The 121,896-nt window shown below is 54.8% G+C and overlaps 1 protein-coding gene across 2 annotated transcripts; it reads right to left on the bottom strand.

The window, feature by feature from the left end:
• Nucleotides 1-56,532: 56,532 nt before the first annotated feature.
• On the bottom strand, nt 56,533-121,580 carry RGS3 (regulator of G protein signaling 3). 2 transcript variants are annotated; one of them, XM_059486519.1, is made up of 16 exons: nt 121,467-121,580; nt 117,985-118,066; nt 117,131-117,236; nt 116,155-116,488; nt 115,514-115,553; nt 111,306-111,493; nt 109,341-109,424; nt 102,424-102,535; nt 96,279-96,319; nt 83,775-83,897; nt 67,784-68,428; nt 63,216-63,289; nt 59,538-59,639; nt 58,635-58,696; nt 57,846-58,012; nt 56,533-57,756 (listed from the first exon to the last, which is right to left on the bottom strand). In XM_059486519.1, the coding sequence occupies exons 1-16, from the start codon at nt 121,539-121,541 to the stop codon at nt 57,571-57,573; spliced, it is 2,421 nt and encodes an 806-aa protein (XP_059342502.1). In that variant the 5' UTR covers nt 121,542-121,580; the 3' UTR covers nt 56,533-57,570. The 2 variants fall into 2 exon arrangements, with proteins under 2 accessions (XP_059342502.1, XP_059342503.1); XM_059486520.1 differs by lacking the exons at nt 63,216-63,289; nt 67,784-68,428; nt 83,775-83,897; ... (7 more) ...; nt 117,985-118,066; nt 121,467-121,580 and adding an exon at nt 59,719-60,086.
• Nucleotides 121,581-121,896: the final 316 nt, after the last annotated feature.

The following is a 121,896-nucleotide window of genomic DNA, read 5'->3' on the forward strand; positions in this document are numbered from 1 at the left end:
TAAGGCCAGGGTGGATGAAGCATCCTGATCCAGTTAAAGATGTCCCTGCTCACTGCAGGGGCGTTGGATTTGGTGGCCTTTAAATTCCAACCCAAACCTTTCTGTGATTCACTGAGATTTCAACATTTCCTTTCCACCCATGCAGGGGGAATGAATTTCTGTTTGTTCTCCCTTATAAGTTTATTTGCCAAGAAATTATCTCATGTATTGATCGAATTCCTGGCTCTGACACTGGAGATTACCAAATCCCAAGTTTCTGCACCTGTAATTCCCTCTGGGAAGAAATCTGTTTAAGGGATGGGTCAGCCCCTTGCTCAAGGCCTGAGCACCTTCTTTGGAAATGTCTGGGAATCAGGGAACAAACAGTTTGGACAATCCCTGGGCTGGATGGGGGCAGGCAGTGTCACAAATGGGAATTTGTGGGTCAGCACTTTGAATTTCACTTTCTGTAGACACATGGATTTAGGGAAACTCAGAGTAAATATTGGCTTTAACTTTCCACTGGTCAATATTTACTTTTTCTGTCAATAAAGCCTGATGTTCATTGAGCAGAAGCCTGCACTTGTTGGAACAGCAAGGATTCTCCTCCCAGACAGGTGTCCACAGGAGCAGGAGGCACAACAGCCCGTGCAGCAACATCTGGGCTGGCTGGAGAGGAGACTCTCCAAAAAACACACAGAGCTTCAAACACAGGTGAGCAAAACTCCAGCAGCTTTGTCAGTGCTGGAAGATGAGTTTTGAAATGGGGAATGTTCCTCTAGACCTTGCCAGGCTGAGCTGAGAAAGGTGAAAGTGTCCTTTGTCCCCTGTGAGGGCATCACCCTGCCCAGGACCACACTGTGGCTCAGGGCATGGTGTCTCCTGAGCCTTGTCCTGCCCATGCTGGGATCTGATGGTTTCATCTCCCTTTTTCATCCCTCTCTGAGTACCAGCAGCTGCCCCAGAGATGCTGTCCAGGAGCTCAGGGCTCCAGGAGAGCTCAGCCCACCCTGGGGAGCTGCTCCAGCTGTGCATGGTCCCTTTCCTGTCCCATGGCAGTGCCACCTGCTGCCACATCCCCCCAGGAGCCAATCCCACCCAGGAGCTGCTCCCACCCCTCCATTCCTCCATTCCTGACCACCTCACCCAGGCTTTGGGAGAGGCAAAGCAGCCCCTGTGCTCTGCAGGTTACACTTCTGCCATGGTGTGTCCTTAATTCTGGGTTCTAGCAACAGCTTACAGACATGAGGTGCCTAAAAAGACAACATCAAGGGGATGTCTGCAAAATGCTGCACCAATATCCAGATTTGTGCCAACACCTTCAGAGGAATTGGCCCAAACCCCAGGGGTCTGAGCTCCCAATCCCACACAGAAGGGATGCTGGGAGACAGTTCTGCAACCCAGAGCTGCTCCTGGAGAGGCGAGAATTTAATCCCTGTTCCCAGCAGGTGCAGCAGCCCTGGGCCCCTGCTGCAGTGTCCCAGGTGTCCCAGGTGTCCCAGAGCAGACCCAGTCACCCTCTGAGAGCTGTCCCAGCCCAGCACTGCCTCCCTGATTGCTGCTGCAAAACCCCAAATTCAGCATCAGCTCTGTCTCCAGGACACCTCCACAGGCCAGAGGATTCCTTACATAAACAAAGGGCAGCTGCTTTTCCAATGGATCCTTCGGGACCCAGCAGGAATTTGATTTCAAACCTCATTTATAAACCCTGTGCTGAAGCCTTGTAAACCAAACCAGCCCTGGCTGTGTCAAATAATTATTTTAAGGAGGTTTGTGAGAGGGTGAAGCAGAGGCTGCAGCCTCCAACTGCATTATTGGGATGTTTAATCCATTCTTGTGAGGAGCAGAGCACAGAGAGCAGCACACAGAGACAGGAGCTGGACTGGTGCCAGTACCAGAGGACTGGAGAGCTTCACTAATGACTTTATTTGCTCCCCTGGGAGCAGGGATGGCTCTTGGGAAAGCATCCAGGGCTGTTCAGCTCACAAGGAGAGGAGCTCTGAGCACTCTTGAGAAGCAACAACCTGAGGTGCAGTCAAATTTGGGGAATTACAGCTTCAACTGCACAAAAACCTGGGAAAATGGAATATCCTGCTGCTTTGCTCCTTCGGGAAGGGACAAAGGCAGTGGGATGAATTCTTCCCTCTCAGTGTGAAGCTGAAGCTGTTTCCTGTCCAAGCCTGTGGTTTTGGCTGGACTGCACTTTGCTCTGGGTCCAGGGACCTGCTTGGCCCAAGGCCTTGTGCCTGGGTCACCACTGAACCCACCACACCACACCTGCTCCCAATTTCTTTCCTTTTTTGTGATTATTTTCTCTCCTCCTCTCCCCTCCCAGTGCTCTGGGAGAACTGTCTCCCAGCATCCCTTCTGTGTGGGATTGGGAGCTCAGACCCCCGGGGTTTGGGCCAATTCCTCTGAAGGTGTTGGCACAAATCTGGATATTGGTGCAGCATTTTGCAGACATCCCCTTGATGTTGTCTTTTTAGGCACTTTATTTCAAACTGGCATTTGGGATTTGGGCCAGACCTTCATCCCCCCCTCCACAGGACCCTAAGGTTGGGGGGTTGCTGCCCTCCTGCTCTTTGGGGTCTCCAGCTTGGCTGCAGCCAGGGCAGGAACAACCCAGGAGAAATCCCCATCAGGACATTTCAGCTCTGCCCTGCTGCTGTCCTGTGGGGTGCTGATGGATGGAGGGCTGGGATTCCTGTCCTGCAGCCACACAAGAGCCATGGAGGAGACAGAAAGGGTTCCTGCTGTTCCCTGGGTGTCATTCCCAGCCCCAGCTCCCCACCTGCTGGGGCAAGGATGGGCACAAACATCCCCATTGTGCTCCCAGTTCAGAACATGGCTCTGGGCTCCTGCTCTGAGCTGTGATGAGCATAGGGGCTCTGGGACCCTCCTGGGCTCCATCCATCCATCCATCCATCCATCCATCCATCCATCCATCCATCCATCCATCCATCCATCCTCCATCCATCCAGGGCTGCACACGAGGTTTCTGGGTGTGCAGTGACTGAAACCTTACAAAATCCACAGGGAGCAGAGCCCTGGCTCTGCCTGGCAGGGCAGGTTTGCTCTGACACTCCAGGACCACTGCCAGGACTTGTTGCTCGTTCCTGTAGCATCTCCAGGAGCTGCTTCCCTGCCACCAGCACCACAGCACGTCCCAGATCGCCCTGGAGGCAAGAGCCAGGCCTGTGCTGTGTGAAAACAAAGGACAAAATCAGTGCCACGAGAGATAAACGCAGCTGGGAGCGGGAAAAGTCCTCACCCAGTGAGACAGGGGGAAAGTGAGAGGGGAAAAGTCACAAAGATTCCCAGCCGGAGAGCACATGGAGAACATGGGCAGCTGGGAGAGCTGAGGCACACAGAGATCAAAGCAAGGCCCTGGGGGTGGCAGAAATGCAGGTGCTGAAAATCAGGGAGCCACATCCCAGCCCATCCGGCGGGGTGGCTGCAGGGAGGGGAGCCCTGCCTGCCTCCAGAGGAGCCCCTGCAGTCACTGAGCAGCCCAGAACTGCGGCATTCACATTCTCTGGAAAAATCCCTTCACCCAGGGTTTTTCTCCTGGGGAGCTGAGAAGCCTCAGAGAAAAGGGAAACAATTCTTATCTCATTTGCTTCTCCTGTGTTGTGCTCATGTGGAATGTGTTTGGAGATTGTTTACCCACAGGTGATTGTTCCATTGCATTCTGCTGGGAGTTGTTTTCACTCTTTGGCCAATCAAGGCCAAGCTGTGTCGAGACTCTTTCCAGAGTCACAAGTTTTCATTATTATCTTTTTAGCATTCAGTAAGTATCCTTTCTCTATTCTTTAGTTAGTATAGTTTTCTTTAATATAATATAATATTATAAAGTAATAAATTAGCCTTCTGAGAACATGGAGTGAGATTTATCATTCCTCCCTGCTACGGGGTCGCTGCAAATCCAGAACTGCAGAGCTGCTGTCTCTCATTGACTTGGCACCTGTGTCAGGTTGGTTGCTCGTGTGCAGGAGGTGGTGGCTTCACTGCTGGGGTGACACCCAGGTACCACAGCAGAATCTGGACTCTGGAACCTGAAGTTGCCTCTATTGGGAATTGAAATCCTAGCTGAGGCAACATCAGTGAAAATCCTTCTTCTGCTCTGAAGCATGTGGGCAGCAAAAGTTGGAGAGGGAGGTACAGAAACGTTGGTGGGGCTGTTATTTATTTAATTTGGGAAGTGAATTCCTTTGATGTCCAGTTGAGCATGCCAAACTCATGGATCAGGGTAACCCCCTGAGACCAGCAGCAAAGAGCCCAGGTGTCCTGCTGTGTTCCTGCTGTGTTCAGCACCCAGTGGGCAGGACAGGAGCCCAGCAGCCCCAGCCCTGGCAGCTCCCCCTTCCTCACCTCCCTGCCCCGAGGGAAAATGCTGATCCCGATATCCCCTGCTCTGTTTGCAGCCTGCTCTATTCAGCCAACACAATGAGAGCCGACAGCAAATGTGGCTGATGAAAAGCACCATCAGCTGCCAGGGACAGCCCGAAAGCCCCAGAACACTGTCCCGTGCTGAGGCTGGTCCCAGTGCCAGCAGCTGCATCCTCCATCCTCCATCCTCCAGCCTTCAGCCTCCATTCATCATCCATCTTCCATTCTCCGTCCTCCATCAATCCATCCTCCATCATCCTCCATCCCCCATCATCCATCCTCCATCAATCCATCCACCACCATCCATCCATCCATCCATCCATCCATCCATCCATCCATCCATCATCCATCCATCCATCCATCCATCCTCCATCCATCCATCCATCCATCCATCCATCCATCATCCATCCATCCATCCATCCATCCATCCTCCATCCATCCATCCATCCATCATCCATCATCCATCCATCCATCCATCCATCCATCCATCCATCCATCCATCATCCATCATCCATCCATCCATCCATCCATCCATCCATCCATCATCCATCCATCATCCATCCATCCATCCATCCATCCATCATCCATCCATCATCCATCCATCCATCCATCCATCCATCATCCATCCATCCATCCATCCATCATCCATCCATCATCCATCCATCCATCCATCATCCATCCATCCATCCATCCATCCATCCATCCATCCATCCATCATCCATCCATCATCCATCCATCCATCCATCCATCCATCATCCATCCATCCATCCATCCGTCCATCATCCATCCATCCATCCATCCATCCATCCATCCATCTTCCACCCATCCATCCATCCATCCATCCATCCATCCATCCATCCATCCATCATCCATCATCCATCCATCATCCATCCATCCATCCATCCATCCATCCATCCATCCATCATCCATCCATCCATCCATCCGTCCATCATCCATCCATCCATCCATCCATCCATCCATCCATCCATCCATCTTCCACCCATCCATCCATCCATCCATCCATCCATCCATCCATCATCCATCATCCATCCATCATCCATCCATCCATCCATCCATCCATCTTCCATCCATCCATCCATCCATCCATCCATCCATCCGTCCGTCCGTCCATCCATCCATCATCCATCCATCCATCCATCCATCATCCATCCATCCATCCATCCATCCTCCATCCATCCTCCATCCATCCATCATCCATCCATCCATCCATCCATCCATCCGTCCATCATCCATCCATCCATCCATCCATCCGTCCGTCCATCCATCCATCCATCTTCCATCCATCCATCCATCCATCCATCCGTCCGTCCGTCCATCCATCCATCATCCATCATCCATCCATCATCCATCCATCCATCCATCCATCCATCCATCCATCCATCCATCCTCCATCCATCCTCCATCCATCCATCCATCCATCCATCCATCCATCCATCCATGGGCAGGGCAGGGAGGGTGCTCAGGGGATGTTCCTCTGTCTGCAGGCAGAGCACGGAGCCAATCCCTGCTGGAACCCAGTGGGTTTAATGAGTGCTGCCATTAATTGTGCTGCCCTGCCCGCTGTCCCCTGCTCAGCCCCTGTCCCCACGGGCCACACCACGGGAGATGGCTGGGCACGCTCCCAAGGGCCGAGCCGCTAATTGCTCCCGGTGCTAATTGCTCCCAGTCCTAATTGCTCCCGGGTTTTATGGAGCTCGGGGCTTTTCCTGCCATTCTGGACATCTGTGTGGCTGTGATGGCTCTGAACGGTTCCCACTGCAGGCACAGCTTTGAAGCTGTGGGATCGCAGGAAGCTTCAGGAAGCAGATGGATTTAACTGACAAATTGAAGCTCACTGAGTTTTCATTTAATTAACTTTTAATTGGCGAATTTTGAGCTCACGCATTTTTAGTATAATTAGCTGCTTAAATTAGCTGTTAACGGAGGTTTAAATTTAGAAGCAGGCTTTTTATATCCCGTGTCTGGGTTTTTACTGTAGCCATGCTGTGATTCCTTTTCAGCCAAATGCTTTAACTCCAGCACACCAAAGGATGAGGAGGTTTGGAAGCCGCTACAGGAACTCAGAGCAGGAAAAATGAGATGCACAATTCCACAAGGATTATCCCTTGTGTTCCTTTCTGTGTGGGGTTTCTGGTCACTGCACCCTCAGATGGGGAGAATCTGAAAATGAAGGAGAGGAGAGGAATCAGTCCTACAAACCCCATTGTCTCCCTCAGCCCTAAGAAGCTCCATAAAGTCCTTGAAGTGGGTCCCTCACACCCTGTTTGGTGGCTGGAAGGAGAGGGACATGGAGAGAACTTCAGACCACCTGGAAATGTTGATCTTGGATATGTTCTTCAAGGCTTCTGAGCTGCTATGAAAAAACACCTCCATAAATTGGGGTGGGTTGGGTGAAAGGATGCGCTGCACTGAAGGAAGAGTTCCCAGCAGTGGGGTGTATAAAAAGGATTTAAGCAAGTCCCCCAAAAAAGAGAATCTTTTGATTTTTGTAGTTGCAAACAGGAGAAAAGAAAACTCAGCAAAGATATCAATGAGGTGAGGATACAGCTGTGATTTGTTCCTTTTTTCAAGGCTGTTTACTATTTTAGGAATAAATTCACAGGCAGGGTGGGCAGATCTGTATTGCTCCTAATCCCCCAGATTAAGGGCAGCAGAGAGGGCAGAGCAGCCCAGCCAACAGTGAGGGCTAAAAGCTGCTCAAGCCAGGGCTGGAAAGTGCAAATCTGCTCCTTCCCCAGCAGAAATAAACTCCACATTTTTCTCCTCTTTGCTAAGTTCTGTATAAACGGAACAAAAATATGTTGTGGACAAATGACATTTCCCCAAAGTGAACAAGAAAGGCATGGTCAGGTCTCTGCTCTTTCCTGGTAAAAAAGGTCAAAAAATATTTTAAGAACTGCAGAAAGAATGGAAATGTGGCTAAGTGGAAATTCAAGTGGATTAGGAAACAATAGCATGGATTAGGTCATTCCCTGCAAGAACAGGGAGAAAATGTTAGGGATTTGGGTGCTCTGGCCCTTGGTTTCCTCTCTTGTTGTGAGCAAATGAGGACCAAGCTCTCAGGAAATGAACTGGGGGGAAATGAGAGCCCCAACACCATCCCTGGGTCACAGAGGGGCTTTGGGGCTGGATGGCTCCTCCAGGAGGAGACACATCCATGGGAAGGGGCACAAAGATTGTCTGGGAGGTGCAGCTCTGCCTGTCCCTGCTGGGAGGGAACTTCTGGGGGCCCTTGGGAGCCTTCGTCCCTCCATGAATGATCCCACATTTAATTGCTGCACATTAAGTGGCTGCACACTTCCAGTAGCCCCTGGTTGTCATCTGCCCCCAGCACTCCCTCCAGGATTTAGGCTCTTGGGCTGACAGACAGACACCAACTGTCTAGAAGCCTCCCACACGAAGCCTTTGCCAAGGATTTCCACAACATTTTAAAAACCCAGTTCCAGGAAGAGCTTTGATTTCTGCAGAAATGTTGAAAAATGGGGAGGGGAAGTTATTTTTCTACTGAGCAAAGAGAAAAAAATGTAGGTAATTTCCTTTAGAAATTTCTGCAGCTATTGCTGGAATTGTTAAAAAAATCTTTTCTGGGCCCTGTGGGTTACGGGGTCACAGTTTCTCCAGCTCCAGTGGCCTTGAAGAGCAAAAATTGGCTCTGGCACAGGTGGCACAGAGCAGCTGTGGCTGCCTCTGCATCCCTGGCAGTGCCCAAGGCCAGGCTGGACATTGGGGCTGGGAGCACCTGGGACACTGGGAGGTGTCCCTGCCATGGCAGGGGTGGCACTGGATGATATTTAAGGTCCATCCCAGCCCAAACCATTAATGGATTGTTTGAAAAATCCAAGATCAGCCTGGCTGGAGGAGCCACCTCACAGTGCTGGTGGTCCTTTCCAACCTACAGCAATCTATGGAAGAGAGGAAATTTAGGTGGGATATTGGGAAGGAATTGTTCCCTGTGAGGCTGCAGGGTGCCCAGAGCAGCTGTGGCTGCCCCTGGATCCCTGGCAGTGCCCAAGGCCAGGCTGGGCAGAGCCGAGAGCAGCCTGGGACAGTGGGAGGTGTCCCTGCCATGGCAGGGGTGGATGAATTGATCATTGAGAGCCTTTCCAACCCAAACCAGACAGAGAGAGGAGTTAGAGAGAGGAGTTCCATCTCCATCAAGACAGGTGATCCCTGCATGCCAGACCTTTCCCCAGGCATTGGCATTGTTCCCTCACTGCCTCATTCCCACACGGATTTGGGCCTAAACTGAAGAGCCCAAAGTGTCTCCATGAGCTCCAGTGCAGCCCAAGCTCTCCTGCTCTTGTTTCACCCTCATTTTCCCTGCTGGGAGCTTTGCTGTCTCTTTCTGTCAGCTGCCTGCTTATTCCCAGCCCAATATCCTGAGTTCAGCTGTCCTTTCAAGCTGCAAGAAGGAGAATTACTTGCTCAGGAGCCAGAGAACAGATGGGCAGATTGGAGCATGAATGGAAACCTTTGCCATTGAGGAGCTGCAATCCCAGCCCAGAGCCCTCAGGGCAGCAGGGGCTGGAGCAAGGCTGGCATATGGGAAATCCTCCTTGTCGGGGGCAGGAGTTGAGCTCCAGCTGTTTGCAGGGAGCCCCTGCACCTGGCCAGCCCCACAAATCTGTCCCAGGCTCACAGGCACCGGCTGCCAGCACAGCAGGGCAGCTCCTGCCGGGCTGTTTGCACATCCTGCCCACAGGAAATGTGCCCAGAAAGGATTAAAGCAAGGCCACGCTTCACAAATTGATCCCATCCTGAGCCTTTCAGCCCCGCCGTGAGTCAGCATCCATCCCCCAAAGGGAGATTTCCTGGGAAGTCTGAAAGGGAATGAAGTGCCAGGTTAAAATGCCGTGTTTATCAAACTGAGCGAGAGACTCCCCTGCTTCCAGCGTGATTTCCAATAAATTAGAAGCCCATCTGCTGTGCTTGGTTCCAAGGAATTAATTACTTCCAAGGGTGACGAGTTTTTACAACAGAGTAATTATCAAGCTAATAATAAAGGCAGAGGTTGGGCCTTCAACAAGAGCAAATTGCTGCCACTCTGTGCCTGCAGCTGGGGGTTCCTGAGAGCCCCTTGGGGCTCCAGGGGGCTCCACGAGAGGGATGCTGATAAATAACTGATAAATAATTGATAAATAACTTATAAATGACTGTGAGCTCACTCTGGGCCGGGTTCTGGGCTCCCGGGGATGGGCTCTCAGAGTGAGCTGGGATCCCAAACCCCCTGCCCTGGGCTGAGCCCCAGCCCCATGCTTCTTACTATGGCATTTTCTCACAGAATCACAGAATGGCTCTGCCTCCAGCTCTGGGGTCCTCAGCACAAGACCTGGAGCTGCTGGTGAGATCCAGGGGAGGTCAAAGAGCTGCTCCAGGGCTGGAGCCAGGCTGGCAGAGCTGGGGGTGCTCACCTGGAGAGGAGAAGCTCCAGGGAGAGCTCAGAGCCCCTGCCAGGGCCTGAAGGGGCTCCAGGAGAGCTGGAGAGGGACTGGGGACAAGGGATGGAGGGACAGGACACAGGGAATGGCTCCCACTGCCAGAGGGCAGGGCTGGATGGGATATTGGGAATTGGGAATTGTTCCCTGTGAGGGTGGGCAGGCCCTGGCACAGGGTGCCCAGAGCAGCTGTGGCTGCCCCTGGATCCCTGGCAGTGCCCAAGGCCAGGCTGGACAGGGCTGGGAGCAGCCTGGGACAGTGGGAGGTGTCCCTGCCATGGCAGGGGTGGAATAAATTGGTCCTTAAGTTCCTTTCCAACCCAATCCAGTCTCTGATTCCATGATTCTCTGTAAAATTGCTGCTCTATAACCAATAAAGATTGGACTGATCTAATGATAAAAGAAAAGGAAACCAAACTGGCTTCAAGGGAGGGAAGGAGAGGCTAAAACTCTCCTGAAGCACCAATCATCAGCAATACAGGAACTGCAGGGACAGGGAAAGGACTTTCCATGCTGCTTTCTAGGAGAGCATACTGGAAACTCTGATTTTCCTTATTGGGAACCTGCTCCATTGGGAAGCTTCCTGGATGTTATGCAAGCAAACCCTCATCACAAAACTTTCCTTTTCCCACTGAGGTATCCGTGAGGCTTCTCCAAGTGCTGCTGCAGCTACACCAGGCAGGGCAAGCACCAGGAGAGGTTTCTGAAGTGGCCAGATAATATTCCTGCCATTTCTAAAGGTCCCCAGTGCTGTGGAGGCAGCTCCAGGCTGGCCCGGGCTGTGTTCCTGTGCTGCTGGAGCCTTTCCCCTCAGCTGCACCACTGCCAGTGACACTGGGCTGCTCATGTGCAGCCAAAGGGCTTTTTTCCCACATAGCTCATGGCTAAAAATGTGATGAATCAGGGTTTGGGGTGATTTATCTCTATTTCAGTCTCTCCTAACTGTGTTTTCTATTTCTAGCACCCAGTGTCATTCAGGAAAATCTTGTAGGTGCCCAAAGACACCATGACTCACAGCCTGGCTCTCCCAGCCCTCATGAGCAGCTTTCACTCCGATTTTGGGATCCTGGCTTGCAGCAAGTGGCTCTCCAGGACCAGGCCCATGACTGGGGAGAGGGAAAATGCTCAGTTTCCTATGAGTCAGCCCAAGCACTGTGGTTTGTGTTGTCATCATTAACACATCTCTGCAGCTGGAGTTATTTTAATAAACTTGGTGATGATAAAGCTTTTAATAATGGGTTTAGGTGTTAATTCCCATCCTCCAGGGAGTCTCTTCCTTTGATTTGTCAAGGCTGAGTGAAACCCAGACCCTTGGAGGCCAATGATCTCCTTTGAGGAGCACCCAGTTTTCACCTCACTTGTTTCATCTCACACTCGTTCTTCCCTTCCTCCTCCTGCTGCTGCTGGAGCTGTGCTAAGCTCTCAGTTTCCTGCCCTGCAGAGGTCTGGCAGCACAGAGCACCCAGCAGGGACAGGGAGAGGAGGATTGGGAGTGCAGGCAGGGCCACCCCAGCCTGCAGCACCTGGAAATGAAACAGGGATCTGACCCCAAAAACAACCCCAGGGCTGCAGGTGACCTTCAGTGGCAGCTCCTGGTGCTTTCCTTCACTGGAGCTGCACCAGAGGTGTAAGAGCATGAATGAGGGATGCAGGACTCCAGGGGCTCTCCAAAATGCAGTTTATTGTATACAAAATGCAGTTTATTGTATACAAAATGCAGTTTGTTCCATCCAAGAGGTTACAGCAGCCCAGGGTGGTGGGTGACAGAGCTGTGCCCACAGCTGTCAGCTCCAGCTGCAGGCAGGCCTGGAGACCCTTTGGCTTTGGTTACAATGCATTATAGACTTTTCTTTGCTGAACATCTGAATACAGTAGAACCAATCTATACCTTAACTATTACCTATAGCCTATCATAACTACTGTAATTACCATATTCATGTTACTGTTCTCCAATCACTAAAACTCTGTACATTACAGTTTAAGCTAGAAGTTGTTTTTCAGTTTTCTTGCACTGGAAAATTCTGAGACCTTTTTTCTACTTGCCACATTGGCAGGCTTGTTTGCCTGTGCTATCTTTCTGCTTGGTAAAAACATCTTCTTGTTTGGGGTGGGTTTATCCTTTGCTCTGAGCCATAAAACCCCTTCTAACTAACCCTAACCCTTTGCCTCCTTGGTTATCCAGTGAGACTGGCTCAGCAATTCTTCTATATCAAAACTTGTTTCCATCTCTATTCCTTCTTCAGACTCTACATTTAAAAATCTTTCTGCCAAGCACACATATCTGTGAGAGTTCCTTGTCAAACTTTCACCCTTCCCAACACAGAGGTGTCATCCTGAGTGTGGAAGCAGAGCCAGAGGGGTGACTTTGGAGTGCCAGCTCCACTCTCCCAAGGGCTTTGCCCTCTTGGAGGCTCAGGAGGATGAAATTGCTCAGCAGGATCCAGCAACACCTGCACAGCACAGCAGAGCTCAGGGCAAGGCTGTTCAGCCAGAGGGGAGTTTTATTTGAGATCCTGCTGATCTCAATCTCAAACACCCCAAAGTGAGCAGCAGGACACAGCTCTGCCAGGGTCACTCAGAGTGACACGGGGGACAAGGGACACCAGCAAGGCCTTGGCACATCCACACGCTGATTTTGGGTGACCATCACAGCACCCCCTGCTCACCACACAGTGACCATGGGGTCCCCTGGTGGCACTGGGAGGGGTGGAGAAGGTCCCCACGGGGATGGGGACACTGCTGTGGTACCATGGTGCTGCTGAGGAGGGATGGCTGCAGGAGGATGCTGAGGGGGGAATGTTCTGGTTCAAGGGCTTGTGAGAAAGTAGGACACTTTAATAGACTTCTCAAGGAGTTTTGGGGAGGATTTGACTTTGAACTTCCTTTTTAAAAATAAGAAGTGCCCTACATAGGACTGAGTTTAAAATTATGCAAGTATCCCCCGGTAATGTATAGAGCAGCAGGAAACCCCAGAATAGCATCAGAGAGGGATTTGTGCCCTCAGCTGAGACCATCTGCAGAGGAGAAACTGAGCTCCTTTGGAAAATCCATGTTGGATCACTGGGCAAGGAGAGATTTGCTGTCCTGTCAAGGACTCTGGGCTGACTTTACTGAGAAAGTCATGGGTGTGCTTGAGTTGAATCTCCTGCAGAGCAGGTCCTTGGCCACCCTGAGGCACAGCTGAGGTCCAGAAGGAGAGTGGAGGAATTGGCCAGAGCAGGAGAGTGGAGAGAGCACACCCAGAGCCTCTGGAGGTGCAGCGCCAGGAGCTGCCCCCAGGCAAAGTGTCCTGGAGGAACATCCCTGCCCTGGGGGATCATGCCTGTCTTGGGGATCATCCCTACCCTGTGTCACAGACACATTTTATGAAAAATCCTTTCTTTAGGATTTTTTCCTCTTGAGAAGCTGAGAGACCTCAGGAACAAAATGTAAACAATGATTATCTGCTGCTGTGGAATGCAACAGGTGCATCTGTGATTGGTCTCGTGTGGTTGTTTCTAATTAATGGCCAATCACAGTCAGCTGGCTTAGACAGAGAGCCGAGCCACAAACCTTTGTTATCATTCTTTCCTATTCTATTCTTAGCTAGCCTTCTGATTAAATCCTTTCTTCTATTCTTTTAGTATCATTTTAATGTAATATATATCATAAAATAATAAATCAGCCTTCTGAAACATGGAGTCAGATCCTCATCTCTTCCCTCATCCAAGACCCCTGTGAACACTGTCCCACCCTGGAGGAACATCCCTGCCCTGGACATCATCCCTGCTATGGGGAACATCCCTGCTATGGGGAGGATCCCTGCTCTGAGGGAACATCTCTGCCCTGTCCAAGCTCCATCCCTGAGCCGTGATTATGTCCCATGCCCAGCATGGAGGCAGTGGGGCAGCAATGGCTGTGGGCTGGGTTCTCTGGCCTCCTCTCCCTTCTCCTGCCCTGGGAGGGAACAGTCCCACCCTGGCCAGCCCAGGCACTGCCTGCAAGCTCCTCCCTGCCCTGTGAACACCTGGTCCAGGCAGGAGCTGCTCCTGGGGCTGTTCCCACCTGGCCCAGAGCTGTGTGGGAGACACCAAAGCACGCAGGTGACACAGGGGCTGTGAGATTAAGGACATCCCTCATTTGGGAGGTTTAGGAAAGAAATAAAGCAGCTCTCAGGGCCACTTCAGAACAAATCTGTGTTCATTTACCTGGTGGAACTTGGGGACAGAGCTTGGCTCTCCTTGGGCTGGTGCCTTTTAGGAGGGTCAGTCTTGCAGAGCCCACCCAGAGCTGTGGTTGCTGAACATTCACCAGGACTTTGGGGCTGTCCAAGCCACTGGGCAGCCAAAGGATGCTAAAAAAATTCCAGTGCCCAGTGCTTCACCAGAAGTCAAAATGTTCTACCCACTGTGTTTGTTATTCCCATTATTTTTGTCCCTGTGTATAAGAAGTGGTTTGTGCTTGTCTGGTAGGAATTATCAGTGCTGGATTTGGCTCAAGGACTCCTCAGCCTTGCCGTGCCTCCCTCCCTCTCATGTTTAAAATCATGAACCCCAGCACAGTGCCCTGCTTTGGGTGAGGTCCTGGAGCCTGGTGACAAGGACAGGACTGGGCACCATCCTTGTGGATCCATGGATTTTGGCAATGTTCCATTCAGGCTGGCACAACTCCACCTTGGTCAGCCCCTCTGCCTGTCCCCCAGCTGGACAGGCCCCAGGTGCCTTCCAGGGGGCTGAACATGAGGCTGAATAAAGACAAACAGGCTTGAAAAGTGAAGGGAGGATTTTTGACTCCCTGCTTCTTCCCAGAGGAGGGAAAGGAAGGAAAGGATGATGGGAAAGCCAAAGAGGAGCATGAGCATCTCCGCACCCATGGAATTTCAGCCTCTGCTTTGGGCTGGCCTAAGCCCAGTTCTGGGTGATGCTGGGGGGGTTCAGGGCAGAGCTGGGGGTCTGTGCTGGGCACCGGGCAATGTCCCCAGGGTGGGGGCAAAGCTTTGCCAGGGACACCCAGGAAGGGACAGCTGCCCCACAAGCCTGGTTTGGTGTTTGGGGTATCCTAAAGCAGATCCTGGGGTCTGTGCTGGACCCTCCAGCCCTGCAGATGCTGCAGGTTCCCTGGAGCACCATCACCTGCAGGTGAGTGCCCCAGTTCAGTGCCCTGTACCACCAGTTCAGAACCAGCAGCCACCAGATGGGCTCTGCAGAGACCCTTGGATGGCTGCTGTCAGAGCCTGCTCAGGCCACCCTCAGGGAGAGGCTGAAACCCTGAAATCCTGAACTGCTGAACTCCTGAAATCCTGAACTCCTCAAACCCTGAAATCCCGAACTCCTGAAATCTTGAAACCCTAAAACCCTGAACTCCTGAAACCCTGAAATCCTGAAACCCTGAAATCCTGAAACCTTGAACTGCTGAAATCCTGAAATCCTGAATTGCTGAAACCTTGAAATCCTGAATTCCTGAAATCTTGAAACCCTGAAACCCTGAAATCTTGAAACCCTAAAACCCTGAACTCCTGAACTCCTGAAACCCTGAAACCCTGAAATCCTGAACTCCTGAACTCCTGAACTCCTGAAACACTGAAATCCTGAAACGCTGAAATCTTGAAACCTTGAACTGCTGAAATCCTGAACTCCTGAAACCCTGAAACCCTGAACTGCTGAAACACTGAAACCCTGAAACCCTGAAATCCTGAAACCCTGAAACCCTGAAATCCTGAAACCCTGAACTCCTGAACTCCTGAAACCCTGAACCTCCCTCCCATGCAGGGAACAAAGCAGAGGTGCATTTTCCACCTGGCTGCTGCATTTGTGCTGCTCTCAGGTTAGAGAAGATCCCCCTCAGGGATGGGCCAAGACTGACTTGGTTGCATAAAATCCTCTCCTGCCTTGTGCCTCTTACAGAATCCACCTGGAAAAATAATCTTGGAGGCTGTGCTGACAAAGGGGCAACTCTGCTCCTTCCCTTTCCAGGGGTGTGCTTTGGAAACCAAACACTGAGAGAGCCCCTCAGGGTGGCCAAAGCAAACAGCTCCACTCAGAATACAGAAATAAATATATAAACCAGGCTATGGACAAATCAGCAAGGAGCATCTCTGAACACAGACCCTGCCATGGGGCCAGACCTTTCCAGTGTGCAGAGCCAACCAGGGGCTCTCTTGGTGCTGTCAGACTTTGTTGCTGCTGCCAGGCTGATTTACAGCAGCTCTTTGTGCAGAGTGGCCCCTGCTCAGGGCTTGTGTGGGGTTGAATCCAGTGGGAAGCATGGCATGGTCAGGATCCTTCTAACACTGGATGCAAACCCAGCAGAGGAAATCACAATCCTCCTCTTAGGGGAGCAAAAATAATAATGTTAATACAAGAAATATTTAAATCAACTCAGCAGAGGAAATCTCAACACTCCTCTTAGGGAAAAGAAAAAAAAATTAATTATAATATAAGAAATGTGTAAAATCTTCATCCTGGTATGATTTCTTTGATTTGAACAGCTGCTGATAGAGACTTTTTGAGGCCATGGGGAGGAGCAGCCACTGTCTGCAAAACAGATCAGGAGCAAGGCTACCTTGTGTCTCTCTGATTAGGAACAGGGGATATTTTGGGAACACTCAGCCAGGAAAGGCAGGAAGGGAGGAGCCAGGATGGAAACACGGGGCTGACACGGCGCAGTGGAGCCCCTGTGCCCCAAAACCTCAGCAGGAGCCACCCCAGGAGCCCAGCTGTGGCCAGGGCTGGGGAGTGTGGGTCAGGATGGGCCATGGGGTGGGCACGGAGCCCCAAACCCTGGGAACAGCCTGGGGTCACCTTCCCGAGGAGAACAGGGGGATTTATGGGGCAAACAGGCCTGGAACCCCCAGAGCAGCTTCTCCACATTTCTGGAAGCATCTCCCAGGTGCTCCCAGCCCTGCCCAGCCTGGCCTTGGGCACTGCCAGGGATCCAGGGGCAGCCACAGCTGCTCTGGGCACCCTGTGCCAGGGCCTGCCCACCCTGCCAGGGAAGATTTTCTTCCTCACAGCCAAACCAAGCCTGCTGTCTGTCAGTGTGAGGCCATTCCCCTTGTGTTGAGAAGAATGAAAGTTTGACAAGAAAGTCTCACAGGTGTGTGTGCTTGGCAGAAAGATTTTTGAATGTAGAGTCTGAAGAAGGAATAGAAATGGAAGCAAGTTTTGATATAAAAGAAAAGAATTGCTGAGCCAGTCTGACTGGATAACCAAGGAGGCAAAGGGTGTGTGAGTTAGAAGGGGTTTTTATGGCTTAGAGCAAAGGATAAACCCACCCCAAACAAGAAGATGTTTTTACCAAGCAGAAAGAGAGCACAGGCAAACAAGTCAGCAAAGCTGCAAGTAGAAAAAAGCTCTCAGAATTTTCCAGTGCAAGAAAACTGAAAAACAACTTCTAGCTTAAACTGTAATGTGCAGACTTTTAGTGATTGGAGAACAGTAACATGAATATGGTAATTACAGTAGTTATGATGGGCTATAGATAATAGTTAAGGTATAGATTGGTTCTACTGTATTAAGATGCTGAGCAAAGAAAAGTCTATAATGCATTGTAACCAAACCCAAAGGGTCTCCAGGCCTGCCTGCAGCTGGAGCTGACAGCTGTGGGCACAGCTCTGTCACCCACCACCCTGGACTGCTGTAACCTCCTGGATGGAATACACTGCATTTTGTATACAATAAACTGCATTTTGTATACAATAAACTGCATTTTGGAGAGCTCCTTGGAGTCCCACATCCCTCATTTAGGCTCTTACACCCTTGTCCTCTCATTCCAGGCCCTTGTCAATAATTTCTCTCCATCTTTGTACCAGGTTCCCTTCAGGTACTAGAGGTCACTCTGCAGTTTCTCTTCTCCAGGCTGACAAAGCCAAATTCTCTCAGCCTTCCCTCCCAGCAGAGCTGCTCCATCCCCCTGCCCTTCTTGGTGCCTCCTCTGGCCTTGCTCCCACAGCTCCCTGTCCTTGCTGGGCCCCAGGGCTGGGGCAGCGCTGCAGGTGGGGTCTCAGCTGAGCCTCACCAGCTGCCCCTGAGGAACAAAACCCTCTCAGGACATGGCAGAGATTGTGCTCAGCCTGCCAGCAGGAGCTGCCATATTTCACTGACAGTTATCTCTCAGAAGAGCTGCTTTTATCACACCTGCTCAAAGCAACAGGCACGTGCTGAGAGGGTCCCTGCAGACAGGGGCATAGAAACTCTCAGAATGGCTTTTTTACACAGAATTTTTTTTTTCCATTCTGACATTACCTTGAAAAGGGCCTGGTTTAAAAACCAACCATCCCCAAACTGAAAATGTTTTTATTTGAAAAGAGGATCATGTCAAGAACAAAGGCCATCAGAGCCCAGGGAGGAGATGGATGGTGTCCCTCATCTCACTGTCTGAGCCAGGGGACAGCCCAAGGACAGCAAATCAAAATTCAGTTTCTGAATCAAAATTTAGGGAGTTTGCCATAAAAAAAAAAAATCTAAATATTTCTTATACTGAGTCAAACCTCAGGGAAGTGGAAACACCCAGCAGATGCACTTGGGCTACTCAGGGCCCCAACAGAGATTAATGAATCACAGAATTATAGAAAGGTTTGCTTGGAAAGGATCTTAATTATCCAGTGCCACCCCTGCCATGGCAGGGACACCTCCCACTGTCCCAGGTGCTCCCAGCCCTGCCCAGCCTGGCCTTGGGCACTGCCAGGGATCCAGGGGCAGCCACAGCTGCTCTGGGCACCCTGTGCCAGGGCCTGCCCACCCTCACAGGGAACAATTCCCAATTCCCAATATCCCATCCAGCCCTGCACTCTGGCAGTGGGAGCCATTCCCTGTGTCCTGTCCCTCCATCCCTTGTCCCCAGTCCCTCCCCAGCTCTCCTGGAGCCCCTTCAGGCCCTGGCAGGGGCTCTGAGCTCTCCTTGGAGCTTCTCCTCTCCAGGTGAGCACCCCCAGCTCTCCCAGCCTGGCTCCAGAGCACAGGAATTTCTCTGGGCTCCAGGACACCCCAAATCTGAGCAGAACCTGAAGCTGTCCCAGCCCTGCCCCAGACCCTGCCCCAGCAGAGCAGGGGGAGAGCAGCCCCTGGGGCAGGGCAGGACCAGAGCTGCACTGAGCACTCGCCGTGGCCAATGAGAATTTTGTTTTTATGTCACCATTTGGCCTGTGACTGGCTCCAGGAGCAGTTTTCAGTTCACAAATGAGGGTGTTGGAAGTGCAGCTGCCTTTTCCATGGCTGTGGGTACAGCACTGAGCACAGACAGTGGTAACACTCCAATGGCTGAGCAGGATGAGCAAAGGAAATGCCTCAAATGCTCAGGGTGCGCTGTCAAGTGTAAAAGTGGAACATAAAGACACTTCTAGTGCAATTTTTAGGGGGGTAAAAAAGCTCTCCAAACTTCCTTTTGTTGCTAAGAAATAGCAAAACATAAGGATAAGCAAAGGAGAGCTGCAGAAGGCACAGATGTGCAGCACAGTTCATCATCCATGGACACACTCCTGACAGCCAGCTAAATACAGTTGTTTTCCATGTCTAAAATGACCCTTTTGTGGGACAAAAGCTCCATGTATCACCAATAATGTATTAACTACTCTTTGAAGAGAATAATGGAAGATTTGGCTAAAATATTCATACTTATATTTGTGGTTTCTGAAGTCTGAAACCATGAGGATTTCAAAGCTTTTCATGTGGCTCATTACAGCTGAGCTAAGAGGGAAATAATCTATTGTCGAGTTATTTTCAAGGAAGAAGCAGCAGTGAGAAGAGTTGAAAATGTGAGAAGTGCTTCCACCATATGGTTTGAATTCTGATGATGATTCATCACTTGCCACTAAAATTTTAATTTTCAAAGTCAGACTTTAAAGGGAGGGAAAGGCTGAATATTTACTCCCAAGTTCTCAGCCCACATGTGTTAAACAGCAGAGTATGGTGTAAATGCATTATGTTGAGGACAGAAGTTTATTAATTCCTTCCCCTAGCAAAGAGCTGAAGAATTGTAGAGGGTTTGGGATCTTTTCTCTATTAAATACAAAGAAATGTTGAAGCAGTCCATCATAAAATGGCCCTCTCTTCCTGAGAGTTATCCCAGGGAATTCAGCAGGAATAGCCCAGCTGAAGTTTTTATGTTCTTTAATCCAATACAGATGGCAAGAGGGATGGAAAGTGCTTGGTATGCAAGTGCTGAAGGCCTTCAGTGTTCATTTTAAAACACATAAGAATACTTTAAAAATGAGCCTGCATTAATCTTTGTATGCCAAAATGTATAACATGCATCCAGTCAAGTGTAAATTACAGCCAAGGACTGACAACAAATTCCTTGGCCCTAAACACCAAAATTCTCTGAAAGAAAAACCCCAACAGTGCAGAGCAGAATCAGCAGGAAAGGGTTTTGTTTGCTGGGTTTGTTGTCTTGCAGACACCTGACTTCACAGGGATCTCAGCACATGACACTCACTTGACCTGAATCAATCATTTTCTCTGAAATCTGTGCTGACTTCTCATCACAAACATCAGAGAAGTGGGGAGTTTCTAGAGCAGGCTGGTTGTGTATCAGACTGAGCATGCACAGGTTTTAGGGGGGTGAGTTATGGAAGGCTCTGATTCTGATTCCCAGGATCCCCCTGGATCTCCTGCAGCTGTCAGGGATGTGTCCATGTGTGCCAGGTGGAAGGAGATCTGGACAGGCTGCAAGCTCCTGATAAACACTGATTCTGTCTAAGGACAAGTCTCAAATTGACACCATTTATCCACAGAAAGTGTTTTATGGCTTGATAAAAATATAAAAAATACAAGAGGAATGGAAGCCTCATTGTCATCCTGCCATGAACTTTTTAAGTGAGGCATCAGAGATTCCTCCCCCAGAAGGTGCTGGCACTGCCCAGGCTCCCCAGGGAATGGGCACAGCCCCAGAGCTCCAGGAGCTGCCAGGGATGCCCAGGGTGGGATTATCTGGGGGTCTGGGCAGGGACAGGGCTTAAACTGAATGATCTTGGTGGTCCCTCCAGCTCGGGATATCCATGATTCCATTATGGGACAAGGGCTCTCAAGATTCCCAGAGAAAGAACCCTGGATGATTGTGGCAGTGGCCATAATGCCAAAACCAACACAAGCTCTCCATGCTGGTGCTGGATATAGAACACACACTTTGACTTTATGACAGCTTGGAATGATGTCATGTCCCAAATAGAAACTGGTTCCAGTGAAGGAGTTTGGCTGCTCCCCAAATTCTGGAGCAAGAGAGCCCAGCAGCAAGCCCAGTGGGGTGAGGGGACCTCAGAGCCCTTGGAGCAGCTGTCACCAACACAGACAAGGGGACATTGGCTGCCCTGCAGAGAATTAACCTGGATTCAAGAAACTGCAGCACCCTGCTCGCACTGGCACCAAATGATCCCCTCTGTGCTCCTGGGCTCACAGCTCTGGCAGTGCCAGTGGCACCTGGGACACTGAGCCAGGCTGGGCTGCCACCTGGGCTGGGTGGGGCCCGTGACATCCCCACATGGGACATCACAGGGGTGCCCCCATTTCCTGCCCCTGGTGTCCCCCATTGCATAGCTCTGGTGTTCCCCATTTCCTGGCTCTAGTGTCCCCATTTCCTGGCTCTAGTGTCCCCATTTCCTGCCCCTGGTATCCCCCATTTCCTGCCCCTGGTATCCCCCATTTCCTGCCCCTGGTGTCCCCCATTTCCTGGCTCTGATGTCCGCATTGCCTGGCGTTGGTGTCCCCCATTTCCTGGCCCTGGTGTCCCCCATTGCCTGGCCCTGGTGTCCCCCATTTCCTGGCCCTGGTGTCCCCCATTGCCTGGCCCTGGTGTCCCCCATTTCCTGCCCCTGGTGTCCCCCATTTCCTGGTCCTGGTGTCCCCCATTTCCTGGCTCTGGTGTCCCCCATTTCCTGGCCCTGGTGTCCCCATTTCCTGCCCCTGGTGTCCCCCATTGCCTGGCCCTTGCTGCAGGGCTGACTGGCACAAAGCAGCCCCAAACCCTGCTGGAGAGCACCGTGAGGGGCTCTTTCCTCCTCTTCCCTCCTCTCTCCTCCTCTCTCCTCGGTAATTCAATCCCAGCCCGGGCTGGCAGCCAGGCGGCTCCAGGAGCGAGACAGGCTCCTCTCGGTTATTAACGAGTTTCTTGATCCCAAAGAGCCCTTCCCAAGGAAAAACCCTTCCCTCCATGGGCCAGCATGGGGCAAACAGATTGGGGCTGCATTTCTGCTTTGGCTTTGATGCCTGGTCTGCTTGGCCTTGTGCCAGTGGGCAGCAGCTGGCCCCAAGCTCACCCTCAGGATGTGCAGCTCCAGCCCCTCTCCCGCCTGCCTTTGTGGAGGGGGGATCAAGGGCCACCTAAATAAAGCAAATGTTAGTGGGTAAAAAGAGCTTAAATTGGTTATTTTTTGTTATTTTGCTCTCCTTTCTATTGTGGTGGCATTTTCTTTCAGTGGACAAAGCAAGGCTGCAGCAGATGCTGTGTGCTCAGACCTCACCTTGACAGAGCTGGGGGACAGAAATAACTTCAGTGGCTTAGAGGAAGGGTGTGTGGAATCAGTAAAAACCACAGGGAAATAATCTTTGTTTTAATCATTTGCCCAAATTCTTGTAAGTTAAGGAGATCCCAGGTACCCTGCTCTCAGAGAAATGTTCCTGCTGCTGTCCATGACATCAATCCCTGGGCTTTGGCTGTCTGGGATCTGTGCTGTGCCTCCAGCAGATGTAACCTTTGTACAAGGCTGATGTTTGGTGGTTGTATTCTCCAGCTATTTCTGGAAGTGAATGCAATAATCTTCCACGGATATGACTGTCTCCAGCATAAACAAATCCAGGCCAGCTTTGCACCATAGTTCTACTGTCTGGAAATATCATCATGGAGGATGTTTACTTGATTCTTTCCAATTTTTTTTTTTCATTCTTTGCTTTGTTTGCAGTCAAACTCAATTTTTTTAGATATATACACTTTTCCCAACCCAAATGACTTCCCCCTTTCAATTCAGCAGCTCTTGCTCCAGAATTTGGGGAACAGCCAAACTCCTTCACTGGAACCAGTTTCCATTTGGGACGTGACATCGTTCCAAGCTGTTATGAAGTCAAAGTGTGTGTTCCATACACAGGACCAGCATGGAGAGCTTGTGTTGTTTTTGGCATTATGGCCACTGCCACAATCATCCATGCCCTGGAAACACTGGACATCAGACTCGGGAGTCTGAGTCACCTCTCACTGCTTAGGTGACATTTGTCCTCCAGATGGGACAGTTGGACTCAATGGGCTGAATTTTATTGTCTTGGCAGCCTCCCAGTGCTGACGTGGGAGTGACAAGGAACTGTCTTTGGACAGCTTTGATGTCCTTGAGGACATGGGACAGACCCATGGGGACATCCCCATCTGACCATCAGCCTCCTTGGAAAGCAGTGGGCAGCAAACCAGCACTGTGCTGTGAACCCAAGGTCTGAGAGGAACTAGAAGTGATTGCAGGAGAAATCTGCCCTCAGCCAGAGGCACTGGGTGGGAGAATCCCCTCTGTGATGATGAATGTGATGCTCCTGAAACCCCCAAGTGCTCACAGCTCCAGGGAGCTCCTGCTCCACGACTGGATGTTGCTGGATCTGCTGGAGTCCAGGCTGGGGAAGAGCATTTATTATCACAGGAAAAGAAGAGTGTATTTTTGAGATGGACTGATTTATTCCTGCCTGGATGGGACCTGTGGAAGTGTGTGAGACACTGAACTCCCATCCCAGCCACACTGCCTGGGGCAGCCTGGGGAATGAGCACATCTGCTGCTCTGTGCTGAACCATCTCAGGGAGCAGCTCCTTGCAGGGCCCATGGGCAGCTGGGCACCACATCCAGGCTGTGTCCCACCCTTGTATCCCTCTGCTACCTGTAGCTTCCCACTGAGAAGCTGTTGGGATGAAATCTTCCTGGCAAGATTGGTTCAGATAAACACACAGACACAGCTGGAAGCAGCTCCAGGGGAGGTGAATCACACCCAGCCCTGGACTCCATCAGGACAAGATGAAACAGCCTCAAGTTGCTCCAGGGTAGGTTTAGTTTGGATATTAGGGAAAAATTCCTAATGGAAAGGGTGGTAAGGAATTGGAACTGCTCAGGGCAGCAATGGGGCCACCATCCTTGAGGGATGTAAAAGAAAGATGTGTAAATGTGGCACTTGGGGACATGGTTAGTGATGGCCTTGGCAGTGCACTCCAGGGGGAATGGTTGGACTCCTGATCTTAGAGGCCTTTTCCAAGCTTAATTCCATGATTCTAAGAGTGCCATCAGCCCCCTTGCTTAGCACTCCTGGCTCAGGAACAGCCCCCTGCACTTCAGAACCCCCTGGAAATCAGAGCTGAGGGCCACCTTTAAGCCACACAAATGTTTTTTCCACCACCCCTCTCCCCCTAAAGAGCAACCAAGTGTCCTACAAACTTCTGTGTTTGCTGGGATCTGCTCCCACTGAGGAACAGCCCTGCAGGGCAGGAGGAGCAGAAACGGCACCAGGTTAATTTGGAATGCCCTCCCAGCCCGGCATCAGCGGATATGGGTATTTCTGTGCTGCTTCCTCAGAGATATTTTTAGCCACTCAAGTGACTTGTGGCAATTCCCCGAGGCCAGAGTGATTCACAGGGTTTGGAGCCTGCACTGGATCGCTCCTTGGGAAGGGAGCGTCATCCACTGAAATCCGGAGCTTCAAAGGCACAGAGACTTTGAAAAATGGAGCAGGATCTCCAGAATGAGGTTTTTGGCTCTGGCTAAACTGGAGCTGTGGAATTTTCAGATTATTATATCATGGTGAGGGGGGAGGGATCTTTTCGTTCTGGTGCTGGTGAAAGGCAGTGATTAATCTCACAGGCTGGGGGCAGACAATGTGCAGAGCAAGACTGAGCCATGGAAATTCCCTCTTCCCTCAGTCCTCAGCAGCTTTTAACCCTGCCCTGGGCACCATCTCACATTTTCATCCTGCCTTCCTCCCCTGCAGCCTCTTCTCCATCAGTGCACATCAGTCCTCCTCCTCCAGACCCCCAGCCCATTATCTCTGATGTGTTGGACTTCCAGAGACTTTTTTAAGGTCCAGAACTTTTTTAAGTTCTTCTAGTAGTCAAGTTGACTTTGGTGCGATTTGTGAAGTTTAGCAGCCCAAGGGCAGAGGAGAACAGGACATTTTTCCTGTTCCTCCTCATCTGGCTGCCCCTTCCTACAGGCACTCCTTAGATCATGTCCAAGAATTGCTTCTCTCTCTAGACTGACAAAAGCAGAGGAAGGATCCTCCCATCAATCCATTAAGAGATTGAGATGAGATATAAGGCAAGGTTAATTCAGGACAAAGGTTCTTTCTCTACTTTTTGTCCCCCCCTTTACTTAGGAATGGGGCACACCTTTCCTAAAGTGAGTTTAATGTGGGTTCAGAAGAATGTTTTGATGTATTTCTGCTACAAGGAAGAAAGGAGAGGAGGTTTCCTGCCCAGCTTGGTGGCTTGGCAGTGGCTGTCCAGCCTGTCCAGCAGCTCCTTTCCAGAGAGCATCCTCTGGACAGCAGAGAATGGGGATGATCAGGGAGGGGAAGAGCAGCATAAGCAGTGACCAGAGAACCTCCCTCCATCCCCACTCCCACAGAGCAGAGTCAGGAGTGCTGCTGCCAACAGCTGTGAGAGCCCCATGGGGAGAGGCAGGAATCAGGGTCCTCTTGGCAGGAAGGACCAAAAAAGATGGAAAAGATCTGGAGGCAGAGAGGGCAGGGCTAGGCAGGCCTTGGTCAGAGCTGTCTGGAAGGCATGAGGCTCTGAAAGCTGTGTACTTGGGCTGCTCCTCAGGGCTGAGGCAGCAGCCAGACTTCCAGGCTCAGCCCTCAATTTCCCCGGTCATGTGGGATCTGCTGGGCTCAGACATCCCTCAGAAGCAGTGTTTTGTGGGCAGATAATGCCTGGCTGTTCTTGTAAGAGATGGTAGCTGTCCTGACTGCAGGGCAGTTCTTGATCCCTCCTGAGGTATTTTTGCCATGGCCAGGAGCCAGTGGGATCATGTGCTGGGGATTCAGCTCCAGCTCCTGCCGTCACAGGCCCGGACACAGCTCACAGGCTCCAGGAGTTATTTACAGCAAGCCAGCCAAGCCCTCTGGCACAGCAGCTGCTGGGTGCCAATGCCAAAGGCCAGTGCTGAGGTCAGGATCTTCCTCCCCATGGCCAGCACTTCTACAAAAGCATTTTCTTCAAGCCCTGTCTTGCCTGGGACTCGGCCTTCACCCAGCCTTGCAGAGCAGAGAAGAGGCAGTGGCCACACTTGCTTGGTGGTGAACTCAGAATCACAGAATATCCCGAGCTGGAGGGACCCCCCAGGATCCCCCAGCCCAGCCCCTGTCCCTGCCCAGCCCCCCCAGCAGCCCCACCCTGGGCACCCCTGGCAGCGCTGCCCAAAGGCTCCTGGAGCTCTGGCAGCCTCGGGGCCGTGCCCATTCCCTGGGCAGCCTGGGCAGTGCCAGCACCCTCTGGGGGCAGAGCCTTGCCCTGAGCTCAGCCTGAGCTGCCCTGGCCCAGCCCCAGCCGTGCCCTGGCTCCTGTCCCTGGCCCAGAGCAGAGATGGGAGCTGCCCCTCGGGAGGAGCTGCAGCCCTGGGGAGCTCTGCCCTCACTCTGCTCCAGCTGAACAACCCCAGAGCCCTCAGCTGCTCCTCACAGCCCCTTCAGGCCCTTCCCCATCCCTGTGTCCCTCCTTTGGACGCTCTCTCATGCCTTAATATCTTTCTTTTATCATGGTGCCCAAACTGCCCCCATGGCTCAAGGTGAGGCTGCCCCAGCCCAGAGCAGAGCTGGACAATCCCTCCCTGGCCTGGCCAGCAATGCTGGGCCTGATGCCCCCAGGACAGGGATGTCCCTCCTGGTCCCAGGGCACTGCTGGCTCATGTCCTACCGCCCATCAACCAGGACCTCCAGGACCCTTCCCACAGCTCTTCCCTCTCCTGTGCCCGCCCCATGTCCTGGAGCAATGCTCCTGCTCCAGGCCACGCTTCTCAGCTGCCACATCCTGGCCCCAAAGTGGTGGGATGGTGCTGAAAGCGTGGGGAGGTGCTCCTGGGCTGCCAGAAGAACTGGCTGTTTCCTACATAGGAATAAAAACCAACCCCTCCTGCAATGATGGTACCTGACAGGCCTGGCAACAGCTTCACAGCAAAGGTTGTTCCTCCACAGGCCACAGACTCATAGAAAAACTTCATTTCTCAGTTGTACCCTGGCAAAGCAAGGGCAGTGACAGGTGAGACTGCCTTGGTGACACCTTGGGGCCATCTCAGCCCTGCAGAGGGGGTTTCGGGCGTGCAGCCAAGTGCTGGAGATGCACAAAGTGCTTCAAGGGCAGTGAAACCAGCCCTGGCCTGCCCACGTGCTTTGCAGGACCAGAGATGAACCAACCCCTCCTGAGATCTCCCAAGGCTCAGGTGGAGCCACAGAGTGAGAGAGGGAGGGTGTGGGAAAGTGGATTTCAGGATCAAACCTCACCACGGGGCAGCCAAGTTGTTCTGGTAGAAAGTTTCCTGTCAGAGAGTGTGGTCATACTGGAACCAAAACTTTTCTCAAGAGCTGGCCAAAACTGAAGGAGTGATTGCTAATTTCTCCTTTGTGGCAGAGCAGCTTCATTTTGAGCTTATGGGATGTGCATTTCAGTGTTTTAAATGAATGGTTGGATAATGATAATCATGTCCTAACTCCACAGCAGTACAGCAAATTAAATGTGATGGTCTGGGTGGAGGTTAAATAGACTTAGGATTGCATTAATGTTTATGTTTGGATGTTAACAGAACGAAATAACCTGGTGTTACTGAGTGCAAATCTGTTATCATCTGTCCTGGGGTAAATACCAGCATTTGGGGTTTTCCTTCAGAGTTAGGATTTCAGTCAGAGAAAGATGAATATAATAGAGTGGAATGGAATGGAATGGAATGGAATGGAATAGAATAGAATAGAATAGAATAGAATAGAATAGAATAGAATAGAATAGAATAGAATAGAATAGAATAGAATAGAATAGAATAGAATAGGACCTGCAGGGACCATCTGCCTGAGCAGGACTGACCCAGATTAAAAGGCTGTTGTTAAGGGCATTGTCCAGATGTTTCTTGAGCACTGTCAGACCTGAGGCATCAAGCACCTCTCTGGGGACACTGTTCCAGTGTTTTATCACCTTCTCACCAAAGAAATGTTCCCTCATATCAAGTGTGAAGCTCCTTGGTGCAGCTTATCTCCACTCTAGACAAAACCAGTTCTGGGCCAGTCACCAGGAAGGAATCAGCCAGAGGTGCCCATGTCTGTGTAAAATCACAGTCAGGGGCTCTGTGTGAGGCAAATCATAGAATCACAGAACAGTGGAATGGTTTGGGCTGGAAGAGACCTTAAAGCCCCTCCAGTTCTACCCCTGCCATCGGCAGGGACACCTCCCACAGTCCCAAGCCCTGTCCAACCTGGCCTTGTTCATATTGGCAATGATTTAAAGTTGAGGAAACACAGAGTGCTGTTGCTGAAATACATAAACATTTAGAATCTGTGCATCAACCCAACCATGGAATTACATTTACTCATTTTCAAAAGAGAGAGAGAAGATTCCCACTTCAAAAGCAGTAACAAGGCAGGGCCCTGGTAGGATATTGACTGTGGATCACTCGTTAGCACCATAAAAAGCTGTGTAATTAGACAAAAATTACAAGTAGTTTCACTGAGAGGGATGGAATACTTACTTACATCAAGAGGAAATTATTTCATGATTCCTCTTCTAGATGTTTCCCATATTTTATGGCATTATGTCTTTTATGTTGGTTTAATTGGAAGAGCAGCAGGAAATGAAAGGAGATGTACAAAACATGGTTTTGCTGCATGTTAAAAGTTGCATTCCTGGAAACTCAGCTCAGAACATTGTCCAGAGACAACTGGCACTGAGAAAGCCTGGATCCAAAGTACCCTAGCAGGGAAGGAGGGTTTCTGTCCTATGGAGCCAGGCTGGCAGAGCTGGGGGTGCTCACCTGGAGAGGAGAAGCTCCAGGGAGAGCTCAGAGCCCCTGCCAGGGCCTGAAGGGGCTCCAGGAGAGCTGGGGAGGGACTGGGGACAAGGGATGGAGGGACAGGACACAGGGAATGGCTCCCACTGCCAGAGTGCAGGGCTGGATGGGATATTGGGAATTGGGAATTGTTCCCTGTGAGGGTGGGCAGGCCCTGGAATGGATTTCCAAGAGCAGCTGTGGCTGCCTGAGCCCTGGCAGTGCCCAAGGCCAGGCTGGACAGGGCTGGGAGCAGCCTGGGACAGTGGGAGGTGTCCCTGCCGTGGCAGGGGTGGCACTGGATGGGATTTAAGGTCCCTTCCAACACAAGTCTGTGATTCTGTTCTGTGATTCCATTCTGTGGCAGCCCAAAATCCCATGACTGCAGCACAAGCTGACAAAGCAGCTGACAAAAGGAAGGGACATCCCTGAGCTCTGCCAGGTGCTCTGTGGGAAGAGGCACAGGGGTTTCATCTACAGAACCTTTCCCAAAGCTCTGGCCCAGCACAGGGACCCAGTGAAGCCCCTTCCTCTGAGCTCAGCCCTGGCTCTGCTCCCCTGCTGCAGCACAGCTGGGGTGCTTTTATCTTTATGCTTTTCTAATTTTGGCTTATAAACTCCAGAAACTCCAGAAAAAAAGGGCTGTTTGTCATCACAACACCCACAATTGGTGCCTTGTGATACCCAACATTCACACCCTTTCCTGGGGATTACAGTGCTGATGTTTTATGGGGGAATCCTTGGCATTCATGGATTTACTGCAGCAGAGTGAGGACAGGCCAGTGCATGGCACTCACAGCTGGACCTCTCAGCACAGTGGGGTTATTTGGCTTGTGATAGCACAGAAAAACCTGTCCTCACACCTCTGGATCCATAGAGAAAACATCAGTGGACAGAAGTGTATCACTGCTGGAATTGTCTCCCTGCTCCCAAAATAGAAATGAAAATTACCAAAAGCATTGGATAGTTTGCATTTTCTCTTTCCCTGTGTGTTGGATTCTATTTCTCTAAAATATCTAATCTTTTTTTACAAAACCATCCTTTAAAACTTACTTCTAGTTCAATTTCTCTCTCAACAATATTCTATAATAGATCTAAGTCCTATTCTATAATATTTCTAAGTCAACATTTCTTATCTTAAAATTTATATACAAATACACACTATATAAACCTTCCACACTATATAAACCTTCTATCAAGTTTTTAAAATTTTCCACAAATTCATTTCCCACACCTGTGCTCACGCTGCAGTGACACCAAATGTTTATAGCCAGGGTCCCAGCCAGGTCCTGGTGGCCTTGCAGGGCTCTGGCCCGTGTTGGGAAGCAGGGCTGTGGGGACCTGCCTGGGGCTTTGTCACACCCTCTGGCTGCTGCTGGGACATCCCCAGGCTCCCAGGGCTGGAAAGGTCCCTGCTCATCCCCATCCCTGCATTGCCTCAGCTGGATGTGGTGACAGGGGTGACACTCCTGGGTGTGACAAACCAGGGGCACTGCCCCTCCTCACCCACCCCTCCTGTGCCCCCAGCCCCAGAGCCACCCCTGGCTCAGCTCTGCCTCAGTTTCCCCACAGCTGCCAGAGCTCCAGCTCCTCTAGAGAGTGCTGGGCTTTGCTCCTGCTCATTCCTGCAGCCCTGGGCAGCCCCTGGAGCTGCTCCTGGTGCCAGGCAGGGTCAGCAAAGCAACAATTCTGTGTGCTGCAGGGATGCACCCACGGGCTCACACCTGAGCTAAAATTCTTCCAGAAGGCTTCCACACAGGAATCCAAGCTCCTGAGAGAGAGCAGAGCTCCCTGGGCCTGGCTGCTCCTCCAGGTCCTGTCCCAGCCCAGCTCTGGGCTCCCAGCTGGGCACAGCTCTGTCTCCCTGTCCACAGCCAGGCCTGCCAGGGCTGCAGGAGAGCCCAGTCCCTGATTTTGGGGATGGCTGTGCCCAGAGGGATGCAGTGACTCACAGTCTGGCAGCCAGCTGGGAAGTTCCCATGAACATAAGCCAGGCTGATGGTGCAAGCAAATATCTATTCCCGAGAGTCAAACAGGAGCAACACATTCACAAGTGCTATAAGGAGACAGAAACAAAAGCAAACCAGACCTGGGCCTGCCAAGATGAGCCAAAAGCTTCTCTCATTCCCCTCTATCCCCTGGCCAAGGGTCCTGGGCAGGCTCTCTGCTCTGAAACTCACAGCCACAGGGTAGAGATCACCTTGGATATCTCCCCTTCTTGGAGATGGGTCTGAAGGAACACCCAGGAACATTTACCCCCTTCTCCAAGGGGTACCACACTTCTGGATTAATTAACAGATGTTCCCAGCATTGTTCTCTATCCCCACACACCTGGCTGGGTACTCCATCACTGCACAGACACACTGGAGATGTCCCCTCCTCCTGAGCCACCACATTCCTGCTGCTCCACCACAGACACTTCCCCACCTTCTGGAAACCCCCTTACCTTGGCAGCCACGCTCAGTGAGCTCTGCAAGACTGACCCAGCTGGCTCCTAGAGTGCTGTGACAGCCATCACCCTCCCTGGGGACGCTGTGGGCAGAGCCTCTGGCCCTGGGAGAGCTGCAGTGGCACGGCTGGTGTGCCCCAGCACTGCCCACCCATCACTGGGGGCTGTGCAGCTGCCAGGGACAGCCTTGTCCCCAGCCTTGGCCAGGGGACACTTTACCCCTCTGGGAGCCTGTGGGGCCAGAAGTGCAGTGTGAGAGGCTCCAAGCTCCTTCCTAGCCCAGAGGAGCACCTGTGACCGTGTTCACAGGGGTCTTATGTTGAGGGAAGAGACGAGGATCTGACTCCATTTTTCAGAAGGCTTGATTTATTATTTTATGATATATATTACATTAAAACTGTATTAAAAGAATAGAAGAAAAGGTTTCATCTCAGAAGGCTGGTTAAGAATAGAATAGGAAGGAACAAATAACAAAGGCTTGTGGCTCGGGCCCTGTGTCTGAGCCAGCTGACTGTGATTGGCCATTAATTACAAACAACCACATGAGACCAATTCCCAGATGCACCTGTTGCATTCCACAGCAGCAGATAATCATTGTTTACATTTTGTTCCTGAGGCCTTGCAGCTTCTCAGGAGGAAAACTCCTAAGGAAAGGATTTTTCATAAAAGATGTCTGAGGCATGCAGCCAACACCATCCCCCTCTGTGTGAACTCCTCAGGCTGTGCCTGTGCTCAGTGAAAAATTTCCCCTCCTTTGTTGTTAAGTTTTTTTCCCAATTATTCCCTTGCTCTCCTGTGTGAACCAGAGAGACCAGGCAATGTTGCTGTACTGACCCACCTGGATTAGAACCTCTCCAGCTTTCCCTGTGTCAAACCACAGCCTCTTTACCTGGAGAACACCTGGAGCAGCAGCCTGGGGTGGAAGCTAGGTGCTTGGCCATGGCTCCATTGCTGTTCCAGGCTCATCAGGGCAGCTGAAGCAGCCAGGACCCATCTTAGAGCTCCTGCAGACCTGGCCAGAAGGTTAAAGTTGGGTAGGACCATGCAGGGGGTGTTTGTTCCAAATTGCAATGCAAGATGTTTTCCATTACCATCTGTATGGCAGATTATCTTTTGTCAAGTGGGCAGTTTGTTTTATCTCTCTCTTTGAGTGACCACAATCACACTTCCCTCAGGAGGGGACATCTGCTGATAACAGCTATTGACTGTCACTGCATGGCTGATAAGAACTATAACATCCCATTGTGAGATGCTCTGCCCAGAGGGAGGAGCCAAGCATTGCTACCCAGATATAATCCAGAGGTTCTGAGACACCAGCACGGCTTCTCCACTGGATTCCCAGAGGAACAGCAGCTGCCTCTCCTTCCACTGGATCTTCAGAGGAAGAATACATCCTTCTCTACAGGATCCCCTTGCTCCAGCAGAACCACCCCTGACACTGCAGGAGGGCTGCAGCCACATTTCCAATGGGACTGCCACCAACACCCTGACCCACAGGGTGTCAGGTTGGGTTCTGACTCTGTCAGTGTTGTTCTAGTGTACTGCACTGTTTATTTTATCTGGTTTTTTTCCTTCCCTGTTAAGGAACTGTTATTTCCTGCTCCCATATTTTTTGCCTGAGAGCCCCTTAATTTAAAATTTATAGCGATTCAGAGGGGTGGGGAGGGTTTACATTCTCCCTGAAAAGGGGAGGCTCCTGCCTTACTTAGCAGACTCCTGGCTTTCCAAACCAAGATAGGGTCCAATGTTTCTGTGCCTTAGCCCTGTGCTAAGGCCCAGCACTGGGGCCACCAGCCCAGGCCACTGGACTGCTCAAGCCTGGAAGCTGCAGGAGGGGCAGCTGGTGGGTCCTTTGGATCCCAGGCAAGATCCTGTCAGGTCTGGGTGTTCCCTGCACATGGGGAGTGATGCCCAAGCTGTCAGCCCTCCCTGCAGATGTTTGGTGTCCATGTCATACCCCAGCCCTCTCCCTGGCCATGGAAGTGCAGAGCATTTTCCTGTCTGCAGAGGTGGCCTTGTGCCAGGCTCTCCCTGGAAGGATTTGTTACTCTGCTCCCCCAAGGACTCAGCAGTGGTAATTTTCCTATCCTGCTGCTATTTCCCACCTGGTATTTGGCATTTCTCTGCACTGCTTCCTCCTCAGCTGGGGATGAAGGTCAGCCAAGACAGCAGGAGCTGAGAGAGACGGAACAGAAACATCTCAGGGTGAGACAGACTGGCACAAAGGCACCTCCAGCACCCACATCCCCACTGAAGGCAGCACAGGAAATGCACTGTGTCCTTGTCCTCAGGGCTGTGGGTCACCCTGCAGCAGCCAGGAGGGGGCTCTGGGCAGGATGACACCAGGGCTGACACAGGAACCTCCAGGCAAGGGCTCAGAGAGCCAAAATCTGAGCGGCAGAGAGAGGGACAGATCAGGCTCTCCCCACTGCCACACAGCCCCCTGAGATGCTCCGGACAGGGGACCCTGGAGCCAGGACTGGGGAAAAAAGGGTCCTGGAATAGCATTGAAGCACCTGAGTCCCCACCCCAGCTCTCTGATGGGAACCAGCTCCTCTCCCAGGGCTGGGTGGCCACAGGGGCTGAGGTCTCATCCCTCGGGCTCAGCCCTCCCACTCCTCCAGCCATTTTCCTGACAGTCATGGTCCCTTTGGGAGGAAAACAAGAACTTCACCTCCCTCTGGAGCCAGCCTGGCAGCTCTGGCCCAGCAGGGTCATTCCTGTGGTTGCACTGGAGGGTGGGTTTGGGTTGGGTTGGGCTGGAGGCAGAGTGTGGTGCTGCAGAGCCCAGGGACAGCAGCTCTTTGTCTGCCCCATCAAAGGATGATCCCCATCTGAGGATGCTTGTGGGGCATCACTTGATTGGGAATCACATCCCCAGAGCCCCAGCCGTGCTCGTCTGCCTGCCAGCTCTCCCCACCTCCTCAGAGCCCTGACCACATCTGAGGCTCCCAGAGGAGCTCAGCGCTGAGCAGATGCCAGCAGATAACAAGTCAGGCCCTGCCTGAATCCCTGGTGCTCTGTCCTGTTCCTCCAGCCCAGCTTTCCCTGGAGTTTCCACACAGACATTGTGTAGAAGAACAGTCACAGACCCAAACAGCTCCTGGCAGGGGCAGCTCCACCAGAACATGGGAAAAGCCTGGAGAAGTTGGATGCACCAATGGGGAATGCCCCGAGAGCTGGCCTTGAGTCTCACCAGTGAGTCTGGGGTCTGCCTGTTCCTCCAGGTGGATGCCAAGCCCATGATAAATCAGACAACTTGACCATGATCCTCTGCAGCCCAAAAAACCACATTTCTGGCATGTAAATAAATGAAAAACCTGATTTTATCATCCTGTCTGGCTGCCTTGCTTGTTCCAAGGTGCATTCTTTCCCAGGAAACACCCAGGAACAGAGCTGAGGAGGAGGCTGGGTGCTGCAGAAAGTGCTCAGTGCTGCAGACATTTCAGCATCGCTCCAACTGCAGCAATCAGCTGTCAGAGCAATCAAAAGGAGCTGGGAAGCTCCTGTAGAGGGTAAATTGAGCTGTTATCACACAGTTAAGGATTGATGAGAAGACTTTGGTTTGCACTTTACCAGCCCCTTTCATCTGCCCAGCTCAAAACACTTAAAATGTTTATAAATAAGCCCATGTCTCTCCAGAGGAGACTTTATTCCCCTTTTAACGTTGGCCAAGTGCACGGGGAAGAGCTGAGCAACTCAGCAGAGATCTGAGCTTGATGCTGGGAGCAGAGACCCCTCTCCTAGGGCAAAGAGCCAAATCCTCACATCTTGATGGCAGACCCAGGGCTGACAAAAAGGACATCTCCAGAGGACTCTAACAAGCCCCCAGAACTGATGTTCCTCACCACTAAGCCCTTTTATCAGATGTCTTCATCTTGTGTTGCTGCCTGAGCCGTTCCCAGTGAGCAAACCTGCCTTGGGAGGCCCAGGGAAGGAACCCACAGCTCTCCCAAAATCTCCAGATAACCCAGGCAAGCCAGCACAGACACTGAGATGTTACCTGCCCTGAGCACAGCTGCTCTCTCATTCCCAAAGCCCATTCTGCTTCAACAGAAGTGTCCCAAAATCCTCTTCAGTGCTCAGGACACTGCTGATGGCACCAAGCTGGGGCTTTGATCCCTCAAGAGTTGGACCCGATGATCGCTGGGGATCCCTCCCAGCTCAGGGTAAGGAAATGTGGGAGCAGAGCAGGCACAGTGGGAGCAGTGGGGCTGGAGAGACAGTGGGGCAGATGGGCAGTGGGACAGGAGGGCAGTGGGACAGATGGACAGTGGGGCAGGAGGGACAGTGGGACAGGAGGACGGTGAGGTAGGAGGTCCTGGCCTCCATCAGCCCTTTCCTGGCCATTGTCCCTGTGCCACCCACAGCAGCCACCCAGCCTCCTCTGGCTCCTCTTCCTGCAGAGCCCAAACTTCCCCAGATCCCATCTGGGCCCAAACCTCTCCAAATCCATCTCAGCCCAAACCTCCCCAGATCCCATTTGGGCCCAAATTCCTCCAGATCTCATCTGGGCCCAAACCTCCCCAGATCCATCTGGGCCTGAACCTCTCCAAGTCCCATCTGGGCCCAAACCTCCCCAGATCCCATCTGGGCCCAACCCCCCCCCAGATCTCATCTGGTCCCAAACCTCCTCAGATCCATCTGGGCCCAAACCTCCCCAAATCCATCTGGGCCCAAACCCCCCCCAGATGCCATCTGGGCCCAAAACTCCCCAAATCTCATCTGGGTCCAAACCTCCCCAGATCCCATCTGGGCACGTCTCCCAACCCTCCGAGCCAAATCCCTTGGGCTGGGTGGGCTCTGTCCTCTCCCAGCTGCCAGGGAGGCTGCAGCAGTGGAAGGAGCAGACCCAGGGACACAGAGGAAGCTCAGCCTCCTGTCCCTGGAGCCTTTCCTGCCCTTCCCAGAACAGCCCCGTTGTTGTGCAGCCCCTTGGCCGCCCCAGCCCGGCCCTCAGTGACTCCTCTGCTGCAGCCTCGGCAGTGCGGGGGATCAATGGGGCCATTGTTCCTCCGAGCCCTCCATGAAGGGGATTTTGTTTATTAAAAAGTCATGCTGCTGGTGAGGAGCTCCTCAGAGCCAAAAATAACTGAGGCTGCCATTGTTTGCTTGCTGCTGCCTTATCGGCTCCGGAGGAGCGTCGGGCACAGCCACAGCCCGAGCAGATGCAGCTCCTGCTAAAAATACCCTGGAGAGAGGAGCAGGAGACTCCAGCCAGGGCAGGAGCAGAGCCCTCAGACACCGAGACGGCTCCAGATGTTTGCAGAGGGTGCCAGGATGGCACAGCCATCTATATATATCATATATATACATCTATCTATAACAGCCAGGTATGCTGTTATAGATACATAATATTGGCTTTTGGCAAATATTTAAATAGGTTTTATATGTGTGATGTTAAAGTAACTAAAACTCACTTCCTTGTCAACCCAGGACACTATGTTATAAAGATACAGCTTTTATTTCTGTTGTTAATTAAGCTTAGACATAGTAGTGAAATAGCTATACTTGTATTAAAATGCCTACTTAGATGAGATAACATCCAATGAAGACACCTACTATAGATATGCCAACTATCAGCACTCACTGTCTGAAGACAATTTAAACCAAAGCCAAACTAGAAGTATTAAAAAAAAAAAAAAGAACCAAAACCATAGCCAGGAAACACACGTAGTCTAAAAAAGCAGATCCAAAGAAGAACCATGTAAAATAGTTCCTGGAATATGTAAATAGTTTATAGATACATATAAAAGTCTAAAAATACGCAAATGGCTGATGTAATTAAAATAATATTTCAAGAGAATCCCCAAAAATGCCAGTGTAGTCTTAGCTGAATGCCAAGATGCACCCAGCCATAATAACCTTTGCTCTATGCTCCTTGTCTCCTATTGTCCTTTATTATCTTTTTACATTTCCACAAGTGTTTTTCCCAATGGGCTGGCCATCCCTTGGCTCTGGGGGATGCACAGCCCAGCTCAGCCCCCCTGAGGTGCTCCCTGGAGATTTCCTTTGGGAGAACTGCTGAGGGAAGGGAGCAGAGGGCAGAAATCCATGGGCAGGGAGCCTCCAGAGGGGCTGGGATCAGCACAGGGTGTGCCCTGAGCCCAGCATTTCCTGCTCTCTGCTCTTGGGGATGCTCAGGGCTCCCTGCAGATGGGCAGCACAGCCCAAGGGGTCTGAGCCCCACAGCTGGGACACCCAGCCAAGCAGGCTGCACCCACCATGGCTCTGCTTGGCTGTCCCAGAGCCCTCAGCAGAAATGTTTGTGTCTTCCAGCCAGCCCAGAGGCTCTTCCTGCTGCTGGGATGGAGGGTGGGCACTGGAGGATGCACACACAGAGCCTTCCTTGTGCCACCTCTTCCACCCACCCAGCCCAGGGAATCTTTTTGCTTCCCAGAGAGTCTCTTGGCACGAGGTCCAGCATTTCCTGAGCAGCAGCCCAACCCCACCCCCAGCCCTCACCCTGCTGGCACCAGTGGTGGGGAGGAGCTGTGTTCCAGCCCTGCTCCATCCTGGCAGCAGGGACAGCAGGAGCCAGGTGAGCAGCAGATCCAAGCAGGTCCAGAGGTGCCCTTCACCCCCTGTCCAAGCCCAGGGAGATCCTACAAATGCTGCACACAGCAGTGGCCTCCCATCAGCTCCCTGTGAACCCCCTCCCCATTTTCCCAGCTGTTCCCTGACATTATTTAACTGATTTAATGTAAGGCCAAAAGCCTTTGGGCTGCTCTGAGCCCTGGAGGGCAGAGCTTGCCCAGGACACGGTGCTGGTGATGCTCTGCCCAGGTGCACTCCCCAGAAGGGCAAGACATGAACTCTTCAGAGCAATCTGGGCCAAAAAGAGTGATCCCCCCCCATCTTCCCAGGCTTCTGTGTCCTTTCCTCATGGGAGCAGCACATCAGAGCCCCTGTGGCCATCCCTGACTCCAGACACAGCTCCATGCTCCTGCTCCCTCCCAGCTGGGCTTTTACTGCAGGAGCACCTCAAGGCTTGGGGTGGGGGAACCTTCCCTGAAACATCCAGCAGCTTTGGAAACTGGAAACTCTCCCTGCTGCTTTTCCAAGAGCCTGATTTTGCCTTTCTGGCTCAAACACACCACTCATTTTTCTGCAGCAATGAAGATAAACGTCAGTAAATCTTCTGCAGTCGTTCCACGGGGCCAAGAGTGATCTCAGCCCTGAAGCATTTCAGTGTCCTGCAGTTCCACCCCAGCCCATCCAGCAAACTCACCCTGCTCCAGAGCCTCAAGCACACAAGTGCCTCCTTCAAGGAGGTGCCCAGGCCCTGTGAAGTCAATGACACCTCTGTGCTCCAGGGTTTGCTCCACACAAGCAGCCTGTGTGTGTGCAGCAGAGAGCCCTGGCAGTGCCAAAGCCCCTTGCAGTGCTGCTCCTGGGCTCCCAGGTGTTCTGCTGCCTCTTCTCCTCACAGCAGCCCCAGCCAGCCCCAGCAGGGTGACCCCAGGCTGGGCAGCCTCTGGGGGCTGTTTGTCCACAGGCCAAGGCACATCTGTTCTCCTCTGTGCCCCTTGAACAAGGCCTTGGGAAGTGGGGTGACCCCCTGTCCTCGTCTGCATGAATTCCAGCAAATGGCCACTCCTCTGGAAATGGAAAGTCCTTTTCCAGCTGGATGGGAGCTGGGACTGGGGGGATCCTGCACTGGGCCCAGCTGGTGGGCACTTCTCAGCCAGTGGTGAGAGACAACTGCTCACTTTGAAAATTTAAAGAGGTTTATTAAACCTTAACAAAAACATAACAAAGGACTACACAAGGAAAAAGCTGCAGCACTGGGAGCTGCCCCTTGTGCACACCATGAGGCCAGTTCATCTTCAAGATGGATGCTCAGGCTTTTATACCCCTAGGGTTGCATCAGCCAGCCCTGGTCCTCCCCAAAGTCTGTCAGTCAGCTCTTCTTTGCCATTTATCAGTGGAAACTGCTTTGTAACTGGATTGGAGGTCAGGTGTTGCCATGCCTCACCCCCTGAGCACCCCAAGCTTTTCCATTCCCACCTGCCCCAGGTAAGGGACACCTGTGCAGCTTCTTTGTACCTGTCCTGGACAGCCCAGGCTGTCTGATGGCAACAATACAGGGGGAAAGGGAACTGTGAGGAGAACAGAGCACACCTGAACTACAATAACATAACTGTACATCACTAAAGCTTCTCTTAATATTCACACAAGAGTTATCTTTTAATTGTGAGAGCAAATCTGGTAGGAGCGTCAGGGGGTAGGACGGTCGGGACAGACAGAGACCAGAGATCTCTGCAGCCAGGTCTGGAACTTGGGGTTTATTGCAAAGGGCCTGGGTGCAGGGCCCTGCTGGGAGCTGCCAAACACAGCTCAGAGCAGGACTGAGAGAAGAGAGGGGGAGAGAGGATGAGAGGGTGAGAGAGTAAAAGCGTAAGAGAGTAAAGGGGTAAGAGGGTGAAGTTCCTGTTACAATACCATAAACCTTCTTCTGTGTTGAATATTCTGATTCTCACTAACCAATCTAGTACAAGATACAAATCCTACAGCATTTCCATACAGCCTATAAGAATCATTACATCACCATACTCTGTTACATTTTAAACCCTAAAACCTCCTCTTTGGGCCCCTTCTGCCAAGCTGTAGGGTCTGCTCTGAGCCTTGGGCCTGTCTGCAAGCAGAGGGTGTTGTTCCATCAAAAGGAGATCACCTTCAGCTGGCCACACCATTGTTTTCCAGTTGTTCAGTAACTGAGGGATCTCAAAGCTTGCTTTCATTTCAATCTCACTTATAGTTTTCATATTCTCAAAATCTTTTGCCAGGCAATCATATTTATAAGGCTTTCCTGTTTCATCTTCCAGTGGTGTTTTTCCAGCCCCTTTCAGTGGTACCACAGCCCCGTGGGTGATGCAGGGCCCTGGTGCACCCTGCTGCCTTCTGGCTTCTCCCTTCTGCTCCTCACAGACTCCCAGCCCTGGCACGAGTGCCCAGCCATGGGGTCAGTGCCCTGCCCAGCAGGAGCTGTCAGCTCCATGGGATGAGCTGGGAGGGCAGGGAGGGCTCAGCTGGGGCAGGCAGGGCACCCTGAGGGTGCTGCTGTGGGGGACAAGGGACTGAGTCCTGGACTGAGCCAGCGCCCGTGGGGCTGGAGCTGGGAATGGAGTTATGGACCTGCAGCACCTGGTGGGGAACCAGCAGCTCCCCATTCCTCCCCTGCTCAGGGAAGCAGGATTGTTCCCCTCCTGGACATGCAAAGATTGGATTTGGCCACAAAACGCAGTGGGGAGAAGGTGTTAGGGTGCAGTTTCCAGGCTCTCATCCAGCCCAAAGGCAGCAAATGTTGCTCTAATTCAGACACAGCCAGGCAGCCTTTGCTGGGCAGAGTGGGTGACCCCAACCCCTGGAGCAGAAACCCCTTCCCCTTGCAGAAGGACAGTGTAAATGTTTCATTCTGCAGTTTTACACTTTGAATTCCCTTCCTTCCCTCTGCTTTTCCTGGACCTGCCTTGTGCCTGAACTGTCATGAGCTGCAGGGTCTGCAGTGCCACAGTTTCCCTAATTTCCCACCCTAATTTCAGTCTGCTCTGCATTACTGGGGGGTGGCCCTGCTGAACAACTTGACCTTTCACAGTACCCATGAAAACAAACTGTTTCCAACCACCCTGGGAAGGCTCTTATCAGAAAATGAGCTTAGAAATTCCTCAGCACCCAGAGTTGGTGCCAGGTCATGGCTCTTATCTTCTGCAGTTGCTGCAGTAAAGGGAACATCCAGTGTGTTCGAGGGACACACAGAATTAATTGTCCTGGAGCTGGGATGGAGCCCAAAGAAATTGAGGGTAATTTTTTTTTCCATCCTCTGAGTTTGTGATGTTCCAAATGTCTCATTGTTCCTTTGCAGTTGTTCTGCTCTGGTTCAAATGCAGGTTCACAACAAACACAAGCAGCTCTTTGAAATACAATTATTAAAAATTTGCACCTTGGGAAGGAAGGTGAAAGAAATCTGAGGGATCCTCCTCTGAAAGTGACTGTGAACAACGCTCCTGAATGTGTCCATTCCTCCCCAGGACCCCCAGAAAATCCATTTGATAGAATCCCAGATCCCAGAGTGGTTTGGGTTGGAAGGGATCTTAAATCCCATCCCATCCCACCCTGGGACACCTCCCACTGTCCCAGGTGCTCCCAGCCCTGTCCAGCCTGGCCTTGGGCACTGCCAGGGATCCAGGGGCAGCCACAGCTGCTCTGGGCACCCTGTGCCAGGGCCTGCCCACCCTCACAGGGAACAATTCCCAATATCCCATCCATCCCTGCCCTCTGGCAGTGGGAGCCATTCCCTGTGTCCTGTCCCTCCATCCCTTGTCCCCAGTCCCTCCCCAGCTCTCCTGGAGCCCCTTCAGGCCCTGGCAGGGGCTCTGAGGTCTCTGTGGAGCTTCTCCTCTCCAGGTGAGCACCCCCAGCTCTCCCAGCCTGGCTCCAGCCCTTGGAGCATCTCAGGTGTCTCCTCTGGCCTGGCTCCAGCAGCTCCAGGTCCTGCTGCTCTTTGGGTCCCCCAAACTGGAGGCAGCTCTGCAGGTGGGGTCTCACCTGAGGGGAGCAAGGGACACCCTCCCCCCTCACAATCCCATTTCCAGTCCAGGGCACGCTGACATGGCCAAAGACCAGTTTGCCACCAAAATGTTGCATTTCCAATAGGTCACCTTATCCCAGGGAACCAACCTGGCCAAGCTCCATTTCCCTGGAGCAATCCCAGCGAGGTGGGGCAGGGCAGGCAGGATGGATCCCTCCTGCTCCTGCCCTCAGGCAGAGCCAGCCCAGGGCAGTGCCATGGGGGCACAGGGGTCCCTGTCCCTGCCAGAGCAATGCCATGGGGCACAGGGGTCCCTGTCCCTGCCAGGGCAATGCCATGGGGCACAGGGGGCTCTGTCCCTCTTTGGGCAATGCCATGGGGCACAGGGGTCTCTGTCCCTGCCAGGGCAATGCCATGGGGTACAGGGGGCACCATGGGGGCACAGGGGTCTCTGTCCCTGCCAGGGCAATGACATGGGGCACAGGGGGCACCATGGGGGCACAGGGGTCTCTGTCCCTGCCAGGGCAATGCCATGGGGCACAGGGGTCCCTGTCCCTGCCAGGGCAATGCCATGGGGCACAGCAGTCCCTGTCCCTCTTTGGGCAATGCCATGGGGCACAGGGGGCACCATGGGGGCACAGGGGTCTCTGTCCCTCCCAGGGCAATGCCATGGGGCACAGGGGTCCCTGTCCTTCCCAGGGGCACCATGGGGGCACAGGGGTCCCTGTCCCTGCCAGGCCAATGCCATGGGGTACAGGGGTACCTGTACCTCCCAGGGGCACCCTAGGGGCACAGCCAGCCCTGCCTGGTGCAGGAGCAGGGCCAGCCCCATCCCACAGCCCCAGCAGCTGGGGACAAGTGCTCTCCATCCCTCCTGTGCTGCTGGGGGCTGCTCCTGCCCTGCAGACACAGGCCAGCCTGCATTTGCTCCCTGCATTTCACAGAGGCATTTGCTGCTTGCAAACAGCCTTGGGACACTGCTGGCAGTCAGGCAACTACAGGGAATTTTCCCACAAGGTCCCAGCCACAAAGACACCCAAACTCCAGGGCTATTTCCAGCCCTCTCTCCTGCCTGAGCTGGGTGAGCATCACAGGATGCTGGGGAGCTTTGTCCTGGCCTCTGGCTCAAGCCTGACTGAGCCTGCCTGCAGAGCTGGAAGTTATTCCTTTTGGAAAGTGCTGCAGAGGGAGCTTCAAGACCCCAAAAGATTGCAAAGGAAACCCAAGAGCCTGGTGAGGGGCACTGAGTGGACAGCAGGTCCTTTATGTTCTGGCAGAGTCTGAACTGGGGCACACAGAACCCCAGAATCGTTTGGGTTGGAAAATCCTTCCTAGCCACGGAGCCCCAGCTGTGCCCAACCCTCACATTGTCCCCAGCACGGGCACTGAGTGCCAAGTGAACCCCCCTGGGCAGTTCCAAGGCCTGAGCCTCTTTCCATGGGGAAATTCCTGCTGTGCCCACCCTGAGCCTGCCCTGGCCCACCCTGAGCCTTTCTCTCTCCTCCTGTCCCTGTTCCCTGACCCCCCGGCTGTCCTCTCCTGTCAGGAGCTGTGCAGAGCCACAAGGGCCCCCCTGAGCCTCCTTTGCTCCAGGCTGAGCCCCTTTCCCCTGGGATTTACCCCCTACACCCTTCAGACATCCAACCCTGTCCCACTCCCCCTCCTGTACCTGGGTGATTACTCTGAGTTCAGCCTTTACTGTAAATTCACTTTCCAGAGCCTGCTGCAATCCTTGGGGCACACAGGGATCACATCCAAGGGCCAATTGTTGGCTCCCCAACAGGTTCCATCCCCTGAAGGGTCCCAGCAGAGCAGAGCCCCCCTGGCAGGCCCCAAGCCCACAGGTACAGCCTGGAAACAGCTGCTGGACAGATGTGCTGCAGGCAGGCAAAGGCTCTCAGCCTGCCAGGGTTGCTCTGGTAACACCCAAACACAAACTCACCTCCAAAGGCCTCCAGCCTTGCCAGCAGCACAACAGGAGACAACAAAGTGATGAAATCTCCACCCTGCAGAAACCCCCTGGAAGCACCAGCCTGGCTGAGATTTACAGGGAAAAAATGCCAAGAAACTGAGCAGGGACCAGGCAGTGGGAACAGACCTGGGACAAATCCATGGAGGGCAGCAGGGACAGGAGAGAGGACAGAGGCAGAAGCATCCCAGCAGCAAGAGGAAGGTGGAGGAGAGAGCAGAGGGGTGGCAGGAGCAGGGGGTGACCAGAGGTGGGCTCTGCTCCCACTGGGGGTACTGGGCTCATTGGGAATTGCTCTGGAGCTGCAGACCCAGCTCTGCCATGTCCTGCTGCAGTCCCAGGGAATGTGTCTGGAGGGACCTCTGGGATCCCCCAGAGCAGCTGATTCCCAGACCCATCAGATCAGTGCAGTCCCACACGAGGGGTCTCCTGCAGCCCCAGTGTTGCCCCCAGCCCCACCAGGGCTCCAGGGCTGTCACCCCTGTTTGGGACTCGCTCCTGTTTGGGACTCAGCCCTGTGTGGAGTGGCCCCTTCCAGCAGCTCCTCCCAGAGCACAGGGGCATGGAGGGGACACAGGGGACATCCCCTGCCATCAGCTGGGCCAGCACACTACACAGCCCTTCCCATGGAGCTGCCCACGAGGAGCTGGAAGTCCTTGGAGCAGGGACCAGGATTCTCCCACCCCTGCTGCACCCACAGGGCTGCCTCGGTGGTTTCAGCTGACCAAGCCCCAGCCCCGTTTCTCCACCTCCTCCATCAGCCCAGGGCCTGCTCTGCCAAACCCCACCCTGTGCTCTGGCACCAGAACCCCTCAGGTTCAGGCTGGGCCCACCAGGACCCTCTGTCCTGTGTCCTTCCCTGCAGGTCCAGGAGCTGGAATCACACACAACACTGGCCTTGGCCTCAGCCCCTGCACTCCTCCTCTGCCAGGCTCCTCCCCAGTTTACAGCCCATTGTTTTAAGGAGAATCAGCCCCCAATCCAAGAGTGGTCAGGAGCTGGCCTTGGGCTCACTGGGAGCTGCCAGTGCCCACCATGCTGCTCTGGCCATGGTTTGCTGAGCACCTGCAGGACAAGGGACACTCGTGTGCCCTGTGCCAGCCCTGCCCATGTGGCACAGGCTGGGCACTGAATCACCCCGTGACCCTTGTGTGAGAAATGACTGCTCACTTCTAAAGTGTCAAAGGTTTATTAAACCTTAAAAAAAAAAAAAAATACAACAAAAGGACTGAATAAGGAAAAATTGCAGTGCTGGTAGCCCCCATGACTACCAGGCACGTGCTCCTCTACAAGATGGATGCTCTGCCTTTTATACCCTCAGCCCCTCCCAAGGTTTTGTCAGTCAACTCTGTTGGATTAAGCCCTTTTCTGACCCAGAGATGGGGCAACTGAGAGGCCTTTTAAAAACTTTTATTCCTTTTTCAGTCTCATGTGAAGGGTGAGACAATACAGATGTTATAATTCACACCATCACAATCAGAAGTTAACTATTTCCTAATTACAATACTCTATAAGTGTTTCTTGGTCTATCAGCTTTACCACACCATGCTGTAAATGCCTTAAAGTCAATTATCTAAAATTACCCCTCCTGGGTCCCACTACAATGCATCTTTCACAGTTCTATTTCTCCAAAGTATCCAGTATTTTTTTCAAGGCCATCCTGTGAAACTTGTTTCTAGTTCCATTGCTCTCTCAACAATGTCTGTCCTATTCCATGGCATTTTGTACAAATCCATTTCCCACAAACTCCTTCTCTGCCATCCTTTGGTGGAGATTCCCTTCCCACATATTGGTTGGAGGTCAGGTGTTGTTGTGCCAGCTCTCCTGGTAACAAACCAGCCTCCCTGAGGCTGTTATAAGGGAAAAGAAAAAGGACTTTGGGGGACATATCACTGTACATCCACATCACATCTGTCTCCTCATGGTGAGAGGCAGCCATTTTATTACTCACCTGTGACCCTTGTGACTCATGCCACGGTGGCCCAGCAGGGCCTGGCCAGGCTGGCACTCCCAGCCCTGGCTGATAACAGCTCCAGCTCCTTCTGACCTGGCTGTTCCAGCTTTGGAGGAGCCCTCTGCAGGGCTGGCTATCAGGGACAGGAGGGGTTGTGACAAGGCCAGGGGACAGGAAGGACTGTGAGGAGGTCAGGGCACAGGAAGGGCTGTGATGTTCAGGGTGGAGTCACCTCCATGGTATCCAGAGGAGCCTCATCATCACCTGGGTCAGAGTGGAGGCACTCCCCAGTCCAGCCCTTCACCCTCCACCCGCTGCCCCATCCCTGCTCTTCCCACAGCCCCTGGTGCTGCCCCATGGAGCAGGAGAGATCCTGGGCTGCAGAAATGGGGTGTGCCCAGCAGAGGATGGGGAAAGCAGGGAGGGCAGGAGGGAACAATGGGGTGAAACCACAGCACCATCACCCTTGGATGATGCCAGCCTGAGCTCCAGCTCCCAGCCCTGCTCACAGAGCCAGCTCTGGTTCCAAAAGCCCCAGCAGAGCTCAGTCCTTCCACAGGAAACCAGCACTGAAGCCCTGAGGCTCCAGTTCAGGTCATCCTGGCCAGAGGCTGGGCCTGACCCTCCTTTTCCAGGGCATTTCTGTAGTTTATGGGAAAAGGAGCCTCAGTGGGCCCTGTGAACACACCTGTGCCCGTGGGAGAGCAGCCACCCCTGAGGAGAACTCCCCAGGCTTCCAGGCCCCTCTGAGGGGAGCAGCAGGAGGTCAGGAAAACATTTGTGTACAGGAATTTTTAAAAACACCAAACAATTTGAGGGATTTCTTCCAGAGGAACGAGCGCTGTGCCTGTTCCTTTTCCTGACCTGGAACATGCAGATCTTCAGCACTCCCAAGTCCAAAACAATTCATGTGGGAATCACTGGCTGGACCGAGGGTGGATGTGCTGGGATGGAGCCCAGAACACCCCAAACCCTGCTCTGGCCACGAGTGGGGCACTGCCAACCCCAGAGACAAAGGGTTAAACCTGCAGGGATCCACCAACAACCCAGAGCTGCCAACCTCGTGCTGCCCTTGATTTGTGCCACCTCTGGGGGCTGCTCACACAGCCCTGGGACTGGGACACCCAGGAGCTGCCACAGCAGAGATTTGTCACCAGCAGAGTGTGGGGCACGCCAGGAGCTCAGGAGGGTGAGACAGCCACGGGAGATTCTCCCAGAGCTTTATTTCCATTGACAGCTGCAGTTATTTTGGGAGCTTGGCACAATGGAGAGTGCAGGGGCCAATTGGATCCAGGAAAAAAAGGAGATGTGTTTTTCTTTAAGAAAAATATAACAACGTTGCAGCCTGATTGGAAAAAGACCAGGTTTTGTTTTTCTGGTTGTTATTTTTTCCCTTAGTTGGCGTTCCTCTGACTCTCTGCAGCATTTTAAGGTTTTTCCAGAGAATGAGGAGCAGCCCCAGCCCTGCCAGGAGCAGTTTCTGAGCCACCAGGGCTAAAAGAGGCAAAAGCACTGAAGGTTTCCAGAAGCCACAGCTGGAAATAACCGAGCACAGCACCACAGGAGAGCCCAGGGCAGCCAGTGGGGCTCCACACAGCCCTGCTCCAGCCCAGGGGCTTTCCATCCCTGGCTCCTTATCTTGGATGAGTTTGGCATTTCCTGGTGACTGTGCAGCCATGGAAAAGTGAGGAACAGGAGCAGGATGGGCTCAGAGCAGAGCAAACAGGGGGGGCTCAGCAGCAGAGACTTTGAGTTTGTGGTGCCTGGGGGTGGAATCATGGAATCCAGAGTGGTTTGGGTTGGAAGGGTCCTTTCCATGGGCAGGGACACCTCCCACTGTCCCAGGCTGCTCCCAGCCCTGTCCAGCCTGGCCTTGGGCACTGCCAGGGATCCAGGGGCAGCCACAGCTGCTCTGGGCACCTGTGCCAGGGCCTGCCCACCCTGCCAGGGAACAATTCCTTCCTAAACAACATCATAAACCTGCTCCTTCAATCGGGAGCCATTCCCCTTGTCCTGTCACTCTGTGGGGAGCAGACCCAGGTGTTTGTTGTTCCTCCTGAGTCCCACCTGAGCCTGGCTGTGATGCTCTGAGGACAGAGCCTGTGGCAGTGGCCCAGCAGTGTCCCCAGCCAGCCCAGCTGTGTCCCCCAGATGCAAAGCCCCACTGGGAGGGCTCTGTAGCACTGCCAGGGTGAGAATTCCCCCATCTCTCACAGGAAGTCCTGGATTCACCAGCTCTTCTATAGCAGGTGCAGGAGCAGAGCTCAGGAGGGGTGGGCAGGGCCAGCAGAATGTGCTGGGCAGGGTGGGGAGGTCCAGGGGGAGGAAGAGGAGCAGAAAAGCCATGGGACCCCCCTGCTGGGTCTCACTGCTGCTGCAGCATCACTGCACAGAGGGTTGGGTGGTGCCTCTGCCCACTGCCCAGGCTGAGCCCAGTTCCAGCTGAGCCCAGCTTCAGCTGAGCCCCATTTAAGCTGAGCCCAACTTCAGCTGAGCCCTCATGTGAGGATGCCCATCCAAACCCCCTCAGCCAGAGAAACACAACAGAGAACAGAGAGGATGGAAGGCCAAGGAGTAAATCACACATTTAATGGGTTTCAAAATCCCACCCAAGAATGGAGCACTGGGGAGACAGGACCCCAGGGTTAAAAAAACAGCAGGATTCCCCAAGCCTGTCTTTATCCAGCAAGCAGGAGCTCTAGCCACCCCCAGAAACAGGAGAGATGAGCAGGACAAGAGGGTGGAACCAGAAAACCCAAGCACGAGTGTTCTTTAACACCACAGCCTGGAAAACACCTCCAGTGTCTGACCCACCCCACAGGGCTCAGGCTGGCTGGGGGTGCCACCCCTGACGCCACAAACCTGTGCAGCCACAAACACAAGCAGGAACTCATCTTCCCACCCTCCTCAGGAGGCTTTGCCTCTCCAGAACCAGGAGAAATCAAGTTTTGTACAGGTCTGTGGGGACAAAGTGGCACATCAGGGGTCTCCTCTTCCTCCACGGGGGCAAGTCAGTAACCCTGGTGGGGTCTTGTGTCACAGAGGTGTCCCTGCAGCTCCCAGAGGGCTCTGCTGACAGCTCAGCTGGAGCCCAGCATGCTCTGGGTGATGGAAGGTGCCTGGATGTCAGAGCTCAGTGCATCCCTCTGGCTGTCCAGAGTTGCCAAGGACCCCGTCAGGGGGCTCAGAGACCCTGGCACACAGCCCAGAGCACCTGGGGATTTGATTTTGACCCTTGGAGCAAGTTACCAGCTTTGTATGAGGACATGAAAGTCACACAGGTTTGAATGGTGTAATAACAAAATTATCACAGGGTGAAAATGTAGATTTTAGGATTTTTGGTATGGGGGTTATGGGGACAAGATGGAGAAACTTAAGCATGTCTGGCCTTCCTTCTTCTACTTCTTCTTGTTCTCCATTTTCTGCAGTGCTGTTGGCACTTTGGGATGGGTTTAGAGTAGAAATGCACTGTCTAACACAGGTGATGGGTATTGGGAGTTAAGTGTAAATATGTTATAGGTAGTTTGTAGTATAAAAGGACAGCACAGAGTGCCTGTGGCTGCCCTGCTGAGCAGATCTCAGCTGGGCAGAAAGAAAATTTTATAGATAAGAATTAATAAACAACCTCAAGACCGAAAAGTGAAGAGTCCAGACTCGTTCCTCAGCTGCATGGGCTGAAGCAGAGACACCCTGCACATCTGGGGGCAGAGAATATCAACAGCAACCCGAGACATGGATGAGGAGCCAGCAAGGGCAGACCCATTTCCCAGCAAACTTCCATCCCTCTAAAACATCCCTGTGGGAGGGGGCAGTGCCCCTGCAGCCTTTTCAGACACCAGGATGGACCAGGAGGACCAAGCTGAGCCCCCTCTGGCTCTGAAGCTGCTCCCGAGGCTCCTCCCTGTGCAGGAGAGCAGGGACAGGGGGGGAATGTCCCTTGGGAGGTCACTCTGCCACCTGTCACTCTGTTTTTGTAAGATTTTCTAAGCCTTTTGATGATGACATTCTTGTAGTGAGCTTTCTCACACACTTTCCGTAAATAACTCATTGTTTTGCATTCCATTATGGAAGATGAGAAAGTTGACAGACTGTTGGTTTGTCCAGTGTCATTGGAGAGGTGGCACTGTCACCCTCCAATCCACTGCCACTCTTAGAAACCTATAAATGTTGGAGTCAGAAATAAACTTCCCTTTTTCTTCACCTTAAAAACAGCGGTGTGAGCTTGTGTTCTTTCATGTCCTATAACAACAGCCACCAGGCTGGGACTCCAGCAAATTCCCCACAGGGTTTGGGGACTCCAAGGTCCCCAAGGTGCCCTGAGGGAGGCAGAGCCTTGCCCTGGGTGCTGAGAGCAGCCAGGCTGTGGCAGAGCAGTGGGAGCTCCCCTGATCCCTTCCCTGGCCCCTGGGCACAGCAGAGCCCACAGCCATTCCTGGGCTGTGATGGAGCTGCAGTAACGAGTGTGGCCATAATTATCATCTCATTAATGCCGTGCCAGGGCTTCAGGAACTGGGGGTTTATGGCTCAGCCATAAAAGCTGACACTATTTAAAATGTGATTTTCAGGGGCTCCCATCCTACTTCCTTCCTCATTGTTTATTTTAGGAAGGGAAAGATTGGCTGGATCAACTTATCAGACTTCCTACCTCTGGCAACACTTGTGCTCCCTGAAAGATCATCCCGTTAATTAACTGGATTGTTTGCATACAAACGACAAATTAAATAAAATACGTGGGGCAATAGCTGCAGGAGGCATCCAGGATCCCCATCCACAGCCCAGCCTGCACAGCTCTCACTGCTGCCCAGGCCTGGGGAGGCCAAAAAAAGAGATTTTGGGAATGATCTGTAAAAAGCACAGCAATGTGGAGATCAGAATGACCAGTCAGGGAGATGAGCAGAGCAGAGATGTCACCCTGAGCTCCACAGGGACATCCCACAGCCCAACCCAGCCCAAAATCTGACTCTCAGCTCCCATCTTCTACCTACAACCAAACAGATTGTGAGTGCTCAGAGGGCAAAGGGAAGGACTCTCCCCTCAGCTCAGCATTAACTCAGTGCACCCATCCTCAAGCTAAGGAATTTAATTTTTGCCTTGTAGAAAAACACAGGATTTGTGTTCACACGAGACCTTTGGCCTCCAGCAGCTCTGCCCTGCATCTCCTGTGTGCTGGGGGACATTGCCCATGGCCGTGCCGAGCTCTGGGCTGCATCCCTGGGCTCTGTCCCCACCCTGCCACAAGCCAGGAATGTCCCCAGCACAGCTGGGACTGGGGTCAGGTCTGGTCCCCTTCCAGCAATGAGACCCCTCCTTCTCTGGGGCTGTTTCCTGCTGTGCCATGAGAGCACCTGTCCTGCTGTCCTGCTGTCCCTTGTGATGGTGTTCTAAGGGGTTCTGGGATGAGGGAAGAGACGAGGATCTGATTCTATGTTTCAGAAGGCTGATTTATTATTTTATGGTATATATTATATTAAAATGATACTAAAAGAATAGAAGAAAGGATTTCATCAGAAGGCTAGCTAAACTAAGAATAGAAAGGAATGAATAACAAAGACTCTGTCTCAGACTCTCTGTCCAAGCCAGCTGGGCTGTGATTGGCCATTAATTAGAAACAACCACATGAGACCAATCCCAGATGCACCTGTTGCATTCCACAGCAGCAGATAATCATTGTTTACATTTTGTTCCTGAGGCCTCCCAGCTTCTCAGGAGAAAAAATCGTAAGGAAAGGATTTTCATAAAAGATGTCTGTGACAGTCCCCAGCTCTGTGAGCTGTCACACGCTGTGCTGCTGCCCCTTATTGTGTCACCTGGTGCTACCCTGACAACTTTGGCCCTGCTCTGAACCTTTCCTGCTGTCCTTCCCAAAGCTGTGATGCTGCTACATCCCACCCCTCTCCTCCCTGCACCTCAGCAGCCTCTCCAGGATTCCCCCTGGTTTCTCCCCCACCTCCTGAGCTGGCTGGAGGGTACAGAACCCACAGTGAGAGGGACACATCCAAAAGCTCCATGCCAAGCCCAGCAGCTCCATCCCAGAGCTTGTTTGGCCCTGGGATCAGCTTTCAGCCCCTTCTGCCCTGGGAGCTTTGTTTGGTGCTCTGTGACCCATCCCAGCTGTCCCCAGGCCCAGGAGCAGCAGTTTCACCTGCTTGTCTTTGTCTAGAAAATCACGTCAGGGCCAGCAGGGCTGCTCCCCCGAGGAGATGACGCAGGGCCCGTGTGGAACTTTCCATGAGAAACACGTGTGGCCCCAAGTAATTGTCCTATTAGTTCAGGAAGGGACAAGAAATTACTTGCAAATGGCTCCTGTGCAAACACTGCATCCACAGCCCCCTCCTGCTCCTGCTTGGCTCTTCTTCCCCCCTGCCAAGGGAAGGGGGCAGGGAAATGGGGAATCCCAGATTTCCCCAAGGTGGGAATGCCAAAATCAGCTTTATCCTTGCCTGTGGGAGATGGAGATTTTGGTATTTTCACCTTGCTGATTTTGGGATTCTCACCACACAAAGAGGATGCAGGTGCTGGCAGGGGTCACCCTGAGGAGCAGGTGCCCCTTGTCCCCTCCCTGTGTGCCACCCCTGCTCAGCCACAAATAAAAGCATTTTCCACCATCCTTTGCTCCATCCTCCCCAGGCTCAGGGCTGGCTGCACTCAGCATTCTCTGCTTTCCTCCCCAGCTCCAGGACATGTGTGAGCTGCATGGGCTGAGCAAAAATGACCTCATGCAGGGAAGAATCAGAAAATGAGCCATGAGAGGGCCACAACAATGCTTCCCCACTGAGCTGGAGGCACCCAGGGGACTCCAGCACCGCTGCATTTCCTGCCCTGGCCCCGGCCCAGCCAAGCTGGGTTTGTATCCTGGACAGAAACCTCTGAGTCTGGTTTTATTTTTACCTCAGAATCCTTTTACTTTCTCTGTATTTGCTCCCTTGCATTGTTTGGGGGTGACATCGTTGATGCCACTTGCATTGGTGGGGTTGGTGGCACTGGTTCTGCCAGCCCCAGTGCAGGGATGCTCTGGGAGGGCACCTGTGGCACCCTGGGCAGGACAATGAGCTGAGCACCCCCTCCCCAGCCCAGCCCAGCCCCAGCAGGAAGGACAAACAGACTCTGCACCCTTATCACACCCAGGGCATGCCAAAGGCCCCAGACAAAGCCAGAGCAGGGCTGACCTCCATCCCCACCCTGCAGACAGCTGGGGGCTCCTGTGGTGGGGCTCCAGACAGATCCTGGGCACCTCAGCACCCAAATTAGAGCTCAGGCTGCTCCTGATAAGCCTGAAGGGACTGTCACAGCAGCTCAGCTGTTTACTCCAGGCAGGGAATTCTTGTGTCAGTGGTTTCAGTATCAAACTGCTGAGCTGTGTTTAGTCTGTGGCTGGAAAGCAGCCTTGCTTCTATTCTGAGAACATTTGTCTAATCAGGGGTCCAAGGAATGATTTTGCTCAGTAGAAAGTTCTGTTTATTTGGGTGGGTTTGTCCTCCAGGATGGTGCCCTGGAAAAGTAAAGGCTGGGCAGTGCTGGAGTGTCTTGGGGCACAGGACATGCCTGCAAAAAAAGGCGAAGTTCTGTTTCTGTAGAAATAAGAGAAAAGCTTTGTGCTCCTGGCTCAGCCAGCTCTGGAATGAGGATCCTTGCAGCCCAGGTGCTCACCTGCATGGCTACATTCCCTTCTCTCCCTCCTCATTCCCTTCTCCCAATAAATCTTCATGCCAGAGGTGCTCAGCAGCTTGAGCTGCATTTGCAGCTGCCACATTCAGAGCTTCCTTTGCTTTTGTGACTCACAGGTGACCCCAGCACCCATCCCTGGCTGCCAGCCACGTCAGACAGCTGATGCAACACTGACCTGAGGGGCACCTGCAGGGTCAAGGCCATCACCTGGGACAGGTGACACATTTTCCCACCTCTCCAAGTGCTTTTTGTTCATCCCAACCTCCTCATCCCTGAGGATGTGAGGGAACCATCACATTAAATCCAGGATCTTAGGACATTTTACCTTCTTCAAAAACATCAGATTTTGAAGCTTTCAGCTCTGTCTGGTGATAATTGCCATTTTCCCACATAAATCCCTTCCCTGGGAGCTTTGCCTTCAGCTGGGTGAGCTGTGTGCCATGGATGAACAAGGAGCACCTGGCTGGACTTTGCCCTGTTTGCACACAACAAACACGGCTGAGCTGCTGCTATTTGCAACTCAGCAACCACTAATTTTTAGCCCAGAGATAAATCCTCGTTATCTGCTGAGATAAGCTGCTCCCTGTTTTGGAAGGCACCAGTTTCCACACAAAGGAAATTCCCTTTGGCTGCAGCACCAGTGATGTCCACAGGCAGCTCTTCCCCACATCCCTGATCCTCAGGATGAGCCCAGGACAGGCAGCAGCTCCTGTGTCACCATTCTTGGGTGGCTTCAGTGCAGGAAATGTCCCCTCTCGTCCCCCAGGGCCACCCCCAGCCAGGTGACCCCCTGATCCCAGCATTGCTGCCTTGGGAATGTCCCTGCAGCAGTGGCACTTGGGTTGTGGCTCAAATTAGGAATTAGGGATATATCTAATTCCCATTCCCTTCACACAGGCTTGTGGCATTGGCATCCATGAGTCAGGAATTTCTTCTATTGGCATGACTGGATTTTGTCCTGGATGTTTGATTTTGTGCTACAGAAGGACATTTCTCTTCCCCTTCTGTGCTGTAGGCTCAGTGTCCCTGAAAGAGCTCCTGTGTCCCCTCAGGGCAGTGGGGCTGGATCTCCATCCCAGACAATGTCCCCAGAACAAACCTGGGCTGGATCTCCTTCCCAACCAATGTCCCAAGCACAAACCTGGGCTGGATCTCCATCCTAACAAACCTGGGCTGGATCTCCACCCCAACCAACATCCCCCAACAAACTGGGCTGGATCTCCATCCCAACAAACTGGGCTGGATCTCCTTCCCAAACAACATCCCCAGAACAAACCTGGGCTGGATCTCCTTCCCCCGGCAAACGTGGGCTGGATCTCCACCCCAACCAATATCCCAGAACAAACCTGGGCTGGATCTCCACCCCAACCAATGTCCCCAGCACAAACCCCCTCCCTGGGCTCACTTCCCTCAGCAGTTCCCATGCAGATGCTCCAAGCTGCTCACACTTTCTGCTCTGCAGCACAAAATCTTGGAGAAGCTGTCACAGCCTCTCTCCCTCAGCACAGAGAGGACAAAGCTGTGGCTTCAGTGTCACCACAGAGTCCAAGAGGAGACCTGGGTTCATGTTGAGACCTGTCCTGTGCAGGGGCACTGGCCATCCCAGGAAAACAAGGGAAAAGCACGTGGCCCTTCCAGCTTTGCCCCAACCTGTCCTTCCAGGGAATTGTGTCCCCAGACACGTGGGGATGGCGTGTGCCAAGTGACTCAGGCCAGCCTGGAACCAGCAATAAATTCTCTTACAGCAATAACCCAGCTCCTGCCACTCACCCAGGGCTATTTCATCTTCCCAGGGAGTCAGCTCAGGTCCTCATTCCCCCACCTTTGTACCCTGCAGGGATCAAAGCCAAACACCAGATTCCCACCCCACACACCCCATGGCAGCCCCAGCCCTCCCTGCCTCTCTGGGCTGGGATAATTCCTGGAGGGAAGGAGGTTTTAGGCTCAAAATCCAGCATTGTTATGGGGTTGGGATGCTCCTGGGCATCAGCACCGCCACGGGATGCACCAGGGCTGCTGGGGCTGTGCTCAGGGCAGGGAGAAGGGGACAGCAGGGACTGAGCTGCCCAGTGCCCACAGAGCCCCCGAGCCCAGAGCCTCTGGGGGTGCCCCAGTGAGCCTGGGGACATGGGAAAATGGGACAGTGAAGGGACCCTGCTGTGAGTTTCCACCACTGACAGTTCGGGATGGAGAGAGGAGCTCAGGAGGGTGCAGATGGAGAGAGGAGGAGGTGCAAGAAAATCTCTGTTGAGTCCAGACACACAGGGAAACCCTCCCAGCTGGGAAGGAGAGGAGATGAAAGCTCTGGGCAATGCCAGGAGAAAGAGGAGGGGCTGGCCTGGAGGAGCAGCTGGGAGGGTGCCCCCACCCACCGGGTGCCAGCAGCTCCTGGGGCACCACTGGGACCCCATCCATGGACCCTGGGCTGCCAACAGCATCTCCAGGAGAGGCACCAGGAGAGGCACCAGGAGAGCCACATCACCAACCCTGCTGGCCCAGCCAAGCCCTGAGCAGAGCCCTCAGCTCTGCCTCACCTGGCAGCACCTGCTGGTGGTTTGGAGAGGGAAAACAGGCAGCTCCCCAGAGATGGTACCTGCTCGGGACAGCTGTGCTCAGGTGGGGCAGCCACACAGCCCTGGACATCACCAGCAGCTCTGGGCAGCCACACCACAGCCCAGCACAGCCCTGGGACACCACAGTCACACCCCTGAGCCATCCAAGGCCCACCACAACCAGCTGGCACTTCAGGTACCAAACACACCCTGAACAGCCTTTACAAAGTATTTGCATCCCACACCATCCTGCCCTTGCTGGGGAGGAGCAGCCCTGCCAAGCTGTGCACAGACCTGGGACAGCCTTTTCTTGCTGCTTTTGGTGTGTCCCAGAGGGAGCTGGAGCTGCAGGAGATCACTGGTGTGTTTGGGCATTTCCCTGCTCAGAGCTTTGTGCCCTGCTGTGTTTAACAGTGACCGCTGGCCTTGGGAACGGTCTCACTTTGGGCAAAACTCTGCTCCTACACCCAGACCTGGCCTCTGGCAGCTGCTCCATCATAAAAAAAAGCTCAGAAATTCATGGAATCAGATTTTCCCTTCTTTAGGCACACAGTAACAGGATTTTACACTCCTCAGCAAGGCGAGGGCTGCACGGTTCCACCAGTGCTGACAAACACGGCACGAACAAAAGCCAGCTACAAGAAATTATATTCTCCTTTTATTTACCTATGACCATGACAATGTAGGTTTGTTTCTAGCTGCAGAGATGCTTTGCACTGTAAACTGGGAGGCAGGCAGTGCACCCTGCCCTGCCAGGGCCAGCAGGAACCCCTGCTTCCCAACACAGCATTGTTATCCAGTCAGGAGAGCGGCTGCTGCTCAGAGTTGCTTTTCTGCTTTTCTCCACCACCAAACCCTCCGTCGTCAGGGCATCAGTAATTGATATTTACACCAGGCTCCCCCAGCGGCCCGCTGCCAGGGAATGGGTCTGGCACACAAAACCTGCTACCTTACAAAATCTACACACCTGCAAAAAGAAAAAGGCATCCACTCCACCGGAGACTCGGCCGCGACACAAACAAATATTGCACTTGTAACGTGGGGACGGGGAGGACACGGGGCTTTCCTAGCACACAGCAACGTGTCCAGCTACAGGAGGGCAATAAATAAACCAGGGGTGAGGGCAGGAGGGGGTGCTTGGCACCCTCCAGCACAGGGCAAGGGCCCGGCTCTCGCTGCTCCAGGGGGACCCACCACGAGCCAAGGAAGCGCCGGGCTCCTGCCAGAGGCCCCAGGAGGGAAGGAGGAGGCCCACAGGGAAGCACAGCAGCATCCTGGGGCTGCTCCAGTTCACAAGGCTTTAATCCAGGACCACATCTGTGTCGGTGCTGCTGTCCCCTTGCCAGAGCCCTGCACGAGATCCCCTCCTTGCCGAGCTGGGCTCACTCTCCACCTTCCAGCAACGCTCCTGGCTGGGGCAGGTGCTTCGCAGTATCTTGTGGGAGCTTCCCTCCAGGCTAAATCCACGCCGGGGCCACCCCGAAGGCGTCGTACCAGCGATGGTGGGGCTGGAGCAGAGCCAGCCTGCCCGGCTCAGTTCCTTCAGCTGCCCCCTGTCCGTACGGCCTGGGGCACGAGCAGCACAGCAAGCTCCCACCAGCTCCTGGGAAGGCCTCCACTGCCCAATTCCATGTAAACGCACAGCTCCCAGCTTGCCCCAGACAGTCCTTGGGCCTACAGCGGGGAGCTGCCCTTCTTCTGGTTGATTATGTCCAAGTAGAGGTCGGAGCGGAGGAAGCGGGGGTACGAGTCCTTCTCCATGAGCCCGTAAATCCTCTTCTGTGCCAGGTCGAAGCAGCTGCGGGTGATGTTCTGCAGGTTCTCCTTGGTGTGCTCCCGTGTGTAGGAGTCCAGGTTGACCTGTGGGCAGAGGAACCAGGGTTGGTGAGCAGCTCCCCAGGCAGGCACTGTGCCAGGAGCCGCACGCCAGCGTGGGAGCCGGCCCTCACCTCCTTGCAGGACTGGATGGCAATGTACTCAGCAAAGATCTTCTTGGCCTTGGACACCATCTTGGACTGGGATTTGATCTTCTTGAACTCCTCACAGGCCAGCCAGAACTCCAGGTTCTCCTCGCTGAACTCGGTGCGCAGGAAGGCCCTGAAGGCAGCGAGCCCGTCTGTGGGAGAAGGGACACGGTTCTACCCCTGCTCACAGACAGGGAGCTGCCCCACAGGAGCCTCAGCTCTGGCACGGCACAGCTGCAGCCCAAACCCCCTCCCTGCACTGCCCAAAAAAGCCCCTTGTGCAAACAGGCAGCGATGGCACTGCCAGGGCAGCACAGCCCATCCAGGAGCTGAATCCACATCCCAAGCCTGGCTGCAGCACCCAGAGCCAGAAGGGAGGCTGGGCTGGAGTGGGGACAGGGCCCCCATGCCACCCCCTGGGCTGGGTGTAGGATAGGGTGCCTGAGAAGGGCTGTCCTCCCATGCTCAGGATGTTCTAAAGCAGCTCCATGGTCCCTCTGCACAGCCCCAAACTGGGCACAGCCATGGATCCCTGCCCCCTCCTCCCCAAGCTGGGCCTGCAGCCCTGACCTGGAGCTCTCCCTGCCCCTGTCCCCGAGATCCCCCCTGGGCCTGGCAGGAGCAGGAGGGGGGCACACGAGGGAGAGGCTAATTTGGCTTTGTGCATCCCCAAACTCCGGAAGGGATTAAAGAGGAAATCCCAGCTTTATCCAGGCACATGTCTGGATATTCCCCTGGCAGCAAGCACAAGGGAAGGGATGGACACACACTCACATTTGTGCAGCAGCAGCTTCTCCAGGGAATCCCCCCATTTGAGTGCTTCCTCGGGAGTGGGCCTGGGGAGAAAGGACGGACGTTGGCAAAGCTCAGCAGCAAAAGCTGCTTGTGCTGCCTGCTAAACATTTCCAGTGGATTAAAAGCCAGGCTGTGAGCCCAGCACAGCTGCTCCCAGCTCCCAAATCAGCCCCTGCTAAATGTTTCCAGAGGATAAAGCCACGCTGTGTGCCCGAGGGGCTGGCCCTGGCTCCCACCTTGGTAGTGGACTGGCAGAGCAGCTGAAGGCAGAGCCAGGCTCTGCACAGGCAGCAACACCGAAAGGAAACCCCTGCCTTTAGGCTGGCAGGAAGAAACTACAACCCCGGGGGTCTGTGCCACCAGCTGTGGCACTTGGAGTGTCTGAGGAAGAATAGAAGAAGCCCTGGGTGATGTAGTGCTGTGGAAAAGTGGGATTTCAGCTGCCCCATTCAAGCAGCCAGAGAAGCTGCCAGGAGCCAGAGCAGGGAGGGCTTGTCTCCAGCTGCTGGAGCATCTCCAGAGCAAAGTGGTTTTTCAAACCATCCTCTGGCCAGTTAAAGTTCCATAGGCAGGCGCTGGGAGAACGCTGCCGTCAGGTAAATTTCCAGCCCGAGCTGCTGCGGTGCCACTGTGCAGGCAGCACCTCTCACCCTCCAGCAGGAGACTTTCATCCAAAAAACATTTTTAAAATGCTCCTCTAGACACAAACACTTTGTCCACAGCTTCCCTAAACGGGGTGAGCACAGCTTCCCTGGAGGTGAGGACTCCAGAGCACAGCTTGTCCGCAAGTCCGCAAGGTCCCCAAACCCCGATGGTCCCCATCCCCACGGTCCCCAAACCCCCGCGGTCGCCGAGCCCGCACCGCCCGCTCGCAGCACCTACTTGAGCGATTTGAGCACTTTGTCCAGCTTGCCGGAGGGGTTGGCTCCGGGGGACTCGTTCCGCCGCCGAAAAATCCCCAGGCGGTTCTTCATGTCCTTGGCTCTAGGGACAAGAGCGAGTGTGAGCGGGGCGGGCGAGGGGACCCGCGGCTCCCTGCGGCCCCTCGCCCACCAGCACCTACTCCTTCATGGTGTGCCGGCGCTGCAGGCTGCCCGTGTGCGGCCGCTGCACCGCCAGCAGCATCTCGGCGTGGAACTCCAGCGGCTGCGGCTTGGACAGGTCGCGGAAGAAGGGCATGGCAGCGGGGACGGCAGCGGGGACGGCAGCGGGGACGGCAGCGGGGACGCTGTGCCGGCCCGAGCCGCGCTCCTGCCGCGCTCCAGCGCGAACGGGAAGTGGGAGGGCGCAGCACGGGGAGCTTTAAATGCGCCGTGGGGCGGCCCGGGAGTGTGAGAGTGAGAGAGTGAGTGAGTAAAGGCTGTGTCAGCCCCGCCGCTGGCTCGGACGGCTCTGCCGTTGCTGGGGAAACTTGAGGAAAGGTGGAAAAATCAGCGCCGAGGCGGATAGTGGGGCCTTTCAAGAGACGGCGGGGAAAAATAATCACGGCGAGGATTTACGAGGGTTATTTATAGAGCGTGGGGAAGGCAGCGGGGCCGGCGGCGGGGCGGAGCGGGCTGAGAGCACTGGGGACCTCGCTGCCCCGTGTCCCCCCTGCGTGGGCACCCACACACGCACACCCCACGGTGTTCACACGGTGCGGTGCCAGCCCGGGCGGGACACGGCCTGGGGACATTTCCCTAAGGGGTGGCCGGGATTGGCAGCGCAGGGCATTGGGCAAACACGCCCCACTTTGTCACCCGCGCAGCTCCGGCATCCCTGGACAGACAGACTGAGGGACACACGGCCGTGGGGGTCGCGGTTACCCCCGGGAGCTGCAGGCACACAAATCTGTGCGGATTTCGGATTTTTGGGAAGCGCCGTGGGAAAAGGAGCCCCCCCCCATTCAGGAGCAGGGATGGGACGGGCGGTGCTGCCCCCGCGTGGCATCGCGCGGTCACTGCACCCGGACACGGCGGGGACGGCGAACAAACACCCCCAAAAACCCCCCAAACCCCCAAACCCCCAAAAATGCAGCAAGAACAATTCTAGCGCTTGGGCCTTGCTTCTCACTCCCTTTTCTGGCAGTCTTCTCCCAATGGCACTGATCTGTCACTCATTAAAAAGTATATTGCTATCTTAATTACATGTGGCTGGAACGCTTATAACTGGAAAGAATTACAGCTTCCATCTGTGTTTTTAATTTCTTCCATTTAAAATACCTCTCCTCGATCTCATCATAAAGTGCAGATAGACAGTGTTTCACTGCTTGTGGGTGTAATTTATTTATCAAAACTTAAGAGCATCACTCTTTTCTCAACACAGGTGGACTCTGCCCCCTAAATCTGAAGCTCCTTATCTGACATCTCATTAGACAAGCGGCTTCAGTTTCCACTTCCTGCTCTTTCTGATTCTGCAAATTTAACGTTACAGGATCTGCCGCAGGTCGCACAGCAAGGATGCTCAGAGAAGCCACCTCTACCTGGCCAAGCCATGCCCAGGGACACGAGGGGGACAGGAGGGGTTCAGGGCACGGATGCACCACCCCACCCCAGGTGATGTTCTCCAGACCCACAGCTCTCTCCAGTCCCAGGAGGGTAAAATAAAAGGTGCAACAACCCCAGGGCTCAGTCCAATGACCCACAGAATGATTGTAGAGGGCAATCACTCCCCCTGTCCCCGGTGCCATCCATACCCTCAAGAACAGTTTCACTGCCTGCACACCCCCTGGGCTGTGATCCCAGCAGGACGCACGTCAGGCACCGGCTAATGTGGGAAAAGCAGATCCAAACACGGAGCCTCACGCTCCAAACCCCATCTGCCTCCCATCGCTGCGCCGCCAGCGCCGCCGGCAGCCGGGAACCCGCCAGCACACGGGACCAGCCATCCACAGCCCCGAGCAGCGATCCCAGCAGTGCTCCCAGTTCAGCAGGGCAGCAGCTCCCAGCTGTTCTCAGCAGTGCTCCCAGTTTAACAGGACAGCAGCTCCCAGTTGTTCCCAGCAGTGCCAGTTTAGCAGGGCAGCATTCGGGCTGGCAGAGCTCTGAACACCCCTTGTGTGACACAGGAGGGTCACCCTCACAGCACAGCCCTCGGCACTGGGCCAGCTGGAACACACCAGGCAGGTGATCCTGGCTCCTGGGTGGATTTCCCAGCTGGAACACACCAAGCAAACACCTCCTAAGGAAGCTCCCCAACTTCCACATGCTGCTCCTCTTGCACACCCTTGCACAGAAGGAGTGGCACCGACCCAGGCTGTGACAGCCATGGGCAGCACAGCCTCCAGCTGCGGCCACACTGCACAATAAATGCCCCAGCAAAAGTAATTCCACAAAACAATTGCTGATTTCACTGCGGAGTTGCCTCTATAAATCGATCTGCCCCAGCACCCCAGCATGACCACGAGGCCCAGCACATCACCCTGCGCTGTTTCCAAACCATCCCCGGGGCAGCACATCCCCGTTCCTCACAGGACCCTGGCTGTCCTACCTTTCCAGGTATTTTTCGGAAAAGTCCACCATGGCGTGGCACATGGAGGCCGGGAGAGGAGCAGCGCGGACCGCGGCCCCCGCCCCATAAATAGTCCCGGGGCCGGCGGGGACGGGCGGCGCAGCCAATGGCGCTGCCAGCGCTCCCCGGAGCATCCCCCGAGCATCCCCCGCCGCTCAAGGTGAGCGGAGCCCTCTCCTGACCGGGGGGGGCCCAGCCTCCCCCCGCGGCCGCGGGGACGTCCCTGCTCCAAGGGCTTTGCTTTCATTTCCACTGTTGGGGGGTGAAATAATAAAAGAGCCAAAAATAGGCGGCAGCGCTGCGGCAGCGCGGGCCCACAGTGCCGCTCGCTGGCACAGCGGCGTGCGCAGCCCCCTCGCAGCCCGGGCCGCTCCGAGCACGTGTGGCTGCTCCGTTTGCCCGCACAGGGCTCAGGGTGGTTGAGCAGGGAGCAGGGCAGCGGGCACACGTGGCACACGGCCCGGGCACCCCCGGCCGGATCCTCGCTCTGCAGAGTTCGCTCCCGCACATCCTCACCCGTGCCTCTGCCTCCCTCAGCTGCAGCTGTGTTTGAGGGCAGCAAAGGCCACGGCTGCCTTGTCCTTGCTCGCACCCACTTTTTGGCACCCCGAAGCCTTACCGGGGGCAGCAGAGAGCTGCCGGTGTCCCCGGGGGTCCCCGCGGTCCCCGCTCCCACCGCTCTGCCGCGGATGAGTGGCGAGGGCTGAGCCTGACCCTCCCCATCCCACCTCCCCATTCCCCTCCCGGCATGGGGCCAGCGGGAAGGAGGCCCCAGCTCAGATTTCAGCGCTTCCATGTCCTCTCCCTGAACCCGGGCACGCTGTTTCTCCCCAGAGCCCGTGTCCTCGCCCTGCCCGGGCTCCCAGCTGGGCTGGGCAGTGCCCCCAGCACACCCCGCACCCTCCCTGGAAACAATTCCCTCTGAACTGAGACCCCAGTGCGTGGCTTTGCTGCTGGAAAAAGTCACGGGGAAGACAGGGATCCTGAGGGCTCCAGCAGGGATAAGCCGAGGTGTCTGACCCCACAGACAGCCCTGGCACCCCCTGGTGCCACCCCCAGTGTGACACTTACAGGCTCTTGCTGCGCTTCTTGCGGGAGGTCTCGTCCCCTTCGTCACAGCTGCACTCGGGGTCTGCTCCACTCAGCTGGGGGAACAGAAGAACAGTGTCTGTTATCACACCAGGACGCGCCCACGGTGTCACTCTGTGTCACCAGCCAGCAGGGCCAGCATCCCCACAGCACCCAGCCCAGACCCACAGCACCCACAGCACCCACAGCACCCACAGCACCCACAGCACCCACAGCACCCACAGCACCCAGCCCAGACCCACAGCACCCACAGGGCCCCTTCCCCAGGATGGCAGTGACACAGGACAAGCTCCTGACACAGGAACCTCCCTGCCCTCCTCATCCTCTGCCAATTCAGCCCGTGGTGCTCCTGGAGCATCCAAGGAGACCCCAGGGCCACAGCCCAGGTACCCTCCAGGCTCAAGGTGCTGACAGTGGAACCTCCTACAGGGAGAGCATTCAATCCCCATTCCTGGTGCTCCTGCTCCTGAGGGGGCACAGGGATCCTGCCTCTGCCCACAGAGCCCCCCAGAACCAGGCTGGGCACCCAAAATCAATCAGGAGTCCCCAGCAGTCCCCAGGCAGGAGAAATCAGAGCAGGACAACTATAATTGAATCATATCATTGCAGTTTACAATTGTCCTCTCTGACCACTGCTCCAGGGCAGCCTGGACAAACCAAGGGGATCTGGGATGTGCCAAGAGCTCAGGGCAGCACCAGCACAGCCACAAAGGCTGGCACCAGGCAGGGAGATCCACAGGATCACCATGGCCCAGGGGATTTAGCATTCCATCCATCCCTGCACGCTGCAGATGCTCATGGCCAGCATCCTGATCCCTGGGAGGAACCATGCTGGGGCAACTGGGGTGACTGGGAATGAGTGAGGTCTTCCTGGGGGCAACTGCAACCATACTGGGGAAACTGGGGTGACTGGGAATGAGCATGCTGGGGGCAGCTGGGATGTACTGGGAGTGTCTGTAACCATACTGGAGGGGACAACACTGGGAACAGCTGGGACCATATTGGGGGCAACCTGGAGCAACTGGGAGTGACTGTGTCTATACTGGGGGCCACTGAGATCATACTGGCACTGAGAGGGACTGTACTAGGGGTGACTGGGTGCAACTGGGATCATACTGAGTGGAACTGGGATGACACTAGGGGGACTGGGATCATACAGGGAGTGACCAGGAGCATGCTGAGGGCAGTTTGGACCATGCTGGGGAAAACTGGGATATACTGGGAGCAACTGGAACTGCACTGATGGTGACTCTGAGTAGCTGTGGGCAACTGGAATCATGCTGGAAGCAACTGGGAGGAAGTGGGAGTGACTGGGAGCATGCTGGGGGCAACTGGGATATACTGAGTGAGACTGGGGGTCACTGGGGTCATACTGGGAGTGACTGGAACCAGGGCAATGGCCTGGGCTGGGTGGTGTGGGGCCTCAGGGAGCGCAGGGAGCACTGTGACACTGCGGGGCCTGATGGAACCAAGGGGACATGGTGACACTCGGGGCCCGCCCTGGCCGTGGGGTGTTTCAGGAGCCCCGGGGGCTGTGTGTCCCTGCCGGGCGCTTTCCAGGCTCATCCCCCGCGGCCGGGCCGTGGGAACCCAGCGCTCAGCCCCGCAGCCCCGGGCCCGGGGTTCCGGACATTTCCTTCCATTCTGGCCCCGCTTTCCGGAGTTTATCGGCCCGAACAATGCGGCCCCGGCCGCTGCAGCCCCGGCAGACGGGCTGGCCGCGCCTTCCTGCCATTGTCCGCACAGGCTCCGGCCTCGGGGACAAAAGGCAGCGGCAGAGCTCTCCCGAGGAGCCCCAGGCTCCCCACCGTGCCCATAGAACATCCAGCTCCAAACCCCACCGCGGGAAGGAGGATGGGGAGGGACACCGGGCACGATGGGGTTAAAGGAGGCTGTAGGATGAGCCCCTCTGGAACACTCCCAGATGGGAAAATAACCAAGGCTGATGGATGTGATGGCTCTGCAGCAAGGCCCTGCAGCTGGGTGCAGGTGTTGCCAGTGCTTGATCCTTGGTGGGGAATTCCCTGTGGGAATTGTGCATCAGTGGCCTGCTCCAAAAAGCTGGGAGGTTTTCATTGAACTATTCAAGGGCACAGAGCAATGAAAGTGTTCCCGAAGTGTAGGCAGGGGCTACAATCCCACAGCGGCTCAGCCCCGTGTCTGCCTTCCCTGACTGCTGCACTCCCTCCACAGGCAGCTGGAGAGGCAGGGCAAGGGGAACGGGACAGTGGGAGCACGGTGGGAATGGGGCAGTGGGAATGGGGAATGGGGCAGTGGGAATAGGGCAGTGGGAATGGGGAATGGGGCAGTGGGAATAGGGCAGTGGGAATGGGGAATGGGGCAGTGGGAATAGGGCAAGGGGAATAGGGCAGTGGGAATGGGGAATGGGAATGGGGCAGTGGGAATAGGGCAAGGGGAATGGGACAGTGGGAGCATGGCGGGAATGGGGCAGTGTGGACAGGGCAATGGGTATGGAGCAGTGGGAATGGGGCAGTGGGAATAGGGCAATGGGTATGGAGCAGTGGGAATGGGGCAGTGGGAATAGGGCAATGGGTATGGAGCAGTGGGAATGGGGCAGTGGGAATGGGGCAGTGGGGACAGGGCAATGGGAACAGGGCAGTGGGGATGGGGAATAGGAACAGAGGAATGGGAACAGGGCAGTGGGGATGGGGCAGTGGGGATGGGGCAGTGGGGACGGGGCAGTGGGAATGGGGTGGTGGGAACAGGGGAATAGGAACAGGGCAATGGGAGTGGGGCAGTGGGAACAGGGGAATGGGAATGGGATGACGGGAGCAGGGTAATGGGAGCAGAGCAGTGGGAATGGGGCAGTGGGAATAGGGCAATGGGAATGGGGTGGTGGGAGCAGAGCAATGGGAGCAGAGCAGAGGAAATGGGGCAGTGGGAGCAGGGTGATGTGAGCAGGGAGCAGGGCAGCAGGAACAGGCAGGGGTGCCCAGCAGAACACATGGGCGGGGATTTAGGCTCCAGGCAGCCAGAGCTCCTGCAGGCTTGGAACTGGGAGCTGCAGGAGGTGCAGCCACCACACTGCCCTCTCCACCGGCACAGGCTGCCAGTCCCTGCCCCAAAAATCCCAGTCTAACGTGCACCTTCAGAACAGTTTAACGCAGGAGGAGCTGCGTTCACCTCTCGGGAAAATGTCTCCCCAAGTGAGAGCAGGAAGAGCAGAGGGCGCTCCCCGGGGCAGGGGGAACACAGCCGGGGTGCCCGGCAGGGACACAGAGCCCACCCGGCCCGGGCAGCGCTGCAGGGATGCAGGGATGCAGGATTGCAGGCTCAGGGCTGCAGGGTTGCAGGATTGCAGGGTTGCACGGATGCACGGATGCAGGGTTTCAGGGCTGCAGGCTCGGGGCTGCACACACAGCGGCACTGTGAGCTCTCCTTCAGGGCACCGCTCACGGGACGCTCCCAGCCGACGCTGGCGCTGTCGCTGTCACCGCCTCCCCCGCAAGTGTGACAGGCAGCGACCGCGTCCCTGACACAAGGGTGGCTTTTCTTTATCGGGGATAGGGCGGGTCTGAACCCTCCATCTCCTCCCGCACACAATTAATTGTTGGCCTCAGTCTCCAGGAGAGTTTGGGCTCCCCTGCAGACAGCAGCCCCATCCCAGCAGTCTGTAACCCTGGGAAGGGCTCTTACCAACTGAGCCCAAAAATTCCTCCAGGAAACAGCATCAGGGTGGCTTTTCAAGCAGCGTGGCAGGAAAAGGGTTAACCCAGGCTGGGTTTAACCCCAGGGTCTGCAGCAGCCTCTCCTGCCAAGGAGCCATGGCTCTGGAGCAGAATGTGCCTCTGCAAGGAGCTCCCAAGTAGCAGGGATGGTCCTGGTCTGGGAGCACACCCTGAGCACTGAACTGCAGCCCTGTGCTGAGCACCAGAGCCCCGAGCAGCACCCAGAGCTGGGGATGGGGCAGAGCAGGGTTTGGGGCCATTCTCAGCACCCTGCCAGTGCCACCTGGGGAGGATGGGGACAGCAGCACTCCCATGAATGATCTCTGCACTGGCAGCTCACTCCTGCACCATGCAGCCAGGGCCAGCTCTGCTCTGGGGGCTCAGGAGCACCCCAGACCCTGGGACTGCACTGGCCAGTCCTGGGCAGAGCTGCCTCAGCACAGCCTCTGCTGCTCCTCCTGCAGCACAGGGGGTCACACATCCCTGCTGAGCACAGCTTCTGCATGAGATGGACCCACAGTGGCCAAAGCCCTGCAGAAGCTGCTGGGGCAGAGGGTCCCACTGCTCCTGCACGCTGGGGACTGTCACCAGGGACTCTCCCCTGTGCATTCCCAGATCCCCAGGGACACTCAGCCACCAGCATCCCAGCAGACAGCGCTGCCCAGGCCATGGGTGCAGCAGTGGCAGTGCCACCCACGGCCCCAGCACGCTGCTGTGTGTGCCATGCCTGGGTGCTGGCACCTCCAGAGCTGCTGCCAGGGGCAGGGACCCTCAGAAGGGAGCTTTGCCATGGCAATGGAGACAGGGCCCACATGGCAGGACTTCTCCAGCCCAGGAGCTGTCCCTGCACCACGTCCGTACCTTCCTGTGGCCCGAGAAGAGCATGGTCAGCTGGTGGATGGAGCCGCCGTTCTTGACCAGCTCCTTCTTGAGGGTCCTGGGGGAGGGCAGGGCCCAGCGTGCGGCGGTGCCCTGGCCGTCGGGGCAGTGCAGGGTGGTGTCGGAGGTGAAGCAGTGGCCCTTGCTCTCCTGCAGGAGGCTGCCCTCGCTGTGCGTGCGGCGCCGCAGCGAGCCCTGCACGCTCAGGGTGTAGCCGGGCTGCCCGCCCGTCTCGATCATGCTGCTGCGCTTCAGCTCGTTCCTCTCCAGGTACTGCTCGTCGCTGTCCTCCTCCTCCTCCTCGTCCTCCTCGTCCTCATCTTCCTCCTCATCCTCCTCCTCGTCCTCGCCGTCCGTGGCGCCGCCCGTGCCCGCGGCGCTCTGGCTGAAGGTGCTGTCCAGCCGCAGCTCGGGGATCACAAAGGCGGGCAGGGGGCCGGGCTGCTCCTCTCCCTTTGCCGTGGCCACCGGCTGCTTCTCCGCCGGGAGAGGAGCCTGGGTGGCCCCCAGAGCGTCCCAGGGCTCGGCCAGAGCCGCTGCCTTGGCAGCCAGAGGGGCATCACCCACTGCTGCCTTCCCGTCCTCCGAGGGCATCTGCCCCGGCTTCTCGGCGTCCGTCTCCAGCATCTGCCACAGGAGAAGATAGAGAAGGATGAAACCAGAAGCACCCCAAATCCCCAGATCTCTCTGGCACCTTCCTGGGGAGCCTTTCACCTCCTCACACCCCACCTTCAAGGCTGGCACCGATTTGTACAACGCTAGCAGTGCTCTGTGGGGTGGGATGGCATTGTCCCCACGTCCCCAGGTGGTGCCAAGTCACCCATTGCTGTCAGCAGTCAGCGCTGCTCCCGAGCCCTGGAACACCAGGTGCCCCGGCTGGCAGGAGCGGGATGGTGGCACTCAGCTCCCACTGAGGGGGATTCTGAGGAATCCCAGGGCACCAGCTGGGCTCCAGCCACAGAGGCAGAGCCATGGCAGCATCCTCACCCCGATGTCTGCTGGAGCTGCTGCCCTGCCGGGATCCCCCAGGGCTGCAGAGAAACCCAGCAGCTCCTCGGCAGCTCTGGCCCCTCCTGCACCGCGTTATCATCAAAGGCCGAGGGGAAGCGCCGGGCTCTGCCCATCCCTGCGTTGCCCCAGCTCAGCCCGAGCTCTGGGCAAGCCCCACAAAACCACAGCCGCTCCTGCCAGCCCCTGCCGGGGTTTGTGCCTTTGGGGATGGGTTTTCCAGGTCTCTTTGCCTTTTGGGGAAGGCCTGGGCAAGCTCTGTCCTTTCAAAGGGAAAAATCCAAGGGAAAGAACCTCCAAGGTTGTTTTTGTGAGCAGGGGGAGCCTCTGATGAGCCCTCTCTTGCCAGAGCAGGGTCCTGTGTGATTTTTGTGTCTAAGCCAAATGGGCAAAACCAGCCCAGCAGGGGAAAAAAGACCAAAGGAGAGAAAATCCTCTCTTTAAGAAGCAATTCCCTCCTCCACAGGTCCTGGGGCAGGGACTATTCCACAGGACCACCCTCAGCTAACAAACCACCCAGAAAAGAAGTCACTGTATCCCCAGCTGAGATCCAAGCATTTTCACAAACCCAGTGATACCAGAAAGCTGGAGTTAACAAAAACACCCCTGACTTCAGCTTCAAAAGGGACAGCAGCCCCAGGAGTCAGCCCATCCAGCCACACATCCCATTGGGAAGAGTCACACACAGAGTGGACAGAGGTTCCATCCCTGTGGAAGTCCCAGCCTGTGACAGTACCCCAGGGAGAGCCACCCTGCAGGGGACACCCCTCATTCCCCCAAGCACAAAAAGGAGGGATAACCACCCAGGACATCCCCAGCAGCTGTGTGCAGATGTTGGGCTGCAGAACTGCTGTCACCTCCAGGAAACACCAGGGGTGGGGGGTGTGAGCCCCCTGTGCCCAGAGGGGACAGCACAGACACCCCCCAGCCTGGGCTCAGGGGCAAAGAGCTGGGTGGGTTTCCAGGAAGATGCTGGAGCTCAGTGCCACAGCCCACACGTGTCCAGCTGTGCCCTGTCCTGGTTTATCACACCCAAAGGGTCCCTGCGTCACCTGTAGCACAGAGAGCAGCAGCTCTGTCCCACCCAGCCTGGCTCACCCAGCAGAGATTCAGCATCACCTGAACTCCCCCAGAGAGTCAGAACACAAATTCAGAGACCACGTTGTGCTTGGTGCATCCATGGCATCGCTGGATGAAACAGTTGGATTTGGTGTCAGGCACAAAGCAAATGCTCCCTCACCCACCCTTGGGGTGACATTGCACATTAATTCCCTGTAAGAAGGGAATGTTCCAGCCCTGCCCTGCCAGGCTGCCCATTTGCACCAGAGCTGCCTCAATGATGCTGCTGATGTTTTATTTGTCTTGCAATCACTGTCATCATTATCTCATGAAATAATTAGAGGAAAAACCCACACAGCCCTGGAGTCAGTGCCCACAAAGCCCTCCCCCAACACTGCCTCTCTGCCCAGTCCTGCTCACAGTGCTGGGTGCCTGCATCTGATAAGGTCCTAGAAGGAAATGAACAGGCTCCTTTAAAATGAGAGACATTTGGGGATTAAATTAAATCCTTGCACTAATTCAATCAGAGCCTCTGCTGCTCTTCTCTGGCATGGAGGGGATGAGCAGCAGCCTCACCATGAGCCAGGGTCGGTTCCATGTTGGGCTGAGAGCATCACCAGGGCTGTGAAATGCTGTCTGCACAGGGCTGAGCTCTGCTCAGCATCACCTGGGCTGGGCAGAGGCAGCAATGCCATCACTGCCAGCCCACGGAGCTGCTCCTGGCTGGGACTGCATCAGCACCAGGGATTTCATCAGCTCTTCATCAGCCAAGGCCACCTTGCTGCCCAAAGCTGATTGGGACCTCAAGGATGGGGATGTGACCAGGTTTCACAGGCTCACAGGATGGTTTGGGTTGGAAGGGACCTAAAGCCCATCTTATCCCACCTCCTTCCATGGGGTTCACTGCCCCAGGCTGCTCCAAGCCACAGCCAACCTGGCCTTGGGCACTGCCAGGGATCCAGGGGCAGCCACAGCTGCTCTGGGCACCCTGTGCCAGGGCCTGCCCACCCTGCCAGGGAACAATTCCCAATTCCCAATATCCCATCCAGCCCTGCCCTCTGGCTGTGGGAGCCATTCCCTGTGTCCTGGCACTCCAGGCCCTTGCCCAAATTCCCTCCCCAGCTCTCCTGGAGCCCTTTAGGCCCTGGAGCCACTGAGCAGCTTCTCCAGTACCTGAGGGGGGCTGACACCTTCTCACCCCTTCATGTGGCCAAGGGGCTGCTGGAGGAGCAGCAGTGGAGGCAGAGCTGGTGCTGTCTGAGGGAGCTGCTGTCCTTCCCCCTCACAGACTCACCCAAACATCCCCTGCTCTCCCTGCAGCAGCTCAGGAGCCAGCAGCCAACATCTGGACTTCTCCATTCCCAATGCCTTGGTCTCACTGCTCTCAGCATCTGGCTGTCCCTGACCTCCACATGTAGATTTTCCTTTTTTCACCACCTGCATCCTCCCCTGCACCCAACAAAGTGGTTTTGCCATTCCCAGCCTCTGGGTTTCCCTGTCTGCATCGGGGCAGGGCTGAGGGGATTTACTCCATCCTCCCTGTAGGGTCTCACACTTCACTCCTCCAGTTTCTGTCTCAGACTCAGAGGCCAAGGCAGCATTTCCTGAGAAGGGGAAGAGAAAGCAGAAGGAAGAGCTGCCTCCAAAGCCCAGGATGGCTCTCTGGGGTCATTTTAGGGAAGGAGGATGATAGGTCTGAGAGCAGAGCAACAGCAATAGAGTTCCTGAGAATTATCTCCCCATTGAGCAAATATCAACACACTCCAAAAAAAGCCAACACTGCCCTGCCTGCTTCAACATCCTCAAACCTTGCACCTGTTACCCACTCTCTGGGTTCTCTTTGCCATCAAGGATCACTCACTATCTCAAAAATTAGGTTTTTTTTCAAGTTTTTAAAGTTTTATTGAAACCAAGGCAGGGCAGAAGAACTGCAAACCCTCTGCTCCTTGGTCTGTACTTCAAACTCAGGTTTTTCTGAGCTGCTGCTCACATCCAGGACAGTTCCAGCTCACCAGCAGAGAAAATTTCAGTAAGTGCCATCACAACCTTGACTTCTCCAGCATTTCTTTTAATAATGTGGCCTTGCTGGTGGCCCACAGCTGGGGCTTCCAGCTGGGAAAACCCCAACCATAGAGACAGCACACTGAGAGCTGGAGCCTGCCCTGCCCTTGCCCTGGTGCTGCTGCCAGCTCTCCCACTGCCAGGAATGCTGGCACAGGTGGCATTCCCTGGAATCCCCAGCAAGGAGAGGTCAGGGATTTTTGGGGTTTGAGGCTTTCAGCTTCTCATTTCAAAGCCTCTGCTCCTCTCAGAGCACTGTGGAGCCACTGTGGCTCAAGGAATGTCTGGCCACGGGGATATTTAATTGAGTTTAATTGAGCCTTTCCTGGCTCCTGATGGGGATGCTCAGGTTTTCTCTTTCTTTTATGGAGGCAAAACTCAGCTCAGAGAGCTGCCCTGCACCCAGGTACCTCCTCAGCCAAAAGCAGGGATTGGGAAAAGCAGGAAAGTCCCTGCAGCTGTTGGACATGGATGTAGCAGGAGAGCAAGGGATGTGCTCTCACCCAGGAGGGTGGATGGACCTCCAGGGACTCTGCAGGAGGAGCCAATCTTGTGGCTGTCCCCAACCATGGCAGCTCCATCCTCCCTGTGTCCCTCTCTGGCTCCTGCTGCCCCTCAAAGACCTTTGCTCTGAGAGGCCTCACCTGTCCCCAAAAGCATTTAACTCCATGGGAATGAGACCAAGGTTATCTAGGGAGAGCTGCAGACAGCAGTGGGTTCCCTGTGCTGGAGGCAACATCCCACCCCACCCCAGCTGGATTGCAGCTGATGCAAAAAAGAGTACCCACATCATCAAGGAAAACCAATCTTTCCAAAGTAGATCTCTCCTAAAGCAAAAGGAAAATATTTTTCAATTTGGGTTCTTAGCATGGGACAAACTGTGCCCAGATCCACCAGATTGGAAACTTCTGTGAAAGGCTGTTGAGCACCTCAGGATTTCAAAGTGACTTCTAAGAACCCAGGAAGCTCCCAGCTACAGGGAACAGCATCTAAAGCACAGCACGGGGCTGAGGGGAAGAAAGCAGAGCCAGAAATGCAAAGCAGAACTACCAAAACTTGAGAAAATCTTGGTGGGAGTCATTGTGAAAGTGCTCACAAGAAACATTCCCCGAGCTCTGCTCCTCACCCAGCGAGGCCGGCCGGAGCCCAGGGCTCGCTGCTCAGCCGGGTTCTCTACCCTCGCCCTGCTTCATTACTGCACAATGAATAATTGATCCCGGGCAATTAGCGGAACAGCAAAAGGGCGCGGGTGTCTGAGCCGAGCAGCAGAGCTGGCAGTGCCCGGGGCAGGGCAGGGCAGGGCAGGGAGGGTGGAGGTGCAGATGGGAGATGGGGGGGGTGTTTGTACTGCGAAGCCTGGCAGGAGAAGCCCTCGGGGGGGAAGCACGGGGGGATCCCTGCCTGTAGGAGCATCGGGACAGACAGAGACCAGAGATCTCTGGAGCCAGGTCTGGAACTTGGGGTTTATTGCAAAGGGCCTGGGTGCAGGCCCTGCTGAGAGCTGCCAAACACAGCTCAGAGCAGGAATGAGAGAAGAGAGGGGGAGAGAGGATGAGAGAGTGAGAGGGCAAGAGAGCAAAAGTGTAATAGAGCAAGTTTCCTGTTACAATACAATAAATTTTCTTCTGTGTTGAATATTCTAATTCTCACTAACCAATCTAGTACAAGATACAAATCCTATAGCAGTTCCATACAGCTTGTCATAATCATTACATTACCATACTGTGTTACATTTTAAACCCTAAAAACTCCTCTTTGGGCCCCTCCTGCCAAGCTGTAGGGTCTGCTCTGACCCTTGGGCCTGTCTGCAAGCAGAGGGTGTTGTTCCATCAAAAGGGGATCACCTTCAGCCAGCCACACCATTGTTTTCCAGTTGTTCAGTATTGAGGTATCTCAAAGCTTGCTGTCACTTCATAGTTTCGCTTATAATTTCCATATTCTCAAAATCTTTTGCTAGGCAATCATATTTATAAGGCTTTCCTGTTTCATCTTCCCCAACACCTGCCCAAATCCCGATCCCCATCCCTGCATTCCCGGGGGTCGCTGCTCACAGGGCTCTGCCCAGCCTGGAGCCCACCCGACGGCAGCAGCCCCGTGCCCGGGGAGAGGAGCTCGGCTGCAGGCTCGGCTCCCACCCCGCATCCCGGTGTCAGCTCACGGTGCCAGCCCCAAATGGGGACCGACCCTCCCCACGCCGCCACCAGGGGCTCGACACCGCCCCGGGCTGCCAGCCCCGACCCGCAGCTGCCCCGCAGCCCCAGCTCCGCATCGCAGCCCATCCATCCCCAGCGAGACTCCGAGCATGCCACGGCTGCAATTCCAGCCTGAACCTGCTGGTTGGTCCCTAGTGCCAGTCCAGAGACGGTATCTAAAGGCTGCAAAAGTCCCGGAGCAGAAAATCCACATTGTGGGCACATTGCAATGCTGATCCCACAGTAAGAGCCAGCTGGGGCCGACGCACAGCCGAGCACAGCCTGGATTTGAGGGGGAACCTCAAAACATCCCCGCAGTAGAAATGCCCGTTTGCTCTCCCTCAAGCCCAGCCTGGTGGCAGATGAGCCGTGCAGGAGCCACAGTTTCCCAGGAGAGAGCAGGGCAGGGAGCGGAGCTTGGATCCCCAAGGACACCAGCGCTCCTGGCACCCCGTGCGGCTCCCTCAGCCTGAGCCGGATCCTGCCCAGCCCCGGCTCCGGCCCTCAGCTGCCTCCTGGGCTTGTAGCACCTACCAACCGCGGCCCCTGAGCTGCCTCCTGGGCTTGTAGCACCTACCAACCGCGGCCCCCGAGCTGCATCCCCCGGGCCGGGCGAGCGGCTCCTCCGCCGGCTGCAGCCCCCATGTGCCCGCGGCGGCGCTCGGCTGCTGCTGCTGCTGCTGGCTCCGGCTCTGCCCCGCTGTTATTAATGGCCGTGTCAAGCGGCGGCTGAAACCGCCCCAGCCTCCCCCAGACGCGGCTCACTCGTGCCCCCCGTGCTATTTCTGGCTCTGGCGGCTGTCCCCGGAGGTGCTGGTACCTGCTGACAGCAGCGCACGGCCGCTGTGCCCTGAGGAAGGGCCATGCATCACCCTCTGCTCCTCCTGCCCTGTCCTGCCCCCGGCGACACCGAGCAGATATCCCGGTGCTTCCTGCTTAAGGAAATTCTGCTGCAAGTTCGCTGATCGTGGGGTTTTTTTCCCAGACTGTTTTCTGTGGCAAAGTGACGGCTCTGGAGTGGGGGATGCCCTGCAATGGGGAGCTCTGCCCTTGGCATCTCAACCTCTGTGAGCAGCTCGACCCCAACGGGCAGGGACAGGGAGAATAAACAGGCAGGATGGTGGATGGTGGATGGTGGATGGTGGATGGTAGATGGTGGATGGTGGATGGTGGATGGTGGATGGTGGATGGTGGATGGAGTCCATCCAGGGGACAGCCCACGGTGACCATCTGCCCCCTCCCTCTGCTCCTGCAAGGCCAGGGCCTCTCGTGGCACCCCCATGCACACCGGGCTGGGGACCCGGCCCCAGTCTGGGCATTTCTCCTGCTGGGATTCCACTTCACTGACAGAGATAGTCAAGTGTTCTAATGGTTCCAGAGAGACAGCAGATTGAGGGCTGTGTGCACAGCCACTCCCAGACACATGCTGGTTTTATCTGCCCCACAGCCACCCCTTACTGAGGGGTCCTCACCGCTTCCTGCTTAAGGAAATTCTGCTGCAAGTTCACTGTTCACGGGGTTTTTTCCCAGACTATTTTCTGTGGCGAAGTGACAGCTCTGGAGTGGGGGATGCTCTGCAATGGGGAGCTCTGCCCTTGGCATCCCAACCTCTGTGAGCAGCTCGACCCCAATGGGCAGGGACAGGGAGAATAAACAGGCAGGATGGTGGATGGAGTCCATCCAGGGGACAGCCCATGTGTGACCATCTGCCCCCCCTCTGCTCCTACAAGGCCAGGGCCTCTCGTGGCACCCCCATGCACACCGGGCTGGGGACCTGACCCCAGGCTGGGCATTCCACCTCACTGACAGAGACAGGAAAGTGTCCTGATGGTTCCAGAGAGAGCACAGTGAGGTGTGTGTGCACAGCCACTCCCAGACACGTGCTGGTTTTATCTGCCCCACAGCCACCCCTCACTGCTCCAGTGACAGCCTGAGCTCAGCTCTGCCCCAGCACAGACTTTGGGCACACACACACGTCCCCTGCTCAGCCAGCTGCAGCCACCTGAATGCTCCTGGGATGAGCAGGACTGTGCTGCCTGTTCTGCCTCACAGGCAGCCACAGCTTTGCAGTGGCACAGGCAATGTGGAAGCTCCCTGGTGTCACTGGACACAGAGCCGAGCTCAGCTACACGTGGTCACCATGGACAGCAGTGACTTGGCACAGCCACCCCAAAGCTGTGCCCAGCTCCCATCCTGCCTGCACTGCTGAAGGGAGATGGGCCTGGGGGTTTGTGCCTGTTCCCCCTCTGAGGCCACCTGGCTGGCTGCAGGAGTGTGGGACACAGGATGTCACCACACCACCCGCTGCTGTGGGCAGGATACAGCATTGTGGGGGGATACAGCTCCTGAGCAGGCTCCAGCTGCTGCCTGCAGCCTCATCACTGCAGGGCAGGTGCCGGGGGACCCAGAGCTGTGAGATGATGTCTGGGTCATAAATATCCCTGGCAGTAAAAATCCAGAGTGGTGGGAAAGGGGGAGGAAGGAGCAGATCCTCTCACTGCCATCAGCCCACAGAACCCTTTCCCTTCCGTGCTGCTCAGCAGGAGAATCTGCAGCTCTGTGGGCAGGGCAGAGCTCTGTCCCCTGGGCAGGGTGAGGGGGGTGATAACCACAGCCTGATGCATTCAGTCACTGCAGATCCACTGGGAAGGACTCATCCCAACACCACTTACACAGGACCAGAGGCTTGTGCTGGAAGCTGTTCCTGTGCTAGCAGAGACCACTGGAAGGAAACATCCACCGGGAGGAGAGGACCTGGCAGAGCAGCTCTGCTGTGACTGCCTCCAACAGGACCATGGCCAGAGCCACACACAGGAGGGAGGAATCCCAAATGGTCCCAAACCCAACTCTGGTGGCTCCAAAGGCACACACAACCCTCATGCAGTGCTGCTGGCAGGCCTTGCCCTGCTGCTGCATAGGAAGGTGCTCGTTCAGGGCAGGACACCAAGCCTGGTGGAGGGCCAGGGTGCCACAGGGACAGCATGAAGCTGTGCCTACCAGTCCCACACCACTCTGGGCATCACCACCCAAAGCCCCCTGGAATTTTGAATAAATCCTTTAACTCTGCAGAGATATCAGGGTTTGGATAACTTTTGCATGAAGTTATTTCAACTTGGCTTCAGAGTCTGCCCAGTCACACGCTCACAGTACTCTGCCATGCCCGGGGGGAAGAGAAGGAGCAGCCACCCGAGGCAGGAGGGGTTTGGGCACAGGCAGGAGGGGTTTGGGCACAGAAGAACAGGGCTCCAGGCTGGCAGGCTGCAAGAAGCACTTGCAGCACCTCCATTAAATCACAGCAGCTCTGGCTCAGAGCACTCAGCTCTGCCCACCCTTGCAGATGATCTCACCCTGCTCAGGCGCCGCTGCTGCCAGCACTTTCCCCTTCCCAGCCCTTCTGGGGATGGCCAGGAGCAGCCCTTCAGGGTTTGACACTGCCTCTGGCCATGATGGAAGCGCTGGCAGCTGCTCCTGCCCGGCTGCCCTGAGCCTTGTGCTGCTGCTGGGGGTGAGGGGTGTGGGCTGGCCAGGAGACATCTGCCCCAGGAACCTCTGGGAGAGGGGACAGCCCTGCTCTGCTCATGGCTCAGGAGCACAGCCAAGCAAAGGAACAATCCCAGGGGAGCTGTGGCTCTGGGCCCCTCTGATCCCTTCCTCCTGCCCCTGCCTCGGGCACTGGGGCCACTCAGTGCCACCAGGAACGGCACCAGGGCTGGCAGCGAGGCCAAGGGGGCCAGGGTTCAGTGACCCAGGGCTCAGGGAGGTGATAAACAGATCAGCACCCAGCCCAGCATCCCATCCAGCCCACAGGCACAGCCCAGCTCCCGGGGCCTTGGGACGTGTCCTTGCTATGGAGGCTAGAAGCCAACGGATGTGCAGCTGCTCAGCCTGGAGTAGAGAAGGTTCTGGGGAGAACTTAGAACCCCTTCCTGTGTTTAAAGGGGTTCCAGGAGAGCTGGAGAGGGACTTTGGACAAGGGCCTGAAGTGACAGGACAAAGGGAATGGCCTTAAGATGAAGGATGGCAGGGTTAGGTCAGATATTAGGAAAAAATTCTTTACTATAGAGGTGGGCAGGCCCTGGCACACGGTGCCCAGAACAGCTGTGGCTGCCCCTGGATCCCTGGAAGTGTCCCAGGCCAGGCTGTATGGGGCTGGAGTAACTTGGGATAGTGGAAGGTGTCTCTGTCCATGGCAGACGATTTTAAAGATTCCTTCCAACCCAAACCAGTCTGTAGCTCCATGACTGTTTAAGGAGGGACAGCTTCCTCCAGATTTTAAGTGGACAGAGCTGCACTGGAGCCTGACTCAGAGAGGAAGAGCATCTCTGGTCCCACATCCTCACAGATCCATGGAGCCTTTGGCCGTCCTTAGCAATGAGTTTCCCCAGTCCAGGATGAGAGCTGCTGGTGGAACAGTGGAACAAGACTTTGTTTTGTTTTTGTGACCTGGCTGCACGTGCTGCCAGCTGATCCTTTGTCCCTCACTGGGGCAGAATCAGCCTCAAGGTTTCTCCCCTCTTTGATCCCCCTGACAGCACAGTTAGGTGCTCAGAGGGTATGGCCAGGTTCAGGTTGGCCCTCCAGGTGCTGCTGTGCTCAGCCTTGGCCAGCCTCTCGCGTTGGTGTGTGGCAGGAAAGGCTCTGGTGAAGCTCCAGTTTTCCTGCACCCTTGGCCATGTCCTGCCCCACAGCAGCAGATGAGCAGAACCCCCTGGAGCAGATGGCACCCATGGGGCAGCAGGTTCCCAGCCCAAAATGAGAAGACTTTGGCCAGAAACAAAATCAGAAGGTACAAAATCCTCCCCTCCTTCCCCATCAAAGAGCTGATCACACTCTAGCTAAACTGCTCAGAGACACAGGGAGGAACGGGGCTGTCCACACTTGTCCCCAAGTGTTTGTCACACCCCAGGGCCTGGTGCTGGACTGTGCACTGAGGGCCAGGAGATGCCCCAGTGCAAGGAGAAGGGATTTACTGGGACAGGGGGTGCCCAGGAGCAGGGATTGTGGGGGGACAGCAGGGTGGGGTGCTCGGGATGAGGAAGAGGAGGCAGGGGGTGGCACAGGAGAGGCGTGACCCCTACTGAAGCAGCCGCAGGTGCCCTCCCAGCCCTGGTTTCAATCAGCCCTCCATCACACACTGTTTGCTTTTGCCGACAGCTCATTTACTCGCACTTGTCAAGCACGTTGTAAATAAGTGAGAGAAACAGCCCTGCCCTTCCTGAGCAAGGCACGGCCAGGAAGGGGCCGGTCCCCCCGCCGCTCATTCCCAGCACCGGAGCCAGCGCTGCCAGGAGGGGCCGGGTCATCCACGCTGCTCCCAGCAGGGCTGGGAAAGCGCTGAGCATCCACCACCGCCCTCGGGAAACAAGGGGAGCACCCGTCCTGGACTCCCAAAGTCCACGCCACCGAGTGTCCGTAATTATTTAGCTTAAGGATAATCTGCATCTCTCAGATACAGCCAGCCATCATCTCCGAGGTAATCTCAGGTCACGGAGCCAGAAGGGAAGAGTAATCAGCCGTTCTGAGTGTGGAAGACACAAAGAAACAAGCAGTGAGAATCAGACGGTGGCAGCAGGTCCGTCACACACAGGGGGGGTTGTGCTGTGTGTGGAGCTTTACTATCACACACAAGGGAGGTTTGCTGTGTGTGGAGCTTTTCCATCACACATAGGGGGGGTTTGCTGTCTGTGGAGCTTTTCCCTGGCAGCCACAGCAGCTGGAGCAGCCCCAGCCCAGTGCCTGCCCTGCCCCTGCTCTCTGCATTTGCCCTCTCTCCCTTCAGCCAGGCTGAATCTCCCCAGCTGGTGCAGCAATGTGAGGGGAGCCCAGCGCTGATGGTCAGCACCCGAGCCAGGGTTAACGCAGTTAAAGCACAAAGCTGCTCCTCTGTAATCACATTGCCGAGGCTGTGGTTCCTGGCAGCCCCAGACAGCCTCCAGGCTCCTCACAGCCCCAGAGGGGAAGGTTTGCTCCAAGATGGGGATGTGTTTTAGAGGGACTCGCTCAGCACAGTCACAGGGCAGGGGCAGCATCCAGAGCAGACCTGGGCACAAGGATGAGAGGGGGAAGGCTCTGCAGGTGCAGAAAATCCCCACAGGGCAATTCCTGAGCTGCTGCAGCCACCTGGGTGGGTTTGCAGCTCAGGGGAGTTCAGCCAAGTCTTACAGTGGAAAGCAGAGCCCCATTTGCAGCACATCCCTGACACTGACATCTGACACCAGGGACAGACAGCTGGACCACAACAGCCACGCTGTCCCCAGAGCTCCTCCCGCCCTGACTCTGGCAGGAAAAGCCCACTGGGAGCAGGGCTGGACTATCACAACTGCATCCCTCATGGATGTCTCTTCCTCCATCTCCAGAAGCAGATGCTGCATTTGCTCAAGTCCCCCAGAAACCAACAGCTTTGCTCCAAACCCAGCTCTGACAGCAGCACTGCCAACACAGCCCCTGCAGGGCTCATCCTCCTGGCCTGACACCATCCTCCCTGGGGACACTGCCAGGGGCACTGCCAGAGGCACTGACAGCTCTGCAGAGCCTGGCCCTGAGCCACCTTCCTGCCCTTAGTGCTGCCCTGCCCAGGAGAGCTCAGGGGGGCCTTGAAAAACAGGAGGCACCACCCCAAAGCCCCAAATCTGTCTGATATCTGCACAGCTTGAAGGTTGCAGGCATGGAGGCTCCTGAGGAGCTGCTCTGTGCTCGGACAGTGTCCCTTTTCCTGGCTCCAGCGCACAGCTGGCACATGGCACATGGGCTGTGCTGGCCCTTCATCCCCACCCCACAGCAAGGCCCACATCCCCTTGGCCAGACTGTGGCCACAGCAAAATGAGCTGCCTCTTGCTGAGCTGCAGCAGTTTTGAAGGCTTTGCAAATCAGATTCCTGGCCAGGCTGATATTTCCAGCTTAATTTGTCTGTTCACAGAGCACAGACACTGGGCTTTTTCCCTGAATAGCCCTAGTATCAAATGACCGGTAAGCCAAGCTAATGGATCAGTTCTCCCTTGCAAGAAGCAGCTGATTTTCCCAGCTCCTGTCTCCCACTGCTCTGGCATCCCCAGAGAGGTCTATCCTGAGAAACCAGCCTGGACACAGCCCCAGCTGCAGCTCTCCCAGCTCAGGCTCCTGCCCAGCCCTGTGTACCCACACTGCCCCAAGCACCCTCCCTGTCCCCTCAGGATCTCCTTCCTGCATTTCACTGCTCCTTCTTGCAATTTACACCAGGTTTGCTTTAAAATTGCATCCTGGGCTCTTTACACCTTGCTGGGACGGAAATGATGCTTTAAACTCAATTTACAGTGCCTGGTAGTTGCTGTCACACTCCTTTTCTCCCTCCTGGCCCCACACCCCAGCAGTGGGATTTCCATCAGCTTTGGCAAGCCAAGACAAACCCCCTTTGTCACGACTTTGGAGGGCCCATGATGGCTCTCCACAGCACCCAAAGAACACCCTCTTGGCTATTGAGGCACAGAAAAGCTTCTGAAAGAGATGTGATGTCCTCTGGAGCACTTTTTCACCTGTCCAGTGGCCAGGTTCCTTCCAGAGCTCAGGGAGCGGAGGCTCCAGGGCTTTGCTGTGAGCACAGCCCCACACCCTGCCATGGGCTGGGCAGGGCAAACAGCCCCATGCCCTGAAAGCCTCAGAGCCCAGAGCTCCTGCCAGGATGGAGCCCCAAGCTGCCCCTTTGAGATGCTCAGATTGGAAATGTCCCTCCACAGCTCCACCCTGGCTGGTCCCCAGCCCGAGGCAGGATCACAGCCAGCCCAGCACAGAGCTGGAATCAGTGGGTTCCAGCAGGGCCCAGTGCCAGCCGGGTGCCCCAGGGCCAGCAGAGGTGGCCGCGCTGTCACCTGTGTGCATCAGCGGTCCGGGGCACCCGCAGAGCGGGAGCTTGGGCTGGTAACCAGGTTCTCAGGCTTTGTGCGCTGCTGTTGCTATTTTAGTCTGCCTGAAACGTGCAGGAAAAGGAATCCGGAGGCTGTGTCTCCCGCGGAGCTGTTTGTGCTGACCCACTTTGGGAGCTGCGGAGCCGCAGCCACAGCGCCGGGAGCGGGGCCGGGCAGCGCCGGCCGGGCCGGGCCGCGGCTGCGGGAGGAGCCACCGGCCTGGGCCGGCAGGGGACAGCGACCCACACGGGGAGGGGACAGCCACCCACACAGGGACAGCAGGGGACAGCCACCAACATGGGGACAGGGACCCGCACGGGGACGGCCACCCGGCCTGGGCCAGCAGGGGACAGGGACTCACACGGGGACAGAGACCTGCCCTGGGCCGGCAGGGGACAGACACCAACACGGGGAGAGGAGGACAGGCACCCACCCACACGGGGACAGCCACCCGGCCTGGGCCGGCAGGGGACAGGAACCCCCACGGGGACAGCACCAACACGGGGACAGGGACCCACAGGGGGACAGCCACCGGCCTGGGCCGGCAGGGGACAGCCACCAACACAGGGACCCACACAGGGACAGAGAACCACACAGGGACAGCCACCAACACGGGGACAGAGACCCACACGGGGACAGCCACCCGCCCTGGGCCAGCAGGGGACAGGCACCACACGGGGACAGGGACTTACACAGGGACAGGCACTCACATGGGGACAGGCACCCACACAGGGACAGGCACCCACCCAGATGGGGACAGGCACCCACACGGGGCAGGAACATGGGCCAGAAGCTGCTCCACCACCCTACACCAGCCAAGGGAGGGATCCAGGCATTTTACCCCCAAAATCTTCATCTGCAGCACTTAAAGCTCCTCAAACACCCCACACAGGGGTTTCTCCTTTCCCAGAGCAGTGCCACTCTCCAGGGGTTTCTCCTCTCCCAGAGCAGTTCCACTCTCCAGGGGTTTCTCCTCTCCCAGAGCAGTGTCACCCTCCAGGGGTTTCTCCTCTCCCAGAGCAGTGTCGCTCTCCAGCAATCCAAACCCAGCCCCCAGGACACAACAGGACCCAGCAGAGAGTGCCACACAGCTCCGTGGGGCAGCCCTGGCTCCAGAGGAAGTGGTTTAGGGTGTTCACTGCACCCACAGAGGGCAGGCAGAGCCTCAGAGCCCTGCTCACACACATTTCTGTGCCAGAGCTGCTGAGACAGCGCTCCTGGGCCAGGCTGGAGCTCCTCAGCGTGGGAAAAGTGCTGGGGCTGCCTTGCTGGGCATGAAAAACAGCACTGCCCAAACAAGCCCTCTGTGCATGGAGCACATCTGTGGGGTCAGAATCAAACACCTGAGCCCACCCAAGGGCACAGAAGGGGCAAATCTCTGCCCCAGTGCCCCCATCACCTCAGCCTTTACATCAGCACCCAGAGATCCCAGCTTGAACCTCTCCCTCTGTTCTCCATCCTGCCCCAGAGGCGAGCTCTCAGAGCAGGCTGGCCGCGGGGTTGTGGAGCCTCAGCTGTCCAAATATCCAAATGCAGATGCTGGGAGGTGTCAGCCCAGCCTGCCTCAGCTCCCAGCAGATGCAATTGCAGCCACTGCTCCCCAGGCAGGGCAGGAAGCTGCAGACACAGCAGTGCCTGAACACAAACTCCCTGCTCACCTGGCAAACAAAGAGCCTCCTGCACACCCTCCTGGCAGGAGCATCCCTGACAAAGCCCCCCAGAGGCAGAGCCTGCCGTGCTCCAGGCAGGAATCCCCAGCTCCCGTGGCTCTCTTACCTTGCTCTCCGTAGGAGCCGCTGCCGGATGTTGCTGCTTGGTGATGTTCTCAGCCAGACACCAGCAGATCCTCTTCTTCTGCTCCTGGGAGTAAGCCTCCAAACTTAATAAGCACTCCGACTTCTGACGTAAAGGAAACACAGGCAGGGAGAAGGTCATTAGCTGTGTGTCACAGGCCCTGCAAACTCCTCTGTCCCCACACAGCACAGCAGAGCAGGGGACAGCTCTGAGCCCTGTCCTGCGCCCTGGGCACAGGAGAGGCAAAGGCACTGGAGATCAGCTCCCTCCAGGGACAGGGAGAGTGCTGCAGGGGAGCTTCCATGGGCAGAGCACAGGCAGTCCTGCACCCTGTGCCACTGCAGGGGAAACCGAGGGTGGAAATTGCTCTTTGCCATATGCAAACATTAATGAGGCACCAGAGCATGAACTGGTGAGAACGAGAGCCTTTGGGCTGGGTGGGGCTGGGAGGAAGAGCTCAGGGAAGCTCCAGAGCAGCCTCACTGTCCTGCTGCTCACTGAACACCAGGATGAATCTGGGGATAAACTTCAGAGCAGCCCCCATCCTATTCCTCGTTTAACATCAGGATGAATTTGGGGATAAACTCCAGAGCAGCCTCCCCATCCTGCTCCTCACTGAACAGGATGAATTTGGGAATAAACTTCACAGCATCTTCCCCATCCTGCTCCTCACTGAACACCAGGACCAGAATTTAGGGATAAACTTCACAGCAGCCTCCCCATCCTGCTCCTAACTGAACACCAGGATGAACCTGGGGATAAACTCCAGCCTCCCTGTCCTGTTCCTCACCAGGATGAATGTGGGGATGAAGCTCCAGCTCTGGTCACACACTGTCTGTTAGCAACATGCAACAAGGAAGGAATTAAGAGAAATGATGAGAAGTCATCCCAGCTGAGCCCACCTCCTCTTGTGCCCTTCCCTGCACACACTTCTGTTCCTCTTGGACAGGTTTTCTTTGGGCCAAATCTCACTCACTTAAGGAACTTTTTGACCAAGTCCCCTCAGCAGCTGTCTCCCAGCCCTTCAACTGCTTATCTCTCATGCTAAAAATTAAGCATTATAACATCTGCTGCCTGCTGGGATTTTGCACGTTTCACTTTATCAAGGGTCCAGAAATGCCCAAGGTTGGATCATCTCCTTAAGTGGCCAGAGGGGAAAAGAAAAAAAAAATTAAAGCACAACTTTAGGACAGACTGCAAAGAAAGGAAAAAGAATCGTTCACTAAGGGCCATAAAAAAGACCTTTTCTTTCCCCCCAGAATTTCCTTCGAGAAGGGCAGGTCCCCAGTAGCTGGTTTTTCCCAGAAAGGTCAGAGAGAACCTGCAGCTTTGTGACTCCAGAGACATAACACAGCCAGAAGGGGAAATGCTCTTTAGTCACACCATTTAAATCAGTGTTTGCATTGGATGGGAATTCATTCATGTTCCATCCAAAATCCCCTGAAGTGGTAAATAAACCAAGCTCCCACATCACCTCCTGGGAAAGAGGGCTCTGGCTCAGTCCTTGCCCCTGCAAGGAGACTTCCATGAAGGAGAAAGTTTGAGCTTTCTTATGCCTGGACATCCCCACACTTATTCCTACAGGTTTTAACACTGAAAATTCCTTCTCAGGCTTCCTGAGCACAATGGGAATGAGCAGAGGTTTGGGATTCAGGGACATGAAGTGGTGGGGCTCCCCCTTGCCCCCAGATCCTGGGTGGCAGTGATGATCAGAGCATCCCTGGAGTGTCACAGTGAGTTTTTCCCATCCTGGATGTCCCAGTCTGTCCCAGTCCCACACCAGCAGGTCACCAGGCTGCACCACTGTGACACCCACTCATCCCTAGGAATCATTCCCACTTTAGAGGGGAGGATGGGCACCCTTTGCTGGGATGGAATCCAGGCTGGCACTTCCCTGCCCCACACCTGTGGTCAGCAGAGAACAAAGCAGGAGCTCAGCAGAGCCCCAAAGCCCTGGGGAGCTGTGAGGAGCCCACCCTGGTGCTGGAATTGCTGCACACCCCCAGCCCTGCCAAGCTCCCGTGGCTCCCCTGGAGCCAGGCTCAAAGCAGCTCCAAGGACATCTCTGTGCCCTGGCTGTGACAGACACAGAGCTCACCTAGCCCAGCCCTGAGCCCCTCCCTGATTCAATTACAGCCCATCTCTTTGATTGAATTTAGCACTCAGCCACACTCAGCTCCTGCTGGCTGCTGAGAGCAAAGTGTCCCCTGCTCCCCCTGCTCCCCCTGAGCTGCTGCAGGCTCCCCAACCTTGGCCACCCAGGAGTGGCACAGCCAGGAGAGCACAATTCCCTCTGCTCCAGAGCTCAGGGAAAGGCAACCAGCCCAAAGTGTGCGCCAGGTACTGTGGGCAAGGCTGAGGGGGCACATGAACAGCCAAAATTGCATTTATCCAACATAAATGCACCACAGTGACATTTAACCTCTCCAATGTGCATTTCTCAAGGAAAGAGCTCTGGTTTTCCCTCTCCCATCAACCTGCTTGCCCAAAAGCTTCACCTGGAGACTGGGGAAAGCCCAACCTGCAGGGGCTGAGCACCCACAGGTGCCTCCAAACCCAGACAAAGCCCTTTGGGATGCAGCCAGATGAAGGGTTGGGTGTTATTTGGGATAAAACTCGTGTCCCTGGAGCCTGGTCCAGGCTGGGTGCTGAGCTGCCCACCCAGGGGAGGCTGGGGAGGGCTCAGGGAGCTGTGCCTGCACACGCTGCCCTGGGAGCTGGGAACAGCCTCCCCTGATTGTTTTCCTTCAGGGAGGCTGCTGCTGGCCTGCCAATATTTACAGAGAGAAAACAGGGTTTGATCTCCAGGGCTGGGAAAGGAGGATGCAGATGGTGTGAAGGGGGCCTTTGCCACCAGATAAAGGCAGCGACTGGAGTGGCTGCCAGTGGCTTTCTGCCTGCCTTCCCACAGTGACAAACATGTTATTGCAGGTGCTGTGTGCTCAGGGCAGTCCCAGCACCCCACACTGCCCAAGGGAGAGCAGCAGAACACAGCAGGTACTGCAGAGAATGGCCCAAGCCAGCACCAGCCCCAGCCAGGCCCTGCCACAGCCAAGGATGCTCTGCAGGAAAAGTTCCTCCTGCTCCACGGGAACAGCTCCCCCAGGCTGAGACCCAACCCCACAGCAGCCAGGGACAGGTCTGGCCATGCAGAGCTCCTGCCTACCCCAGCAGACAGCACACAAGGAGGGGCTGTGCACTCTGCAGCCCATAAATCATGAGAGGAGCCCCAGAGAATGGCAGGAGCCCCCAGACCCCACACCCCGAGCCCCTGACTGCAGACACCCCTCTGTGCAGGGCCCAGCACACACTGGGGCTCTGTGTGACACTGCAAAGCTGAGACGGCACAGGAATGAGGAGCCAGACTCAGTCTGACACCTCTGGTGCCCTGAGCTCAGTGCCCAGCAGAGCCCAGGGCTGTTCTCACACCACTGTCTGTCCTGGCTGAGTGAGGGACACATTCCCAGGCTGGGAGGGAGGGGTGATGTCACACAATCACAGACTGGTTTGAGGTGCAAGGGGCCCTAAAGCCCATCCAGTGCCACCCCTACCATGGCAGGGACACCTCCCACTGTCCCAGGTGCTCCCAGCCCTGCCCAGCCTGGCCTTGGGCACTGCCAGGGGTCCAGGGGCAGCCACAGCTGCTCACAGATGCAGGGATGCTCTGGTGCTCCTTCCCGGGGCTCTGTCCCCAGGCTGGTGGCAGGGTGCTTTGGGGACAGGCTCCCAGCCCAGCCCTGCCCTCCAAGGCTCAGGGTTCGGTCCTGGCCAAGGGCAGCAGAGATCCCAGAGGGGAAGTACCTCGGAAACTGCTCCAGACTACAATGGCTCCAAATCACAGAGCAAACCTTCCCAGGGAGAAACAGCCAGCCCTGGGAATATCCTGTGCACAAAACAGGGCACTGCTGCCTGCTGACTTCATGCTCCACCAACCAAGGGCTGCTGAGAAAGTTCTGTTTGCTCCCTGCTGGGGGAGTGGGGGGGGACCAGGGCTCTTCCTGTGCATTTTGGACTACTGGGCACACTGGTGAGGCCCAAAAACCAAACCCTGGCACTAACAGCAGGGGCCCTGCTAGAGCTGGGATGCCCAAAAGCTGCCAGGGGTTCTGCAGGAGAGGATGTGCATGGAGATAACACTGGCAGGACACAGCAGTCCCTGCAGTCTCAGCAGTCTCCCCATGCATCTCATGCTCTGGATCTTGTTTCTGGGAGCACTGATGATGGCACAGCCTGAGGGTGTGGATGCCACATCCCTGGAAGTGTCCAAGGCCAGGCTGGATGGGACCCTGAACAACCTGACCCAGGGAGAGGCATCCTGGCCATGGCAGGGCTGGAACAAGATGGGCTCTAAGGTCCAACCCAAACCATTCTGTTATTCTGGGGTTCTCTGTTAAACCTCCAGGAGGAAAATCAGCCTGAAGAACCTTTTCTGCCCCCTGTGGAGCAGCCAGTGAGGACACAGGGCTGTTTCCCAGACCAGGCAGTTGTGTTTAAGTGGCTCATCAGGTAAAAGCCTTCCCAGGAACCCCTGAGAGGAGCCAGGCACGGAGCTCCCACTGCAAACACTGCAGAGAGAAGGGCCAGAAGATATCTGCAGATATCCTTTCCTCCCAGGGAAGGGGACAACAGCTCAGAGCTGAGTGGCCCCAGCAGCACCAAGCTCACCCACCCAGGCCCAGCACAGCCCCAGAGCTTCCCCAGAGCTTTCCATGCCTCTTTCCTGGCACAGCCCCATGGGCAGAGAGCTCCAGCCTGTGCAAACAGCCCCAGCCCCCCTGAAATCATCACTCTGTGCTGTCTGGGCCTTTTTAAAATCTCTCTAGCACTGTAAATGCACCATATAAACTCTTCTTTTTGCCAACACCTGGGAAATGTGACCCCAGAATTAAAGTTGGGGGGGGGAAACCTCACTTTTTTGTTATCTCAACACTCAGGATCAAGTTGAGCTGTGTGAAGATGCCCAAAACCAGGAGAGCAGAGTGTCCCTGTTTATCTGCTCCTCCAGCTGGGACACCAGCACTCCCTGCTCTGCTGAGGAGCTCTGAGCTGGGAGCTGGCAGTGCCCAGGAGCTGGCAGTGCCCAGGCTCTGGGTCGTGCCAGTTTGGGCTTTCTGCCATGGTGTCACCCAACATCTGAGCCAGGGAAAGCCCCCAGGCCAAGATGGGAAGCCCAGGGTCTGTCTGCACAGAGCAGCAGCCTGGCCCCAGCTCCAGAGCCACTGCCATGTCCCAGCTCCAGAGCCACTGCCATGGTGTCCCAGCTCCAGAGCCACTGCCATGGTGTCCCAGCTCCAGGGACATCCCAGGAGACAGCAGGGCCAGGGGGACATTGCACTGGAACCTGAGGCTGCCGTGGGATGCTGGGTTGGGCAGAGTGGAACACCTCAGCATCTGGGGCAATCTGCACGTGGGCTCATGTCACAGCATCCCCAGAGGGGCTTCTCCACAGGCTGGAACTGCTCTGACCTTGCCTCCCTGCAGCTGCAGCTGGGACTGCTCAGCACCACCCAGACAAATGCAGGGGCTGGGACCTGAGGGCCTTTGGAGGGGAAAATGGAAAGCTCAGTTCAGGAAAGAGTTAAGCTGCTGCTGTGAGTGTGACATGGCACAGGGACTCAGTGTCCAGCTCTCAGGGGTGGCTCAAGGCTTGGGGAACCTCTCCAGCATCCCAGGAAGGAGCCATGGAGGAAACAAAGGCAATGCCAGAGAGCAGGAAAGGATTTTTCATTGGGTGACATCTCCTGGCCACCAGCAGCAGAATGGAGCACAGGGAGTCCCCCTTCCCCTGAACAGGATGGGAACAGAGGTGCACAATTCTGTTCTCTCACAATACTCATGTCACAGAAGTAGTGAGAGCAAGGAGTCTCCAGGCTGTCTCTGGCCTGGGAATGATCCCAGCCCCTGCAGCCCTGCCTGAGTGATCCCAGCCCTGCCTGCAGTGCCTCCCCCACAGCCCAGGGGATCCTTCCCCTGTGCAGGACAAGCTGATCACACAGATTACAGCCACAAACCTGACAAGCATCTTCTCCTGTCCTCTTGTGAGTGAGAGGAAACTGAGATACAATTCCAGCAGAGCGCACAGCCCATTTCCCACACAAAGGCTCACCTCCACTCCCTTCTCACTGAACAAATTCTCCTCAGCTTGGGCTCCTAGCTTTGATGTCACCCCAGCCCTGCCCTTTTGCCCTGTCCCTATCACCAAACCATCTGCCCAAGTGCCCTCTAGGTCTGCCCAGACAGTGCCCAAAATGCTCCTTGCAAACTCTGCTGATGATGTATCCAGAACAGCCAGCTCCAAATTACCCAGGTGTTTAAAATCTGCCAGAGTGTCCCTGAGACTCGTCCTTGGTGCCATCAGTAAATTGCTTTTCCCAGCATTCAGATTTGCTGTTTGGGGACAGAACCTGGGCTCTCCCTGACTCCTCCCTTTGGGACAATGCCACATCCCAAAGGGCACCCAGTGAGCAGAGAACACCTTGGGAAATGAATGCTGCTGTGGAATCAGCTGGGCCATGGATGGAGAGAGGCACAGTACACAGGCTACAGCATTCTGTGATCCATTTGTCCAAAGCATCCCCTGGGCACACCTGAGGGTGGGAACAGGAGCAGGGATGTGCCCACACAGAGCCAGGCTGCTGAGCAGCTGTGGATCCCAGGATCCCTGGCAGTGTCCAAGCCTGCCCAGTGAGTGCCATCCCTGGCCATGGCAGGGCTGGGACAAGATGATCTTTAAAGTCCCTCCCAAGCCAAACCAGTGTGGGATTCTCTGATGGCCAAGGTGGGGGACAGTGGCATTTCACTGGCACTTGTCCAGAGGCTCTCCCATGCAGGATGGGCATGTCCAAGGCAAAGCCAGCTCAGGCACAGAGTCACAGCATCAATTTGCTCAGCTCTGGACGAGTGCTCACCACAGCAGCACAAGGAGTTGCTGCTGGAAGGATTTTCTGTTTCCCAAGACAAACTCCTGTGTCTGCAGATGAAAACTTCCAGAGGAAAAAAAAAAAGATCAAAATTGCCAGTGCTTTTCAAAGGAAAAACTTACTGAGCTGTTTGGTTTTAAGTCGATTTGGTCTGAATATGTTGGGTTGGAATCAAACACTTGTAACAATGCATTAAACCCCTGACCTGCAGTTTCCTCTCAGCAGGATATTTCCGGAGCAGGGAAGGGTGTGAATGCAGCCCTGGAGCACACTCACAGCTCCACACAGCTCCCTCTGAGGCTGCCCATTCCCAGCAGGCAGCAAACATTCCCTGCTGACAGCTTGTACACATCCCATGAGGGGTGTGTGTCCTGCAGGGAATGGGGAAAATGCAGACAAACTCTCACATCCCAAATCCTGTGGGGTGCAGAAATGTGGGTCCACACTGAATCCCAGAAACCCAGACTGGTTTGGGTTGGAAAGGACCTTAAAGCTCATCCTATTCCACCCCCTGCCATGGCAGGGACACCTCCCACTGTCCCAGGTTGTTCCAAGCCCCATCCAACACTTGGGCATTGCCAGGGATGCAGGGGCAGCCACAGCTGCTCTGGGCACCCCTGTGCCAGGTCTTGCAGTGCCCAAATCAGCCAGAGGCTGTCACAGGCAGGGGCTGTTCAGCTTCAGACTGTGCTCTTTGGATTTGAAATCCTGAAAAGAAAGATGGCCCAGGGCAGGCCTCAGTGCTCTGCCAGGAGTTTTTAACATTTCAGCTGGCAAATAGAAAATTAGAGGAGCTGTAATGGCCATAAACTGAAACACCAGGAGTTCCACCCAACATGAGGAAGAGCAATTCTCCATGAGGGTGGCAGAGCTCTGGAACAGCTGCCCAGGGAGGGTGTGGGGTGTCCCTCTCTGGAGACACGTGGACACCTTCCTGTGCCACCTGCTCCAGGTGCCCCTGCCTTGGCTGTTCTGGGACTCTGTGATCCCAGGCACACACTCAGGCATTCTTGAGATGTAAAGGTGCCACCTCCACCTCCAAAATCCTGGCTCATGTCTGTGCTGAGGCCATCACAGCCACCAGAAGGAACCAAGCCCCACAGGGGACAGCTCAGTGCAGAGCCTCCCTCTGCTTTCACATCCTTTCCAATCCCATTCTACATTCAGCCTTTCCAGGATGCCAAGTGCCCCTCCAGAACCGGGTCCATGTTCACTCAGGATCTCCAAACCCAGCAGTTCTCACCTTGCAGAGGCTGTAAAACAAATACCCTTCATGCTGGAACCCACAGCAGGCTCTGCAGCTCCTGCTAGCTCTGCCTGCAAACAGCCACACTGCCCAGGGTTCCAACTCTGTGCAGTGATTTATTACACACAATTAGACAGGATGAGCAGCAGAAGCTTTTTTTGTGACACTTCCTGAAGGTTGGAATTTTCTCTCTTGTTTATAATAAATTAAGGAACTCACAGGTATTAGAACATACTTTCGTTTTGTAATGTGTCAGATCCAAATGCAAATCTGTGACCTTATGGGTCAGAATATTACTCAGAAACCCTCAAGATGAGCAATAGCAGGAGGCTGCAGCTCAAGGCTTCAGCAGAGAGCTCTTCCTGCAGCAAAGGCAGTGGCAGCCCTGCCCCGTGGGCTCCTCTCAGCTCTCAGCCTCACTAAACACATTAGTGCTCATTGCAGATGATTTGTGGGCAACAAACAGCAGCTCAAGAGCTTCCTCCGACCTCCCAGCCCATCACAGCAGCACAATGGATGTGTCTGCCCAGCCCAGGGCGACAGGAGCCCAGCTGAGAGCGGCCACAAACCCCCCTGGGCCACCAGCAGCAGGGACAGAGCCAGGAGAGGCTCAGGGCACACAGAGCCAGGGATGGAGCAGGTCACGATGGGGAGAGACCCCTGAGGGTGACACAGGGCCAAAATGCCATGAGAGCTCACACATCCTGCCCCATCCATCCTCATCCCTTCCAGCTGCCACGGGCTGGGCAGCCAGGATGTCCTGACCCCCCTAAGGAACCTGAACATGTCCCCAGGGCACAGCCAGCCCCTCAGGGCAATCCTTGTCCCCAGAGCACAGCCAGCTCCTCTCAGGGCACTCCCTGTCCCCAGAGCACAGCCAGCCCCTCTCAGGGCACTCCCTGTCCCCAGGGCACAGCCAGCACCTCTCAGGGCAATCCCTGTCCCCAGGGCACAGCCAGCCCCTCTGCAGGGCAATCCCTGTCCCCAGAGCACAGCCAGCCCCTCTCAAAGGGAATCCCTGTCCCCAGGGCACAGCCAGCCCCTCTCAGGGCAATCCCTGTCCCCAGAGCACAGCCAGCCCCTCTCAAAGGGAATCCCTGTCCCCAGGGCACAGCCAGCCCCTCTCAAAGGGAATCCCTGTCCCCAGGGCACAGCCAGCCCCTCTCAGGGCAATCCCTGTCCCCAGAGCACAGCCAGCCCCTCTCAGGGCAATCCCTGTCCCCATGGCACAGCCAGCCCCTCTCAAAGGCAATCCCTGTCCCCAGGGCACAGCCAGCCCCTCAGGGGAGCCCATCCTTGCAGAGGCTGTTCCCAGAGCCAGGAAGGAGGCTGAGCTTTTCAACAGGGCAGAAGAAGGTGCCACAAGCAGAGTGTGGCACCCACTGGACACCAGAGCTGCCAGGTGCTGGGGAGAGCTGCACTGGGATGGCCCAAGGACTGCTGCAAGTGCCACTTCCCAGTGCCCAGCCCCAGCCCTCATCTGAGAGCAGGCCCATTGCAAAAATCACCTTATCACACAAACCCAGCCTCCCACCAGGCCAGAGAGGGACCCACAGCCTCCCCATGGACCCCTGCAGTGTTTCTGTGAGAGCCAGCCTGCAGGGACGCCTCTGAGGGGACTGTCCCCTCCCAAGCCTCCTGGTGACACCCCACAGGCCTGTAAGCAAAGATCTGCTCCTAAAATGTGAATGCCAAAAAGAAAAGAGAGATAACCTGAAGGAAATGCTCTTCCTGGCTTCCCTGCAGCAATCAGATGCTGGAATGTTCCCATCCTTTCACTCTCCACCTGGGGCCAAGGGCACAGCCCCTGTGCTGCACATCTGGGGGGTTCCTGCTCTCCTGCCCCATCCCCAGCCCTGCAGCCCTGTCCCCCCTCCCTGTGGCTCCTGGGGAGGTGACCTGCAGCTCACAGGTCACTGCTTCCCAGAAGAGACGTCTGAGAGAAGTGTGCTGGGAGAGCCCCATGCTGCCCAGGCTCACTGCTGACTCACAGACACATCCCCACCTTGTTCCCCTTTCAAACCCCAATTTCTCATTGCTGGAGAGCCCCAGGGCACCCACAGCTGGCAGGTTCCTGTCCCCTCCACCTTGGAGCCAGCTGCTCCCTCTGGCCAGGACACAGCAGCAGCCTTGTGTTAGGAAGGATGAAAGTTTGACAGGAAAGTCTCACAGATTTGTGTGCTTGGCAGAAAGATTTTTAAACGTAGAATCTGAAGAAGGAATAGAGATGGAAGCAAGTTTTGATATAGAAGAAAAGAATTGCTGAGCCAGTCTGACTGGATAACCAAGGAGGCAAAGGGTGTGTTAGTTAGAAGGGGTTTTTATGGCTCAGAGCAAAGGAAAAACCCACCCCAAACAAGAAGATGTTTTTATCAAGCAGAAAGAGAGCACAGGCAAACAAGCCTGCTGATGTAGCAAGTAGAAAAAAGGTCTCAGAATTTTCCACTGCAAGAAAACTGAAAAACAACTTCTAGCTTAAACTGTAATGTACAGACTTTTAGTGATTGGAGAACAGTAACATGAATATGGTCATTACAGTAGTTATGATGGGCTATAGATAATAGTTAAGGTATAGATTGGTTCTACTGTATTAAGATGCTGAGCAAAGAAAAGTCTATAATGCATTGTAACCAAAACCAAAGGGTCTCCAGGCCTGCCTGCAGCTGGAGCTGACAGCTGTGGGCACAGCTCTGTCACCCACCACCCTGGACTGCTGTAACCTCCTGGATGGAATACACTGCATTTTGTATACAATAAACTGCATTTTGGATACAATAAACTGCATTTTGGAGAGCCCCTGGAGTTTCACATCTCTCATTTCAGCTCTTACAGCCATGGGGCTGGGAGGGAAGGGTGGCACAGGGCACACCCTGCTTGGCGAGGTGCTGTCCCCAAGCCAGGGCTGCCCAGTGTCACCTCAGAGCTGGGCTGGCAGTGCAGGGGGGATCACCCAGCCCTGGGGTCCAGCACGTGGCAGAGCTGCTGGGAAGCTCCACTGCCCTTGTGAGTGCCCCAAAGCAGCCCAGGAGGAGCAGCCAGGGTTTGCAGAGTCCCACAGCATGGCCACTCCAGAACTGTTGAAATCTGTGGGGGAACAGGAGGTGGGAAAGCAAAAACCTCACATTTTCTATCCAAGTGCTCCACTCCAGCCACAGCAATGCCAGGGATCTCCATCACCAGAGCTCTCACAGCCAATTAGGCCCTCAGAAGAGAGCCCAGCCCTTCATTACAGCCTGACAAAGACACTCTTCACATCTCAGGATCTCATGAAACACAGCCAGCTCTGTTTTGGTCACTTCTACTTAGGGGCACTGAGCTTCTAAACCAAACATCAGGCTCTGAGTGCATTTTTCCAAGTGCCAGAGAAATGCAGGAGAGGCTCATCCAAGCACCCAGCCCAGCCTGGCTGAGTCACAGCCCAGCTGTCCCCAGCCCAGGGTGACATTGCCTGGGACACACACTGAGCAAAGCCAGGGGAGGCTCAGCCCCTGCCACAGAGCACAGAGCAGACAAGGAAGGAAGGAACAGGAGAGGAGTGCAGGATTCTGCAGTGAGTCGTGCCCTGGCCCAGCTCCAGCCTCTCAAGGTGAACAACTTCCACCCTGAGCATTTGCACCCAGCCCTCACAATGGCTCATTATAGCACAGGGCTGCTCAGCAGTGTTTGCCTTTCTCCTCTGTGCCCTGGGGAGCTTTCCCAGACCCACCTTCCCACCTCAGAGAGTGCAAGGCCTTGAAAGCAGGAACACAGCAAAGTCAAAAGCAAAAAAAAACCCCATGGCCTTCAATGGTTAGGGAGGTGCAGTGAGAACCAACTCTGCACAGTCCTTGATTTGACAAAAGGGACTGTGCCAAAGCCTTGGTGACTCCAAAGCTGCTTAGAGCACTCTGCCACATGTGGGTTTACAGCTGTGATTTTGCTTTCACACTGGGCTTCCTTATTTTATTTGAGGGCTCCAAACCTGGATGTTTGAAGACAAGAAAAGCAAGGTGCCTAAAAATAATGACAAAACACTTGGCAAAGAAATCTGCCCCCAGGGGTAAGAATCCTAAGAGAAAACAAAAGTGAGGTGTCTCAAGAAAGATCCACAGGGAGAAGGGATAAAGAAACCTGTCCTAGTGCTGCCCAAGCTCCTTTTAGCAGCTTCTTATTCACATATTCTACAGCCATTACATTTCTTTTCCAGGTTTCTGGCAAATTCATTTAAAGAGAAGTTAAAATCAATTTTTTCAGTGCTCCTTGCCCAAGAAAAAGGATCAGAGCTGTCAGTACCTGCCCAGCTCTCACTGGAAGGTTAAAGTGGAAATCAGCAGCACTCACCTCTGCCAGGTAAAGGATGCAGAACTTGCGATCTTCTGAACCTGCAGGGAAGAAAAACCAGGATCAGGGCGAAGCTGCAGCTGCATTTCTGCAAGAGGAACCACTGGCAGAGGAACTGGCTGAGAGACAGCCCTGAATGAGTGCTTGTTGTCCCCAGTACCAGGCTGTGAGCTGGGTGATGTATGTGGCATCTGCCAGGGCCGGGCACGGCGGGGCCCTGCGGGGGCTCAGTGCCCTGGCAGGGATCCTCCCGGGGTTCCTCCTTTGGAAAGGGTTTGCTGCATTCAGAGGCACTGCAGGCCCTGCTGCCCAGCCTGCCTTGGCACCTGCAGCCTGTGGGAGCGTCCCAGGGGCTGCACAGGTCCTGCAGCACCCACACAGCCACCCTGGGAATCAGGGATGGGTGTCTCCATCCTATCCCTGGGGGCACTTTGCTCCCAGGAGGACTCACAGAGAAACTCCTGTTCCTGCATCTCATTCCCAGCTTCTTGCCCCAAGTCCTGGTGGTCCTGGGGGTCCTGGTGGTCCTGCTGTCTGTCCCAGCCTCCCCCAGTGCCAGCAGCTGGGGCACTGCCTCTGCAAGGGCATGGAGCCAAATCCCAGAGCAATGGGAAGCAGCAGGATGGGGCAGGGGCAGGAGCTCATCCTGCTCCTTTGGGCTGAGGACAAACTGCCCAGCATGGGGACACCAAGGAGACCCAGCCAAGGGATCCTGGAGGTCCAGCCTTCCCTGCACCCAACCAAAAGGCATTCCTGAGGATTTACCTGGCCCTGGTGTGTCCCCAGCCTCGAGGGAAGCCAGCTCCAGGCACACACCAACCCACAGGAGGACATGGAACTGCCCAGGACAGGGTCACCTCAGCTCTGGGCAGGACATCCCATCTCCAGAGCAGGACATCCCATCTCCAGAGTAGGATCTCTAGGGCAGGACATCCCATCTCCAGAGCATTACAGCCCATCTCCAGAGCAGGACAGCCCATCTCCAGAGCAGGACATCCCATCTCCAGGGCAGGACAGCCCATTTCCAGAGCAGGATATCCCTCCTCCAGGACATCCCATCCCATCTCCAGGGCAGGACAGCCCATTTCCAGAGCAGGACATCCCTTCTCCAGGAGCTGGCTGGCCCCTCCACAGCAGCTCTGCCCTTGGCAGCACCGTGGGGCTGCTGCTTCCCTGACCCTCCTAATGCCATTATCTGTGCCAGCAGCTCTGGGCTGCAGCCTGGGCATGGCTGCAGATCCCACTGCCAGTGGTGTCAGCACAAGCTCTGCTTCATTTCAGCAGCCTGAGCTGCTGGATGGGAACAGGCTCTGCACAGGGCTGGAAACACCCTGTTCCCTGGAGGAAAACAATTCTCCTGCTGCAGGCAGCAGCCCAAATGTCCAGATAAGAGCTGTGACCCGCTGAGGGACTCGTGTGCCTCTTGAGTCACTCCCTGGGCACGTGAAACCCAGGAAGAACTGGCCTGGAGCCCTTTGCTGGGTGTCCATTCCAGCTGTCCTTTGTGGGGTCACAGCTCTGCTTCCACTGCCAGCTTCACTTTTAATGCATTTTGCAGGATTTGGGCTGGAAAATCCCTACAGGGACACCAGGACACTGTGTGACAGTGGCTGCTGGAGCCCAGCACCACTGGGAGTGCTGCTGTGGCCCTCTCAGGTGTTCCCAAAATCTTCCCTGTGCTCCCCCAGGGCTGCCCCTCCAAATCCTCATTCCCAGGAGGGGAGGGTGCTGGATCCTGGCAGCAGGAGCAGCTGGGCCTGGCTGGGAGCCCATCCCTCACCCCTGCACACAGACAAACACCCACTGCCCCCATGGCAGTGCCTGAGTGCTCCCAGCCCCTCTCCCATCACTCCCAGCAGCATTTGGAGCCCCTCACCCTGTGCTTTTCCCCTTGGGAAAGGCAGAGTTTGGAAGCAGGATCTGTGCCTGTTGCTGGCACACCACGAGCCCACCATCCTCTCCTGCTTCTCCTGAGCTGGGCCCTGCTCTGCCCTGCCCCAGGACCCCTCCAGGCTGACTGGCACAGCAGGTCACAGCACATCCCAGCTGTGTTTCTTCAAGAGCTTTAGCCAGGTTTTCCCTGATGATGTTGCTATAAATACATATTAAAATATTGGCTTTTTGCAAATATTAAAATGGATTTTATATCAGTAGTGTTAAAGTAACTTTGTTATAAATATACAGTTTTTATTTCTGTTGTTAATTAAGCTTAGACATACTAGTGAAATAGCTATACTTGCATTAAACTGCCTTCTTAGATGAGATAACATTCAATAAACATATGAAGAAGACACCTACTACAGATGTGCCAACTATCAGCATTCACCATAGAGTGTCACAGTGTGGACCAAGACCCAAAACCTAGAAATAATAAAAATAGACTAAAACCACAACCAAAAAATACACATACTCTTAAAAAACAGATTCGAGGAGCAGATATGCTAAACAATTCTTAAAATATGTAAACTAATTTAAGGAAAAGTTTACTATGCATAAGGGTCTGTGAATATGCAAAGGGCTGATGTAAGTAAAAGGTATTTAAGGGGTATTCCCAAAGATAACACTTAGATGCCAAGATGCACCCAGCCTTAATAACCTTTGCTCCATGGTCCTTGTCTCCTATTGTCCTTTATTAAACTTTTTACATTTTCACAGAAGAGTGAACGTTCTTTTCATAGTGTGAGGATCCTCATAAAGAAATGTCCTGTTGGAGTGTGCCAGCCCAGGGAATGACCCTGCTCCCCTTGGGCCTCTGGGGATTCTTTCTGAGGTAACAAGTGATCCTGACAAGGTGCAAACCCACCAGAATTAAGTTCCCTTTCAAATTCCTCTCCCCTGAGCTGTGAATCCTGGCACCAGCAGCCTCCAGAGCCAGCAGCTGCTGTTCCTGTCCCTCCAGGACTCACTGCCACACATGGCCCAGCAGGACACACAAAGCAGGGGGCCAGTCTGGGCTAAGGAATGGCTCAAATCCCATTTTTTCCGGCCTTTAGGGAGAGCTTCAGTAATGCACTGGCTGCCCATCCCAGCAGCTGGGCTGAGGCAGGGCTGATCCCTGGCAGGGCACAGGGGGAGGCTGGAGGGCAATGGCAGAGCCAGGCAGGGCTGACCTGGGTGCAGATTCCACCACAAACCAGGTTTGCCAGGATTCCTTCCATGTCTCTGGAGGGTCAAGGTGGAGCAGCAGAGCCTGATGTGCCCAGAGCCCAGAAATACACTGGAGAAGCACAAGCTGGCACTGAAGAGGTGGCAGATACCTGGGATGATCCCCAGCTCTGCTCTCGTGACAGCAGCACAGCACATTCCCTCAGCCAAAGTCAGGGAAATGCTATGAAGAAATAAGCAGGAGGGAAAAGCTCACTTGGAGGTATTTCCTTCTCTTCCTGATGTGCTGAGCTGGGGCTGGTTTGCCTTCCAGAGTGACGTGAGCTGAGCCTGTGCCAGGCTGGGCACGAGAATCAGTGGGAGCTCTGCAGGGACACATTCCCTGTCCAGCAAAGCCCTGTCCTGCACACCCACACTGCACAGCAGCTCCTCTCTGCCTCTGCCACTTCCCTGAGCAGCCCATGGACAGCACCTGCTGCTCTCAGGATCTGGGGGTGCATGGCTGGTGTTGGGTCAGAAAGATGGGCAAAGAGGGAAGCTGGTGCTGCTGCTGTGGCAGTGCCCTGCTGAGGGCAGGCACCCCGAGCCCAAACCCTCAGCTCTGCTCAGCCAGGCTGGGACTGCACCCAGCAGCCAGGACAAGGTGCTGCCAGGCCCTGGTGTGTGGGATATGCTGCTGAGCACATCCAAACCCAGCTGCAGGAGGGGACAAGCTCATCCACTGGGGAGTGTTGGCAGGGTGCAAGCCCTGGGTCCTCCCCAGCATCCCAAGGAAGAACAGCAGGCCCTTAAATCCCACTTTTGCCCCTTGAGCATCTTGGGGCTGCACAACACAGAAGTTGGGATGTCAAGAAGCCCCTGTTTGCAGGATTCCAGCTGGGGATGGGCTCCCAGAGTGGGGATAAAGGAAAACTCCTCTCTGTCCCAAAGCTGAGCACACCCACTGGGGGGGAACCAGGATCCCGGTGTGTGGAAATTCCCACAGTGGCTGCTGAGGAAGCCAGCCCTGTGTCACTGCAGCCAGCTCATCAGCCCGTGCTGGGCTGTAAAGCAGGAAGAGGCAGCATTGTGAGGCAGATCAGACTGATTTGCTTTCGCACAGAGCAGGAACAGGAAACAGCACAATGGCCCTGAGCGCACCGGAGATGTCTCAATTGTTGGAGGCAGCCACACGCCTGTTCCTATTCATGGGCCTCTCAGTCATTCAGGAGAGCAGCAGCAAACCCCTGCCAAGAGGGACAGACAGCTCCCGGCTCTCTCCAGCCGCCTTTGAAGCAGCCCTGCCCCAAGCAGGAGGGTCTGAGCTGCCTGAACAGCAGCTGGGCTGGATTCCCAGTGCACGGGGGGTGGCTCAGGGCTGCAGGGACCCCATCTCCTTTGGAGAGCCTCGGGAAGCTGTTCCAAACAGGATCCAGCCGAGTTATTATGGCAACAAGGAAATAAGTGGCAGAAAACTGCCCATAAATCCCCCATGCCCGAGGTGAGGAGGCACAATCCTGTGCAGAGCCAGGAGCAGCAGCAGGGATGCTGATTTCTCCAAGCAGAGCTATTCCCCAGCCTTTGGGAGCAGCCAGAGGCAGCACACACACAGCCCAGGAGCTGACCAAAAGCACTTTAACAAGGAACAATTTCTTTTGTCCCTTTCTTAGAAATAAGCAGTGCTGAGAACACACTCAGCAAAGCCCAGGGAGGCTTCAATGGCTTTTCTCAGTGGCTCGTGGCTGTGGTGCCCCATCTCCCTCCCCCGTGCTTCTGCTCCCACCAAATAGGTCAGGGAATTCATCTGGAAACAGAAACGTTGCTGGAAATGGGAAATAACAAGTGACAGGCAGCCCGTGGTGCCCAGCACTGAGCTCAGAGCAACGTGATGCATGTGGAGAGACACAGCCCATCCACAGGGCTCGTGGCTCAGCTGGGGAAAGTCATGGCAAGCAGCAAAATTCACCCAGAAAAGGATCCCTTTGGAGAAGCAGCCCAGATCTGGATTCATTCCTTTTGGTCAGGCCACAGGACTGCATAAAACATTGCTCATCACTTCCAGAGTAATTTGGGTTCTAAGGGGCCTCTCTGGTGGGCTCTGGAGTCCAATCCCTGACCAAGCACCCAGAGCAGGGCACTCAGGAGTCCTGAATGCCTCCAGGACCGGAGATCACAAAACTTCTCTGCGCCACTCAATATCTGACCAACCTCATGACAGGAAAGTTTCTCCTTCAATCTCATCCTGATTCTCCCTGTGGGGTCCCAGGGCAGCTGCCTGGGCTGCAGGAGGAGCTGTGGCACACTCAGGTAACTGTACATAAAACAAGCCCATACCCAAAAGCAACCACAGCACACAAGGAATAAGGTGAAACTGGGCCCAGGGCCAACAAGTGGCTCCACCATAGCAAATAGGATGTGGTAGAGCAATTCCCTTATTCCTCTTTAGACCACGAAGAGCTAAAGGCAGTCTTTTGTACAGCCTGAATTAACCCATTTCCAGTCATCCCAGCCCTCTCTGAGCCCTCAGCTGGACACAAAAGATGTCAGCCAAAGTGCAGGGTGAGGGCAAGGTCCCCAGCCCTGCTCTGAGGGTTTGCTCTTTCCTCCCCTGAGGGGTGAGCAGGGGGATGGATGTGAGCAACAGGGAAACCGTGGGCAGCTCAAGAGAGAAGTAGCAAAGTCAAGGTCATCAGAGCTTGGCCAGCCACGCTTGGAGCCAATCTCTGAACTCCCTCGAGGCATCATGGGGGAAACCTCAAGGCTTCAGTTCCCTTTCCCAGCCTTGGCCAGTCCCTGCTGTGACAGTGTGACACCAATTGGGGAATGCCAGCCCAAACCCTGAGCCATGCACCCAGAAAGGCTGGAAAGGGCCTGGGTGCTCCTGAGGTGTCCCAGGAGATGGAGCTCCCAGGTAAATGCAGGGACAGCAGGGGTGCTGCTGGCACCCCAGCAAGGATCACCTGGAAGCACCACGACAGCAGGGTGCTGCTGGCCAGAAACCTCTGCAGCCAGCAGCCAGAAAAACCCCAAAATGCCTCCAGCTGCCGCTGCAAACACTCACCCTCCTGGAGCTTGACACTGTGCAGGTACAGAGGGTTCCTCAGCACGTTGCAGCGCCCGGGCTCGTCCTCCTTGGTGAAGAGCAGCAGGTCGGAGTAGACAAAGAGAGTCACCTGGAAGCACAGGAGCAGCACAGGAGGAGCTATAGGGAGCTCATCTCTTGGCACTGAGTGTCCTGGAAATGTCCCCTGCCCTGGGGAGAGGCACCAGGGAGCCCAGAGAGCCCTTCCCAAGGGGCTGCTGCACCCAGCGAGCTTTGGATGAGGCTCCCCTCACTTGGCAGCCGCTTCCTGAGGCTGGTGAGTGCTGTGACAGGAGGGATAAACCTGCCTGGCAGTTCCACACCACACAAACACACCCTCTGCTCCCTCCTGTCACTTCCCACTTACACCAGTCACAAATCACAGCAGGAGGAGGGAAGAAGTTGCCGACTAATCCCAGCACTCTGCAGAAGTTGCAGCCTGAAAGCAAATCTGATCCCTCTGATCGCCCTCGCTGCTCTCAGTGAGAAAGTAAAGTTTGGTTTTTACAAGAGCAGGACCACAGAGAGCAGCTGCAGGGGACAAACCTGACACCTCAAACCACTGTGGGGGTGGACAGGAAACACCACCCAAGAGTGTCCCAGAGCTGTGCCCCAGCAGAGCCTTGGGTGTCCCAGGGGCTGGGGGCTCCTCCAGGCCAGGGACAGTAAATGCTGTCCCTGCATTTACTTGCCTGAGGTCCCCAGTGAATTAGTTCAGATTAATGGACCTTGAAAATAAGAATGGGTTTCTCCACTGCACTGGAGATCCTGGACCCAGAAGTCCCCCAGGGATGAGAAGCTTGGTGTGAGCCTGTTCTGGCCTCCAGGAGCTGGGGCACACAGAGAGCCTCGAAGATCACAGAATCATGGAATCACAGAATGTCCTCAGCTGGAGGGACCCCCCAGGATCCCCCAGCCCAGCCCCTGTCCCTGCCCAGCCCCCCCAGCAGCCCCACCCTGGGCACCCCTGGCAGCGCTGCCCAAAGGCTCCTGGAGCTCTGGCAGCCTCGGGGCCGTGCCCATTCCCTGGGCAGCCTGGGCAGTGCCAGCACCCTCTGGGGGCAGAGCCTTGCCCTGAGCTCAGCCTGAGCTGCCCTGGCCCAGCCCCAGCCGTGCCCTGGTCACCAGAGAAGCCAGGGAGCGGCTGCAAGGTGGCACTGGCACAGTGGCACAGTGGGTGCCAGACCTGCTCAGGGTGAGGCACTTGCAGTGCCCCCCAAACCTCCCACAACAAAGGGAAAGTTTTGCAACACTGAGCCACAGCAAGGAAGGGTTTGTGGTCTTTTAGCAAAAGGAGACAACACCCAGAGCCCCAGAGAGGTGGGAGGGGGCACAGAGAGGTGACTCTGCTCAGCTGACAGTACAGTTTGTGTCTGTGGCTGATGGACACATCCTGAGAAGGACAAGCTGGGTAACAGTTGTCACATGCTGGGGAGTCTCACCTCAGGGAAGAGCATCTGGCTCCAAATCCAAAACCAAGCCCTTGCCACAAGAATTCTCCTTGCAGTGCAAGTTCATTTTTGTGGCATTCTCAGTAAGTACAAAGCTGCTGGTGGAGCTTTAATTGACAGTGAAACCAGGGAGGGGATAATCTTGTCTGTGTTATTTGGAAAATCCCTTCCTCTGCTCTCAACACTCTGCTGGCCTTGTGCCCACATCCACCCTCTTCATTCCTTCTGATCTTGTTGGTAACACAAGGAATAACCTGGCCGAAACTGCACTACAACCCTCAGCCCATGCCAACCTTGTGCCAAAGCTGTGCCATTTTCTGGGACATGTCTGGTGCCATCTCAGGCCCCTCAACCCCAAAGAAGAGATGCTGAAGGGATTTTGGGAACAGCAACCCAAAGTGAAGGAGATAAAAGCATGATCAGCTAACAGTCACACAGAAATGGAGGAAAGAAACTGAAAACCTACTGCCTCTGGAAGTTTAAAGGGTAGAAAAAAGAGTGGGAGCAGCAAGAAAATCACTTCAAAGCCAAGCAAGTTTCAATAGGGAATCTTGGAAATGGAATTACATGGCTAAGAATTTACAGGTATTGAACTTTTACAGGAAAATTGGACAAATTGTATTCAGGATGTAGAAGGTAAAAGCACAAAAGTGCAGGTTCTGTAGGAGAATCTCTGTCAGAGGCTGCTTCCAGGAAGACAATTGATCTGAGAGCAGTTGATAGAGGTGCCTCTGCTCCTCCAGGCTGTTGGGAGGAAAAATAAAAGTGCCCCTTCCATCTGCAGAGGCAGAGACAGGGACGGGGCAGAGGCAGGAACAGGGACAGAGACAGAGGCAGGGACAGCTCAGCACTGTGGGCCTGGGGCTCTGGCAGACCCAGAGATTAGACCTGGACACCTGAGAGCTGAGGAGGGGCCTCAGGGATGAGCCCAGGGCAGCAGGGGTAAGGGCAGACTGGAGGAGTAACATGGAGCTCTGCCCTGGGCTGCCATCCCACTCTCACAGGCTGTGACCTGTCTGTAACAGCCCTCGGCAAACAGATCTACCCTGAGAAACCACAGGGCTCCTAAAAGCCAAGAGCAAACAAACAACAAACACAACGTCTGGGCTCACCCAGGCAAGTCACAGAATTCACCAGAGTTGCTCCCTGCAGGGTCAAAGTAGCTTTGGGTATTTAGCAGAATTTCCTAGCCCAGAGTCAGAATTCCAGGACCTGCCAGGACAGAAGGACTCTCTGAAGACAGGGATGGGCACCCTGGGTCATTGCTGCAGTGACTGAGGCCAATGGCCATTGTCACATGGACTTTTAGGGGGGTCTGAACAGATTTTACAGGGGGAAAGGTTCATAGAGCTGACCCTGATGTCCCCACACTGCTCATCTGGGTGTGCTCTGCACCACAAACAGCAAAGCTCTTCTGCTGAGGGACCTGAGCAGCTACAGGACATGATTGGCAAAGCACTGGCACAGGAGACAGGGACACATTTAAAGAGGGAAATGAGGAGAAACCGAAAGCCAAGAGGGAAGGCAGGACCAATGGGTCAGTGTGCTGCCCAAGGGGGATAACCCTGGGACTGCCACTGAGCCCTGCCCGGGGCAGAAGGGAGCCAATATCACACCTTGAGAAGAAAAATGTGGCAACAAAATCACTGTGAAAAGGTGCCCAGAAATGCAGCCTTGGAGAGAGAAAGAGGAGAAAGAGGAGAAAGAGGAGAAAGAGGAGAAAGAGGAGAAAGAGGAGAAAGAGGAGAAAGAGGAGAAAGAGGAGAAAGAGGAGAAAGCCTCCTGCTCTAGAGAGGAGAATTAACCCAGTCAAGCCCATCCACGAGGCTGCAGGACTCAGAAGAAAAGGCTTCTAGACAGTTAATCCATCCATCCTGACCTGCAGACCCTGCCAGAGTGGCAGAAAGGAGGGATGAGGGAGGGCAGGAGCATGGCCCACACTGAGCAGACACCTCAGGGCTTTGGGAGAACTCCAGGTCCACTGGAGATGGATGGACAAGGCCAGAGGCCACCTTGGACACCCCGTGGGCCATCCCCTGCTGGCTCCTCTGGCACTCCAGGGGCTGGAGGGATTTCAGGAGGCCAGAAAATGGGAATTGCAGCAAAGTCTAGACAGGATGTGATTAAGGCCTGAATAAGGATTGCCCCAGAGGTAAGGTCAGGGAAAGGACAGACCCTGGCAAGCCTCCAGAGAGATAGGTTGACTCCTTCAGGAGATGGGAGAGAGTTTGCTCAGGGACAAGGATGCAGTGCCTGATGTGGAAACTGCCACAGGGAAAAGATTCTGGGGGTTTGGGAAAGAAAGAAAGGAGCAGGAGCCGCAGCTCTGGTCCTTGCACCCAGGCCCTCCTGTCTTGAGCCTCTCAGGCAAAACAGATTAATAACACACAGAGAACAATCCTGCAAAGCACAGGAGCCCAGCTGGAGAGAGGCTGTGTGGGAAGAGCAGTGGGAAAACAGAAAACCTCATGGAGCAAGGAAGGGAGGACTGGTTGGACACAAGACAGCCTCTGCCCAGGCATCAGAGAGGGAAAGAACTCAAGTCCAGCAAAGAGAGGAGCCAGAGCCCTCCTGCACCTGTGGTGTCCAGGCTGTTTTAGGCCTTGCTGGCTGCAGACGTTCAGGTTCTCTCCCCTCACAGCCCAGCAGGACCAAAGCAGAGCCTGGCACTCCAGAGAGACCTGCACAAGCTCCACAAAGCCTTCCATGGCTGTGCCACACACTGGGACAGGACAGAGCCCTTCCCAAGGGCCACAGGTGACATCCCAGCCCTGCTCTCTCCACTGTCCCTGTCAGCCTGGGCTCAGCACCACGGGCTGTTCCCTTCAGCACTGCTCATTCCTCACCCCACTGACTCAGCCCTGCTGCCCTGCCCCTGTGCCAGCTCACCCAGACAGCACAGCCACAGGGCAGCAGCATTCCCAAACACTGCCTCACACCCCTGGCCTGCACCCTGCCCTACCCTGGCACCAGCTCCAGCTGGGAAATCCTCTCCTGTCAGAACTCAGTCCATCCCTCTGGGTGTCCAGAGTTGCTGAGGACCCCGTCAGGGGGCTCAGAGACCCTGGCACACAGCCCAGAGCACCTGGGGATTTGATTGTGACCCCTGGAGCAAGTTACCAGCTTTGTATGAGGACTGAAAGTCACACAGGTTTGAATGGTGTAATAACAAAATGATCACAGGGTGAGAATGTAGATTTTAGGATTTTTGGTATGGGGGTTTTGGGGACAAGATAGAGGAATCTGGGCGTGTCCAGCCTTTCTTTCTTCTTCTTCTTGTTCTCCATTTCTGCAGTGATGTTGGCACTTTGGGATTGGTTTAGAGTAGAAGCTCACTGTCTAACACTGGTGATGGGTATTGGGAATTAAGTGTAAATATGTTATATGTAGTTTGTAGTATAAAAGGACAGCACAGAGTGCCTGTGGCTGCCCTGCTGAGCAGATCTCGGCTGGGCAGAAAGAAAATTTTATAGATAAGAATTAATAAACAACCTCAAGACCGAAAAGCAAAGAGTCCAGACTCGTTCCTCAGCTGCACGGGCTGAAGCAGAGACACCCTGCACATCTGGGGCAGCAATTATCAACAGCAACCTGAGACTCTCCCAGCTCCAGCTCATCCCAAGAGCATCATAAGCAGAGTCCTTTCCTGAGACATTTTCCTCCTCACCCTGCCCACAGTGGGGTTTCTGCTCCTCCAAACACACCTGCCCTGGGGTTCTTCATCCCCCCCACGTGCACAAATACCCCACCCAGACTGCAAACAGCATTAATTATCCTAAATATTCCAGATGTGGCTGCTGCTCCAAATATCTGTGTCTGGCCTGAAGGCAGGTCAACCAACCCAGCCAGGAGGAGCTCCCTGCCTTCAGCTGCACCCCCAAGCCACCCAGCACAGCTGTGCCACACAACCAGCAGTTTTCTTGGGTTTCAGTCCTGCAGGTACCCACAAGATCCTGAGCAGCACAGGACAGCAGGGCAGACAGGGAAAGGGGTTTAGTTAAAAGTTAGTACCATGTTTTCCAATCAATCATGGAAATTTTGATGTGCTTTGATGTATTTTCATGTACTTTTGGGCAGAAAAAAAGGAAAAGTTGTTCAAGTCAAAGCAAAGGATGAATTACACAATGAAAACCAGAAAGAGAGAGGAGTCACTTAGCACAACCCTCTGCTGGTTTGTACTGGCCAGTGGTGGGACTTGGCTCAGGCCTTCTGCTGTTGGCCACCCAGAAACTCAAAACAGTGAAGCAGAACTTTCTCTAAGATCTGTGGAGATGACACATTGTTCACTCCTACTGAATTCAACCCCAGATTACTCTGTGAGATCCTCTGAAATTGCCCCAGAAGAAATGTTTCAGGTTAGCAGTGCACGAGTGGGCTCTGCCTCCCTCCCACATTCCAAGGCTTTGCAGACTTTGCAGTTGGATGCAAGTGAAGCCAGCAGCAAACATGATCAACATATCCAAACCCTGCCAGTTTGGTAAGAGTTGTCTCATCCCCAGGGTGCCAAAGTCCTGTTGTGCCCCAGATTTCCACCAGCTCTCCAACAACATGGCGGGAAAGTTGAAGTAAGAATAACGAGAGGAATTTGGGCAGGACACGTGAGCTGTTTCAGGAACTGAAATTCTGAGAACATCTGCAGCAAGTTCTCTGTCTGTTTCTAGTTCTAGTGGATTCTCCTTCCCTAGAGATGCTGCAAAGCCATTTGGACACAATCCTGAGTGACTTCAGGGGATCCTGAACAAGGGGATGGGGCTGGATGACCTCCCCTGGTGCCTTTCAGCCTGAACCACTCTGTGCTTCTCTAACCTGGCACAAAACATCTCAAACCCCCTCCTCCTGAGCCTCAGGGCTGTCACTGATGTGCATTTGCCACCCACAGTTTCCTCTCTGAGCCCAAAGGCAACAGGAACAACAGTTGATTTCTAGCACAAAAGAATTTTGATATTTAGTTTTTCCCACAATAAGCTGTCCAGAATTCTTTCCAAATATCATATCAATATAATCACTGCACAATGAAACATTTCCCTTCTCAATGTAATGAGGAATCCCTTCCAGTCCCTCCAGTGCCTAAAGGGGCTCCAGGAGAGCTGGAGACAAGAACAAGGCTGTGGAATGCCAGGACAGAGGGAATGGCTCCCACTGCCAGAGAGCAGGGATGGATGGGATATTGGGAGTTAGGAATTGTTCCCTGGCAGGGTGGGCAGGCCCTGGCACAGGGTGCCCAGAGCAGCTGTGGCTGCCCCTGGATCCCTGGCAGTGCCCAAGGCCAGGCTGGGCAGGGCTGGGAGCACCTGGGACAGTGGGAGGTGTCCCTGCCCATGGAATGGGACAGGATGAGCATTAAGGTCCCTTCCAACCCAAAGCAGGTGATTCTACAATTCAATCCTCTATATAAGACAGCAGAGCAGCAGGTTTGGAGACCCCAGACAAAGTGAAGAGTTTTACCTGTGTGGTTCTGTTCCTGCTCTCGAGAAGGAGCAGCTCCTCTGACAGCAGCAGAGTCCGGGCTGGGTTGCAAAGATCCAGGGGCTACATTTGGATGGGAAAATAATAATAAAAAAAAAAAGGAAACAAAAGAAACAGTCACACCTTCCAGTGGCAGTGTGGTTAGTGAGATACACTTTCCACCCACCAAACCCTCTTTGTCTCACTTTGAGCTGTAATCACACGGGGAGACGCCACCCCTCACTGCGCTCAGAAGGACACAGAGTCTGCAGTCCAGTGAGGGGAGAAAACAGAGCCTTGCACTCACACCTCCAGCAGCCCAGCTGTGAAAAGAGCAGCAGCTGACAAGGGCTGCTCTCAGGGGGGTGATGGGTGTTTGTCAGCAGGAAGCACAACCACAGGGCTGGCAGGCAGGTTCCCACGTCCCTCAGGCACCAGCACTGTACCTGATAGTGTGCATCACTCCTAAAGCAACTTTTGGGAATTCCTGTCCCTTCCCGTGCCACACCCAGCTCAGTGCTGGAGAATGGGACAGGTTCAGGTGTCCTGAGTGCACAACAAACCCTGCAGCAGCAGCAGAGTGGGAACAGGAGGGATCTGCACAGGACCCTGCAGGGTGACAGTGCCAGGGGGAAAATCAGCTCCTGCAGCAGCAGCACAGTGGGAGCAGGAGGGATCTGCACAAGGCCCTGCAGGGTGACACTGCAGAGGGACAAAGCAGCTCCTGAAGGGGCAGAATCCCAGGCACAACCCAGGATGAGCTTTGGGAGTAAGGAGGCAGAAAGTTCCAGTTGTGTTCCTGCCAACACAGGCTGAGGGCTCAGCCAGGGGCCACAGGGAGGAGGGGGTGATCAGACACCAGCCCCAGCTCCAGCCCAGCCCACACTGCCCTCAGGCAGGAGGGACAGGGAATGGGGACCATGGCTTCAGGCTGGGCTGAGGTGGCAGTGCCACTGCCACTGGCACAGGAGGACAAAGGGCTCCCCACAGGCTCAGAAAGGAAGGGATTCATCAGCAATGTGCTAAAATACATGGAGCAGATGAGATTTTTGGGGTTCTGGCCACATGAAGAACACGGAGGGAGTTAGAGCTACCACCACCAAATTCAAGGCTGTTCTTTTAAAACAGCTCATGGACCTGCAGAGGCAGAATATCCCCTGTGGAGCCATTACTGCTCTGAATCCTTGTCCTCTGCTCTGGAGCCAGGCTGGCAGAGCTGGGGGTGCTCACCTGGAGAGGAGAAGCTCCAGGGAGAGCTCAGAGCCCCTGGCAGGGCCTGAAGGGGCTCCAGGAGAGCTGGAGAGGGACTGGGGACAAGGGATGGAGGGACAGGACACAGGGAATGGCTCCCACTGCCAGAGGGCAGGGATGGATGGGATACTGGGGAGAAACCCTTCCCTGTGAGGATGGTGAGGCCCTGGCTGCCCAAATTTTAATGTGACCACAGCTAAATTAAAACCCCTTTGCACACACTGACAGCACAAAGAACCATCAAGAAGAACCACACTGATCTGCAATTCCAAAGTCATCTCTGAAACCCAAAAGCTGGGACGCCTCCTCTTGACCCAATTACCAAGGGCCACATTTGAAAGCTGAAAAGGAGAAACAAAAATCCAACAGAGAATTGCTTGGGCAGGACATAATTCCCTTTGAGACAGCCCCCAGCACTGTCCAGTCTGGTCAGCCCAGCACTGTGCCAAGTGCAGCCAGCTCCAGAGGAGAGCTGAGCATGGCAGGGATTCTGCTAGGAGGGAGATCCTGGCATGGATGCCCAGCTGGGCACTCCCTGGAGCTGGGATTGGGCACTGAGCACATCTAGCCCTGAGGCTGCACTGACCTGCACAAAGATGGGGAACACCAGCACTTTGGGGTGAGACTGGGCACTGAGCACATCCACTGACCTGCACAAAGATGGGGAACACCAGCACTTTGGGGTGAGATTGGGCAGTGAGCACATCCACTGACCTGCACAAAGATGGGGAACACCAGCACTTTGGGGGCCAGGGTCACGTAGGTGCCATAGGAATGGGGGATGTGAGGCCTCACGATGGTGCAGTTCTGGTAGTTCCCATAGCTCTTCATGCTCTGCACAGTCTTCATCAGCCTGGATTTCCTCCCAGAGCCCGTGTGGGATTTCCCTTTGGAGCCATTCCCTGGATGGACACAGGAGGCAGAAGGAAGCACAGGATGAGGAGGGAGCTCCAGCTCTGTCACTCCAGCTCAGTCCTGCTCTCCCAGGCTGGAGCAGGGCTTGGGAACCCTGGGGAGCTGCTGGGGCCAGGAGCTGCAGGGACAGGCAGCACTCAGCTACCCAGGAGTCCAGGGATTCAAGGAATAACAGCACTGATCCATTGTTTCTAATGGCAAACTGTCGCAGACAACTTTTATAAAAAATCCTTTCCTTAAGATTTTTCCTCCTGAGAAGCTAAAAGGCCTCAGGAACAAAATGGAAACAATTGTTATCTGCTGCTGTGGAATGCAACAGGTGCATCTGGGATTGGTCTCATGGGGTTGTTTCTAATTAATGGCCAATCACAGTCAGCTGGCTTGGACACAGAGCCCGAGCCACAAACCTTTGTTATCATTCTTTTCTATCCTTAGCCAGCCTTCTGATGAAATCCTTTCTTCTATTATTTTAGTATAGTTTTAAGGTAATATATATCATAAAATAATAAATCAGCCTTGTGAAACATGGAGTCAGATCCTCATCTCTTCCCTCATCCAAGAACCCCTGTGAACACTGTCACAGCAAACAAGAGGCCCCTGGGTGGGTTTGTTCCAGGGCTGTTTGCTTGGTGGCTTGAGGACTCCAGTGGGTGCCACCAGCAGCACAGACACAGCTGGGAAGGTACAAACAGACCCCAGGGAGGGCACAGCAAGCTCTGCTTCAGGCTAGCACATCCCACCAGGGCTCTGCCCTCCGAGTCTGCCCCTGCAGGGCTCTGTCCCACCCTGGGGTCCCAGCCCAGCAAGGACCTGGAGCTGCTGGATGAGTCCAGAGGAGACATCTGAGATGCTCCAAGGGCTGGAGCCTCTGCTCTGGAGCCAGGCTGGGAGAGCTGGGGGTGCTCACCTGGAGAGGAGAAGCTCCAGGGAGAGCTCAGAGCCCCTGCCAGGGCCTAAAGGGGCTCCAAGAGAGGAACTTCAACATTTTTATCCACACAAGCCCTGCCTGCTCTGCATTGTGGCCATGGAATTAGCAAAGTGCAGTAATGCCATGCCGTGGGGCAGTGGGTTAATGACAGCTCTCAGGAGATGCTGGGATTGGAGGTGTCAGAGAAAGAGGCAGGAGTCACAAACACTCATGGCTGGATCAATCCCTGCTGCTGCCAGCAGTGGCTCCTCAGACATTGGGTGTATTTATAAAGGATGAGCTCACTGTTCATGAGGCTGGCATCACATCATCCTCTGTTTGTCAGCATTACATTCTGGGATGGAAAAGGCCCAAGCAGCCTGACTGGCTTTCAGTCTGTCCCTCTTCCCTGAGGAGAGTTATTCTCACCCAAAGGAGGATTACAGGAGCCTTCCTCCTGCACCCTCCCACCCCAGACCACGTCCTGCTGGACCCCGGCAACCTAAAACTGCCCTAAAACTCACAGGCAACAGATCCAACAGGAGCTGCATGGCTCTCTAACCAAAATTCACACCTTCAGAAGAAGCCCCACTGAAAAATCAACCAATATTTCCTTTCTCCCTCCTCCTGTAGCTGATGAACTGAGCCAGCCTGGGGCTGCAGGCAGAGCTCTCCCCTGGGATTGAACACATCCAGGTGAGGAGCTGGAGCATTCTCCTTCTCCCCCACAGGGATGTCCCAGGAACAGGAATGAGCATCCCTCCTGCAGCTCCCTGGGGACCCCAGCACCTCTCCTTCCCTCCCTGCAGCCACCCCAGAGCTCCTGCTCCCACCACAGAGCTTCTGGAGCTCCTGCTCCCACCCCAGAGCTCCTGCTCCCACCACAGATCCTTTGGAGCTCCTGCTCCCACCACAGATCCTTTGGAGCTCCTGCTCCCACCACAGAGCCTTTGGAGCTCCTTTTACCACCACAGAGCTTTTTGGAGCTCCTGCTCCCACCACAGAGCTTCTGGAGCTCCTTTTACCACCACAGAGCTTTTTGGAGCTCCTGCTCCCACCACAGAGCCTTTGGAGCTCCTGCTCCCACCCCAGAGCTTCTGGAGCTCCTTTTACCACCACAGAGCTTTTTGGAGCTCCTGCTCCCACCACAGAGCTTCTGGAGCTCCTTTTACCACCACAGAGCTTTTTGGAGCTCCTGCTCCCACCACAGAGCCTTTGGAGCTCCTTTTACCACCACAGAGCTTTTTGGAGCTCCTGCTCCCACCACAGAGCCTTTGGAGCTCCTGCTCCCACCCCAGAGCTTCTGGAGCTCCTTTTACCACCACAGAGCTTTTTGGAGCTCCTGCTCCCACCCAGAGCTTTTTGGAGCTCCTGCTCCCACCACAGAGCTTCTGGAGCTCCTTTTACCACCACAGAGCTTTTTGGAGCTCCTGCTCCCACCCAGAGCTTTTTGGAGCTCCTGCTCCCACCACAGAGCCTTTATCCTGGCACAGTGAGGGATGCCCAGCACCTTCCCAGGCAGAAATGAGCCAAAACACTCCTGACTGTGGCCCAGGGCAGATAAGGTCTGGTCCAAAGCAAACACACAAAGCTGCCCAGCATTACATATTCCATTAAGCATTAGGAAATAGCACATTTACTCCCAGATAAAGGCAGCAGAGCAGCCAGCCTGGGCTGGGAAGCCAGCTTGGCTGTTTACTGCTGGCTGGAGCAGCTGCCTCTGCTGGGGGCACCCTCATGACCTCAGAGCTTGTTTCCACCTCTAAGTGCATTAACCCTGACATTTTCCCTTTTCACTTTTTCCTGGTTGCACTGGCAGATAACATCAAAGCTCAAGAGACAGCTCAGCACAGGCCAGATAAGATCTGTCTGGGCTGTTCAGGATTTGCTTTTGCTCTTATCCCTAAATCACCTCGTTCTATCAGAGGAAACAATCACCTGCACAGGTCCTGGCACAGAAACACACCCAAATGTCAGCTCTGTGCTGCCACACTTCATCCCTGCTCAGGCTAACTGATACCTCCCTCCCTCTGAACTTAACATTAAATAATTAAAAACAAATCCATAAAAATCCAAAATTTGCTACAGGAAGAAGCCCAAGCCTTTCAAATCCCACCCCACTGTAAGAACAAGTCCCCGTGGTCCAGCTCATCTTTTCACAGGACCCACAAACAGCAGGAAAGAGCTGCAATTATCCACAGAACAAAATATCCCCTGCAGCTGAGAGTGGAAAATTCTCCTGGTGCAGAGCTCCAGGGCTGGGAGCTCCCAAGGCAGGGGGGTCTGGCTCTCAGTGCTCCCTCCTGCCCCCCAGCACTGCCCCATGGCTCTGCCAGCCCCACTCTGGGCTGTCTCTGGACACAGCCCCACCTCAGAGACAGCTCCAAGTTTGCCAGACAGGGAATGCTGAGGGGTTCACATCCTCCAGGAGCTCAGCTCATCCTGAGGGCACCCAGCCAGGCCAGGGCAAGCACAGCCTCCCAAGCTCCCAAATCCATCAGCAGACAGGGGGGATTTCCACATGGACCTGGATTCCTGCAGTGCCCAGCCCTGCCACCACCTCAGGCCACTCTTCCCACAGTCCAACCATCCCCAGGGAGCTCCCACACACACCTCTCACAGATGTGGTTTGCGTTACGAGCTTATGTTTCAAAGGTTTTTTGAGGAGAGCTGGCCCAGAGACTTTGCAGCAGCCCTGGACTTGAATATTCCCCAAATGTGGCACAGCTGCTGGCACTGATGTGAGGCACAGCCACCCTCACTCCTGGGGCACTGCAGGAGCCTCAGAGCAGGGGATCAGCTCTCCCAGCAAGGCCTCATGGATGAGGAGAACACGTGGGAAGCAGGATGTTCAGAGCTCTCACCCTGCCCTGAGAGATCCCCACCATCAGAGCTCTCTGAGAGCTCCCCCGACCCCTCATGTGAGGCTCACCCTGTGCCCAGCTCCCCTCTGATTCTGGGTTCAATGATCCCAAAGCCCCTGGGCTGCTCCTGCCCTCAGCCCCAGCTCTGCAGGGCTGGCACAGGGAGCTGGTGGTGCCAGGAGGCCCAGGTGGGAGCTGGGTGCCCTGAGCAGCTGTCCCAGCCCAGGCACACTCACCCACAGCGGTGCTGTCCTCCTGGTACACGGGCCTCAGCAGCTGTGGGGACAGAGACAGGGACACGGTCAGGCCCCAGGGACAGTGACACAACAGCTACAGAGGGTAACATGCCAAACTCAGCCAGCCAAAGCACTTCAGAAAGGGGAAAAAATAATTTTTGCAGCAGAAAATGAGAGCAGTGAAGGACAGTATGGTCTTATGCAGTGGGAACACGGTCACCTGCAGCAGGCCTCAGGGACAGTGACACAGCCAGAACAGAGGTAAATGCCAAACCCAGCCAAGCCAAAGCAATTCAGAGAGGGGGGGAAATCATTTTTGCAGCAGAAAATGAGAGCAATGACTGACAGTGTGGTCTTGTGAAGTGGGAACAAAACAGTGGGCTGTGACTGTGAGCCCCACAGGTAATGGATGGAAGGGGTGCTAAAGGCAGTGCCAGATGGAGCCAAGGCTCTCTGGAACACTCCCCACACCCCTGGGTGAGCCCCGAGGGGAGGCAGCAGGAAAATGCTCTAGGAAAACAGTGAAAGGGGACAGAGGTGTGGCTTGTAAAACGGGCAAGTATTTAGAGCTGATGCTGGATAAGGCTGAAGCAAGCCCAGCAGAGGCTGCAACCCCGGGCCTTGCACAGCCCCAGCCGTACCTGGCTGCCGGGGTTCAGCGGCGCCAGGATGATGTAGTTCTGGTCGGCAGTCGAGGGCACCCGGGACAGGGCGGGCAGGGTGTTCGGGCCCCGCTTGCCCAGCTCCGTGTACCTGTCCCAGGTGTGCAGCCCCAGCCCCTCGGTGCCATCGTACAGGATGTGGCAGCTGCGGCGCTGCTCGGCCTGCGCGGGGCCGCTCTTCTCCCGCTTCTGCGGCGGGGACTGCAGGTCGTAGGCGGATTTGCAGGAGGACCGGCGGGGCATGGCCTCGTGGGCCGGCTTCACCTGCGGCACCAGCCTCCACACCAGCAGGATGATCTCCGAGGGACAGTTCCTGGCACAGATGGGTGGGGAAATCAGGGCTGGAGCCCCGTGTGCTGCACCCAGCCCTGCAGCTTCCTCCCTCCAAAGCCTCTGCCCCTCTCCCGTGCTCCCCAGCCTCTCCTTCCTTCCCCTCCAGGGAATCCTGTCCTGCGTCCTTCCTTCCTTTCCAGGGAATCCTTTCCTGCATCCTTCCTTCTCCTCCAAGAAATCCTTTCCTGCATCCTTCCCCCTCCAGGGAATCCTTTCCTGCATCCTTCCTTCTCCAGGGAATCCTTTCCTGCATCCTTCCTTCTCCTCCAAGAAATCCTTTCCTGCATCCTTCCCCCTCCAGGGAATCCTTTCCTGTATCCTTCCTTCTCCAGGGAATCCTTTCCTGCGTACTTCTTTCTCCTCCAGGGAATCCTTTCCTGCATCCTTCCTTCTCCAGGGAATCTTTTCCTGCATCCTTCCTTCCCCTCCAAGAAATCCTTTCCTGCATCCTTCCTTCTCCAGGGAATCCTTTACTGCATCCTTCCTTTCCAATGAATCCTTTCCTGTATCCTTCCTTCTCCTCCAGGGAATCCTTTCCCAGTGTCCTGCATCCCTCAGATCTTTCCCCTTCCCTCAGTCCCTCAGTGCTCTCCCTGACCTGGGGTTTTTGGGGAGCACTCACCGGATTTCATGTGCCAGCTCCACACATTTCCAGTGCTCCACAGGCTGCTCGTTCAGCTGCAGCACCGTGTCCAGCTGCTGCAGCCCTGCCTTCTCTGCTGGGCCACCTGAGAGGGACAAATTACAGTCACTGCCAGGCAGGAGGGTGATGGGAGGGGAAGGAGAAGCCCTGGAGACCCCCAGAGAGCCCTACAGCTTGCAGCCCTCACTGCCCCAAACCCCATCTGACACCCACACCTGAAAATGAAATGGGGTCAGCCAACCTGGAGCTTCACCTTGGAGCACATCCACACACACAGAGCACCAGGACAGAGCCAGCAGTGCTCCCTCAGAGCTACTGCATGCAATCCCCATGTTTCCTGGGGTGCAATGGGGAGCAGCAGAGCACACTGGAGACACCAGTCCATCCCACAGGTCCACAGCAAGAGGTTCTATTCAGGGAACTGAGGATTCCCACAGTCCTGATCCCCTCTGACCTGTTTCCCCTGAAATGATTTCTGAAGGTCACCCACCCAGACAGTTCTCAGGTTGGAGAGGGAAGGGAACAAAATCTCTGCAAATTACTGCAAAACATTGCCAAAATAGTGACACACTGCTAACCCAGGGGCCTCTGACCTCATTAGAGGCAACAGAGGATTCATCTAATGAAGTTTCTTGGAGGTACCCAGAGTCCTGCAAGGCATGGGAGCTCCAGAACCACAACCAGCTCTGGGAAGCAAAAAAGGAGCAAGAATTCATTCAAATCAAGAGGGATGGAAAGGATCCAGTCTGTTACCAGAGTCCACAGCCTGGGAAGCAAAAAAGGAGCAAGAATTGATTCAGATCAAGAGGGATGGAAAGGATCCAGTCTCTTACCAGAGTCCACAGCCTGCACACGGACTGGGGCATCGCAGCAGATGGTGAAGCCAAAGCCGTCAGTGCCCCGAGGGATGGTGATCTGCAGGGAGACACCTGTCAGGTGGGAGAGCAGCCACTGGCTGTGATCATCCCTCCCACACTGCCCCACAGCCCTGGCAATGCTGGCACATGGCATTGGAGACGGGGAAGGGCTGTCCCTGACACCCCCAGGGTGGAATGGGGGCTAAAGGCAGTGCCAGATGGAGCCAAGGCTCTCTGGAACACCGCAGGAGTGTTTGTTTAGCACACACGCTGCTCCCAGCCCTCCCAAGTGTAAGGAAAGGTCTGAGGAGCCATTGGAAAGGAAAACCTGGCAGTCTGGCCCTGACACTGACTTCTCTAAGCAAATCACTTAAACATTTCATTTCCTGTTGGAGAAGACAGAAATAGCAGCACTCCCCTGCTCCGGAGGGAGCTCAGCACGCTCCTGTCCTCCAGACATCTGTGTGCATCACCCCTTCCCTGGGCTGAGAGTGTTTTCCCTCACTGAGTTTGGAGAGGATGGATGCTGAGTTGATTTAGGCTCATTTCTCCTCCTGATTCGAGGAGCATTGAGCTTATTAATAAAATTATCCTTATTTTTTGATGTTGGCTTCCAGCAGCAGCTCAGCGTGACAGATCCTCTAAATACCTGATTAGCCCCCAAGACATCAGTCAAGATGCTTGTTTTACTGACAGAGCAAAGAAAATTACAAATCCTACATCTGACCTGTATTATTTTGAGAACAAACAGGCAGAAGGAAGATGAGGAATTCAGCCGAAGTTGCCAAGGGGGTGATATTGTTCCTCACTCCTTTCATTTCCCTGCACCTTGTCCCTGTGTGATTGCTCAGCACAAAATCAGGCTTCAAAAGAGAAACTGGCTTGCCCTGGCAGGACCAAACACAGATCCAGTCCCATTGCACTATTTTTCTCTCTGGAGTTTGCTGGTTCCTCAAAGAGGTGGCACTGCACCTTTGAATGAACCAGGACTCCATGGTCCCTGTGAGTCCCTTCCAGCTCAGGATATTCCAGATCCTACAATTTCATCTCCAGCACCTCAGGAGCCAGCCCAGCATCTCTCTCACCACAGAGACTCCACAGGCACTTCCCAGCCCAAAGTTTTCCCTGTGTCAGATCTCCCACTCCTCCCTGAGCTGGCTGACCTTGCCCCCCACCTGCCCTGTGCCACTTCTCCCTGCTGATGCTCCTCACCTCCCACCACCATGGCTATCACAGGCAGTCATTGCTAATTTTTTGCCCATTTTTTGCCCATTTTTGCCCATTTTTGCTGCCATGCACAGAAACTAAAGAACTATGAGCATCTGCCACGAGCTGGGAGGTGGGTGGGGAGGTTTGATGTACCCAAACTTTGCCAAAAAACGCAGAGGAAATTTTCAAAATAAAGACTTAAGGAGCTCTAAGAGACAAGGCAGAGTCAGTTGTTATCCAGCCAAGGCAGAGCAGCTTTCCTGCACGAGGTGGTCACCACAGCCCTGGCAAGGAGGGGGCAGTTGGGTTTGGAATTCTGCAGCTTTTGTAATTCCCGGTGTTTGCTGTCCCCCACAGCAGCTTTGGAATAACCTGAACCACGAGCTCAGGAGCACAGGGAGAAGCTGACCCTGAGCTGGGAATCCCAGTCCAGACCACAGAGAGAATATTTATTTGAAATGCAGGAGAATGGGACCTGCACATGGAAAAGCAGTAGCTGGCATTGTGCACTGGGAGAACTGGAACCAGCACAGTGAGCTACTCACAGGAAACAAGTGCTGGGGGCTCCCAAAAACACTAAAATAATTTTAAAAGAGCTTCTGCTTCTTCTCTAATAAGGGGGAAATTAAGACAACACCTTGCAGCTTACCACTGTTACTGTCAGCATGCTACCTGCAAGTTGTACAATAAATTTATTTTTATATTTGTATATATTTCTATATTTTAATAATTTATATATATTTAAAAAGCACCCCTCCCTGCCCATTTCTCCACTGCAGCAACAAGCAGAGATGAGCCACAGGCATCCATGTGAAGATGCTTTCCTTCTACCCTCACTGTAATTTACAAATTGTAACAATATCAAGTCAATGCCTCACAAACAGCACCCACAGAGTCCATTTGTCAGGTTATGCCCTTTTCTGACCCAGAGATGGGGCAATTGAGAGGCATTTTAAAAACTTTTATTCCATTTTCAGTCTCATGTGAAGGGTGAGACAATAGAGATGTTATAATGCACACCATCACAAACAGAAGCTAATTATTTCCTAATTACAATACATTATAAGTGTTTCTTGGCCTATCAACTTTTTGCCATACCATGCTGTAAATGCCTCAAAGCCAGTTATCTAAAATTATCCTTCATGGGCCCCACTACAATGCATCTTTCATAGTTCTATTTCTCCAAAGTATCCAGTCTTATTTACAAGGCCATGCTCTGAAACTTATTTCTAGCTCCATTCCTCTCACAACGTCTGTCCTATTCCATGACATTTCTACACCAGCATTTCTTATCTCAAAGTTCATATACTATGTGAGCTTTCTGTCAAGCTTTAAGAATCCTCTACAAATCCATTCCCCATATCCAGCCATAGAAATGCATTCCCCACATGCAGCCCTACAAATCCATTGCCCACATCCAGCCCTACATAATCCATTCTCCATATCCAGCCCTACAAATCCATTCCCCACATCCAGCCCTACAAATCCATTCCCCACATCCAGCCCTACATAATCCATTCCCTATATCCAGCCCTACAAATGCATTCACCATATCCAGCCCTACAGACCCATTCCCCACATCCAGCCATAGAAATCCATTCCCCACATGCAGTCCTACAAATCCACTCCCCACATCCAGCCCTACAAATCCATTGGCTACATCCAGCCCTACAGATTCACTCCTCACATCCAGCCCTACAAATCCATTCCCCACATCCAGCCCTACAAATTCATTCCCCACATCCAGCCATAGAAATCCATTTGCCACATCCAGCACTACAAATCCATTCCCTATATCCAGCCCTACAATTCCATTCCCTATATCCAGCCCTATAAATCCATTCCTCACATCCAGCCATTAAAAATCCATTCCCTATATCCAACCGTACAAATCCATTCCCCACATCCAGCCATAGAAATCCATTCCCCATATCCAGCCCTACAAATGCATTGGCCACATCCAGCCCTACAAATCCATCCCCTATATCCAACCCTACAAATCCATTCACCACATCCAGCCCTACAAATCCATTCCCTATATCCAACCCTACAAATCCATTGCTCACATCCAGCCATGGCAAGAGAGCTGCCAGGCTCTCAGGGATCTGCCAGGCTCTCAGGGACCTGCCAGGCTCTCAGGGATCTCCCAGGCTCTCAGGGACCTCCCAGGCTCTCAGGGATCTCCCAGGCTCTCAGGGACCTGCCAGGCTCTCAGGGATCAGCCCCAGGGTGGGTGCAGGGATACAGACCTGCCGGTACCGCGGCTCCGAGCACACCTTGCAGAGCCCATGGAAGCGGTTCATGGCTGTGCCCCCTGAGCCCATGAAAACCCCGCAGCTCCCGCGGCTCTCCCGGACTGCTGGCTCTGGAAGGAGCCCCAGTCACGCTGGCATGACCGCCCATGGGAACCCAGCTCCCGAGAAGAATGGCAGGAAGCCACCTTTCACCTCCCCGGCCCCTGCGAGCGCTGTATGCCGCTCCACGATAAGCCAGAGGCTTCCTGAAAGCCCTCACTGACGAGGAAGGGAGAGAGTTTTATATTAAAATTCCTGTCAACTCTTTAGTATTCCCCAGTCCCAGCTCTGTTGATGTGGCTTTTGTTCCCGTGGCATTCTTGGGGCGCACGGAGCGCTTTGTTATTGCGACGTTCTCACAAACACTTGGAGGATGTTTGAGCGG

Source organism: Ammospiza nelsoni, chromosome 20 (genome assembly GCF_027579445.1).
Source record: "Ammospiza nelsoni isolate bAmmNel1 chromosome 20, bAmmNel1.pri, whole genome shotgun sequence".
NCBI lineage: Eukaryota > Metazoa > Chordata > Aves > Passeriformes > Passerellidae > Ammospiza > Ammospiza nelsoni.

Bases quoted from the DNA above. Each gene is read 5' to 3' on its own strand.
- RGS3 (XM_059486519.1), bottom strand. From the start codon at position 121,541: ATGGGCTCAGGGGGCACAGCCATGAACCGCTTCCATGGGCTCTGCAAG. The intron at 83,898-96,278 runs GTGAGTGCTGCT...CCTTTACGTCAG, and splicing joins GCATCCTTTACCTGGCAGAG to AAGTCGGAGTGCTTATTAAG. The intron at 58,697-59,537 runs GTAGGTGCTGCG...CTTTCTCCCCAG, and splicing joins AAAGTGCTCAAATCGCTCAA to GCCCACTCCCGAGGAAGCAC.